Source organism: Podarcis vaucheri, assembly GCF_965113315.1.
Source record: "Podarcis vaucheri genome assembly, chromosome: 9".
Lineage (NCBI taxonomy): Eukaryota > Metazoa > Chordata > Lepidosauria > Squamata > Lacertidae > Podarcis > Podarcis vaucheri.
Genome location: NC_138767.1, coordinates 76,624,563 through 76,766,232, shown reverse-complemented (window position 1 = coordinate 76,766,232; position 141,670 = coordinate 76,624,563). Strand labels below are relative to the sequence as shown.

General features: G+C 46.5%; 5 protein-coding genes across 13 annotated transcripts; 3 read left to right on the top strand and 2 right to left on the bottom strand.

The window, feature by feature from the left end:
* Positions 1-28,170: 28,170 nt before the first annotated feature.
* Positions 28,171-36,927, top strand: CYP1A1 (cytochrome P450 family 1 subfamily A member 1). The gene is made up of 7 exons (XM_082237426.1): positions 28,171-28,324; positions 30,818-31,673; positions 32,661-32,787; positions 33,538-33,627; positions 33,727-33,850; positions 34,344-34,430; positions 35,455-36,927. The coding sequence occupies exons 2-7, from the start codon at positions 30,837-30,839 to the stop codon at positions 35,741-35,743; spliced, it is 1,554 nt and encodes a 517-aa protein (XP_082093552.1). The 5' UTR covers positions 28,171-28,324; positions 30,818-30,836; the 3' UTR covers positions 35,744-36,927.
* Positions 36,928-38,058: 1,131 nt separating this feature from the next.
* Positions 38,059-65,279, top strand: EDC3 (enhancer of mRNA decapping 3). Of its 6 annotated transcripts, none has more exons than XM_082237421.1 (7): positions 38,059-38,221; positions 40,003-40,180; positions 43,517-43,836; positions 54,746-55,078; positions 61,338-61,491; positions 62,480-62,697; positions 63,512-65,279. In XM_082237421.1, coding segments are annotated over exons 1-7 (1,539 nt in total). In that variant the 5' UTR covers positions 38,059-38,220; the 3' UTR covers positions 63,847-65,279. The 6 variants fall into 6 exon arrangements, with proteins under 6 accessions (XP_082093547.1, XP_082093549.1, XP_082093548.1 ...); XM_082237423.1 differs by having other exon boundaries at positions 38,133-38,225; XM_082237422.1 differs by having other exon boundaries at positions 38,134-38,229.
* Positions 65,280-65,999: 720 nt separating this feature from the next.
* Positions 66,000-84,764, bottom strand: CLK3 (CDC like kinase 3). 3 transcript variants are annotated; one of them, XM_082237512.1, is made up of 14 exons: positions 84,610-84,764; positions 79,098-79,249; positions 78,382-78,598; positions 75,878-75,971; positions 75,545-75,611; positions 74,363-74,479; positions 71,911-71,958; positions 71,393-71,559; positions 70,948-71,042; positions 70,458-70,587; positions 69,068-69,150; positions 68,163-68,242; positions 67,754-67,844; positions 66,000-66,514 (listed from the first exon to the last, which is right to left on the bottom strand). In XM_082237512.1, exons 2-14 carry the CDS (start codon positions 79,247-79,249, stop codon positions 66,329-66,331), a joined length of 1,527 nt encoding a protein of 508 aa, XP_082093638.1. In that variant the 5' UTR covers positions 84,610-84,764; the 3' UTR covers positions 66,000-66,328. The 3 variants fall into 3 exon arrangements, with proteins under 3 accessions (XP_082093638.1, XP_082093636.1, XP_082093637.1); XM_082237510.1 differs by lacking the exon at positions 84,610-84,764 and adding an exon at positions 84,113-84,212; XM_082237511.1 differs by lacking the exons at positions 71,911-71,958; positions 84,610-84,764 and adding an exon at positions 84,113-84,214.
* Positions 84,765-88,442: 3,678 nt separating this feature from the next.
* On the top strand, positions 88,443-121,683 carry LOC309540480 (uncharacterized protein). 2 transcript variants are annotated; one of them, XM_082237362.1, is made up of 16 exons: positions 88,443-89,026; positions 90,061-90,415; positions 90,521-90,672; positions 92,346-92,610; positions 93,141-93,238; positions 94,937-95,039; positions 96,970-97,077; positions 100,012-100,095; positions 100,464-100,652; positions 102,369-102,604; positions 105,165-105,387; positions 108,213-108,305; positions 113,904-114,005; positions 115,994-116,110; positions 117,436-117,496; positions 120,668-121,683. In XM_082237362.1, exons 2-16 carry the CDS (start codon positions 90,188-90,190, stop codon positions 121,222-121,224), a joined length of 2,616 nt encoding a protein of 871 aa, XP_082093488.1. In that variant the 5' UTR covers positions 88,443-89,026; positions 90,061-90,187; the 3' UTR covers positions 121,225-121,683. The 2 variants fall into 2 exon arrangements, with proteins under 2 accessions (XP_082093488.1, XP_082093487.1); XM_082237361.1 differs by having other exon boundaries at positions 88,443-89,031.
* A 3,821-nt stretch (positions 121,684-125,504) lies between these two features.
* On the bottom strand, positions 125,505-139,046 carry LOC309540536 (death-associated protein kinase 3). The gene is made up of 6 exons (XM_082237492.1): positions 138,788-139,046; positions 137,049-137,183; positions 128,776-129,136; positions 126,775-126,904; positions 126,156-126,204; positions 125,505-125,749 (listed from the first exon to the last, which is right to left on the bottom strand). The coding sequence occupies exons 2-6, from the start codon at positions 137,108-137,110 to the stop codon at positions 125,719-125,721; spliced, it is 633 nt and encodes a 210-aa protein (XP_082093618.1). The 5' UTR covers positions 137,111-137,183; positions 138,788-139,046; the 3' UTR covers positions 125,505-125,718.
* Between the last annotated feature and the right edge of the window lie 2,624 nt (positions 139,047-141,670).

The window sequence follows — 141,670 nt, the reverse complement described above, 5'->3', positions numbered from 1 at the left end:
AGATGGAGATGCAAAAGCAGATTCTTTGCTAAAGATTTTGCCTGTCTCTCCTATAGAAAGTCATGCTTTTCATCATCAAAATGCAAAAGCCCTTAGCCGCCAATTTCAAATTTCATTGGAAGAGGCGCGTGCAATTATTCAGCAGTGTCCTCAATGCTCCAATCAGATTGGCCATCCCAGCCCTGGTGTTAATCCCCGTGGACTGGAAGCCAATCAATTGTGGCAAATGGATGTAACCCATTTTGCCCCTTTCTCACCCTGGAAGTTTTTGCATGTCTGTATTGACACATTCTCAGGCTTCCTTTGGGTTACGCCTCAAAGAGGAGAGCAAGTAAAACATGTTTGCAATCATCTTGTTCGTGCAATGTCAGTTATGGGCAAGCCTCATTCTATAAAAACTGACAATGCCCCAGCGTATTGTGCAAAAGGCTTTGCTAAATTTTGTGAAACTTGGGATATTCATCATCTGTTTGGCATCCCTTATAATTCTCAAGGTCAAGCTATAGTTGAACGCTCTCATCGTACCCTGAAAACTGCACTGATCAGGCAGGAAAAGAAAGCAGGCATTCCAAACTCACTTTCAGAAAAGGAAAGTTGGTTGTCAAGTGTACTCTTTACTCTTAATCATTTGAATATCTCCATACAGGATCACCAATCTTACACACGTCTTCAAAAGCATTTCCAGCAAAAGGAAATTCTTCCAGCTCCACTGGTGCGCTATAAAATTCTACCCTCCAATGAGTGGAGTGAACCAGTGAAATTGATTACATGGGGTAAGGGTTACGCTGCAGTTTCTACTCCACAGGGTGCTCGGTGGGTTCCTGCACGTTGTATCCGGCTGCACCATGGCGTGGCGACAGGTTCTTCCGGATCCATTGCCTCAATTCAACCACCAACTCCAGATCACCCGCGATGTGACGTCCAGCCCCCCCAGGACTCGTAAGCGGGGACATCGCAATCCCCCAGTGACGTGGGGCCAAATAAAATCGCTCTCTCTACAAGCTGAACAGTATAGGAGAGAACAGCAGCTGGAAGCAAGCCCTACTAACCAGCTTCTATCCCTCATTGCTTGTCTTAATATGAATTCCATGATAATTCTCATTTTCAGTATTTTAATTTTGCCTCTCTCTACTTCAGCTCTTCCTACTGGTGATTCCACATCGTTAAATGTATGGGAATCGTTTGCAAGGACGCTCAATGTCTCAGCATTTTGCCTTACTCAGCAAGTAGCCATTGGTGATATCCTTGGCTCTTGTCTCATTCCAGTTTGCCATGATCCTCATGACATACAGAATGATACTTGGTTTTTCTCATTCCTACCTCAAAATGATTCACTTCGTACCCTTGGATATAAAGGTTATCATAATTGGGGCACGCAAGTGCATAAACGCCCACCTTTAGCTATTGATTTGACAACACCATATGTGGCCTCTTATAATGCTACTTGTGCACGTATGGTCAACTGTACGAAACAAAACTGCGTGAAAATGGGCAAAAATAACTTTAATTGCTCTGATTATGTAAATATTTCTTATATATATAAGTACACAGAACTGCCAGCAGGCTGGTTTTGGTCCTGCCCAGGTTACACTTTCAATTACATTCCGGCAAACATTAGTCACGGCACACCTTGTTGTTTAAGCCGTCTGTCTATCATATTGCCTGGAAAACATCATTTCTCTTACTCTAGACATCAGCGTAGTGTTGAATTGTCTGATGACTGTGATGATCTTGTCTCTCTCCCTAGCAGGTCTGAATACATCTCTTTAGCTGTCTCTCTCTTAGGTGTTCCAGGTTTGGCTGTGCGTAATAGCGCAAATATTAATTCCTTAGCTTGCTCTGCAGCAAAATCCCTGAACTTTACCTCTCAGGCGCTTCATCTTCTCAACACAGAGCAAGCCGAACTTCGCAACGGTTTATTAAGGTCGAAATCTACCTTGGACTACCTACTCATGGTACATCATTATGGTTGCGAACAATTCAAGGAAATGTGCTGTTTTAACATCACTGACAATTCTAAGGCCGTTCAAAGGCAAATTTCTCATTTGCAAAATCTCACTCACCACATTAAAAAGGATATCGGATTTTCCGGACTCTGGGATTCCTTTTCCTTGTGGTCTACGGCGTGGCTCCCTAATCTCGATTGGCTACGCAATGCCTTTTTTTATGTAATTATTATTGTATGTATATTAATTTTGTTTTGTTGCTTTCTCCAATGCATTCCTAGCCTTACAAATCTTTTTTCTCGCCTTCTCTCTCCTCCACCACCACCTAGCGCGCTCCTTGCAGCCTATTATGCGAAATGGCAACGCCACCAGTAAGAAAAAACAAAAATAAAAGGGGAGATGTGGGTAGGATTATTTTGAGATTCGTTGGCACACCACTAATCTTGAAGTACTTTTGCCCCATCAAGCCTAGCAGTATTATTTCCGGCATTTGATGGCAAACCACTAATCCGGAAGTATTGTTGCTTTATTCACCTAGTTGCCTTACCTCGCAAAGAAGAAAAAAAAGGAGGAGATGTAGACATGTTATTTCTATGTGCCTAGTATAGTAAAACATTGGTTCTTTTCCTCCTGCATTCTGGGAATTATTTCTATCTTCTCTTTGCTTCTAAAACAGACTATAAGGCCTGTTTATAATCAATCACGCTTCTCTCCCTCTCTTTCACGCACAAGGCTAAAGGTCTGTGCCTGGCACAGATCTTTCTGTATAGCATTCCTTACATACCACACTTGTCTTCTTTAGTTCACCTTTAGTTCACAATGATGTGTAAATCACAATGATGTGTTAATCCTCAATGTATAATTAATTGTGTGAGTTTATATAACAATCTAAACATTAGTAAACACCTTCGTTATAACATTATCAATCTTAGTCATAGGTGGATTAAGAGCTTATATGCCTGTCTAAATACAGCTCTAACATTCTGTCTTTCATGTGCCAAAGATCTATGGAGCTATGTAAGCCCGCCTTACATACAAATGAGCCAATAGGATTTCAGTTTCTTTGTCTTGTATTGAGCCAATCAGCCACTGGCACATTCGTGGCCATGCTTTTTGTAACTTTGAATAAAAGGAGATGCTGTGAGGCTAGAGGAGAAAGAATCTCTCTCTCTCTCACTTTCATCTGGCACACACGCAAGCTCTCAGAAAGAAAACATCTCGTTGTCTGTCTTTATTCATCTCTACAAACCCCCAAAATCCACATCTATACAACGAATGAAAAAAATGAATTGGGGTGAACTGAGCTAAAGATCTGAAAAATGAGAAACGAGTTTGAGAGATGCATTGATTCATCCCTATTTTCCCCGGTGCTGTTCCCATCGCCTTCCAATTAAGAACATAAGAAGAGCCTCCTGTATCAGGCCAACAGTCTAGCTAGTCCCACATCTTCTTCCCACAGTGGCCAAGGAGATGACCCCAAGGGAATCCTGAAAGCAGGACCTGAGCAGAAGAGGACTTCCGGTGACTGGGATTCAGAAGCACGGCTGCCTACAACCATTGATAGCCCTCACCTCCTCCATGAATTTGCCCAGTCCTCTTTTAAAGCCATCCAAGTTGATTGCTATCACTGCCTCCTGTGGTAACAAGTTCTATAGTTTGTGCTGCATGAAGAACTTCATTTTATCTGTTCTGAATCTCCCAATACTGAATCTCCCACTGAATTCATGGAAAAGGCAACTGTTTGAAGCAGGAAGTGTGCAGAGAAAATCCATGCTTGCTTGTTTAGTACCCAGAATTCCGCCATGATTTCGTGCCAGACTCTCCTCTGCTTTCCTCCCAGCATGGGATGTTGACACTCCTCAGATGACAAGGCAGAATCTGCCCTCTCCAGCCCAGGTTAACCATTGCCCAGGTTTGTGTGAGGAGCTTGTTGGATCACTTTCAACCTCTTCTGCCATCACAAGCAGGGAGAGGGGAAACACAGGCAGATTTTGGGCACCGCAACTAGTTTGGCCACACTGGGTGCTGAATCTTGGGCAGGGGTCAGCAAACCTTTTCAGCAGGGGGCCGGTCCACTGTCCCTCAGACTTTGTGGGGGGCCAGACTATTTTTTTTGGGGGGGGGGATGAACGAATTCCTATGCCCCACAAATAACCCAGAGATGCATTTTAAATAAAAGAACACGTTCTCCTCATGTAAAAACACCAGGCAGACCCCACAAAGAACCCAGAGATGCATTTTACATAAAAGGACACATTCTACTCATGTAAAAACACACTGATTCCTGGACCATCCGCAGGCCAGATTTTGAAGGCGATTCAGCTGCATCCGGCCCCTGGGCCTTAGTTTGCATACCTAGTGGGTGCTGCAGAGAGTCACAACTATGACATAGTGAATTGAGCAGAACAGAAGGTGAGAAGTGTTACCAGAAAAATCTGAGGGCTCCCTTGGACAAAGACAAAGACACTAACCAGGATAACTTGGAGCAAAACAGCAGCCTGTAGGCTTGGCCTTTATTGAACTGTTGCAACAGGGTGTTCCCCTCACTTGTAGGAGAGAGGAAAGACCCAGAAAGATGGTGTGCAAGACCTTATAAAAACTTTTGAAATTCCCATCCTCTAGGTCAAGCCCACCCCCGGAAACATCATGCATACATTACAGAAAGGAGGGGTTGAGGGAGGAGTTGTGGTGGTAACCTGAGTGTCCTGTCACCTGGCTGGTTCCTCCTTTCCCCCTCCCCATGAGTCACTTCCAGGAGACAAAGGGGAGTTGGCAGTTTCCTGCCCCCAGAGGGAAGATCTGATCATTGTCCTTTGTTTCAGTCCATGCTGAATCCACTCCCATATGCAAGTTCTTTGTGATCTTGATGGTCTTCTGTCTAGGACCATCAGGGTTGGCATAGCAACTGGGCAGGGCTCCTGTGGATGTGCTGGGATGGTGAAGGGATTATGGCTGACCAGAACCAAGCCACCCCCCTTTGATAGTCCTTGTCATATGGAGTAAAACAAAAATGGAACAGTGCAAATCCAATGTATGGTTGATTTTTCTATGAATTTATAACAGAAGTGTGGCATATGTAGTGTGTGAGTGTGAGTGTGTGAAGTTTGTACAAACTGAATGATTGGGGTGGGGGGTTCCTGCTACAGAAGGCAGGGGGAGCCAGATTTTGCATCTTGCACATGGCGCTGCTGAAATTTGAAAGAGCAAAGCCTGCCCCTGAGGGCACTGGTGGAGGAAGAGGAGTGGGGGGGAGCGCACCGCCCCCGGCAGCGTGATCCCAGTAGGGTGCCATCACGGCTGCCCCAGCGCCCATGCTTGGTGCCACGCCCCTGCAGGTGGTGTGCCCCGCCCCCAGGACACATGCCAGCCCCGCCCCCGCCTGCTCTCCAGTGGCGTAGCGTGGGGGGTGCAGGGGGGGCCGGCCACACCGGGCACAACATCTGGGGGTTGGGGTTAGGGGACGCAAATCCACGGGTTAGGGGGCACAAATCCACGGGTTAGGGGGCGCAAATTACTTGCCTTGCCCCGGGTGCTGACAACCCACGCTACGCCACTGCTGCTCTCCGCCCCCCAGTGGTGGAGCATAAAGCTCCGCCACTGCCTGAGGAAAGGAGTTGAGAAGGCATGGAGGCCCCACTTTCTGGAACCATGTGTAGTGTTGGCACCAGGGTTGGGGAGGCCTTTGTTTAATTATTTAATAAATTTATATACCGCCCCTTCATTCAAAGCTCTCAGGGTGGTCTTGCCTGTGAGGCAAGACCTGCTTCGCTGGGCCCACCTCCCTCAGTGGGTCCATTACCACACTGCCGTTGCCAGCTGCCAAACTCCTTATTCTGTTCCATCTTCCTCGTCACTTGCTTGCTTGGCAGGAAGCCCACAAGCCACTGGGTGTCACCATCTCTTCCTCCTCCTCTGCACCCTTGTCTTGGATTGAGTCTGAAGTGGGGAAATGATTGTGTCCATGATGATACACACAATCTAAACTCTGTGTTGAACAGAATAGGGTTAGTACATAGAATCCTAAAATTGTAGACTTGGGATCATCTAGTCCAATCCCCTGCAGTGCAGGAATTTCAACTAAAGCAGGCATCCCCAACCTTCGGCCCTCCAGATGTTTTGGACTACAATTCCCATCATGCCTGATCACTGGTCCTGTTAGCTAGGGATCATGGGAGTTGTAGGCCAAAACATCTGGAGGGCCACAGGATGGGGATGCCTGAACTAAAACATCCCTGACAGATGGCCACCTGATCTCTGCTTAAAAACCTCCACCATCTTCCGAGGGAGTCTGTTCCACCTGCAGGTTCTTCCTAATGTTTTACCAGAATCTCCTTTCTTGTAACTTGGAGCCATTGGTTTGGGTTCTCCCCTTCGGAGCAGGAGAAAACAAGCTTGCTCCGTCTTCCACGTGGTAGCCCTTAACATATCTGAAGATGGCTATCATATCTCCTCTCAGTCTCCTCTTTTCCAGGCTAAACATACAAAGCTCCTTCAACCATTCCTCATAGGGCTTCGTTTCCAGACCCTCGATCATCTTGGTTGCCCTTCTCTGCACATGTTCCAGCTTGTCAACATCCTTCTTAAATTGTGGTGCCCAGAACTGAACACAGAACTCCAGCTGTGGTCTGACCAAGGCAGAATAGAGTGGTACCATGACTTCCCTTGATCTGGACACTATACGTCTGTGGATGCAGCCTAAAATAACATTAGCTTTTTTGCTGCTGCATCACAGTGTTGACTCACATTCAACTTGTGGTCTGCTAAGATCCCTAGATCCTTTTCACATGTACTCCTGGTAAGCCAAGTTTTCCCCATTCTATATTGGCGCATCTGGTTCTTCCTGCCTAAGTGTAGAGCCTTACATTTGTCCCTAACGAAATTCATTTTGTTGGTTTGGGCACGGTTCTCCCATCTTTTAAGGTCATTTTGAATCCCGATTCTGTCTTCTGTGGCGTTAGCTACCCTTGCCAGTTTGGTGTCATCTGCAAATTGGTTGAGCATCCCCTCAATTCCTTCATCCGAGTCATTTATAAAGACGTTGAGGAGCAACAGGCCCCAGATAGAACCATGTGGCAGCGACTTGTCATCTTTTCCCAGGATGATGAGGAACCATTAATGAGCCCTCCTTGTAGCTGGTCAATCAACCAGTTACAAATCCACCTCACAGTTACCTCAGCAGTGAGGAAGTGCTCTGGCGTGAATGAAGAAGGGTCCTTCCAGAGCTTCCTGGAAGAGGAAAGAGAGACGGACTGTGATGGAAGGAACCTAGCTGGGGTTGAATTATTGATCCAAGAAAATCACAGAAATGTAGAGTTGGAAAGAACCCAGGGGTCATCTAGTCCAACCCCCTGCAATGCAAGAATCTCAACTAGACCATACATGACAGATGGTCAGTTACAATCAATGACCCTTGGGCTGGAGAGCTGAAGGGCAGCACACTCCGGCTTGTGCCATTGGCCATAAAAATATATCTCAGTGGCTTACAACAGTATAAAAACCAAACAATAAATCACAAAAAAGTTAAAAACAAGTTAACCATCAAAATTAAAATTAAAAACAAGCATTAATAGAGAATTGCAGGAGGCATTCAGCAGGCATTTAAATGTTGGTGCGGATGGTGCCCACTGAATCTCTAGTGGCAGAGGGTTCCACAGGACTGAGCCAGTGGCACTAAAGGCTCCATTTCTTGTTGTTGTCAAATGAGCCTCGCCAACTCAGGGAATGACCAAAGATATCAAGCAGGCACCTTTGTGGTGCTCCTTTTGGTGCCTGCTAAAAACATTCTTCTCGTGCAGAGAGGTCCGTCCAGATGCTTAGAGAGTCGGTGTGAGTTTTCTTCTTAGCATTTTAACTTTTTGTATGTTTTAAACAGTTACTGTAATTTTTTCTTAATAATTTTGTTGTCTTATCCTTTTTGTTGACTGCTTTGGTTGATTGTAAATTTTATTTAAATATCTATATAATAGCAAGAATAATAATGAAGAATTGATGCTTTTGAATTATGGTGCTGAAGGAGACTCTTGAGAGTCCCATGGACTGCAAGAAGATCAAACCTATCCATTCTGAAGGAAATCAGCCCTGGAAGGACAGACCCTGAAGCTGAGGCTCCAATACTTTGGCCACCTCATGAGAAGAGAAGACTCCCTGGAAAAGACCCTGAAGTTGGGAAAGATGGAGGGCACAAGGAGAAGGGGATGACAGAGGACGAAATGGTTGGACAGTGTTCTCGAAGCGACCAGCATGAGTTTGACCAAACTGCAGGAGGCAGTGGAAGACAGGAGTGTCTGGCTGGTCTGGTCCATGGGGCCACGAAGAGTCGGACATGACTAAACGACTAAACAACAACAACAATGCTTGGAGGAGCGTCAATCTGGATGATACCTGTGGGCTCCTTCTAAATCTGGGATCCTGTGCATGTGAGGAAACTTGCTGAAACAGTCAGACCAGATCCTTTGAAGAAGAAGAGGAGGAGTTTGGATTTGATATTCCGCTTTATCACTACCCGAAGGACTCTCAAAGCGGCTAACATTCTCCTTTCCCTTCCTCCCCCACAACAAACACTCTGTGAGGTGAGTGGGGCTGAGAGACTTCAGAGAAGTGTGACTGGCCCAAGGTCACCCAGCAGCTACATGTGGAGGAGCGGAGACGCGAACCCGGTTCCCCAGATTACAAGACTACCGCTCTTAACAACTATACCACACTGGCTCTCAAATTAATGGCCCAGCAAAGTAAAGGGTGAGCCCTGTTGCCTTTCTCCACCTTACCTGGCCGGGTCCTGTGTGGGTTTTGGCTGTTGCTGGAAGCTGGAGATGCAGAGACCTGCCTGCTCTGTGCTGGACCCAGAGCTGTGCCTCAGGGTTTCCCCCTGGTGCTATGAGCCCCTCCATCTTCAGCTCAGGAGGTCCATATGTGAAAATAAGTGCATATACCCCAAAGACACCACACTGTCCACTGACCTTCCAAGGAAACTGAACCCTGGCTAAGCACCTGGAACATCTTTCACTGCTCAGAACCATCATAGTCATCACCATCTCCAGCGCCCATCACCTTGCAACTCTCTCATAAGGTTTGCTTGAGATGCCCACTAGGGGGCACTACTGTCAGCAGGACTCACCAGTGAGGAATTCTGAGAGGCAGGTAAGAGGAACGATAAAGGCTTCCCATCTGACAGTCTGGGCTTCCTCTCTCTGCCAATGGCTTGATCTGCGGGGCAGAGAGGAGGAAGGAGGTGGGGTTGGAACCAAGCCTTGTAAGAATGGCTTTTCAAACAGTGATAGACGATCTCCTCCAGAGCCACAAGGGCTCTCCAGCTTCTCCCGCTATTTGCAGGTGTGAATTGAATTATTTAATTCTTTCCCAGCACAGCACATATACGTGGTCACATGTGAGTAGAATGTGTGTAAGGGTGTGTGTGTTTGTAATGTGTGCAAAAATGTAGGTGCTGCCGGGGGGGGTGTTGTAAAGTGTGCATAGAAGTTTATATATTAGTGCAAAAGGACGGACAAAAAAACCCCACATTCTTTTACATTGCATTATATACGGCCCTTCATCAAAAGTTCTCAGGGCGATTCACAAGATAAAAATGCAAGATAAAAGCACAAATATTTAAACCAGAAGCAACAAAACAATGACCCCCCCCAGGCACATTTAAAATGTGTTGTTGTAATCTGCCTTGGGACCTTCTGAAGAGCATATACTAAATTTAAAACAGTATAGAAATATATACAAATGCTCAAAAGGTGGACTCTAGCATTGGCTTACGGGTCATCTACTTTTACCAGCCAACGTTTGGGGAGGGTTACAGAGCTTCCTTTCAGAGTAGCGTACTGACAGCTTCCAAAATTAGTGGTAACTCTTGTGCTCCCATTTCCCCTCCCTGGAATGGCATGAGTTTGATATAATGGAGCACGCCAGCAAGGGAAGGGAGCCTCTTGCTGGCAAGACTTTTTTTTTTAAAGCAGTGTATAAATTTTATGAAATAAAGTAAACAATGTAAATTGTTTTGGAGGTAATAGTTGCATGGTGCCTTACTCTTGAAATAAAAAAGGTAAAAGGTAAAGGAGCCCTGGATGGTTAAGTCCAGTCAAAGGTGACTATGGAGTGTGGCACTCATCTCACTTTCAGGCCGAGGGAGCCGGCGTTTGTCCACAGACAGATTGCTGGGTCATGTGGCCAGCAGGACTAAACCACTTCTGGCGCTTGGAAGACTGTGAAACTGGAAGAAGCTGAAACGGACACATTGGCCCATCCCTGGTAGGGAGGCTATTGCCTTCCCTGCAGCTGCTCTGGCTGATGGATGGCTCCAGGCTGGCCTTCCCGTGGCCACAAGGTCCTTCCTGGTAGGCAGAAGGGTCCCCTTCGCAGGGGCACATGGGCCTCTGGACAACGGATGGGGCCGGAGTGTGCTTCCCTTCAGCCCAGCTCTTTGGCAGGTAGCCTTTTTTTTAAAAAAAAGTGTAACAAATGCACCCATCATGGTATTGTACTGTTATTCAAATAAATAAATAAAAAACACACATTTGTCTTAACATATTGTGTTAAGGGCTTCCATGTCCACTAAGTCTCCAACATGCCAGGGAACTGTAGCTGTTTATCCTCCTAAATTTAGAGCCCAGAAGCTCCAATCAAGCTTAGTAAAGTAAAGGTAAGGTAAAGGGTAAAGGGACCCCTGACCATTAGGTCCAGTCGCGGACAACTCTGGGGTTGCGGCGCTCATCTCGCTTTATTGGCCAAGGGAGCCGGTGTACAGCTTCCGGGTCATGTGGCCGGCATGACTAAGCCGCTTCTGGCAAACCAGAGCCGCGCATGAAAACGCTGTTTACCTTCCCGCCAGAGTGGTACCTATTTATCTACTTGCACTTTGACGTGCTTTTGAACTGCTAGGTGGGCAGGAGCAGGGACCGAGCAACGGGAGCTCACCCCGTCACAGGGATTCGAACCGCTGACCTTCTGATCAGCAAGTCCTAGGCTCTGTAGTTTAACCCACAGTGCCACCCACGTCCCTAAGGTAAGGTAAAGGGCAAATCACAGCCTGGAGGGCCACATGGCTCTCCATCTTCTTAAGTGTGCCCCCCAAAACCCAGAGAGAGAGAGAGAGAGAGAGAGAGAGAGAGAGAGAGAGAATGGGTGATGTGTGAATGAATAGAAAAATGCTTCTGTATTTTGTGAATGGGTATGCGAGTGAAAGAGAGGAAAAGGCTGGCTCAATGGATGGCAGATAAATTAAAGGGAGACAGAGGGGAAAAGAAGGCACCTCACCCACTCTTTTGGTTTGGTGCTGCCTCCTCACACTGAAAGGAAGCCAAACCTGGGTCGCTGTGTCTCGCCACTCAGAGAAGGGGCCTGAATGTGACATGCTGTCACAGTCTGGGAAATTGAGGCTGTAGGAGAGGTGTCTCCAGCACCCAGAGTCAAGAGAGTGAAGGCATGCAGCTGAGAAGTCATGCCCAAGCAATTGCAGGAATGCTTCCTCACACACAAGTCCAGAATGTGCGTGACAACAAGAATTTGGAACAAAGCGCCTTGCCTATGCCAGGCAGGGCTGGGTACCTGCCGTGCCTCCTCCTGCCTGCTGGGTATCAGGTACCATCCTTGCGTGCCAGGCAGCTGTAGCTCTGCCTTACCCACTTGAACACACCCTGCTGATCTCCACCTGGGACTCTGGGCTCCTGAAGATAATTCTCTGCCACGCAAAACGTGCGCCACACTCCTCTCGCAGCAAGAGCAAGTAAACAACATTGAGGGCTCCACTTGGAGTTGACTTGTTTTCTCATGGGTAGTCACTGCAGTCCAGCTGGAACAAACAATCCCTTTCGTGTTCAGTCTAGTAAATCAGGGCCAAAACAGGCATGACAGATTTGTGATTGTATCTCTCTATTCATTAACATGATAAAGTTTCCAAGCTATAGTGAATATTGGATGGCATGCAGTGATGTTTTACTCAGAGTGGGCCCAATGAAATGCATAAGCATGGCTAAGTTGTCCCTTTAATTTCAATAGGTCTACTCTGAGTAAAACTTTGTTAAACACCATCTTTTTTTTTTTTTTGCATGTGCAATCATGTGTTAATTGTTTTCTTATCTGCTGCAAGCTGTGACTGAAACATTCAAGGCTGACTGTTCCTGAATGTAACTAAGCCCACAAAAGTGACTGGCCTCTGGCAACTTCCAGAGAAGGGCCGGGGAGAGGATTCCACGTGCAAGAACCTGTGGCATCTTCACTGGGGCAGAGAAGCCCTCTGCCACGCCCCTGCCAGTCCAGCTCTATGGGGGGCTCCCCTCCCCTGACCCAGAAGCTGCAGTCAGTGCAGAATGCTGCAGCACGATTGCTGACAGGAGTGAGGCCTCTCCAGCATCTCACACCTGTGTCTTCTCCACTGGCTTCCAGTTTGCTACTGGGCCAAGTTCAAGGTGCTACTATTAGTATATAAAACCCTTAACAACTTAGGACCAGTTTACCTACAAGATCGCCCTATCCCACCTGTGGCCACTGGACTGCTTTGATCAGTGGAATTGGCAGAGTTTCAGGTCCCGCACAATACCCTCTCTGCATTTGTAAGAACTTGGCAGGCCATTTAGCGTGGCGGCACCTACACTTTGGAACTCCCCGCCACTTGATACGAGGCATTGGCATCTTTGTGACATTCTTTGGATTGGACAACCCTACCCAGACATGCAGAAGGGATGTGAGTTCCAATCTGCTTTTTAGTTTATTGCTGAAGTTATCCTTTGAATGTTTGAGAAGGGTTGTTTTTTCCTGGCAGTTTTATTCTCTTGGCAAACCGCTTTTGTAGCTGTCAAGCGGCTTATAAATTTTAGGATTATTATTTTTTTAGGACATTTTCAGAAAAAGCTGCTGGTGGCACTCAGCTGTTCCCTCTCAGCTGCTCGCTCCTAGTTTGTGGGAGGCTGTATTTAAGGCGTGACGCGGGGGGGGGGGTTTGCGTGCGAAGAAGGGCAACCTCTCCCCACTCCGCCGCTTTGCTCCACCCTGGCAGGCATGCTGGCAGGCTGGCTACACGCGACGCGCTCGGAGAGGGCCTCCGGATCGTCCCCCGGGCTGGGCAAGGGCTCGTTCTCACGCAGCGGCTGTTGCGCAGCCTCGCCGCCGCCGCCGCCGCCCTTGCTCCTTCGCGTGCGGGGAAAGGCCGCCGGCAGCCCTGGGAGCGCCTCCCTCCGCGCCTTCACACGCAGCTGTGCCAGCCCAGCAGGCGGCTCCCATCCTCCCCGAGCCCCGGCCGGGCTAGCGGGGGTTGTGAGCCACCTGCAGGGAGCCGGGGGTCCTAGCAGGCTCCCTCGGAAGGTGGAGGCTGGATGGCCAGCTGCGAGGAATTCTTAAACTGCGATTCCTGCCTTGTAGCGGGTTGGACTAGATGACCCTTGGAGTCCCTTCCAAATCTAGGGTCCTATGGTAATCCGTGCTCTGGATGATGATGTTCATCTGTTTGCCAGTTTTCTTAGCCTCCTTTCTTTAGAAGAGTCCAGCGTATATGAACAACAGCAATAGGACAAAATGCAATCCTTCATAAAACTATGAGAATATTTTTTAAGCATTTTAAAAAAAAAAGAGAGCGAGAGAAATAATATAACCTCTTTAAAATTAATCTGAAAAGAGAGAACTGCATCTCTTCCAAAGTTATTGGTTGGTTTGGCTTCACTCCAAAAGTAACAGGAGGATAATAAAAACCTTTATCAGGACCTATTAAAAATGGGATAGGCAACCTCAGACCCAGGGCCCTTTGTGGCCCTCCCAGCTTCTATGCCTGGCCCTCGGGACTCTCCTTAGCCACACGCCATCTCACATGTTGATCAGTTTATTCTGCAAGAGAGATAATTGGCCCTCTTGATGCATTGCAATTCCAAAGTCTCAAGTTGCAGTTTCCCTTTGAAGTCCCCCCCCCCCCGCTTTTGAATCATGATGTCAGATTTGTGTCCTTTGGTGTAGAGACTGGCCTGTTTGTCATACAGAGAATGCCGAAGAACACCTGTTGACAGTTGATGCCACCTTGAAGAATGGGCAGCTGGATGACATTGTGGGTGACATTATTAAGTCCCGTCAAAGTGTTGTTGGAAAGAATGTGGAAACAGAGTTGGCCTCTGGAACTCCTTGCAGGGGCCAGCTCCTGCACCCACACCTCTTAGGCGTTCTGTTGTTGCTGGTGAGCAATGAGGGGGCCGTTCACAAGCAAGCAAATAACTCAAATGAAATAAACAGTGCAGGCCTATCACATTCCTACAGGCCTGCGAGAGAGAAGGTTCATGGTGTAAGACACGCAGCAGGGAGCCTTTTTCAGTCAGAGGTCCGCATTCCCCTCTGGGACAGCCTTCGAAGGGCCACATGCCAGTCACACCCTCCTCTCTGTACTCCCCATCCAGGCAAGCAAGAGACATTATCAAAGTTCAAGGACACATTTCCAGCCAGGCAAAAGTACTCAAGTGGCCAAGCAGGGCCACTGGGAGGTTTGGCTTGGAGAGAGGCCTTTGCCCCCACCCCTGAAACGTCAGTCCCCCACCCCTGGTCTAGGATGGCCCATGAATCACTGGTGATACATTTGAGGAACTGGTTCTGGGAACCGCAAGTGACAACGAGTGATGGCCAGTCATATTCTCTTCCAGGTGTGCTCTGTAATAGATCACTCCTGAGCATCAGTCTAGCCTTGTTCATCTGCTCTTGTTGCTTTCACTTTGTTGGGTAGTTTATTTACTTACTTATTTCATAAAATTAGGATACAGTGGTACCTCAGGTTAAGTACTTAACCGGCCGCCTGCTGAAAAAGTTTGCTGAGCCCTGTTTTATTCCATTTAACCTTGGCGAAGCATGCAATCCTGAACGAAACATGTTATTTGAACTGGTCATGTTGTTCCTCGACTGATGCCTCTCCTCCCACCCTGACTCTGATACCAGTGTGAGAAAGAAAAACACATCGCAGCACAATCCAATGTGATTCAGTCTCTTCATGTTCCTATGAGAAAGAACTATGGCAGATTATTAGGGGGGTATACAATGTTAGTTCTATTCAAGATAGACTGACTTAGGCTCATTAATTCCATTTTTAATTTTATTTTTATTTTCTACATAAATATTACATACATGCCAAAAAAGAGTACAGTTATACAAATAATACAAGTTGCCAAATACCAAAAAGCTACTAATAAGAAGAAAAAAATAAAAAAGTGATACATATTGAAAAGAAAAGAAAAAGAAAGAAAGAGAGGGAAAAAATAAAAAAGGAAAATGAAAATAGAAAAAATTGACTTCTTTTGACCACTATACAGTTTCTATTATCTCATATCTTTAGTTGTCTGTAATCATTTTGCATTAATGGAGAGACTATTTGTTTTTGTTATGTAGTCGTCTCTGACTCTTCGTGACCCCATGGACCAGAGCATGCCAGGCACTCCTGTCTTCCACTGCCTCCCGCAGTTTCCTCAAACTCATGATTGTTGTTTCGAGAACACTGTCCAACCATCTCGTCCTCTGTCGTCCCCTTCTCCTTGCGCCCTCCATCTTTCCCAATATTAGGGTCTTTTCCAAGGAGTCTTCTCTTCTCATGAGGTGGCCAAAGTATTGGACCCTCAGCTTCACAATCTGTCCTTCCAGTGAGCACTCAGGGCTGATTTCCTTAAGAATGGAGAGATTTGATCTTCTTGCAGTCCATGGGACTCTCAAGAGTCTCCTCCAACACCATAAACTATTTGTTTAGCTGTGTAATTGTTAGTCTAGACCATGCCAATTATAATTTTGGGAACCAACTTTTTTCATTATAATTTGTAAAGACATCCCATTCTCTCCCAATTTTTTCACTTGGATGGTTTCTTACTATTTCTGTTAATTTCGCCAGTTCAAGGTATTCGCTTAATTTTAATAACCATTCTTCTTTTGTTGGGATTATGTTGCTTTTCCAATATTTTGCAGTCACAATCCTGGTGGCCGTTATTGCGTACAGAAAAAATATTTTATTATCTTTTGGGATGTCTGTTGTGAATAAACCTAAGAAGAATAGTTCTGGGTTTTTGTTTTTTGTAAAGGTGTATCTTAACATCTTTTTTAATTCTTCATATAGCATGTCCCAAAATACTTTTATTCTGGGACATGTCCATCACATGTGGAATATATTCCCTTCCTTGTGATTGCACCTCCAGCACTTACTACTGTGTTTTTTATTCATTTTCACCAATTTTGATGGAGTGAGGTACCGCCTATACATCATTTAATTTTTTTAAAAATTCAATAGCAGGGTGTGAACTTGATGTCATATTTCCAAAGATTTTCCCATTTCTCTAAATTTATTGTATATCCAAAGTCCCGGGCCCATTTTACCATTACATCTTTTAAATGCCAATTTAATAATAACTTGTACATTTTGGATAAGTTCTTTGTGTTGTTTGAGAGCAACTCCCTATCTAAATCTAATATTTCATTGTCAAATCCTTTTGTTTTTTTATCATCCTCAAAGATGCCATTTAATTTATGATACTGTAGCCAACTTAGCCCAGTTTGTTTGAGTATACAGTGGTACCTCGGGTTAAGTACTTAATTTGTTCCGGAGGTCCGTTCTTAACCTGAAACTGTTCTTAACCTGAAGCACCACTTTAGCTAATGGGGCCTCCTGCTGCTGCCACGCCGCCAGAGCACGATTTCTGTTCTCATCCTGAAGCAAAGTTCTTAACCCGAGGTACTATTTCTGGGTAAGCGGAGTCTGTAACCTGAAGCCACTGTATCATCCCCCCCCATTTTAATTGGTTATTTTCTTTTATTAATAAGTCTTTACATCTGCCAGTTGGTATCTATATTCTTCCTTTTCACCGCCACCTCCTCCATTGCTGATAACAAATAGGGGTTTTTTGGTTCCAGCAGCAATCTATTTCTGTCCCACTATACTTTGTATAGTGCTTTTCTGATGATACGGTTGAGAAATCCTTTATGTATTTTGATTTTATTGTATCCCTAATATCCATGCCATCCTACTCTATTATCCCACCCCTCTATATCAAGTATCTTAGCATTTTTTAGAATCATCCATTCTTTCAACCAAACCAGGCAGGCAGCTTCATAGTACAATTTTAGATCAGGGAGTGCAAAACCACCTCTATCCTTAGAATCTGTCAATAATTTAAATTTTATTCTTGGTTTTTTGCCTTGCCAAATATACCTTGCTAAGTACCTATGCCATTCTTTGAAACAATTGTTATTTCTATTGGAATAGATTGAAAAAGAAACATCATTTTCGGGAGGACAACCATTTTTATTGTTGAAATTCTTCCCATAGTGATAGTTTAAGTCTGTTCCCAGATTCCAACTCTTTTTTTAATCTCACCCCAGACCCTTACATAGTTGTCTTTGTAAAGATTAATATTTTTCATGGTGATCCAGATACCTAGATACTTGGCCTTATTGGTCACTTTTAACCCTGTTGACTTTTCTATCTCTGCCTTTTCTTGTGTGTCCAGATTTTTTTACCATTAGTTTAGTCTTCTCTATATTAATTTTGAAACCAGATATGTGACCATATTCGTTCATTTTCTCCAATGTTCCTAAAATATGGGTTTTCGGTTTTTATTATTAAATCATCTGCAAAGGCTTTAACTTTGTAGGCTCTTTGTCCCAGTTTTATTCCTTCTATATAGGCTCATTAATTTCAATGGGTCTACTCCAAGTAGAACTTAGCTGGCTACAGCCCTTCATTTTGGCAGCTACCTTGATGATGCAGATCAGTCCACTCCTGGCAACTGGGAAACCTCCAGGCTGTCAGTGTTTTTAGGGCAGGATTAAAGCGCTTTCCAGAACTCTCAGTTTGTGTGCTGAAAGAGGATTAAAGCACACTTTCACCCTAGCACAACATTGCCACTTCTTGTGGTTTGGAAAATGACAGAGAAATTCTCCGGAAAGTGTGGGGTGAATGAATGGCATGCAAGCAGCTATGTAAAAGAAATCTGAATGAAGGGTCACCAAACTGATTGAGGGGATGGAGCAACTCCCCCATGAGGAAGGTTGCAACTTTGGGTGGCTTTTCAGTTCTGAGGAAAGGCGAGTAAGATGGAAGTGTGTAAAAGAAGTATATAAAATCATGCATGACATGGAGAAGGTCCATAGAGAACAGTTTCTCTCCCTCTTGCATAACAACTAGAGCTCAGGCATCCAATGGCTGAAGATTTAAGGGACACACACACACACACACACACACCTGAATGCTGGAATTCCCTTTCCAGGCAATGATGACGACCAATTTGGAGGGCTTTAAAAGAGGATCAGATCAAAGATGGTGGAAGTCTGTTAGCCATGATGGCTAAGAAATGCTTGTGAAAAGGGCATCCGGTGGAAACTAAAGACACCATGCCCGTGGCTGAGGATAATTGTTTGAACCCTTCCAATGGATATTGGCGGAGGGGGGAGGAAAAATTGTATGGGAAATTTCAAAAAATTGGAAAGAGGTAATATAATGTATGTAAAAATCCCGAAATAAAAAATTTAAAAAGAAAGAAATGCTTGTGAATAGCAGCTGCTGGAATGAGGGGAGAACATCATGGGCGTAGCCAGGATTTGTATTGGGGGCAGGCCTTATGTTAGGGGAGGGGCAGAACCAAGCTGTTAGTTAAGTATTTCTATTTATTTACCGTATTTTTCGCTCTATAAGACGCACCAGACCACAAGACGCACCTAGTTTTTGGAGGAGGAAACAAGAAAAAAAATATTCTGAATCTCAGAAGCCAGAACAGCAAGAGGGATCACTGTGCAGTGAAAGCAGCGATCCCTCTTGCTGTTCTGGCTTCTAGGATAGCTGCGCAGCCTGCATTCGCTCCATAAGACGCACACACATTTCCCCTTACTTTTTAGGAGGGAAAAAGTGAGTCTTATAGAGTAAAAAATACGGTATTGGATTTAGGGTGGGCAGCTGCCCTCCTGCCTATCCTTGGCTACGCCCATGGAGAGCACTCCTGTGCTTGAATCCTGCTTGTGAGTTTCCCACTGAGGATCTGGTCATCCACTGTGAGAACAGAATGCTGGACTAGATAGGCCATTGGTCTGATCCAGCAGGGCTCTCCTTATCCTGGGACCATATAACACCGGTCTTGAAAGACCTACGTTGGCTCCCAGTACATTTCCGAGCACAATTCAAAGTGTTGGTGTTGACCTTTAAAGCCCTAAACAACCTTGGTCCTGTATACCTGAAGGAGCGTCTCCACCCCCATCATTCTGCCCGGACGCTGAGGTCCAGCACGAGGGCCTTCTGGCGGTTCCCTCATTGCGAGAAGCAAAGCTACAGGGAACCAGATAGAGGGCCTTCTCGGTAGTGGCGCCCGCCCTGTGGAACGCCCTTCCAGCAGATGTCAAAGCGATAAACAACTACCTGACATTCAGAAGACATCTTAAGGCAGCCTGTTCAGGGAAGTTTTTAACGTGTGATATTTTACTGTATTTTTGGTTTTTATGGAAGCCGCCCTGGGGAGGCCCAGCCAGATGGGCGGGGTATAAATAATTTTTATTATTATTATTATTATTATTATTATTATTATTATTATTATTATCCTCTTATGGTCCAATCAGTACAGTTCTGGGCGCCACAATTTAAGAAGGATACTGACAAGCTGGAATGTATGCAGACGAGGGCAACCAAGATGATCAAGGGCATAGAAAGCAATCCTTACGAGGAATGGTTGAGAAAGTTGGGTATGTTTAGCCTGGAAAGGAGGAGAGTGAGAGGAGATACGATAACAATCTTCAAATATCTGAAGGGCTGTCACATGGAAGATGGAGCAAGATTGTTTTCCGCTGCTCCAGAGGAGAGGAACTGAACCAATGGCTTCAAGTTACAAGAAAGGGACCCCTGACCATTAGGTCCAGTCATGGCCGACTCTGGGGTTGCGGCGCTCATCAAGCTTTATTGGCCAAGGGAGCCGGCATACAGCTTCCGAGACAGAAGAACTGTCAAGCAAGGCTGAAACAAGAGGCCCATTACAGTCACCCAGGCCTAAATTCTTCAGGAAGGGTGCTGGCCAATGGAGGAGATTGGGACTGGGGCTTCTGTGATTCTGGACTACAATTTCTACCCCCACCAGCTGTGGGCCATGCTGACTAGAGTTGAAGCCTCTAGCTGTTGATAGAGGGCTGCCAATTCCTTACCCCTGCTCCAGAGGTTGCTGCGTTCCCATTAGCTCCAAGCAGCACAGCCCATGTTCAGGGATGATGGGACTCATAATCCTAATGGGAACCTAAGATAGGAGGAAGGACTGCAGCGCCATAGAGCAAGGCTCTTCATCATAAATCATGGGCCGTGGTGGCTACTCCAACAAGCACATTGGTTCTTTTTTGGAAATCCATTGGCTTGTAGTGTTCCTCCACAATTGACTTGCACGTGCCAGTTGTGTATTGTAAAACATTTCTTTTCTTTTCTTTTTTTGCAATGCATGTGTCACCTGCATGATTCCTTGTGTACTTTCCTGCTCTCGTATTTTATGAAAGGAGGCCTCTATAATGCCATCAGGAATGTCAAGGGCGGCTGGTAGCTCACTGGCAGAGCAGGTGCTTTGAAGGCAGAATGCCCCAGGTTCCATCCCCAGTGGCACCTCCAGTCCAGTTCAAAGATCAGGTAATGAGTGGGAGAAAGCCTTCCCCTTAGAGATCACAAGGAGCCATTGCCAGTTGGAGTTGACAATACTAGATGGACTAATAGTCTGGCTCGGCCTTGGGTATTCAATGCCAAGCAGTCTCAGGGCTTCTGCGGATGACCTGTTTATGGAACATCCACCCTGATGTGCTTCCACAAAGCACAAAGGTAAAGGGACCCCTGACTGTTAAGTCCAGTCGCAGACGACTCTGGGGTTACGGCACTCATCTCACTTTACTGGCCAAGGGAGCCGGCGTACAGCTTCCGGGTCATGTGGCCAGCATGACTAAGCTGCTTCTGGCAGTGCATAGAAACGCCATTTACCTTCCCGCTGGAGCTGTTCCTATTTATCTACTTGCACTTCAAACTGCTAGGTTGGCAGGAGCTGGGACCGAGCAATGGGAGCTCACCCTGTCAAGGGGATTCTAACCACCGACCTTCTGATCGGCAAGCCCTAGGCTCTGTGGTTTAACCCACAGCGCCACCCGCGTCCGAAGCTTACAAGGAGGTTAAACAGTATCTTGGTTTTATTGAGCATTTGCCCTGTTTATTTAAAGTGTGGTTATATCACAACGTGCATTCATAGACTCATAGTTGGAAGGTACCCTGAGGTTCCTCTGTTCCAACCCCCGGCAATGTATGAATCTCGACTAAAGCATCCATGACAGATGGCCATCCAATCTTCTAATGGAGTCTGTTCCACTGTCGAACAGCTCTTACTCTCAGAAAGTTCTTCCCAATGTTTAGTTGGAATCTCCTTTCTTGTAAAGGGACGTGGGTGGCGCTGTGGGTTAAACCACAGAGCCTAGGGCTTGCTGATCAGAAGGTCGGTGGTTCGAATCCCCACAACGGGGTGAGCTCCCGTTGCTTGGTCCCTGCTCCTGCCAACCTAGCAGTTCGAAAGCACATCAAAGTGCAAGTAGACAGTTCTTCTGTCCCTTTCATCTGGTGCTAACATGAACAGGTTCTGGAAGCAGGGTGTGTTCAGGTGTGTGAGACTCAGCCGCTGCTTGGCACGCAAGGCTGATATCTTGACCTCATTAACCCTGGGAACAAGCAGCCTCTCTCGCTTTGGCAGAGATCATGAGATAGACACAAGGGAGCCACTTACAAACAGCTGGCATGTTTGTTCAGAAAGGAATCCCCACTGTTCAACGAGGCCTGCTCCAAACCAGTTAAGTGTGTGCAGGATTGTAGCCACTGAAGCTAGCCATTAAATGAGGCTGAATTGAGAAAGAGTCCAAAGAGACAAAGTCCTTAACACAGCACACCATGGAACGATGGAACTCACTTCTGCAAGATGTCCTGATGTCTGCCAAGAATGAGTTTGAAAAGGGGTTAGATCAGGCATACGCAAACTCCAGCCCTCCAGGAATTTGGGACTACAATTCCCATCATCCCTAGCTAACAGGACCAGTGATCAGGGATGATGGGAATTGTAGTCCCAAACACCTGGAGGGCCGGAGTTTGCCTATGCTTGTGTTAGATAAATTCATGGCAGACAAGGCTATTCATTGCTACCTGACATCCTATTAACTGTGTGCGACTTGCAGTGTCAGAGGCAGTATGCTGGAGAACACAAGCAGGAGAATGCTGCTGTACTCCGGTCTCATTTGTGGGTTTTCCCAGAGGCAGCTGAACCAGTGTGGTGTAGGGGTCTGAGTGTTCAACTAGGACCTGGGAGACCAGGGTTCAAATCTGCACTCAGCCATGGGACCAGACAACTGATTCGCAGCCTAACCTACCTGTAGGGATTAAATAAGGAAAGGGGAAACCATGGAGAAAAATGCGATGAAATAATAAAATTTTAAAACCTGGCTGGCCACAGTGAGAACAGGACCCTGGACTTGGTGGGGTATGGCCTGATCCAGCAGGGCTCTGTTTATGCTCTTCTGCTTTAGAAGCATGGGAGGACTGAGTTCACAGGAATGGCTACTGGCCGCAATGGCTGTATTTGACCTGCATTGTTCGGAGGCAGTATGCCCTTGAGTACCAGCTGGTGGGGGGCACAAGTGGGCAGAGTGCTCTTGCTCCTGTGTCCTGCTTGTGGACTCCCCTTTGGCGCAACTGGTTGGCCACTGTGAGAAGAGGGGGCTGGACTGCATGGGCCTTTAATTCTTCTGTCCTTATTGGCTGTGCTGATGGGAGCTGGAGGCCAGCAAACTGGGAGGGGGGGTCACAGGTTCCCTATTCCTGTTGTGGTATCATTTAAAGGTATATCAATAATGATAACCAACAGTATATTTAATCAAAACTATGTTTGTTTGTTTTTAATTACTTCGTCAAAAAAACTATTTCCACCCTAGCAGAAAGGCATTGATCTCTGATGGTGGTTTGGGGGCAGTAGAATCAGAAGAATGCAGCCCGAGCAGTTTGGGACCTGGAGGAGAGAGCAGAGCCTCTAGGTCTGCCAGGGCTGGCCCAGGGGTCAAAGTTTATCAGGCAGCAGCCCAGTTCTTAGAGGCCACAGTCCGCCCCCCTCACCCTCGGGTTAAAGTTTGCCCTGGTTTGCGTGAGAAGGCGTTTGGCTGCCGTTCATCAGGTTTCCCGTGCAAACACAAACAGGGACTGGGGGGAAGGGGGAATGGTCCTTGGGGCCGGGGAGGTCACGTTCGGGACAGGACATCGCGTGAGAGGAGTGGAGCAGGAGGCAGGACCAGGGAGGGGCTGTAGGGAGAACCAAGGCGGGCAAAGTGCTCCCCGCATCAAGGCCACCCAGCACAACAGCCTTCAGCACCAGGACTGGGCTAGAGGTAACGACTTCATGCTTTCTTAGATACATCCTGTAGGCTGCTGCAGATTCTTATTGCAGAGCCAAGCAATATCCTCCAGTTCATTCATTCATTCATTCATTCATTCATTCATTCTCAAATCAATTCCACACCTGCAGTGGCGTAGTGTGGGGGGTGCAGGGGGGGCCGGCCGCACCGGGCGCAACATCTGGGGGTTAGGGTTAGGGGGCGCAAATCCACGGGTTAGGGGGCGAAAATTACTTGCCTTGCCCCGGGTGCTGACAACCCACGCTACGCCACTGCACACCTGCGGAGATCAAATGGGCTATACAAAACAGCACGTTGATGTCAGCTATCCGAACTACAGACTTGGGCTAGTCAGGCTGCAACTCTATGCATGCTTTTCTGGGAGCAAGACCCACTGAATTCAGCCTGACTTACTCCTGAGTATGAATGGGCAGATAGACAGGTGGATAGACAGGGCTGAGGTGTACAGTATAGCACTTAGAAGTCCCAACGGTTTTGATGAGAGAGTCCTACATGTGCTTAAATCTCTCCTGTTGAGATTAATATCTTTTTTTAAAAAATTAACAATTTCAACATAGCAAATTATCAAAACAAATCATCTTCATTATTTCCCCCCCACATTTTTCCCCTCCCACTTCCCCAACAAACCCTCCCCCCTACAACTCCTCTCTCTGATTTCTCATCCAATGTTAACTTCTGCATATTATAAAACTGAATACATCCTTATATTATTCTATGTAATCCCTCAATGAATTTGTGTATGTTTATTCAAAACCTGCCAAGGAGTCCAATTCATTTTGTTGTCTTTTTAAAAAAATTGTGAAGGGTTCCTTCTTTGAAGCTACAGTTGTCCTTGTCTCGTAATTTGCATGTCAGTTTCACCAGTTCTGCATAGTTCATCAACTTCTCTTGCCACTGTTCTTTTGTCGGGGTTTCCTCATTCTTCCATCCTTGTGCAATCAAGACGCTTGCAGCTGTTGTAGCATACATAAATAAATTCTTTCTTTTCCTTGGCAGGTCTTGTCCTACAATCCCTAACAAAAATGCCTCTGGTTTTTTTTAATAAATGTTATTTTGAACATCTTCTTCAACTCATTATATATCATTTCCCAGAATTTATCTGCACTCCCACCACATATGGTAAAAGGTCCCTTCCTTTTCTTTACATTTCCAACATATGTTTGACCCCTGTTGAGATTAATATCGAGCAATTACAGGTGCTCTCACACAGAAGCAAGTTCCAGTTAGTTTACTGGCTCTTACCAACAAGTAAGCAGGTTAAGGGCAGCAATCCCGTGTAGCTTTCCCTGCCAGCAAATGCCTCTGAACTCAGGGCACCCCTGGGAAGACATGCGCTTTTAAGATGGGCAGGATTACTCAAAAAATGTTCGATTTCGTGACCCCCCCCAAAAAAATGCTTTTATTTTTCTCGTGCTTCTTTTTCTTTCATTTTAGAAGGACAATCTCTAAAAGGCAATATTATTATTTCCATTTTTCTTTATTACTAGAGGCATGGCAACGGTGGCATGGTTCTGTGTTTTTTTTAAAAAAATGTTCCACATTTTGAACTAGTAAAACAAAATGCAATTATTTGAAAGGAGGTTAAAATAGGATTCCTCGCAAGAAAAGGGAAAAGTTGACAGCTATGCAAAGGGGGGGGCGGGTAGGGGCGCTGGAAGTGGATGGACAGACGGGCGTTGCGCAGCTGATTACCCTGGGTCAAGTTCATCACTGTGGTTGAATTAATTCACGTGAATAGTTTTAATTGGGCTTGGAATAAATGTGCAATTAATTGCCGCTCTCTTGAATTTCATCGAGCTATCGCCTTCGTTCAAGCCGCTATGCTGAGTGCTTCTTATGTGGGCGGGGGCTGGATTTATGGGGACTAAGGGGTCCCCCCCCCACGAAAAGTTGCGCCTGGGCGCTTCGCTCCGGGCGCCGCTGCCTCCTCCCTGGGGCTGCTTATCTCCGCGCGCGATCTGCCTGCCGTGCCACTTGCGCGCCCCTTGTCACGCCAGCCGGGCCCGCCGCCTTCTCGGAAAGGGGTCGGAGCCGCCCCTTTCCCGGATCGCTTCCCGAGTTTGTTTCCAAGGAAAGGGAGCGAGGCCGAGGCGCGCCCGCCTGCCGCGCCGCCTTCTCACGCGAGGCCGGGCGCGCTCCCGGGGCACTTCCGCGCTCGCCGCCGCGTCCCCGATCCGCCAGGCTTGCTTAGCGCGCACGTGGCTCTTTGCGCACCGCCAGCCCGCGATCTTCTCCAAGGAGCTCAAGGGGGGGGCGCCTGTGGTTCTCCTCCTCCCCCTTTTATCCTGCAACGACAACCCCGTCTTGGATCGGGCCACCGTCCACGAGTGGGTCCCGACCCACCAGTTGAAGACCCCTGAGTTAGGCTACCGGTCAGTGGCTGGTCCAAGGCCACAGGCAGGCAAGCCATCAGGGATTTGAACCCAGGTCTCTCCCAGGTCTTAGCCCTATGCTCTAACCACTATACCACACTGCCTTTCCCACAGCTTAGGTTCCCATTGCAGGGTTGTGGCAGGCATAGCTCTGCTCTCCAACAGTAGGAAATGACCAGGGTGGTGAGAGGACTTGGGAGGAGGGCAGGCTTGCTTAGGCAGGGCCAGCCCTGGAAATGGCCAACTCTGTTTTGAAGGCCAAACTGTTCCACAGCCTGGGTGTAGTCACCAAGAAGGCTCTGTCTCTTGTCCCACTCAGCCATGCCCCCCAGCCATGCCCCTGCCCTCGTACTACCACCCTTGCTGTGTGCTTGTGAAACATGGACCACTTATAAACGCCATCTCCAACTCCTCGAAAGATTCCATCAATGGTGTCTCCAAAAAAATTTACACATCACTTGGGAAGAGAGGCGAACTAATGCCAGTGTACTGGAAGAGGCAAAGATCACCAGTGTCGAAGCAATGATTCTTCAACATCAACTTGATTGGACTGGTCATGTTGTTTGGATGCCTGATTATCGTCTTCCAAAGCAACTTCTCTATTCTGAACATAAAAATGGAAAGTGTAATGCTGGTGGTCAACAAAAGAGGTTTAAAGACTGTCTCAAGACAAATCTAAAAAAATGTAGTATAAACACTGACAACTGGGAAACACAGCGCCCCAATTGGAGAACAGCCTTTACCAAAGGGGTCATGGACTTTGAAGACGCTCAAACTCAGGATGAAAGGGGAAAACATGTTAAGAGGAAGGCACGTTTGGCACATTTGATCACCCTCACCGTGATCAGCTCCCACCTGGAAACCTATGTCCCCACTATGGAAAGACATGTGGATCCAGAATTGGCCTCCACAGTCACTTACGGACTCACTGTTAAGACCGTGTTCATGGAAGACCATCTTACTTGGCTACAAGTGATTGCCAAAGAAGAAGAAGAAGAATGCAGAGAAGGGCCTTCTGATGAGTAAAGAGTGGAGAAGATGGTAGGGGAAGAAGCAGTCCCTGAGGTGTCCTGGGCTCTAAGACAGGTAGGTCTTTAGTAGCTAATCACCTATGCTTTGAATTCTGCCTGGAAGCAAAGTGGCCACCAGTGCAACTCTTGAAGGATCCTTGGGACATCCAAGTGATTTATCAGCTCTAGACCATTGTCCACTAGAGGAGGGGCAGCTGAATGCATGAACTTTCTTGACACCACAAACAAGACAATATGGATACAGGTAGGTAGCCGTGTTGGTCTGCTGTAGTCGAAACAAACAAACAAACAAAAATTCATTCCAGTAGCACTTTAGAGACCAACTAAGTTAGTAATTGGTATGAGATTTCATGTGCATGCACACTTCTTCGTGAAAGCTCATACCAATAACTAACTTAGTTGGTCTCTAAGGTGCTACTGGAAGGATTTTTTTTAATTTTTATTTTATTTATTTTATTTTGTTAAGACAATATGGAAGTTCTGTCCATGCCTTCATATCAGCGACAGGAGCTCAATCATGCACATAAAAAGTCTTGTCCACAGATAAAAGGACTGCATAGGATGTCAAAGACCTATTACTATTTCTGCAGTGGGGTCTCTGTCTCCAGCATTCTAGAGCAGCCCAATCCACATGAAAAGGGAGCTTTTTACCCACTGTATGCTCGGAAACACATCTACAGCAAGGCCCGTTCCAGCTGGAACTCTGCGTTCTGGCCTCCATCCAGGAGAAACCGGAGCTGCTCCTCAGATGGGGAGTCCAGTATGGGGAGTGTGGGGGACCCCTTTGGAGGGGAGGCATAGAATAAAACTTAGTTGGCCATCTTCCAGTTAGCCATCAGCGCCGCCTCCCTGCTCCTTTCTTTCCCCACAATAAACGTATAAAAAGATCTTGGAATCCTGCCTTATTGCCTCGTTTGCACAAGTTTCTTTTAATATTTCCCTTTATCCCTTTCGTCTCCTTACTTTCCACTTGACCATATCTCCTCAATTGCTTCCTTCCTTTGGCTGGAATACTTGGTTAGTCTTTTTTTTTTAAATATGCATTTAATAATGAAATCATAAAACTGAGCGCGTGGAATGCTCTAAGGGACATTCCGACGACCGGCATTCACTGAGCGCGCGAACAAGACTACGGCAGGATTTGATAAACTGGGAGGCGAATGGGGGAATTTCTTTGCTGTGTTCCCAATATGTTGAAAAGCAATAAAATCAATCAATCAATGGTTCCTTTTAGCTTATTCCCATTCTCTGCAGCCGGGGCCAGGGGGCTCAGGACTTAAGCCCGCACCGTCGGGGCGCAGCTCCTGGGCAGCGAGTGTCGGAGCGCAGCGGGTCGGCTTCCCTGGCGCGAGCGCGCAAAGGGTTGCGAGGAACCGGGCAAAACAAAGTTTTTCGCTGCGTCCACGTGACCCGAGGGCTGCCGGCCAATCAGAGCCCGAGGAGGCGCTTATAAAGCGAGCCGAAAGCGGTGCTTCGGGGAGCGTGTTCGGAGGAGGAGGCGAGTGAAGGCATCCCATCCGGAGCCAAAGTGGGCATCGCGGGCAAAGCTGGTCTGGACGGAGCGGTGGAGACAGGCTGAAACTTCTGATCGGTGAGCTGAGCACTCCGAGGGGGCTTCTCCTCCTCTTCCAGCCCCAGTGCTTGACCTGGAAAACGGGTCAGATCTTCCTTGCACGTCTGAATGTGTGCATGCACGCTTGCCTGCTGATGCGAAGGATCTTTTTTTGCCTGTGGCCAGTTTGTTTTCTCCTGGTCATCTTTCTAGGCAAAACAATTGCTATGAGAACTTTTTTTTAAGAGGGAGCTGGTTATTCCTAACCCTCAATGATTATATGTTCCACTCCCTTTTTTTTTTTTTTTTGCTGCAGAACTGAAATCGTAGAATCATAGCATTGCAGAGTTGGAAGGGATCTCAAAGGGTCATGTAGTCTAACGCCCTGCAAACGTTGGCTGTGTGCGTGTGTAAGCCCTTATTGATTTAGAGGAGGTTTGACAAAAAATGCCCCTGAGCATGCACAGAATGCCTTCTAGATGGCACTCAGAACAAACCTGGTGGATGCTTCAGATCAGCTGAGAAATACAGAGAAAGGGTAGGTTGCTATGTGAGCCTGTCCCTGCTGCACCCCTATTTTAAAAAAGACCCACCACATGCTATGTAATCATTTTTTATGAGAGATATTTTTTTTTAAGATGGTGCCTCTCTTCAGGGAATGTGTGAATGGTTTTCCATGTATGTGTGATCTGGATGTTCTGTCCTTGCTAGAGCCTGCAAGCCTGGTCTTGGGGTAATTCACATTTCCCCAGCACAAAATGAATTGCTGGTGGGAAGATAAAAAATTCCTTCCAGTAGCACCTTAAAGACCAACTAAGTTAGTTCTTGGTATGAGCTTTCGTGTGCATGCTGATACTGAAGAAGTGTGCATGCACACGAAAGCTCATACCAAGAACTAACTTAGTTGGTCTTTAAGGTGCTACTGGAAGGAATTTTTTTATTTTGACTATGGCAGACCAACACGGCTACCTATCTGTAACTGGTGGGAAGATGTGGCTGTTGAAGTTATGAAATTTTGTGCTCTTTTTGTGTGTGTGTCACGGGCACATGTTGGATGGTGACACAACACAGTCTTCAGGTGAGCACCGAAGTCCTCCTTCCCCCTCCCTGGGTCATTTTGAATCCTGGGACATTTTGTTATTCTGTGTGTGCCTCCTCCCAGTGCCTTATGGTTTCCCAGTACTTGTCAGCGCTGAAACAAATAACCTTGCTTGTACACGCACAAGATTATTTCTCACCACCGTAAGGCAAGGAGAGATGTGGGGATATAAAAAATGTGGATCAGGGCCTATAGTACTCTTGTGCTGCAATAAAAAGAGATTAAGCATATAGGGACATATAGAAAAGCCATCACAGGCTGTTCCCATTTTAAATGCAGAATCATAGAACTCAAGGGTTGGAAGAGGCCCCAAAAGTCATCTCCAAGCCCGTGCAATGCAGGAATCACAGCTAAATAAGCCGTGATAGATGGCCATCTGAGCTCCCTTTAGAAACCTCCAAGGAAGGAGAGTCCACTACCTTCCAGTTTGTTCTGCTGTCCAACAGCTCTTACCTTCAGCAGGTTCTTCCTAAGGTTTAGCTGGAATCTCCCTCCTTGTAATTTAGATCCATCAGTTCAGGTCCTACCCTCTGGGGCAGCAGAGAACGAGCTTCTCCACCTTCCCTTCAGATATATGTAGAACAGAAGCAGATCATGCGTGCCTCCTCTGAGTTTATTTCATTGCGTTTCTAGCCCACCCTTTTCTCCAAGGAGCTCAAGATGGCACACATGTCCCGCCCCCATTTAATCCCTACAACCCCCCTGCAAGGTAGGTTAGGCTGAGGAGCAGTGACTGATCCCCAAGGTCACGTTCAGTGAGCTTCAGGGCCAAGTGAGGATTTGAACCCTGATTTCTCAGGTCCTAGTCCAGCGCTAACCACTGTACCATGCTGGCTCTCAGAGCACGTTTAGCTTGAGCTTGGCTCTGGCAATGAGTGTGGGCAGTCTAAGGAGGGGCAGGGTGAGGGTACCCTGCGTAACTTCTCGAGGTTGGTTTCACACCAGTTGGGAATATGGTGCCCTTGAGATGTTGTTGGGACTCCAGCTGGCTTTGGTCCCAGCCAGCTTGGCCAACAGTCAAGGGTGATGGCAGCCATCTTTCAGCAATGTCTGGAGGGACGCAGGTTCCCTACCCTGCAAAAGAGCCCAAGGCTGCAGTCCTAAGGATGCCCCAGGAGAGGAATTATCCTCTGGCCCTCCAGGTGCTCAGAGAATTGCAGCACCGGAGGGTACCCTGAGGGCCATCTAGTCCAGCCCCCTTGCAGTGCAGGCATCACAACTGAAGCATCCATGACAGATGGCCATCCGTTATTCAGCTTGAAAGTTGGGTTTGGAGGAATTTCAGTCCTGAAAACACTCCTGATGTCGGAAAGCAAGTGCAGTTCAACTTCTGCAGTGTTAAGATGGTGCTATGACCATTGGCTATTTGGTCCCTGAAGTTACTCACAATGCGGTTTCTCTCCCGCTCTTCTCTTTCTCTCTGCTTTTATTAGGACACTTAAATCTAGGAAGATGAAGGCAGTGTTGCTGGGTAGCCAAAGCATTATGTCTCCTTCAGAAATCCTCCTGGCCATTGCGCTTTTCTGCCTGCTCCTGGTTGTCATCAAATCCTTCCGGCAGCAGATCCCTCAGGGGCTGAAGCAGCTCCCGGGGCCGAGGGCATACCCGCTGATCGGCAACGTCCTGGAGCTTCAGAAGAATCCTCACCTGGCCTTGACTCAGATGAGCCAGAGATATGGAGATGTGATGCAGATCCATATCGGCACAAGGCCAGTGCTGGTCCTGAGTGGGCTTGAAACTATCAAGCAAGCCCTGGTGAAGCAAGGAGAAGACTTCTCAGGGCGCCCTGACCTCTACAGCTTCCAGTACATTGGGGATGGCCAGAGCTTGACCTTCGGCAGGGATTCAGGAGAAATGTGGCGAGCGCGCAGGAAGCTGGCCCAGAATGCCCTGAAGGCCTTCTCGGCTTCTGCCAACCCAACCTCCTCCACTTGTCTGTTGGAGGAGCACGTCTCCAAAGAGGCAGACTACCTTGTCATGAAGTTCCAGGAGTTGATGGATGAGAAAAAGAGCTTTGACCCCTACCGGTACCTGGTGGTATCTGTGGCCAACGTAATCTGTGCCATGTGCTTCGGAAAGCGTTATAACCATGAAGACCAGGAACTGCTCAGTCTAGTGAACCTGAACAATGAGTTTGGGGTGGCGGCTGCTTCCGGGAACCCGGCAGACTTCATCCCTGTCCTCCAGTATCTTCCCAGCCGCGCCATGAAGGCCTTCAAGGACCTCAACCAGCGCTTCACTGCATTTGTGCTGAAGATAGTTAAGGACCATTACATGAGCTTTGACAAGGTATGTTTGTGTGTGTGAACCATTCAGTTTCTGGCATGTATTCCTGGACCGTCACCAACATGGTAGAAGACCGACCAGGGCATTGCAATGACTTGCTTGCCCATAACCTGCTACAGGGATAGGCAACAGGGTGCCCTTGACCTGCCATGGTCCAACAACATCTGAACAAGTACCATGCTGCCCACCCAGACTTTAAAAGATTGTATTTGTTGACGGAGCCGTAGATCTCCACACAGTAGATACACCAGATTGCATGTCAATGTGTGGTTTAACACTTGCAAAGGAAGCTATGTGGTGCCTGAGTAACTGGCCCATGCAGAATAGAAACCACAACATGAAATTTAGCCCATATTCTGACATCTGAATTACATCCCATGTATCAGCTATGGAACAGGGTGGTGTCTATAGGGTTGCAGATGGTCTCCCATACAGGCAGTGTCTAGACCTCGACCTGCTTAGCTTTAGGAAGATTGGTATGCCTTGAAGCATCCTGCAGCCAGGAGAGCTACAATGAGCTCTTGCACTTGTAGCTTATTCTGTAACAGCTCATGGTAGTCCATACGCTTTGCTTGCAGAAGGGTCGTTCCCTGGCAAACCTAGCAAGAGGATCAGGAAGCAGGTGATGGGAGAGACATCTGCCAAAGTGCTGACAGTCAACAGTGGGCTATTTGTTTATTTATTAAATTTATATACCAGCCTTCATCCAAGGACCACAGGGCACTTTACAGTAAAAAAACACAAAAATACACAGCATAATAACAATCAAAACAACATCCCCCATAGTTTAAAAGACCACAGATTAGCTAAAGGCCTGTGAGAAGAGGCCTTTTTTTGTGTCTAGTGCCTGAAGGTATGTAGGGAAGATACCAGGTGAGTCTCAATAGACAGGTAGCCTGACCTGATATAAGGGAGTTTTATATGTATGTCTTCTAACTGACCAGGATTGGCTCTGCAGGAAGACAGTTATCTTCTGGATTTGTATTTCAGGAGAACATCCGAGACATTACTGACTCCCTGATCAACCACTGTGAAGATAAAAAACTGGATGAGAATGCAAACATCCTGCTTTCGGATCAGAAGATTGTCAATATCGTCAGCGATCTTTTTGGAGCTGGTAAGAATCTGCTAATCTAGAGAGAACCTTTCAACTGTCTTCTCCCTCCTCCACCTCCCATTGAAGTTATCGTGCACGCTGCTTAGCATAAGAGGAGATTTGCTGGATCAGGCCAAAAGCCTATCTAGTTACAACCATTGGTCATTATCATTTGATACGATGTTCACACCAATTCACCAAATACAAGAACAGTAAACCGGGTGGCGCTGTGGGCTAAACCACAGAGCCTAAGACTTGGCAATCAGAAGGTCGGTGGTTCGAATCCCCGTTGCTCGGTCCCTGCTCCTGCCAACCTAGCAGTTTGAAAGCACATCAAAGTGCAAGTAGATAAATAGGTACCACTCCGGTGGGAAGGTAAACGGCGTTTCTGTGCACTGCTCTGGTTCACCAGAAGTGGCTTAGTCATGCTGGCCACATGATCCGGAAGCTGTCTGCGGACAAACGCCAGCTCCCTCGGCCTATAGAGCGAGATGAACGTGCAACCCCAGAGTCGGTCACGACTGGACCTAATGGTCAGGGGTCCCTTTACCTTTTTTTAAACCGTAGCTTCAGATCTCCGATCCATTTTGTGAAGTAACGCATTGGCTCTCCTGTCTCTGTATCTTAACAACTAATTCAGAGTCTGCACGGTTTTGATACCTCAGTACAGAGAATGGAATCTTGGAATTGGGCTCCTAGACGATGTGTTGCATTAATGTTCAATAGTTTTGCACCTGATGCTGAATATTTCCCCACTTGATCCCCGTCTAGGTTTTGATACAGTCACCACTGCTCTCTCCTGGTCCCTCATGTATTTGGTGACGTTTCCAGAAATCCAGAAGAAAATGCAGGAAGAAATAGGTAAACCCAGGCACTCCTAATTCAAGCGTTTCAAAACTGTGTTTGCCCAAGGCTAAATTTGAATCCATCTTATTTTCTGCCTCTTTCCGGAAACTGCAGATCAAACCATTGGCAGAGAAAGGAAGCCCAGGCTGTCAGATCGTTCCACGTTGCCCTACACAGAAGCTTTCATCCTGGAAATGTTTAGGCATTCCTCCTTCCTGCCTTTCACAATCCCTCACTGGTAAGGCTCGCACAATGCAGGATTGGCAAGGGAACAGTTTTGGCCTGGTATATTTTATTATTATTATTATTTCCCATCTTTCCTCCAAGGAGATCAAGGTGGTGTACATAGTACTCCCTGCTCCATTTTATCCTTGCAATCCTGTACCCACTTACCTGGGACTGGGAATGAAGTTGATAGGATATACTTCCAGACAGGCATGTATAGGATTGTACCATTAGCAGCTGAAAAGATGACCCATCAATCGTGTCAGCTTGTAAATCTGCCCTGTCTCCTAACTTATTGCTTGACTTCCTCCATGCTTGTCTGAACTCTGCTTTCCTAAATCATCTTACTTTGAATTAAGTTTAATTATACTTTATTCCAGAGACATACATGCTTTAGGATTGCAGCCATTTTTACATTCAGCCCATGCCACCTTTATCACATAAGAACTAAACACCTGCAGCTTCTTCCGCATGTATAAATTGTGTTCTGGCTCCTCTCCTTGTAGCACAACCAGGGACACAGCACTGAACGGCTTCTACATCCCGAAGGATCTCTGCGTCTTCGTCAACCAGTGGCAAGTCAACCATGATCCGTAAGCATCTCTGGAACCCGCTTTGTAATGCATGGAGTAGAGCTACCGTATTCCAGTTTGCCCCAAATAAATGGTTTTGATTCTCAGTTCAAATCCTGGATCCCTGAGATACTTGGCTCTGGATGGAAAGGCTGAGGCTGTAACCCAATGGTGTCGAACCTCAGCCCTCTCAGCCTGGCCCTCTGCACCCCCCATCTGAGTTCTCCCTGACTGGATCGTGTCATTGTGTGCAGAAACTAGCCTACTTACAAATGTTACATTAATTATTCTTCCCACTTTTGTCCTAGCCATCAGTGGCATGAAGCCCCTAGAAGGCTGTCCACGAGGAAATACAGCCCACAGGCCAAAAAGAGAGGCTTCCTTTCCCCTGCTATAACTTTTCCCAGTTTCAAGCAGCTGGATTTACTATTGGAGACACCAAAATGGGTGCTTTCTCCAAACCTCATATGAAATGGGAGTCTAACCCAGGGATGTCCAAAGTCCGTTTTGGGAAGCTAATCTGGCCTACTGGTCAGTTTAAACTGGCCATTGTGGCAGTTTATTTCTTGGGGTAAACTCCTAAAAAACCTCAACAACTTCAATCCTAAAAAAAAAAGCTCAACAACTTTGGTTGGCTCTCATGGCCCTTCACTTCATCAATTCTGGCCCTCTTTGAAAAAAGTTTCGACACCAGTGGTTCCCAAAATGGGGCAGTGGAACTCTAACCCAGTGGTTCCTTGGGGAATTACCTGGGGGCACCGGAGGCGTAAATGACAGAGTTGGAAAAACTGGCATCACTGGATCAAGTTCGTTTTTGTTGAATTAATTAAACTGAACAGTTTTAATTGTATTTTGAATAAATGTGCAGTTAATTGTTACTGCTCTGAATTTTATTGTGTGGCTTGTGCATACCACTATTCTGAATGCTGCTTTTTGGAGGGCAGGGCAGGGGCCACTGGGGAAGTGTTTCTGGAACCAAGGGGGTGGGGCCCCACAAAAAGTTTGGAAACCGCTGGTCTAAAACACCTGCTCTTTGCCTCTCCAGGAAGCTTTGGAGAGATCCTTCTGCCTTCAACCCAGAACGGTTTCTCACAGCTGACGGGACGGGAGTAAACCGAGCAGAGAGCGAAAAGGTTCTGACGTTTGGTCTGGGCAAGAGGAGGTGCATTGGAGAGAACGTTGGCAAGGGCGAAGTCTTCCTTTTCTTGACGACCATCGTTCAGAAGCTGGAGCTGAGTGTGTGCAGCGGGAAGACAGTGGACTTAACCCCTCAGTATGGACTCACAATGAAACACAAGGAGTGTGAGCATTTCCAGATTAGACAGCGTTTCTAAGAACCAGTGGTGGCATCTGGGAGCAAAGGAAGATTGGGAGGAGGGATTCCTACCCTGCCGTATCTGTAGCTTGACTTAGGAGTGGGTTGGTCACCCAGGCTGAACCGTGGATTGAGGCTGTATCCAAATAACAAAAGTGGGCAAATTATATAGGTTGGGTAATGGCATGAGGCACTGTAATCATTTTCATTTAAGTGACTTGAAACCAAGCATGCCCTAGGTGGGCTTGTATGGCATGGAATAACTTCTCCGATTTGACCGTAATACTGTGGTGGCTTTGGTCATACACTAAGACTTCACTGGAAGAGTCTTTCTAGGATGCAGACAAGTAACTGAGAGGTTATCATGCTTGTTGTACAAACATACATTTAAGAGGAAGTGGCTGGGCATGTATGTACCCATCAAATGTTGCTTCCTGAAGGCCTTGTTAAAAGGGGCAGTGGACTCACACTTTTATAAACCTTTACTACTAACAGAACATTGTAACCAGATAATCACACTTATATATACTAATAGCAAACTCAGCTTCACACTGTGAGTCCTTACATAGCAAAATGGCACCAGCCATGCCTAAGATGAGAAGAACTAGCAAGCTTGGGTTTGGGATCAAGAGTTTGCAAAAATAACACAAACTTTAGGAAAATCCTTGATGAATCCACAGACAGACAAACGAGAACAGTGTCTGATCAGTAGTCACAGAACTTTGACAGCACGTTGAAAAACTAGGAAGGAGAAACAAAGGGAATATCCTTGAAAACTTCAGGAATATACTTTAAAGTGCAACATTTTGTTGTGGGTCTCACTTGTGTTTACTAAATGCAAGTTGTGCTTCATGAATCATTCTCATATAGTTAAGTATTATGATGCTGTACACTGAGAAACTCAATAGTAAAGAAATTAAATGTAATGGTGGTATATACAGGAAATCTGTTTATGGGGCTATCTATAGAGACATAAGGGACAGAAAGGGGGCTTGGTCCCAGGACATCTCTACATCTCTTCCTTGAAATCCCTTTTCCTCTGCAGGCACTTTTGATGTGAAAACGGTAGTCTGATCTGACTTCCCTTCAGTTGGGGGTGAGAACTAACTATGTGTGGCTGCCAAACTCTAGGCAGGGACTATATGTGTACAGTGCTGTGTATATTGATGATGATGTATAAATAAAAATAGCTTTCTACAAGAATTTCAGGCTTGCAGTTATCTTTGCTTGATCAGCTTAAATGAAAATCTGCTTAAATAATTTTAAAGGAATTAAAAATCAACTAGAAAACTCTCAAAAATATTTTATTAAATGTATATCTCACACCAAGAAATCTTCCAGTTTATCTAAAACTGTTTTACAAACATATATATAAAAAAACGCCGATAGAAGACATTTAATGTTTTGCTCAACATTGAAATTCAGTGATCAATGGCACAAACCCCTCTATATAGAATGAAGACGTGCCTCATCTGGTGCGTAGTCCTTTTAAACATGGTGACAATGTATTGCACAGAACCAGACCCACCTTGACCTAAACTATTTGTAATCCTAAGGGAACGATCCTATACATAAGAAGTTGGTGTGAAGCAGGCTGGCATGAATTTACACCAGATCCAAAGCCTGGCAGAGGAAAACAAGCTTTTTAAATAGTGTTTGAGTTACACCACCCTTTCTACAGGCAGAACTTCTGCCAAGTTGCCAGGTCACAAGACTAGGTTGAACGGACTTAGAATCCAACCCAAGTAAAACTCTGCTTTTTCAGGGTTTAGGCCACTTTAAGATCAATATCACCTGCATTTAATATGACTTATGTTTACACGAAGCAGCTTTTAATTAATTAACTAATTAAGCAGTGTATGAATATTATGGAATAATTGAGTGTAAAAAGCCTCAAATCAGTTTACAAAACAGTAAAAACAAGAAAAAGTCACAACCCTACTTTAAAACATACAAAAGTTAAAAATACCTAAAACAGATTAGAATTACCTCGGTGCACAACGCTGGCATTTTACTTAGAATTGTCCGGATGGATTTCTAGTTCCGCGCGAGAACTTTCACGTGATGAAGCGAAGGAACCCCGCCTCCCGCGCTCGCAGGGACCGTGGCGCCGCGCTTAGAGCGCCCGACGGCCACCCGGGAGCCCGGGGCTCGGATCCCGCGCTGGACGAGGCTCACTCGGCGGTGCCCTCGGGGCCAGTGGCCGCCTCGCTCAGCCTAGCCTGCCTCGCAGCGAGGGCTCCTCGGTGGGGGAGGGAGAAATGAACGAGCGAGAGAAGAGACAGCAGGGCCGCCGCCGCCGCCGGAGCGGAGCAGCTGCTCCCCCGCGACACGCTCTGCGCATGCCTGGATGAAAAGCCCCGCGTGCGCAGCGGCGCAGGCGCATTCCCCACGGACGCTGCCTCAGAAGTGCAGCAGCAGCGGACGGAAGTGACGTCGGGACGCCTGGCGCTTCCGGTGTGAAGAAGAAGAAGAAGCTCTGAGGGGGCAGAAGCGAGCGAGTGAGTGAGTGAGTGAGTGGCCGACCGACCCGCCGAGTCGCCTCCCTACCTTCTCGCTTCTCGCCTCTCGCCTCGTTACCGGGAAAGGCCGAGGGAGGGAAGCCAGGGGGGGCGTGACTCTGACTCTACGGGTTGGGGGAGGAGCGCCGGGGCCTCTTTCGGGGCCCTTCGGGAGCAACTGACGGGGGGGGGCGCGTGAAGGGGAGGGGCCGCCGTCCCCTGCCCCCTCCCTCCCCCCCCCGCGCGAGCGGCCCCTGCAAGCCAGCACAGGGGGTTAAAGGGAGTAGGTGACGTCACTTCCCCTCTCCCCCCTCAGCCCCTGGAGGGATTCATCCTGTCAGTTCTTTCATTTCCTTGTTTGCCCTCAATCTAACGTGGGCGCCGAGGGTGTCCCTGAAGCCTGGCAGCAGTTAGGGAGGCGCGCGAGAAAGCGGAGGGAGGGAGTTCCCTGCCCCGAGGAGCTTACAAAACGAGCGAACTTGGTGACGTTCCCTTTCTTCAGACTGAGGGTTAGCTGTTTTTTTGTTGTCGTTTTTGACCATGTTCATGGTGTTTCAGAGGGAGAGTGATGCAGGCGAAGCGTACAGGTAAGCTCGTGCTGCTGTGGAGCTCTGCCCCAAGGAGCTAACATTGAAACAAAAAGTGGTTGGTCCTTTCGCTGCTCCTGGGGGAGAGGGCTATCGCCACAGTGGGCCTGCTCTGCCTGCACGTTCAGAGACAGTAATGCTTCTGAATCCCAGTTGGGGCTTGTGGGTTTCCCACAAGAAGGATCTGGTTGGCCACTCTGAGAACAGGTTGCTAAATTAGATGCCTCCCCCCCCAAAAAAAAAATTGGCCTGATCCAGCAGGGCTCTTCTTATGTTTTTATAGAAACTGGGAGGGGAAGGTGCCCTTATGCTCAGGTCTCGCCTGTGGGCCTCCCATTGTGACATCTGGTTGGTCATTGTAAACACACAATACTGGACAAGACAGGCCTTTGGACTGATCCAGCAAGGCTCTTAAGTTCATTCAGGTCAAAGGATTCATAATAATATTAGTAGTAATTATTGATAGCAGGGTATGATGTTAAAACATCTTAATAATAATAATTTTATTATTTATACCCTGCCCATCTGGCTGGGTTTCCCCAGCCACTCTGGGCAGCTTACAGCACATAAAAAAATTCTAAAACATCAGACATAAAAAAATTCCTGATACAGGGCTTAAAAGTGTTTCAGAGCAGGAATGACTTGACCGTTTGGCCCTGAAGGCTAAAAAAAAGGAGCCCCTTGAGTTTTCAGCCACAAGCCTGGCCTCTGCAACTGAAAAACCCTTGTCCTCTGTCCCAGCCAGAAGGTAACAGGACAATGAGCAAGACCTCTGATCATCATTAATGGCCAGCAAACTCGTGGGAGAAGATGATCCTGCTAATAACCTGACCCCAAACCACTTACAGGTTTACAGTTAGTCACCAGAGTCTGGAAACTAATTGGAAACCAGCAGAGATCACATAAGATGCCTGAAGAACTGAATAAAATGTGAAGGAGGAAAAAATAATTTTAACTTTTATTTTTATCTTGACTAGTTGGTATTGTATCCATTCTGGTTGCTCAATTTACATATATTGTATTCATTCATTGTAGTGATATTTAATGTTTTAAAGTACTGAGAAAGTACAGAGGAGTGAAAGCCAAGCCTTGGAGTGGTGGTCAGTGTTATGATGCAAAAAATAAAAAATAATAAAAAATCAGACTACAACAGCAAACTTTATCCCATCTTTTTCACTTTCATTTTGCAGTGATCAGGGAAAATATGGCTGCAGATTGGCTTGGAAGCATTGTCTCAATCAACTGTGGAGAGAGCCTGGGAGTCTATCAGGGAAGAGTGTCTGCTGTGGATCAGGTCAGCCAGACCATCTCCTTAAAGCGGCCTTTCCATAATGGTGTTAAATGTTTGGTACCAGAGGTCACCTTCAGGTAAATGGCCCATCTGTCTGCTTTTTCTAGACTCTGACCATTTAAGTGTTTGAGTGTTCGAGACCAACCATGAAAAACTGCCATGAGCTGGTGGGGGAGGGGGGGGCACTGCTGATATGTTGTTCACAACCACATTATCTTATTCCCAGGATTCTGGCTGATGATGCCAAATCAGTACATAAACCAGGAGCTGAGGTGCTCTCAACCTCCAGGCCAGATTAGGCTCATCGCTGCCATGGTGCAGTTTCTCCACTGTATCTGCAATATCTCTGCCTTGCTGTCTTTTCTGTCTGTCTGTCTGTCTGCCTCCCTTTCATCTTCTCCACATTGCAATCCAGCTGTCACAAGAAGAAAATGAGAGGGAGAGAGACCTGGAGCCTGGCAGGTGCACACGCATGTAGGTCAGAAACCCAACCATGGAGCACAGTATCATTGGAAAAACCCTTTTAAGTGCTGTTGTCCATGCTCTGGCCCCAAGTCCATATGTTTCCTGCCTGGCTATCAGTCTCTCTCATTCTCTTTGCAACAACTGGATTGTAAGTTGGGTGGGGGAAGAAACAACAACTTCTGATGCCTCTATAAACAGTGAAGACTTGCAGGGATTGTAGGGAATGATATGGGACCAGGAGGATTGTTACCAGCCCCTTTCATATGAATGGATGTAAGAGAGAATGAATAGATTATGTAGCAGCGGATGGGTGAAGTAAGTAACAGGGAAGGATTGGCTAAGACGCTGCCCACTTTGGCTTCAGCCCTGCCCATCACTGTCATGCAGCCCCCGAAAGATAATCCCCAAGGAGCTTTGCTCCTACTCCAATGTAAAAAACATTTCTTTTTATTGGAACTTTTTAAAAATAAATGGATATCACATTTGAAAAACTGGAACCATCTCTTAAAAGATCTTGATATACTGGCTGGTAACTGGCTAGACAGTTAAAAACAAATCTTGGTGATGATACTTGCATGCCTTCTTGTTCATAGTAGTTGTTTTTCCCCTTTTTAGCAAACTCTTTTAAAAAATCCACCCCAAACATACTGAAATTTCCTTCGCACTAACAAGTGTGATGGTTGGGGGTGCAAAGATGTTCAATGAGCCAGATGCTTCTGGCTGATTCCTTGGATACTGCTATCTACAGTTCCTCCTGGCAGCCCCCTGTGCTTGCTAGAGATCTTAAGTGAATTTTATCTCTCTTTCGTAACACTATGAATGTCACCCAATGCAGCTGAATGTTGGAAGATTCCAACTCTACAATTTTATAAGTCTTTTCTTAAATTGTGGCATCCAGAGCTGGACACAGGACTCCAGGTGTGGTCTGACCAACGCGGAACGGAGCGGGACTGTTACAGTGGTACCTCTAGATACGAACAGGATCCGTTCCGGAGCCCCGTTTGCATCTAGAATTAAACATAACTAGCAACGGCGCGTCTGTGCACGCGCGTCACTTTTCACCGCTTCTGCGCATGCACGTTACATCATTTTGAGCGTCTGTGCATGCGCAAGCAGCGAAACCCGGAAATAACGCGCTCCGTTACTTCTGGGTTGCCGAGGAGCACAACTCGAACGCGCTCAACTCGAAGCGTATGCAACCCAAGGTATGACTGTACTTCCCTTTTTTGCTGCTGCATCACACTGTTGACTCATGTTTAGCTTCTGATCTACGAAGGCCCCTAGATGCTTTTCACATGTACTACCAGCAAGCCAAGTGTTGTCCTATCGTATATTTCTGCAGCGGGTTCTGCCTGCTTAAGTGTAGAGACTGACATTTGTCCCTATTGAAATTCATTTTGTTAGTTTTGGCCCAGTTCTCCCATCTTTTAAGGTCATATTGAATCCGGATCCTGTCTTCTCCGGCATTAGCAACCCCTTCCAGTTTGGTGTCATCTGCAAATTGGTTGAGCACCCTCCTCCTTCCTTCATCTAAGTTATTTATAAAGACATTTAACCACATTGGGCCCAGAACAGAATTTGTATTTGTATACAGTGGTACCTCGGGTTACAGACGCTTCAGGTTACAGACTCCGCCAACTCAGAAATAGTACCTCGGGTTAATGACTTTGCTTCAAGATGAGAACAGAAATCGCACAATGGTGGCACATCTAATACATGTTAAATTTACAAAAGGCCACAATAACAAGTGTTCCATGGTGAAATTAATTTTTTGTACCAAGAACCAAATTTCTGTGGCAAGGTTTCTAAACTATTGTCATTAGAATGCTACAACTTGCTTAGCGTTTAGACAGTTATGTCTGCATTGCCTGCATCTTGATTTTTTTTACCCCTATCTTTGCACTCCTAAGGACTGCAAACTTAGTGATATTAGAGAAAAGGAAAAAAGGAAGCTAATATACTGTGAATGATGAATTGGTTTCCCAGTACCAGGTACCTGTGCTGAGTGCCAGCACGAAATTCACACAACCCTTGTAATGCTCCACCACCAATAATACCGAGCTGAAGATACCAGTGTGATAGTCTGAAAGCTGAATTTTTAGACTGAAATGGAAGAAGTTGTTATACCTTTCGTTATTTTCCTCCACCCACTTGGATTTCTTCCTAATGTTTCCTTTTTTACTTCAAATCTAATGAATGTGTCTAAAATTTCAGCTGGGGAACTTCTATGATGATAGGCAATATCCCACTGAATGCCAGTCACTGGGTGGAAACAACCAGCTCAGTTATTGCCTTCACACCTTGTTTCTGAGCTTCTCATGAGCCTCCTGTTCATCTCTGTGGGAAATGCGTGCTAGGCTGGATGGGCCTTTGGCTAGCAGGGCTCTTGTATACTCTTTCTCCTTCCCTTCCTTCTTGTCCCCAAATATTAGAGTAGTTCTACCAGGGGGTATTGACTGTATGGTATGATGTATTGATGTGCATTAAAAAATTGCTAATAATTTTTCAGCATTTATAATATAACTGATGGCTTGATGAAGCCTGCTTATGTTTCATGATGTGATCAATTTGAAAAACTGGCTCTTTTCTCATATCTGCTTAGCATATGCCAATTCCTGAAAATTTGATGGTACTTAGTTTTTTGCGGTTATTGCCTCTTGTGTAACTGAAGTATCTGTTCTTACTGGCACAGCTTCTAACACATTTTTACACCTGCTAAACTTGTCAGCTAGCTGGTTTTGTGGTGCAATAGATCAGGGCTGGAGAAGCTGTCCAAGATGTTGTTGGACCCTTATCTCCCATCAGTGTTGGTTAACATGGCCGTAGGTCTGGAATGATGGGAATTGGAGTATCCTGGTATCTGGAGGATCACAGCTTCCCTATGCCTGATGCAGAGGTAAGCACTATTGCAAAATCACACCTTGTTTGGGCCTCTTCCTTTCGTTTAGGGCAGGTGACATTACTGAACTGAAGATCCTGGAGATTCCAGGCCCTGGTGATAATGGGCAATGTGGAGACTTCCAGCACACTGACCTTTGTATTCCTGGCATTGGATGTCCAGGGGGTACCAGCCAGAATGGCCCCGGCAAATTGCTGAAGAAACCTGGTGCTTCTAGTAGTGCCCCACAGAATATTCCCAGGCGAACAGACGTTAAAAACCAGGAGGTTGCCATTTCTCCCCAGCAGCAGCAATGCTCCAAGAGCTATATGGACCGGCACATGGAGTCCTTGAACCAATCCAAAGGCTTTCGCCGGAGGCACAACTCATGTGAGTACATGGGCCACATAATACTCTTCTTTCTCTTTGTCCTGAGCATGCATTGTTACTGCCATTCTTGTACCCATTTCCCTGTCTGGGAGCTGAGATGGGGCCTGTAAGCTGGAAGTACATTTAGAAATCAGGGTATGAAGCTTTGTTGCTTAAACTGTTTTTAATTCTGAATCTTAAATTGTTTATTTATTTTATTTTATTTGTTAGGTTTATATACCACCCTTCATCAAAAGTTCTCAGGGCGATTCGCAAAATAAAAGCACAAATACTTAAACTGGAAGCAACAAAACAATGACCCCCCCAAGCACATTTAAAATGTGTTGTTGTAATCTGCCTGGGGGGCTTCTGAAGAGCATATGCTAAATTTAAAACAGTATAGAAATATATACAAATGCTCAAAAGGTGGACTCTAGCATTGGCTTACGGGTCATCTACTTTTACCAGCCAATGGGGAGGGTTACAGAGCTTCCTTTCAGAGTAGCGTACTGACAGCTTCCAAAATTAGTGGTAACTCTTGTGCTCCCATCTTCCCTTCCTGGAATGGCATGAGTTTGATATAATGGAGCACGCCAGCAAGGGAAGGGAGCCTCTTGCTGGCAAGACATGTTTTGACTTACTTGCCAGATTCCAAAGATGTATGCAGCTGTCCTGAGGCTGGGCATGTTAGCAAGGAAGCAGGGCCACATCATTTCCATGCCCCCCAGTCCCTCTTTTTTGTCTAGCCTTCCATCAAGAGAAGACTTGGGATTGCAGCACTCAGATAAGAAAAGGGAGCCTTCCCTTTGCTAGTGCCCACCTGTCTTCCAAAGGTGACTGAGCAGCTGTACCAAGGCACATTTAAAACATAATGTCTGTCATTCTCTTTTGTGTCATGCCCCACCCCCCAACATAAAAACCCCCACCCTGTTTCAAGTGCAGAGAGAAGGATTTAACAGCTGTGGGATGGAATAAGAGAAGGCAGTTCTGTGATAGGTTTGCCCATTCTGGCTGTAATGAAATGCCATTTGTGAAGCTAGGCCTGTTTTCTTTGCGGATGTCCTAGGACTCGTCCTGACATACTTGATGAGGCTTTTATGATGTCATCAACTTGACCATAAAGGCTCATTAACATTTGCCTTGTGGGCAAATAGTCATACTCATAGTATTCCTGCTTGCAGGAGTGTTTGGTCTGCAGTGGCTTAAGTGAGAAATGCCAGGTATCAGCTATTCATGTTTCATGCTCCTGTAAACGGCCGTGTAATAGGTGACCGTAATGCCTTCAGAGCAATGGCTTTCATTACTTTAGTAACTGCCTTTTTGTTAATCCTTCACTTTGAAACTGCTCTTCTCTTTAACTTGAATCTTACTTCTAGTCAATGCTTGAATGTTCCTTAACTGCAGCCAGCCACTGCACATTATAACCACCAATGTGTGTCTGTACCTACCTCTGCAAATGCGCCAAGCTGTGAAAACCAGATCTCGCTTCTTTAGTTTAAACTTGTTTGTCCCAGTCTTTCTAACTTGAATCATTTGCTTACTCTAGTTTCCTAATAAGTTCTATAAAACTGAGTTTGAAGGGAAGAAAATTTGGATCTCTTTACATGTTCTTTTTTATATATATATAATATTTTATTAGGTTTTTAACAATAAAAAGTTTAGAAGAATAGTAGAAACAAAAAAGATACAAAGTTATAAAATACAAAGGTACAAACATTAAACACAAAAGAAAAATAGGAAAAAGACATATATTTTTAATAAAGACAAAAATTCCCTCTTTCTTAAATTCTCCTCTTTAGTTAACTTATTTTCCTGACTTCCTCACGTCTCCCATTTTTGTATCCCTTTTTAAAAATTAATTCAGCAAATTCATGTCCTGTTATTTTATCTATTATTAATCCAATCTTATATTTTACCTTGTTGCTAAAACCCCTGCAATTCATTTCAATGTCCTCAACATTCAAAAATTTTACAATATTTCTGCAAATAAGTTTTAAATTTCCTCCAATCTTCTTCCACTGACTCTTCTCTCTGGTCTCGGATTCTGCCAGTCATTTCCGCCATCTCCATGTAGTCTATTAGTTGCATCTGCCATTCTTCCAAGGTGGGTAGGTCTTGTGTCTTCCAATGCTTTGCAATGAGAATTCTTGCTGCTGCTGTAGCGTACATGAAAAAGGTTCTATCCTTCTTTAACACCGACTGGTCGACTATGCCCAGGAGAAAGGCCTCTGGTTTCTTCGGGAAAGTATATTTAAATGCCTTTTTCAATTCATTATATATCATTTCCCAGAAATCCTTAATCCTTGGGCACGTCCACCAAAGGTGAAAAAAGTACCTTCAATTTCTTTACATTTCCAACATTTATTATCGGGCAAGTGGTATATTTTTGCTAGCTTGACTGGAGTCATGTATCACCTGTACATCATTTTCATAATATTCTCTCTTAGGGCATTACATGCCGTGAATTTAATCCTGGTGGACCACAACTTCTCCCAGTCAGCAAACATAATGTTATGACCTATTTCTTGTGCCCATTTTATCATTGCAGATTTTACCGTTTCTTCTTCAGTACTCCATTTCAACAGCAAATTGTACATTCTTGAAAGCATCATAAAGTTTGTCATAACTCTGCAATTTCAATTTGTCACCTTCCTGTTCTAAAATTTCCCAATACCTTGGCCATTTAGCCTCCATGTTGAGTTTTTTCAAAGCTTTCGCTTCCATAGGTGATAGCCACCTTGGAGTTTTGCTCTCCAAAAAGTCTTTGTACCTTATCCAGACATTAAACAGAGCTTTCCTGACAATATGGTTTTTAAATGCCTTATGTGCTTTTACCTTGCCGTACCATAAATATGCATGCCACCCAAATATGTTATCATACCCTTCAAGATCCAAAACATCTGTGTTCTCAAGAAGTAGCCATTCCTTCAGCCAGCAGAAAGCTGCTGACTCATAGTAAAGTTTAAAGTCTGGCAGGGCAACCCCCCCTCTGTCTTTGGCATCAGTAAGAATCTTAAATTTTATTCTGGGCTTTTTGCCCTGCCAGACAAATCTGGTTATGTCTCTTTGCCACCTCTTGAAACAGTCCATCTTATCAATGATTTGCAATGATTGGAATAAAAATAACATTCTCGGCAATATATTCATCTTCCCTTTACATGTTCTCTAAAAACCTCTCATCCATATTTACTGTCAGCCAAATCAGAAAGGAAAGTTTAACTTAACATTAAGTTTAGTTTAGCAAGATTACCTAGTGAGTGGGAGTGCAAATGCTTCACTGACAATTTCCCTATGTTCTGCCATTGCTGCAACTTAACCACTTGTGGTAAAAAAACCTTTTGATCAAAGATAACTCAGGAATGACTCTCATATTGAGCACCAAAGAAATGTGTTTATTCATGTGGGGCTGTAACATGACTGCCTTGAGATGGCGCAAACATTAAGCCTAAACTATAACCTTGTAAATTAGATTGCTCTAAGGACAGGTGAGGGACAGTTAGGACAATGCAGGAAGGGACATAATTCACAGGGAGAATGTGTGCCTTAACCGCAAAGAATAAACAGATTTATTCCTTGGTATCTTTAGATAAAAGGATCTTTGGTAATAGACAGCTATCTAAGACCCCATAAAGCTGTTGCCAGTTAGAACAGCAGATGCTGCGCTAGGTGGAACAGTGACCTGGCTAATCTATGACAGTTTCTTATACTTATTCACTTCTCTTTGGTCCTGTGGTGAAAATAAGCAGTGTTTCTAGATCATCTCCTTTTCGAATCAGTCAGTGTTGGATGGATGGATCCTGTCAGAGAGGCACAGAGTGTTTTTAAAATGTTTTTAAAATTTTTTTTCTGGATTTTTTGTATGTGGGGGGTGGGGGTGGGATTGATGTTTGGTTGGGCTTGGGGAATTATTATTTTTTTTTTATTTTGATGTTTTTGTAATTTTTATATTTTTTGTTTGTATTGTTTTATTGGTTTTGTTTGTTTGTTTAAGGTGTTATTTTATTTTTAGGGGGAGGGGTCAGGGCTGCCAGGGAGTGGGCCCCAGCCCACAAAATGGCTGGGGCATGTTCCACAGGGGGGGATGCACTGGGACAACCGATCTCAGTGATCACGGGTAGGAGGAGGAGTTACGCTAAGACCAGACCATGTCATTACAGAGGAGGCAGGTTTAGTCGTTGTCTGAGGACTATCCCTGCCTCCGGGTCTGGTCCTGTCCGGACGGATACTAGAATCAGCAAGGGATACCCACATAGCCTGAAGGTGCTGCTGTGCAATGCCAGGTCAATGATTCATAAGACCACTGCCATCCATGACTTGATCATGGATGGAGGATTTGACCTGGCTTGTGTAACAGAGACTTGGTTGGGTGAAGCAGATGGGCCTGTCCTTGCCGCTGCTTGTGCACCAGGTTTCTCTTACGCACAGCAACCCAGGTCATGTGGGCGGGGAGGGGGGGTTGCAGTGATTTTTAGGAAGTCATTAGTTTGCACCAGGCGTCCTATTGGGAAGACCCAGTTTTCTGAGTGCATGTTCTGGAAGTTGGGCAATAGGGGCAGTACAGGATTCCTTTTGGTGTACCGACCTCCCCGCTGCGCCAAGGATTCCCTGCCCGAGCTGCTTCAGGTCGTGGCGGATGTTCTCCTGGAGACACCTAGCTTGGTCGTCCTAGGGGATTTTAACATCCATGCCGACACGACCTTACAAGGGGCCGCTCGGGACTTCGTGGAAAGCATGGCCTCCATGGGGCTGTCCCTGAATAAGTCTGGCCCAACCCATAGCCGTGGACATGCCTTGGACCTGGTGTTTACCTCTATGGATGTTGGTGATCTGACACTAAGTAAAAGCGAAACGAAAGAAGTGCCATGGTCAGATCACTTCCTGGTGCAACTGGACTTCTCTGCGACCCATCCCCTCTGCAGGGAGGTGGGACCAATTCGGATGGTCCGCCCCCGCCACTTAATGGATCCAAATGGTTTCCAGAGAGTGGTAGGGGATGCTTTATCACATGTTGATGGCCTTTCAGCTGATTCCCTGGTGGCCCGCTGGAATGTGGAGTTAACCAGGGCTATTGACTGTTTGGCTCCGAAGCGCCCTCTCCGATTGCATGGAGCCCGGACAGCCCCGTGGTTTTCCACGGATCTGAGGGCAATGAAACAGTCGTTGAGACGGCTAGAGCGCCGGTGGCGGATAACTCATTCCGAATCTGACCGGACACAGGTTAGAGCTCAACGTCGAGCCTACCAAGTGGCGATAGCGACGGCGAAGAAGAATTTCTTCACCGCCTCTATTGCATCTGCAGAAAACAGCAGCAGGAGACTTTTTCAGGTGGTTCACAATTTAGTGGAACCACCTGCAACATCGGGGCCCAGTACGGGCCACATGTTCTCCTGCAATGATTTTGCAAAGTTTTTTGCAGATAAAATCGCTCAGATTTGGGAAGAAGTAGACTCCACCGTGGGAGCAGGGCCGGGGCGGGAGAGTGCAAGAGTTCTGTCTGGTCAAGTTGAGTGGGATCAATTCCAATCTGTTACCTCCGAGGATGTGGACAGGCTGCTTGGACGAGTGAAACCAACCACCTGTCTCCTGGATCCTTGCCCATCCTGGCTAATAAAAGCTAGCCGGGAAGGGCTGGGCGATGGGCTTCGTGGGGTGGTGAACGCTTCCCTCCGTGAGGGAGCCTTCCCAGACCCGCTGAAAGAGGCGGTTATTAAACCGCTTCTTAAAAAACCATCTTTAGATGCGGCCACGATGGCCAACTATCGCCCAGTATCAAATCTTCCATTCCTGGGCAAGGTGATTGAGCGAGCGGTTGCCGAACAACTCCAGGCACGCCTGGAAGAAGCGGACCATTTGGATCCCTTCCAGTCGGGATTCAGGCCTCATCATGGGACTGAAACTGCCTTGGTCGCACTGGTTGATGATCTCCGGCGGGCTAGGGACAAAGGTGAGAGCTGTTTCCTAGTTCTGCTGGATCTCTCAGCGGCGTTCGATACCATCGACCATAGCATCCTTCTGGACCGTCTTGAGGGGCTGGGAGCACTGTTATACAGTGGTTCCGCTCCTTCCTCCTGGGCCGTGTTCAGAAAGTGGTGGTGGGGGATGAGTGTTCAGACCCCTGGGCTCTCACTTGTGGGGTGCCTCAGGGTTCTGTCCTCTCCCCCATGCTTTTCAACATCTACATGCGGCCGCTGGGAGAGATCATCAGGAGGTTTGGGCTGGGTGTTCATCAGTATGCGGATGATACCCAGCTCTACCTCTCTTTTAAATCAGAACCAGTGAAGGCGGTGAAGGTCCTGTGTGAGTGTCTGGAGGCGGTTGGAGGATGGATGGCGGCTAACAGATTGAGGTTGAATCCTGACAAGACAGAAGTACTGTTTTTGGGGGACAGGAGGCGGGCAGGTGTGGAGGATTCCCTGGTCCTGTATGGGGTAACTGTGCCCCTGAAGGACCAGGTGCGCAGCCTGGGAGTCATTTTGGACTCACAGCTGTCCATGGAGGCACAGGTCAAATCTGTGTCCAGGGCAGCTGTTTACCAGCTCCATCTGGTACGTAGGCTGAGACCCTATCTGCCTGCGGACTGTCTCGCCAGAGTGGTGCATGCTCTGGTTATCTCCCGCTTGGACTACTGCAATGCGCTCTACGTGGGGCTACCTTTGAAGGTGACTCGGAAACTACAACTAATCCAGAATGCGGCAGCTAGACTGGTGACTAGGAGCGGCCGCCGAGACCATATAACACCGGTCTTGAAAGACCTGCATTGGCTCCCAGTACGTTTCCGAGCACAATTCAAAGTGTTGGTGCTGACCTTTAAAGCCCTAAACGGCCTCGGTCCAGTATACCTGAAGGAGTGTCTCCACCCCCATCATTCTGCCCGGACGCTGAGGTCCAGCGCCGAGGGCCTTCTGGCGGTTCCCTCACTGCGAGAAGCAAAGCTACAGGGAACCAGGCAGAGGGCCTTCTCGGTAGTGGCGCCCGCCCTGTGGAACACCCTTCCAGCAGATGTCAAAGCGATAAACAACTACCTGACATTCAGGAGACATCTTAAGGCAGCCCTGTTCAGGGAAGTTTTTAACGTGTGATATTTTATTGTATTTTTGGTTTTTATGGAAGCCGCCCAGAGTGGCTGGGGAGGCCCAGCCAGATGGGCGGGGTATAAATAAATTATTATTATTATTATTATTATTATTATTATTATTATTATTATATCTAGTTTCCCGACTATATTGCCCAGTCAGGGTTGCCTAGCTTTCAAGGGAGAAAAACATTTAACAGGTTGGGGAGAGCACAAGCTATGCAAATATCAAAAGACTGGTTCAGCTGTTTTATTTGCCACCTGTACCTGCACTGTGTATCCTCGTTCTAGGCTAGAATCTTGGGCATGAGGTTAAATAGATTAGAAGATGCTGGCTGTGAAAACCCAAGGAAGGTGATGGTGCCGTGTGGCTGAGTGTTATTATTGTGGAGGTGGTGCCCTGCATTGAGTGAGCAGCTGTTGACCTTCAGATGCCCTGTAGCGTGCATACTGAAGGCAGGGGCAAAGTTACCTCTTTATAATGCTTGTGCAAAAGGAATCAATAAATAATAGCATTGGGGTTACACAACAATGAGTTGCGTGCAGGGCTGGTCCTGCCTGCTTCAGACTGGGGTTGGCAGGGCAGCCTTGGAAAGGGTTTTGCAGGAAGGCAGACAGCTAGGCTTGTTGGCTGTAATGACTGAATCTGTCTGGGAGCCCTTGTTTACCTTTTCCAAGGGAGGGACTCCTTGGCTGCTGGCAGGTGGCCAAACTGAATTCTCAGCTGTGCAACATCTGACATTACAACCAACTGTTCTAGAGGTAAGCTAGTCCATAGAGGAAATGCAAATGGCCCACTGAAGGCAAGCCCCTGTGAAGTCTGCTTATCAGCCCATCTACTGTTTTGACTGTGTTTAGCTTGGCTTAGAGGTTTTTTGTTGTCCCAGCATTTTGACTGATTGCATTGTGCTGTGTGGAAGAGGCCCAGCTTTACCCACTCTTAGTGGTAGGCCTGCTGAGCATGTGCAGGCTACACTTGGAGTAGTGTAACATAGCCTTGGTTGGAACACCACATCACACACACCTCTTGAAGTCCTGAGTGGTGTAGGAAGGTTGTAAGTGCTTGCTCAGAGCAGCCATTCCTTTTTTTGCCCACTGGATAATAGTATTGGTAGGGCAGTTAATTGCTAGCTACTCACAGGGAATCCCTTGGTTTTGTGGCACAGCTTCCAGTTGTGAAAAGAGCATGCATCCTGTTCATTAGATTACTCACTCCAATTGCTTTTCCTTATGTAGACCCAAAAGCTTCATGCAACCACCATCCCTGTCCACCTATGTCAAAAATATAAGCCCTTTCAGAGCTTGACTGGTCCTTCAGGGACGTAACAACATATTTATGGTGGCCAAGTTATGCAAGTGATGTCACTTTTGGTTGCAGCTGTCAGCAAGTTTTCAGAACTGGCTTTCAGGAGGGTGGATTACATGGCTGACCTCCACAATCACTGTGTATTTAACTCTGGTGGAGCTGGAGCTTGGCCTTCATTCAGGATGTCTCATGGGAGCCCATAGAGAGTGTTCTGACTATTGTTTTTCCTGCTTTTGTGGCTTGTTTTGTTCTGTCAGCATTTAGATTCCTGGCAGGCTGTCCACCCATACCCTTTGGAATTAGCCACTGTGGGTGTTTTTATGTCCTTGTTTTTTGAGGGGGTGACGGAGCTGTGAAGTAGAACACAGTTTATTTGCAGATGAGTCTGGAAATATCTAAACACTCAGTTTGGAGCTGGCAGCAGCAGAGTATACAGGCAGCCCCCCATTTACACAGATGTTAAGTTCCGAGGCACCGCATGCGTCTGAAATCACGTATTGAAACCCATGGAAAACGCCTGCAAACATCCCACCCTGCTCTTTTAGTGATGTTTCAGTGTCGTCTTTATGATGTTTCTGGGTCACTTCTGGGTTCAGTGCGATGCATGTATACAGGCCTAGGCAAACTCAGCCCTCCAGATGTTTTGGGACTACAACTCCCATCATCCGTAGCTAACAGGACCAGTGGTCAGAGATGATGGGAGTTGTAGTCCCAAAACATCTGGAGGGCCGAGTTTGCCTGTGCCTGCACGTATACATAGTTGCACACATTTTGAATGCACATAAACAGGGGGGCTGCATGATTGAGCTGACCTCTCTCTATCAGGTGCCTCCATGGGTGACTGTGCTTTGCTTTTCTGAACTCATGTTGTTGGATGAGGTAAGGGTGGAAATTTAGGGGCTGAAGAGACCAGGCAAGGTCTTCCTAGAAAACAAGTGTCAAACCGTTTCCTAGATGTCCATAACTTTTGGTTGGCCTTGGTAGCCAAGCCAAAACTTGAGTTTGCTAAGATCTTTCCCTGTGCCATTCCCCCATGTGATAATCCCCTGCTCTTTTCCCATTTGAAAATTGGTACTAGAAAGAGTGGCAGTGGGCTTCTTGGTTTAGCTGTGTGCCATCCATATGCTCTAAATGTCTCTGGCAGTGACTCCCAGAGAGCCACTGGAAGAGCAAGACAATACAGAGCAACTGGGCAAGATCAACAGTTTTTCATTGATAGTGTTTGAGTCATTGATGCATAGTGAACTATGTTCTGAAAGAAACAAGAATAGGCTGGTCAGACGGACAAGTCTCATGCAGTGTTAGAAACTCGGATGTATAAGCTAGGCGTCAAATAGCATCCTAAACCTAGGTTACGGTCCCCAGGAAGTTAGACTAGATGACCCTCAAGGCCCTTCCAACGCTACAATTCTGATTTTGTGATGCCAACTACATTGCCTGACTGTAGTTTGCTCTTACAACAATTCACATGTCCATTGTATGCAAGGAGAAACACACACCGTGGAAATGGAAATGGTGTAAGCTATAGACTAAGGCAGAGGTTTTTAAAATGTTGTCTGCGTTCCACTTGGGTGTCCTTTGGAAAGGTTGCAGAACAGTCAGATATCTTTGCACTCAGCCCTGCGCTTACTTTCCTTGATGTGATGATAGAGGAGTGAATTGTCAAAAGGTTAACAAGGCTCTAGCCCAGGCCTCATAATGCAGTGCTGGTTTTGATCATGATAGGAAAAAAGGGGAAAGGGGCAGCTCTTCTTCAAGGAAGAAGGGTAGGGGGTGCAGGGTGGCACCCACATGAAAAATGGGTGGGGCCACCCTCACACTACAGTTAAGTGGACCTGGGGAAGCCGAGCCAAACCTGTGGCAGAGGTGTCCTTCCTCCACTGCGCCTGGAAAGAATGTGCCACCGCTGCCATGGTCTACTGCCAGAGCCCAGCCTGACCCTGCAGTGTAGAAGCGATTCTCAGGGCTGCCTGGGTGGCCCAGCGTGGCTGTTTTGAGGCACCGAGAAACTGCCTCATGAGAGATGGGTACGCAGGGCTGAGCAAGCAATGTAGGCCCAAGGAGAAACACGCTTTGCCCTCTTTCCTCCTAGGCATGTTTGCTTGGAAGTAATCCCCTCCATGTCCAGAGGAGCTTTCTTACCCTCAAGAAAGTGTGCCTAGGATTGCAGCTTGTGCAGTAGCACAGAAGCAAAGTTTGCTACCATGCGAGCCAGTTAATTCTTGTGGGAGTACAGAAGAACAATACGTGCATCTTTTGCTGCGCATGAATCAGCTGACTCGTTGGAGATGTCAGTTGCCAACCTGGTGCTCAGAAATCTCCACCTGGTTACAATTGGACCCACACCAGTAGAAAAATGCACCTGGCGCTTGGGAAATTTCAAACACTGGCCTTACGGGCAGTTTGAAACACAATGTGGTGGGTGGCTTTGCATCACTTGGCAAAGTAGTCTAGAATCCATCTTGTGCAGTCGACAGTTTGTGTTCTTTGTTTTCATAAACATCTGCTTTCCTTGTTGACTAATCCTTGAATTGCCGTGTCCTTTACTTCAGGGTCCTCCAGTAGCCGCCATCCAAACCAGGTGACTCCAAAGAAGAGTGGCGTGAAGAATGGGCAGATGAAGAACAAAGACGATGAGTGTTTTGGGGACGATATTGAAGAAATCCCAGATACAGATTTTGATTTTGAAGGGAACCTGGCCCTCTTTGACAAGGCAGCTGTGTTTGAGGAGATTGAGACTTACGAGAGGAAGAGTGGGACTCGCTCAAGAGGCACTCCAAACGAGAGATCGGCACGCTATCGCCATGATGAGAATATCTTGGAATCTGAGCCCATCGTGTATCGCAGAATCACTGTGCCCCAGGCAAGCAAAGAATTCTGCACTGGTATGCTGGCTTTTTAAAATTGAACACAGCGGCTTCTTTGAGGGATGATTTGAAAGGGAATGTCTGTTTAATACAAATGTGGCTGTTCTGGTTTTTATCTGTGCTGGGCCACTTCCTCTGTGCTGCACGGCCCTTTTTCTTTCATGGATTGGATCAAAAACACTCCGTCTCCCACATAGGTAGGTAAGCATGCAAAGATGTGACTGTTTATGAGTGTTTGGCTTTAATATAGAACTTTCAGGGCTTCACATATATTCACATAATCTTTACAGCAGCTCTACAGAGCAGGCCAGTAGCACCCCACATTGCAGGGGCTGAAGGGGCGTTGGCTGATGAAGAGGGATAGTGGGTTTGGATCAGGCCATGCCGTGACTTTCATGGCTGAGGTGAGACTTGAAGGACTGGCCTCTTGGTTCACAGGTCATGCCTTTAGCCACTGTGCTGCCCTAGCTTTTCCTTTTCTGGGCATCTGTCCTTAAAATACATGCATTCATTGCAACTTTACTGCCATAGTGGCTGCTGATATTTGGATTGGATTCAGCTGTTTTTGCCACCTTCTCTGAGCGAGGTTTGAATCCAGGCCTCCCTGGTCCTAGCCTGACAACTTTAGCTCACACTTTCCATATGTTGTTGGACTCCAACTCCCATCATCCCCAGCCAACGTGGCCAGTGGTCAGAAGGGATGGAAAATGTACTCCAGCAACTTCTGGAGGGCGCCAGGTATGTAGTGGGAGGGCCGGGGTGCTCCAATTGCTACGCCATACTGGCTGCCAGTGCTGGACCCAGATGCATCCCTGAACCTTGGTGCCCCCCCCCAACAGTTAGACAATGGTGACACTGACCTCCTTTGCAAGCTACTGGAAGGATTATTGCAGATAACAACAACAAAAATTTTATTATTATACCCCGGCCCTCTGGCTGGGTTTCCCCAGCCACTCAGGGCAGCTCCCAACAGAATATTAAAAGCACAATAAAACATAAAACATTAAAAACTTCCCTGAACACGGTTGCCTTCAGATGTCTTCTAAAAGTCAGATAATTGTTTATTTCCTTGACATCTGATGGGAGGACATTCCACAGGGCGGTTGCCACTACTGACCAGGCCCTCTGCTTGGTTCCCTTTAACCTCACTTCTTGCAGTGAGGGAACTGCCAGAAGACCCTTGGAGCTGAACCTCAGTGTCCAGGTTGAACAGTGCAAGAAAGTGTTTCTTATAAAGGAAGAATGATGCTTTTGCTTTGTTACTGTTGCATGTAACTACAGTGGTGCCTCGCAAGATGAAAAGAATCCGTTCTGTGATTCTCTTCGTCTAGCGGTTTTTTCGTCTTGCGAAGCAAGCCCATTGACAGATTAGTGGATTAGCGCTATTAGCAGCTTTTAGCGGCTTCTCTGCTGATCGGATCAGCTGATTAGCAGCTTAGAAAAAGGGGGGGGGGAGGAAAAAAACAACCAGCAGGAACTCGCAAGACATTGTCGTCTTGCGAAGCAAGCCCATAGGAAATTTGTTTTGCGAAGCACCTCCAAAATGGAAAACTCTTTCGTCTAGCGAGTTTTCCGTCTTGCAAGGCATTCGTCTTGCGGGGCACCACTGTATTAGGTGGCATTGATGGGGACAAGGCAAACCCCAAACAGCACAGCACTTCCCAAGAGGAAAAGGAAATGAGCAGCCATGAGGCTGGGAGGCAGGGAAGGAGCAGAACAAGGAAGGAGTGGGCAATGTCCCTTCCAGTATTCTACACCAGGCTGTGTGAGCTCGATCTGCTTTTATTACCTTAATTATGGAATAATACAATCCACCTTCTAACACAAGTGTAATTTGAGTCTGGCTTTGATCCAGCCCTCATTTGCGGCACTATTGTTGTTTTCCAGAGTTACACGCTACCTCTTAGATTGCCTTCCACCCTGAGTTTATTTAGCACGGTCTGGTCTGGTTTTGATAAGCCGGTCTGACAAGTTGTCCTTTGCGTGAGTGAGGAGAAAGGAAGTCCTCTTGGTACTTGCACGCTCATGCCAAAGATCAATTAGGGCAAAGTGTAACAGAGCTCTTGCTTTGCTGGGATTGCGTGCAACAATGCTGTGTAATGTCACACCTTATCTCCCTCCGCTTCAAACAACATCCCCTTGAATGGGGGAGAGCGGAGCATGGAGAGTTCCCAAAGGCAAACAGACACTAGCAGAGTGGGCACGTGGTGACGCCCATGCGGGCCCCCTTCTCTTGCAGGTTGGGGTGCCCACCCAGCGAAAACAAAATGCATCTGTCAGGGGTTCAGGAGCAGAGGCGAGGGCAAGGGAGGAAACAGAGAGCGAGGGGGAGGAGGCAGAAGAAAAGATGAGTGATGACGACGACCCGAGATCTCCGAGTCTTTCCAGTGAATCAGAAGATTCACAGGAAGGAGCGCCAGTGGCCAGAGCAAGGGGGGAGCTTAGGGGGACACCCCAGGAAGAAGGGTCCAGAGGGGGCTCAGAGAGCAGCAGTTGGAAATCGGGGCCAGCATCACCAACAGAACGTAGTGGAGAGGAAGGGCACCAGGTACCGAGCTCTGGCAGCTCGCAGCAGGAGGGAGGGCATGAGTCAGGAGTGGCCACACCTCCATCGGGGAGCGAGGAAACGGTCAGGCGGCAAGTGGAAGGTTGGGCGCGCGCGCCAAGTTCAAATACACAGGAAGGTGGAGCAGTAAGCAGCCCGGAAAGGGAGCCAGGTCCTAAAGCCCGACGCAAGGAGACAGAAGGATCCAGGGGGTCAGCGTCAGAAGCGTCCAGAAAGGAAGAGACCACGGGGGGCAGAGGGACCCAGAGAAGAACGGTCAGGCGGAGTAAGGCTAGGGTACTTAGCTGGTGTACAGGGGGCGGAGACTCAGACGGAGCTTCGCCGGTCTAACCCATAAGACGTAGAGTTGCACGCAGCAGCTTGAGAATGGAAACTGTAATTCAATAAAGATTTTTACTAAGTAACCGCTGGCTAGCGTGATCCTCTGTGAGCTAGGATCTTGAAGCAGCTCTGACAGCACCCTTTAAATGTGTGCAATCCTGCAAAGAAGTTCTACACACAGAACAGTCCCCTTATGCAGCTCCTATTTATTTCAGCAGATCTTGCTCAGGAGAACATCTCAATGTGATGGTACTTCTGTCATCCCTGTTCGGATGTTTCCTTGAAATAAGTTGATCCAATAGTGCATAGAACTGGTCTGTAGATTTCTTAGAACCATTTGAAACTCTCTCCTGAAAACCTTCTCTCTTATCTGTTTTCATGCCTTCATTCAGCCTTTCTGGAACTTGCTACTACAATATGTGATGGCTACTAGCTTACAGAAAGCTTTGAAAGGGAATTGGTCAAAATTTAGGATAGATCTGAGCAGCTACTGGCTGTGATGGGGCCATGAAACTTCCATGTTTGGAGGCAGCACTGAATGCCAGTTGCTGGGCAGGGCTGTTGCATTCTTGCCTTGCTTGTGGGGCTTCCTGGAGACATCTGGCTGATCACTGGAGGAAACAACACTGGTCTAGATGTTCTGTTCAGATCAAGCAGGGCAAGGCTACTCATTGTTTTATTTCTAAAAATACTTATATGCCATCACCGTTTCTAAAATGTTCAGAACGCAGCTTCTTTATCAGCTTTGTTGCAAAGTAACTGAGCCGGGGGTGGGTTGATTATTGTTTCTAGGAAGGAAGGAATATTCCACATGGTATAAGACACAGAAGCTGAAAGGATCTAACAGGAGTTAGCCAGGGCCTGGTTAAAAAACTGTGTTGCAAAACTTGAAAATCACCTCTGTGCATCACAGATCAGGTAGTGTGAGTTCAAACCTGGGAATATGTTGCCCACCCGCAAGACATAGCTGTCCCTTAAGCTATTGCTATGAGAGTCTTTGCTTAAAAGCAAAACACTACTGCTGAACCTTGTTTGAAAAGGAAGGAGGCTGGTGGATGCTGTGAGACTAGATTGACTTTAAATGTTCTGGGTTTTTTCTCCAGACTATGGACCACCCTGAAGCTGGTTAAAATAACACACTAGCATTAACATGGGTGCTGCATGCAATATAACTGATTAAGGCAACACAATTATCTTAATTGGTTCTTAACATGCAAGGTCAAGTTGTGTAAATCAGTTTGCCTCTCCCATCTCGGTCACAGGGGCTGTTAAAAAAAAAACCAAAACCTTGACATTTCAACTTCAGTTGGCCCTCCGTGGAGTGGGACTCCGCAGAGCTCTTTGTTTATGTAGAGCAGGTGTAGCCACCGTGGGTGGACTGCCAATCCCATCAGCCCCAGCCAACTTGAACAATGGTAAAGGATGATGGGATTTGCAGTCCAAGAACACCTGGAGGGAACCCTGTTTTTGAGTGACTAGCTGCTTTTCTCGCAGGACTGATACAGCCTCATTTAAGGATTCTGTGTTGCTATGATGACCTAACCATCCTTGACTGGAAGAATGTTCCACTGATTTCAGTAGAATGCATACCCAAAGAAGGGTAGATAAAGAGGATGTGTGCCGTATGGCCACTGCCTGTCTGAGCAGACAGCTCTGAGCTAGGTGCAGCAGTACTCTTTCCCTATAATAACTGCATACACTGGGTCAGTCACGTGGCTGTGAGAAAACACACTCCTGTCCACATAGATTTGGGGCTCCTGATTGTACTTCCAGGTGAGTGTTTCTAAAAACATGTGCATGCGTGTGTCATTGCTGAACATCTGTTGCGCTGAGCACAGCTATACTGAATCTTGATGATGAGAAGAGCTAGAGGAAAGCACAACAAAACACATATTTATGGAGAGCCATGTCTCGGTGGTAAGAACTTAAGAGCCTACTGGATCAGGCCAATGGCCTTTCTAGTCCAGCACCCTCTTCTTGCAGTGGCTGAACAGTTGCCTGTGGGAAACCTGCAAGCAGGATTCGAGTGCAGGGGCTCCCTTCCCCTTATGGTTCCCAGCAATTAGTATTCAGAAGCATTGCTGCAGCAAACTGGAGGCTGAGCATAGCCGTCATGGCTAGTAGCCATCAATAGCCTTATCCCCCATGATCTTGTCTAATTTTTTTAAGTCATATGAGTTCGGTGGCCATCACTGCCTCCTGTGGGAGCAAGTTCCATCGCTTTAACTCTGCAGTGCACGAAGAATGACTTTCTTGTATCCCTTCTGAACCTTCCAACACTCAGCTTCATTGGATGCCCACAAGTTCTAGCATTAGAGGTAGAGGGCTTGCTTTATGTGCTGAAGGTCCCAGGTTAAGTCCCAGGCATCTCCAGTGTAGTAAAATGTATAGATTATATTTGCTTTCTTGTATTGCACTCTATTACATCCTGCCTTTTTTCCATCATTGAACCCAAGGCAGTGTGCCTGTGGCGCCCGATCTGATCCCCTGTTCAGGCACTTGATCAGACCTAGACATGCTTTGTTCCAGTGAGGTGGTGGCCTCTGGTGCCTTCAGACCCAGAGCCCTTGGAACACGGATAGCCAAGCTGGGAAAGGCTGCCTGAGACATTGGAGTGCCCAGTGCCTTTCTAGAGTAGATAGTGGGCTTAGATAGGTTTGGATATATGGCAGGGAAGGATCACCCCTCAGTGGCACAGCAAAGGTTTATTCCTTGCAGCTCATGCATCCTGCCCTGGGGATGGTTCACTGTCTGAGATCAGGCAGTATTGATCAAGGTGGGTCAACAGCTGGGCTTTATATAAAGCAGCTTCTTCATGCTTCAGAAGTTTCCGTTTACATCTGCATGAAGTTACAAAGGACTGATGAGCACAGATTACCATAAAGCATATCATGCTTCATTTAATTTCTATAGAATTTTGAATCTTGAAGGTTTCATCAGCATTTTTTTAAAAGACAATTCTAGGCACACTTCAAGGGGTGTGTGTGTGTGTGTGATCTCACCAGAAACTTTGCATTTTGAATGTTACTAGATGTTACCCTTCTGTCTTCCTCAGTTTGCTGCACTAGCCTTTGGTATCCTATAATCCCAAGACGTGACATGCACACTTACGATGCAAACCTCTCTCCTGTAGACTTGTTTCCATGCTGGTGTATAGAAATGGGATCGCTGACAGGTTAACTGAAATTTATGTGAGTTATACAGCTGTTGGTTGTGTCTATTTGTCCCGAAGCCTCTGGGCTGTTGGGTGACCATGTTTAGAATGGTCCAGTTCTTAATGCAAAAACTGAGCATGTGAGTGCTGTCTCAGGCTCAGGCTCTGGACCTGAAGAGCAATGCTGTTTTTGCCAAGCATCTCCTAACAAATGGCTCCCTCCCTCTGCATTTCAGACTCTGGGCTGGTCGTTCCAAGTATCTCCTATGAGCTTCACAAAAAACTTCTTTCGGTGGCAGAGAAATATGGGCTCACCCTTGAACGGAGACTGGAAATGACGGGGGTATGTGCCAGCCAGATGGCCCTGAGTCTGCTCGGAGGGCCCAACAGGTAAAACACCTTTCCTAGAAAGTAGCAAGCCTCACTGGATTTTACATGCTTCACAGAATGCTAAATGACATGACCTGTCGTGCTGCAAGCCAGTCTAGCCATATGGCTATTATTGTGGATTGGAAGCCTGGGTCTTGGCTTTGAGCTGTTCTTGGTTCCTTGCCAATCAGACACAGGAACTGTGTTCAGAGTGTAATTCTTTGTAGTGCCCGGGATGGCTTTCTTTGTGAGGCACCTGGAGCTGATTTGTTAACTCATCTGGTGTCATCTGCCTTGTTAGCTCCGGCTCATGGCAGGCCTTGGCTTTGTGTATAAATTTCTACAAGGGCTTGAACTTACATAGTCCTTGGGGTCCTTACACCTCTGACATTCTGTGCTGGGCGTTTGGCTCTGAAAGAAACTAGCCAAGTTAGGGCTTTGTCCCTAAGAACTGCCTCTTGATCTACTTCGTCTGGAGAGCAGTTGTTCCAGTCCCTCCATGCAAGATTACCTCAGAGCGACCTGACCCAGAAACTTGTTTGGCAGTGATGCAGCCTGGCTGATTGCAAAGCAGAAGAGAAAACTGGAAGTTACACAGGGATTGTGAGATTTAAACATTAGATTTTTATCTCCCTTGATCATCATGAAAACATTGTTATTCCAGTATTTTAAAAACCACTAAGCAGTTTCATTATTTTAAAACCTAGCTTCCTAATCAGCAATGCTGCGTTTTGCTAACACGTGCCCTTGTGACACTGCAAACCTTTGCATGCTTAGCTGGAAGAAAGCTGCATTTGAATTCAGTGGTGTTTCTTTCTGAATAAAGAGAGAATTGTTTGGGAAATTATGGAGTGATTGAAGAGTTATTGTGACTCTTGTATGTCTTCTGAGCCTTGGTTGCATGCATCTTAAATATTTTGAAAGTATCTCCTCTCCCTTTAAGAAGGCAAGTTTTTGTTTGAGGAAACTGCTTTTGATGTTTAAGACCCTTTGTACATCTAACTTTCAGGTTGAACCCAAAAAACATTCACCAGCGACCCACGGTTGCCTTGCTGTGTGGCCCTCACGTGAAGGGGGCCCAGGGAATCAGTTGCGGCCGGCATCTTTCCAATCATGATGTGCATGTCATTCTCTTCCTTCCCAACTTTGTCAAGATGTTGGAATCGATCACCAACGAGCTGACACTTTTTAGCAAGACCCAAGGCCAACAGGTGTCCAGTGTCAAAGGTGAGCCGGGTACAGCCATGGATAGTTTTTCTAAATATATAGAAATAACAAGTATTTGCTATATTGCCAAAGCCTCAAGTCAGCTGAATAAAGAAAGATAAAAGTGTGCACTGGCCCACTCCATGTGTCCTGCCAAGCTAAATCATGGTTGCTTAGAACAAGCACACAGCTTCCCAGAAAGGAAACAGCAGTTGCTTTTCTGTTAGCAGAAGAATCTAATACTGCCATCTCCCCTCCCCGGGGACTGAAGTGGTGCACTTTTGCCACTGCATCCTGGATTTGTATAGGTTCTGGGGGGTCAAGTGATGAAGTGGGACAGGTTGTAGATGCTAATGTGATCTTTGTGGGGCTGTGGAGGCAACCTCTAATGCAACAGCGCCATCTACTGGCAAGGAGCTAAGCTATTTTTATACCCACTGGACTTGTAGGGAACACTTTAGTTGGAAAGAGACGAGTTGGGTCAGTTGCACGAGCTGCTAACCAAATCCTGGGGCTTTGAAATACATGCCTATTTTAGACTTTATTCAAAAGGAGCTTTGAAAAAGTTGTAGAGGACAGATCTATGGGTGGGTATTAGTCCTGCTCTCTGTAAGGGACATTCCAGTTCATAGGCAGCCTGACTTTGGGGCCCAGTTGCTATAAGCAGGAGAGGAGCATTGCCTGCATGTCGTCTTCTGTGAGCCTCCTAGAAGCATCCTGCAGGGCTCTGCTGACGGCTGGGCAGCCTGCTAGAAGAGTCTTGGGGAGGCTTTCCTAAAGTCCCTTATAAGGTTTCTACTTGACAAAGTGCTCTCTTGTTCCTCCCGCTCCCCAGATCTTCCAGACTCACCAGTTGACTTGGTGATAAACTGCTTGGATTGCCATGAAAATGCCTTCCTGAGGGACCAGCCTTGGTACAAGGCTGCTGTGGACTGGGCCAACCAAAACAGAGCCCCCGTCCTCAGCCTGGACCCCCCGGTGAATGACATGGAGCAAGGGATCGACGCCAAATGGTCTCTGTCCCTGGGGCTGCCACTGCCCCTAGGTGAGAGGGCTGGGCGCGTGTACCTGTGTGACATCGGCATTCCACAGAAAGTCTTCCAGGAGGTGGGGATAAACTACCACTCGCCTTTCGGCTGCAAGTTTGTCATCCCTTTGCACTCTACCTAAAGTGGGGGGGTGGGCTTTTGCCCCGAAGAGGAAAGTGGGGCAGAACCGCCTCGAACCGCACGACTGATCCTGACCATATTAAAACTATTTGAAGCCTTAAGGATGTTGGAAGTTCTCAGCTGTGTTTCTTTCAAGAGAAATATCAGTATTGAGGAGAACCAAGAGGGCTCATGCTCCTCTGAGCCTTTGATGCTCTCCTGATGCCATGAAGGAACGCAGAGGCAGCTGGTGTCTTCAACCAGCTCGGCAAGTTGGTGGTGGGAGGGCAGGGTGCGTGCTTGCTTACACGTGCAGGTGCCCCTGCCCGTTCAGATATGCAGCTGACAGTATGGTTTCATTTTTCCTCTCCCCCCCCCCACAGGACTGGCAGGGGACATGTGTCACCCTGGCTGATCATGTGGGAATGAGGGCTGTCCTGCTGCCACCAGGGCACCCCTCTTGTGCAGCTACAGCCTCGTCTCTCAAGCTATATGGTACCTTGGCTTGCTCAGCCTAGGCAGGTGGTGGGAGACACCTGCTTCTCCTGCTGGCAGCTTGAGAGTTTGTAGAGCAGCAATTGTGTCTCTGAGCCACTGCCAGCACACACTTGTTTCCTTCTTGCTTATTTGAGTGAATGATAATGTGGTTGCAATACTTGTGGCTTAAAAGAAGACTGAGGAAGCAGACTCATTGGTGCTGTTACTTGTGCTTCTCCACAAGTCGTGTCCTGCCATCTTACTGTAGAATTCACATTGCTGGCGTCTGCTCCTTTTTTAAAAAAATACCTACTTCCCAGGGCCCATGTGTGTGAGAGTGTATGAGAATATTGAGACTGTCTAGCTGCCACTGGATTTGAAACCCATAGAAAAATTCATGTTCTTGATGGTGGCACTGTCCTGTTCCCTCTCAATATGTCCAGAACAAGCACATGGCTACACTTTTAAGTGAAGCAATGAAATGTGAGGGGGCTTTGTCTAGTGGTGCAGAACAGTTGCAAAGTGGCATTGGAACAGAAGCGGCTTAAGATTTAAAGGCCTGTGGAGTGAGGCAAATGGCCAAGCAAAGCCGCCTCTTCCTGCATGTTGCTTTTGCACCGATGTCAGTTCCTCTTGTGCTTCAGGCATGAGCTTGTATAATGACCCACTGGTGAATTGTGCATCTCAACTACTGCCTCCCTCTCCCGATGTGCCGTTCTTCAGTGGGAAGGGCACAACGTTCTGTTGCTCTCTGGGGACCAACTCATTGCTGTCACTGGCTTGTTCTTATTCTGAATGCTGCCAGCAGAACATTTTGGTTTGTAGCCAGGCTTTTTCTGGAGTTCAGGGGTGCAATACACTGTTAAGTAGCTGAATACCTGTTAGCTCTGAGAAATCAGCCATGCTTGACCTTCTTGTCTCTAAAGGTGCCATACAGAACTCTCACAAACCACAACGATTAAAATGTGCAGTAAAGCAGTTGTTCTTCTGTGTTTTCATTTCTAGAGTGCAGAAACTGGTTTTCTTGGTTACAAGTGACCATAGTTCATTCACACTTTCCTGCAGCCATCTTGGATCCAAGAGAGACAATCACAAGAAGACTTAATCACTTTGACTTAAAGGCATAATTATTATCTCAATGTATTTGAGAAAAAATAGAATTCACTTCAATATTTAAATGATTTCGCTAATTTTATTTCCTAAAAACTCCCAACTACAGTTATACTGGAAAATGCAGATTCACTCTTCCAAGAACCTTCCATTTATGCCAAAACATTTTAAAAGAGAACCCTGTACCTCTAGGAGAAAAACAGATGTTTATTACAACCACTGAGAACCTACACTGACCAAAGCTTTACTATTAGAATTGATCAAGCCACTTATCTGCCCTATATCCATCTCTGATTTACCAAAATGGCAGAACAGCCTGCTAGATGGCCTGAGATGCCTTTTGGCCTTCCAAACAACTGCCCAATTTAAGCTCCTCCCAAACTTTGAAGTGATCTGAACAAGCACATACCTGTGACAAAATGCAGGCAATAGCTAAGATTGCATTACCCCCACAATATGAAGGAAGCAATTGGGGGCGGGGGGGGGGGACAAACCTCCATCCTCTTTCCCTCCTTCATGCAGGTTTCTTGTAAAGGAAAGATGGCTGATAGCACAGCAAGGAAGAAACTACTTTGTAAACGCCCAGCAGAGATTGGTGGCAAGCTATAAAACCACTATTTTATTGTTAACAGAAAAATTCAGTAGGGCAGGGAGCAAAAATAGCTGGACACAGTCATACAAGTAAATTATCAAACAATATGAAACACTTTATTTGAACTTTACAACATATAAATATATGAGACAAATCTGTGCTTTTGGGTTGCTGTCTCCCCCCCACCCAGGCCCAGGGTCCACCTGACATTGCACCAACCCCTTGGAACACTGCTACAGAAGGGTCTCTGGAGTCTCCACAATAAATGTCAGGCCAGTCTTGGAGTATGTACACATCCTGCAGGAATCTCCATGATCCCCATCTGTCATCTGCTCAGGTCCCGGTTTGAATCTCGGCAACTAAGCCGCCTTTCCTCTGCAGATAAGCCAGCGAAGAATGGGTGGAGCAGAGCTTCGCCAAACGTGATCCGCTGGGCAGGATCAAACGCTAACATTTGCCTCATCAGACTGAACAGCTGCATGTGCTCAGCAGAATCGTGCAGCATGTATGTCTAGAAAAAGGAATAAGCAGGGGAGGAATTAGACCTGATATGGAGAGAACCAGAGCATAGGGTCATGAAGAGTCGGACACAACTAAACAACAAACGGAGACAACTGGTTTAGTATTGCCCTGGAGTATTAAAGGAAACCAAGTTTTGTGATTACAATAGTGCCAAGCTCTATTATTTTGGTGTAAGGTCTAAATAATAGGGAGTTTAATAAGTCGCTCTTCCAGGACTTTTACTGTAAAACTAGTAGTGGCAGAGTAGCAGGCAACACAGAAGTGTCCCAAGTAGTCCTAAGACTACCCAGTGTAGTCCTGTACCAGCAGGGCTGCACCTGCAGCATAGCTGTCTGAAGCACACAGTGCCAGAGGAGCTCAACTTTCATTGTTAATGCAGTTCCAAGGGCTTCTGGCTATGAAGACATACCTTGGCTCTCCATCTTGGCTAAGAGAAACAGGTGTGCAAAGAAGCACCTGCCAATTGATCAATAAACACAATTTAGGAAAGTCAAAGCATTTGGGGTTTCTCAAAAAAGGGACAAACAGTATATCATCAGTCACCACTAGTAGCTCCTTTTAGGGATGGGTTGACTAATTTCTCCATGCAAGCACACATTCACAAAATCTGCCCAGCATTATCAAGCCAACAGGGTGCTGTGGTAGACTTGTGAAGAGCTATCCTGCAACCCCCCAGAAGACAAAACTCTTCTTTAGGGTGGGACAACTGCTTACAGACAGAATGGGCTGGCTTGCATGTTTTTTGCTTCACTTATCAATACAAGCAGAATTACACAGGTTATAACTGCATCAAAAAGTGGTAAGGCTTAAGAATTTTGGGGGAAAGTAAACAAAGCTCTTTCCACAAAATATGAGACCAGGAGCTCAGTTGACAAGAGTCCCCTTGCAGCCACAAAAGTGAAGTGTCGTCCTCATGAAAAGCTCCTACCTGGTATGTGGAAAGGTGTGGTGCAGAAAAAATGGGATGGGGAGAGTGGAACATAATTATTCCACTCTGCATCCCCACAAGCAGAAAAGATGGAAGCAGATAAAAGAAAGGTCCAGTATATTCAGAAGATGGTGTTTCTAATGGGCTTGGCTTCCTGTTTCAAAGGCCTTGCTGAGAAGCAAGCAATGCGGATGAACACAGATGAGAGTAATTTAGCTTTCAGGTGCTCGGTTACAAACAAGTATTTGCATAAAGAACTGCTTAATGCATTCTGACCAGAGCAGATCAAGTGGTTCTTACCTGCAATGGTTTGCAGTTTTCCTGGACATACCTCCCATCAGAGGTGTTCTCATCCCATACCAGACTTCCCTTGTGAAAATACTTTTGTTTCCTGGGTGAGGAGAGAGAGCTCAAATTGAACACATGTACTGGGCTGAGTTAGGCAAAAGAAATGGCATCTCCCCCCCCCCCCCCCAGCAGTTGAATAAATCCATAGACTGCCTCTAAAAATGTACAGAGCACTTGAGTTGCACATCTAAACATGTTAGTTACAGGCCTTGCTGCCTCGTGTAATTTTTTTGAGAGCATAAAACATAGGAGAGTCCATATTAAATCGTCAACAAATCTCACTGACCTGGTTTATTTGCCCAAAGTGCCTCTCTCTAATTTGGGGACCACCTATTTACCAGTCAAAACCAAGCATTCCTACCGTGTTTTGCGGATCATATGCTGTGGGATTGGGCCAAGGATCTTCTCCATCATCACAAGATGCTCTCTATTCTCATGAGTCTGTAGAGAGAAAAATATATGCTGAACTTAGCAGGGCAGGTATGGGGCTTCAAGCAAGAATCTTTTCAATCCCTACCTGGAGGTGCTGGGGATGGAACCTGGGACTTTTCACATGCAAAACATGAGCTACAGCCCTTCCGTAGGCATCTGGCTGGCTGGTGTGGGAGACAGGATACTGGACTAGGCATGCCTTCAGTCTGGTTCAGCAGGGCTCATATACCTCTTAGGAAATGGTCACTCCATAAGGAGTGAAATGTACGACAGCATTTCCAGGAAACTGGGAGAGGTGATCAGGCCCACTGGTCTCTCCAACAACCCCAGCCTTGGGGTTTTGAAGTAAGTAGCATGCTCATGCCTAAAATGCCTATTTGTGACAGTGATTTCTCCAGCACTTTACAAGGAAAAGAACAAGCAAAGACCCCTTAAACAGAAGGGGAAAACATTCCGGTTAATGTCTTCAAGAGCACAACTAGATCTCTAGGTTGCAGAGCAGGAGCTGAACTGCAGAAAAACCTGGCAGGCAGAGCAAGGAACTAGCCATTCAAGTAAAACCTCTTGGCTGTTATAAAAAACACCATCCTGCATCCTGGTGGCGTCCTCCCTTTCAGCAAATACTGGACTATGTGGGGCCATCTCTATCCCTTGGTGTAGTCAGGCCAGCTTTTGGGGAAGAGTCAATAATTTTATTCTGCTCGCCGCAAAGCTCTTTCCACCGAGCAAAAACCAATAAACTATATTGTACCAAGAAGTACGCAGTAGGTTATTCAGAAGAAAGCAAACCACTATGCTGAATTGGTCCAAAAAGGAGTACAGCAATTCCTGTACCTGAAAGAGTGTGAATCCACGGTAGTACTCGAAGAGGATGCAGCCGATGCTCCAGACGTCACACGGCTGTGACCAACCCAGCTCTGCAAAGGAGAATACAGAATGAAGACTCCCGTTCTACTCTGTACCCAAATGCCACCATTTTGTTCTTCAGTTGCTAAGTAGGGCTTTCCTGCTCCGCAGCCAAGAAAACCTTTCTGTGGTTTGCTCTTTAAAAGGGGGCTGAGGGAATCTACCAAAGGAAAAAACCACCAGGAGAAACTGCAACTGGGATATATGCTGAGCTCAGTGAAAGTAGATGGTAGCACATTCCTCCTTATGCAATCTCCCCCTTCCTGCCCATTAGCGGGAAAAGGTTGGACAGTGGGTGGGAATTCACATGCTGATGTGCATGTTCAGCGGAAGAGGGCAATGGGGGTCAGCCTGCATGTTCAGGAGGTGGCAGGCGGTCTCTGCGCAAGGCTTCAGGGCACAGCCTTTCTCCTGCATTGTATGCAGACTGTGTAGATATGCTCTGGCTACTATGCCCTCTGCACATCTTGGGGACTGTGCCCCCTACTGTTCAGTAACAGCAAGTGTGACTAAAGGATGAATGCAATTGTAGGGGGGGGGGAAAGAAACACCCCCCAAAAAATATATTCTTTGGCCACTTTGTGAGAATGTCAGTGGGTTTAAAAAGGACTGAGGAGGACTAAGTTCCCTCCACCCATCAAATGTCATCATGGTTAAATCAAAATGATCTTTAAGTTACCATTTTTGTTGTTAAGTGCCCTCCCATTTCTGTAGTTGATAAAGGACTGATTTTGTGCAAAATCACTTAGGGGTGAAAGTGATGCAAGCCCTTACCAAGAGGCCATGGGTTAATTTGTAGTGATACTGAAGTGGGGATTAGCAACATCTAAACTAGCACTTGCCTCTTAACCCCTTCAAGTTTACTCCCCACTCATCAAGATTATTTAAATGTGATGAAGTTATCACTTGCCCTCTTGAATGGGTCGCATGGAGAGACCCTCATTTGGGGGAATAAGTAGAGACTGAGTTCCTTAATCAGAGGCAGCAGACTAGAGTCTCCAGTTCATCTGCAGGCCACGAAGAGTGCGCAAACTGCTGTAGTGAAGGTACAGATACCCCCCTTACAGGGCTAGCTCACCCAAGCAAGCTAAAACGAAACTATTTGCTTTGAAATATGTTGCCCCCTTTTGAACCTTGATGCCCAGTTGCTTCCCTCCTTTTCATTTCAGGCATACTCCTCCCCACAAGCCCCTCTGACATGTAGGTTCCTCTTCTTGCTTATGCAAAGCAACCCATTTTGCAAACTGAGCACTCACCCACCGTTTTTTGAACTGCTACACTCGACTCCCAAGTGCCATAGTAGTTAATGCCAACTCACCCAAGATCACTTCTGGTGGGCGATAATGCCGAGTGGCCACAATAGTGGTGTGATGCTCATGATCAAACGTGGCACTCCCAAAGTCCGCTACACGGATGCAAGTGTTTCTGATAGACTTTTCCTCGCAGCTCTGTAACGCAGAAGACACAACCATGGTTACTGAGCTGCTTTTGAAAAGGTGGAGAGTTCCAGACAGAAGGCCCTACAGCCTTCAGTGGGCCTTTCCTTTCAAAAACGAAGGAACTGTAAGTCTACAGACTTGGTGGTGTACGTTCAAAAAAGCCAACGCCCCGCATGCCAAGGAGCCCAGATTTCAGAAGTTGGAGGGTGTAATCCGTCCCATTTTCCAATTTCTGGGTGATCTGAGACGCTGAATGTGATCCTTGCCATCAGTCCCTCAGCTGCACCCACTTCCCAATACTCCTCCCCTATCTTTCATTCAAAAATGGCAGGCTATTCTGCAACCTCTATGCTCTTAGGTGTAACCCACCTTTTTCTCGTTGTACAAGGTATCAAATTCTGAGTTTACAAACAGTATGTTTTCAGGTTTGAGGTCAGTGTGAGTTAGCTGGTTGTCATGAAGAACTGCAGAAAAATGGGAGAGAGAAAAAGAGGTTTTAAGAGGCCTTACGTTCCTGCTATACACTTTGGCTCTCAAGCAAAGCCTATCTCAATAGATGTTAAAATAGGACTAAATAGAAGTATAGAAGCAAGATTCTGCAGACCCGAATGTTCCAGTGATTTATATGGGTATATAAATGATTTAAATAAATGCTCATAAAAGGTTGTGGGAAGGCAATATAAACTTTGCCTTCAAGTTTATATTGCCTTCCCAACTTCAAGATACTGAAACAGCATTAAGGTGGAAGCGAAGAAACTTTCGAACAGGCTCCCCCCCCCTTTTCCCAAGCAAGCAGAGCACATGCCATACTTACACTTCAAGGCATGGCACAGCTGGTAGGCCATGTGTCGGATATGGGAGAGAGGGTATGGCTGGAAGTTATTCTCCTTCAAGAATTCAAATGTGTTCTTGCCCAGGAGTTCAAAAGCAATGCACATGTGACCATGGAAGTTGAACCAATCCGACATCAGGACACACAGGCTAGGCCAGTGGAGAGAAAAAACACACAGTAGCTGTAATTGTGGCTCTTGAGGTCACACTGCCCATTCCCTTCCCTCGCTGAGGCTAGACTTGGGGGCCACATAGATGATTGCCTGTCTCATCCTGTTCTAGAATCATTTGGAGTTGCCTTTAAAATTCCATCCTCAGGCCACCCCTCACCCAGCAGAGCCCAACACACAACAGCACAGCCAGCGGCCCCATCAGTGTGAGTGGCAGGCCTGGGGGAAATGGGGGTGCAGGGAACACAGGTATCAGGGGATTCTTCCTTCTCTTAAAGGAGGATAAAGATGTACATAACAGATGTATAACAGAGAATGTTAATGTTTGCACCTGCTTGAAAATCCATGAGTCTGAGAGTGGAAGCCCTGTTGAAAGCATCTGGGTAAGGATAGAGAGAGAAACAAAAATGACATTGTTGTGGCAGTATACTACAGACCTCTCAGCTGAGCAGAAGATATGGGTGATGGTTTCTTTAAACACATTACAAAATGGCCACATAAGTGAACAACAGCAATAATGGGGGATTGCAACTATTCTGGCACCCCTTGGAAGTCTAACTCTGCTAAGAATGGAATGTACAATATATCCTTGCCATGCCCTGCCAACAATAGCATCTTTCAGAAGGAAAAGAAAGGAACAAGGGTATTATAATTCTGGACTTTATCGTAACCCACAAGGGAGAACTGGTTGATGGAGTGAAAGCAGCAGGAACCTTGAGAAGATGACCAAAGCATCTTGGAATTTGTGATGGCAAAGGATGTAAAAATTGAGAGTAGCAGATTTCAAAAATCAAAGAAAGAAATTGGGTGGGAATTCTAAAATCCATGGCTAGAAATTCTAAAGGAGGGAGGGGCTCTAAGAGGCATGGGGCATTTAAAAAACTGAAATACTGAAAGTACAACAGCAAACGATTCCAATGAGAAAGAAGACGAAAGTGATACAGTAGCATGGCTAAAGCCCAGCATTGCCTGAGATCTACAATGGATGCTAATAACATTTTTAAAAGGGCTTTTTGGCTACATTCAGAGCAAGAAGAAAAAGAAAATTTGCTGCTTGAGAGCAGACAGTGAGGTGTTAATAGGTGACAGAGTTAAGGTAGAACTACTCAGCTTCTGTTCCGCCTCAGTCTTCTCCTGCAATGGGAATGTTAGAACAAATGATAGGAGGAGGAACAAGCAGCTCAGGGTAAGTAAGGAGATAAGAGAACATTTAGCTACTTCAAATGAATTCAAGTCTCCAGGGTCACATCCTGAAGGTGCTTGCTGATAATTCTTTTGAGAATTCTTAAAGAACAGGCCAGTTTCTGAAGACTGGAAATGGGCAAATGTTGTTGCCGTCTTCAAAAGAGGTGGCCAGCCTAATGCTGAAACTAGGCAAAATTCCAAAAGCTGGTCTGTGAGGGTCTATAAAAATATGCACTGATTACGACGAGCCAGCATGGGATCCATCCTGTTCAAAAAATTTAAATATGACTCGAAGATGTAGAGGGAATGCTGATTAAATTTGCAATGGCATGAAGCTGGGAGGGTCAGCTATCATCACCAGCAAACAGAATCGAGATTCAAAAGTATCTTGCCAGGCTGGAACACTGGGCTGAAACCAGTAAGATGAAATCTGAGGTCCGTCCTCAAGTTTCACTTAACACGTGTTCAGATGAATGCCTGCACATGGCTACAGTTCCAATATATTCTGCACTGGTCAGACTACACACCTGGAATACTGTCTCCAGTTCCAGGCATATTTTAATGAGAAATTAGAGCCTGTCCAGAGGAGGGCAGTCAGGATGTTGAGGGGGTCTTGAATCCAAGCCCTATGAGTGTGGGAGGAAGCTGTGGTCCCCTGGCTAACACTGAAGTACCACCCTTACCATAACTGACCAGTGGCCATGCAGGGGGTGGGGTGCTGATGGGACTGAACAACATAGGGAGGACTGAAGGCTTCCCCAGCCCTGTCCTACAAAGAACGGTGGAAGAAGCTGGGGACGTTTAAGGGGAGACAGGATAGCTATTTTCAAATATATAAAGGGCTGCCATGCAGAAGATAGAGCAAGCAAGGGGACGAAACGAGAACTAGTGGGTGGAAACTGCAGGGAAGGAGGTTTGGCTGAACATGAGAAGAAACCACTTAAGAGTGACAGCTCATACACAGTGGAACAGGCTGCCCTGAAAGATGGAGGGCTCTCCTTTGTGGGAGATGCTAATCAGACGCTTGGGTGGGCATGTGTCAGGCATGAGCTAGTTGCATCCTGTACTACAGATCTTGCATTGAGCATAATAATAATAATAATAATAATAATAATAATAATAATAATTTATTATTTGTACCCTGGCAATCTGGCTCGGTTTCCCCAGCCACTCTGGGCGGCTTCCAACAAAGATGAAAAATACACTAAAATGTCACATATTAAAAACTTCCCTGAACAGGGCTGCCTTCCCTGAACAGGGCTGAGCAGGGGTTGGACTAGACAATGACTACGTACGTTCCTCCAAAACTGAATTTTCATCCTGTGACTTCCCGCTCCCCCCCCCCCCCGGATGCATAAGCACCAAGCCCTAACCCAGGCAGTTAAAGATCTATGTTTCAAAGCAATTAACAGAACTGCACTAACCAGTTCTAGTTGCCAACTATTCCTGAGGGGAGAGGGAAGGTGGTGATCCTCTGCTTCCACTGCAGTTGCTTTCATGTTCTACCACATTGAGCAGACTGACCAGAGTTCACCCCTGGACCCTTCCTTTAGGAAAGGAGTAGCCAACCTCAACCCAATCCCAATGGCAAGACTTACTGTTTATTTTCTTTGTCTTTTTCTTTAATTTTCTTTAGGACGTTAATTTCTAGTCTGGCCGCTTCACGGTATTTGCCAACATTTCGAATAATTTTCAGAGCTACCAGAGACTTGCCTCTACAGAAGGGGAGGCAGGAAGGGGGGGAAATGGAGCAATGAGACACAAGGAACAACAGAAGATCTCTGCAACAGAATTCAAGCCTAACTCTTGGTCACAACAAAATCCTGAAGGGAGAGGAATCAACTCCAACCCCTTCTTTGTAATTGCGCCCCATGGAGCCAAAGATTAAAGAAAGAAAAAAGAAGTAAAGCATTCATCATTGTATTCTCTAGTAAAGGTCGTGGATGTGACTACAGTTTGAAAGAAGGACCCAGGCTTTAACTTTCTCTCCTGCTCATTATTCATGGGTTGGATCCAGACTAAGTGAGCTAAACTCAGTTCCCACTAAAATCAATGAAACAAGTTAGCCATCAGTCCTACTGATTTCACTGGGCATTCAGTTCAATTAACTCAGTCTGGATCCAATCCAATAGGGTCACATCTGGTACAGCCAGGCCTATAGAGCTTAAGTGAGCCAGGGAACATATTTCATACCAACCTAGGCACACTCTTTTCATGGCAGGGAAGCACTTGCAGATGGAATGAGAACGGATTATTGTCCAGGTCCTCATGCCACTTGCAACCACTGACCTGCCACAAGACAGGTCAAGGGGAAAAAAAACTTTTTTTCTCAGAACTGTTACACACAGTTTGTGTTATTGTCTTGGTTGTCTAGGGTTTGACTTGGTTATAACATATACAGCTGATCCGCTGTTTTAATGTTGCTCTTTGGTTCTATTTGTTGTTTTAATAAGGATAATCATTAGGCAGGAATTAAAAGCAGTGCAGAAACAGTGCACAAGGGGAGTGGGAACCAACCCAGATATTCTCTACCCCCACCATTCAACTAAGTCTTATTCACAGTAGAGTCACTGAAATTTATAAAGCTAATTTTGTCATGTTCATTAATTTAAATATGTTCACTACCCACAATTCTTACCTGGAAAGGGCTCATTAACTACCATCTACCCCACACCAACTTCTCTCAAGTTCTGGAGCTCGGGGCCACAATCCTCTTTTAGCCTCAAGCCAAACCAATAAACCCCAATATTCCTTGACATAAGATCACCAGGACAGCTTACCTGGCGTGGTCCACACACTCCACAACTTTGCCAAATGTGCCTTCACCCAGGCTCCCCACAATTTCATCTAGGAGAGAAAACAAAAGCAGATGTGAGCCCTGGAGACTTAATGAGTGTGTGAGGTCCTGCAATTTCAAAGCATTCAAGTCTCAAGAAAGGCTCTCACTGCTACACTCTTTAACACACAATTGTCTACTTCCTGTTTCAAGTATTTACTGTTCAGTCCATTTATAAGCAATAAACACTAGAGACCCCTCCCGTACACTGAGAGCGATCTCGTCTAACATGGGGATAGAAAGTAGAGAGGTAAAGTTTTACGAAAGGTGGCTGTACATCGCTCATGGAGCCAATCGCCGATCCTGCACACCAGGTGACCTTCTTTGTCATCTTCCACGCTCCTGCTGCGCTTATTGCTCTGTTGGCTTCTCTGCACACACCGCCCCCCGAAACGCCATCCGACCAATCGCACACAGCGGGCAGTTCCGATTGGCAGATTGAGTTGTCATTCAGAGGCGGAGAGACGACGATGCGTCGGTGGTTGGATTTTCCAGATCCCAGCATTTCATAAGGCACACAGCATATATAACGATAGGGATATTGCAAGGGACACGTCAAGACACAAACCGACTTCAAAACAAAAGTTTTAAAAACAGCTACAGGTATGTAAAGAAACTCTGATTAGCTATGGAAGGCAGGCAGGCAGGCGCAGGAGCCTCGCAGCAGCAGCAGAACCACGCGGTCCTCGTGTGGGGAGCAGCGGCTGGGATGCTCCAGCCCCTGGTCACCCTCCTACCACAGAGAATTACCATCCCTTCTTAACCACCAGGGAAAGACACAGCAAGCAGCGCAGAGAGGAGGACTCAAGGACAGTAGCTTCTCCACCAGCATCTGGGACGGGCAGCCCAAAGGCAATTGGGTCAGCAGAAGTCTAAGCAGCTCCCTTCCCCACCCCAGGCCACCACCTCCTCCTCTTCCTCCCATGAAGCCTCTCTCCCTGCCTGCCAGTTTCTGTAAAGCCCCTCTGTTTCCAGCATGATCGGATTTGGATGTCGCTGCCTGAAAGAAACCACTACAGATCTGACCCTTCTATGTGCTTGCAAGTCTGACCTGTGCCAGATCAGTTTGCTTTCACTTCTGAGCTGGAATCAAGCCTAGAAGAACTCTAGAAGCAGTGGCTGTGTCCTGATTTGGAATCAAGTATGTCTTGTGCTGCTGACAAGCATTGTGCGAAGCATCAAAATTCAACTAGACACCCCCCCCCCAGGAAAACATCTCGCTTTCTCAAAGAGAAGGAGGGGATGAAAAATCAACCTGGCATTGCTACTCACTTCTACTGAAGTGGGGAAGGTGGGGGAGAACAGTCAAGTAACCTGAAGGGTTCCACTACCGTGAATAATTATTCCAATCCCTGATTCCCCCCCTCCACGTTTAACCTTTCAAAATGCAATGAATTGCAGTCTCTCAAGGCTGAGTTGCAAAAATAGGTTACAGACCCCAGGCCTGCACTTCCTTTCATCTCCCATTCCCTTCCACTGTAGAACCAACCACATACAAATCCTAAAAGAGACTGTCTAAAATTGAGAGAAGTTGAGACAAGACCCTAAAATAAGGTGTACGATACTGAAACAGTTTAAGCCACGCCAACCAAAATCCATACCCTTAGCACTGTACAAACATAACTTTGGGATAAATTCCAAGAACAGGAATGAGGGGGAAAGAGTGGAGTTAAATGAGATTAACCTCAGTTTTACAACATAAGCAAGCTTAACTGAAAAACAGAGGAGCGGAAGAGACTGTAGTGTGTTCCAGACCAACAACAGAACTCATATTACATCAACGTGCATAAAATTGCACATTGATTAGAGCACTGACAGGTCTGTGACTCTATGAAGCAAAACTGGGTGTGCGCTTCAAGACTCATTCCTCTTGGGTTTTTTTCCAATTTTTTCTTTGTGGTTGGGGTGAGTGAATGGGCAAGGTCTGTGAGCTGCTTGGAAATGCTAACAAAAAAATTATATTAACAAAGGAAGATGATATGTGTATGTGCTGCAATCCAAAAATCCCCAACACCCCCCAACACCTGAAGCCAGTACAATCTGCCATCCAACAAGTCAGATGCAGTCCACCAGCCATATATGGAGACCTGCCTGGTACTCTTCATGTCCCCTCTCTTGGGGGTGCATTCAGCCTCTCTCGGGCTGCCATATACAACTTGTGGGCTGCAGCGACACAAGTTGTGCAGACTGGCTACCGTGTGAGGAAGGCACCATCTTATACCAGAACTGTTCACCCATGAAGGGTCTTAGAGAGGAGAGGAAGGTCTGTGAGCTTAAAAGTCCTGAGAAATTAGTCTGACACAGCTTGACCTGGCCCTAGGAAGGAGAGGGTGCTGGCGGAAATGCCTTGCTGCAGCTGCAAAGGCAAGACTGCTCTGTGCCCCTGAACACAACCGCTGAGCAACACAGGATGTGAAAGTTGAGAGCAGAGGGTCATGTGTGCAAAACGAAGGGTGTGGCACAGCCATTCTGAGCCATGTGCACAAATGTCCCCCCTCACCCCCACATTGTCACTGATGCCATATTTGGCTTCTCCCCCTCCCAATGCATCCTGAGAAACACACACGAGTCTCAGACGCTAAAATTATTCACAGCTGCATCGTCAAGACTAAGAACAGCTAATATAACCAGTTATCACACAAGCAGAAGAAAAACTTAACTCTGCATTGAGGAGAAAGACAGGGGATTAGAAGTACTCACCCAGTATGATTCAAAGCTGGAAAAAAGCTACTAGTTAGTTAGGCCCTGACCAATCCTGATCTCATTTTGGATGATACTCACCGAGGAGGTACTGCTACAAGACCTGGTCTTGCGTTTCCGGCAGCGATGCTGGTGCTTCCTTGTCCGGTGGCGCTCTCTGTCTCGAGATCTCCGGTGGTGCCGTGAACGGCGTGCAGCGTAATAGTCTTCTCCAAAAGATGAGCTCCGCTCTTCAAACCTGTAGACATCACTGTCATCTCTGTCTCTGTATCTTCTCTGGTAGGGCATTCTGTCATGGCTGTGTGACAAATAAACACCTGTGATTAGGAAATGGGAAAGGTGCCCTGGGGGTGGGGGTGGGGACAGAAATCTGTACAGCAACCCCAATGCAGTGCTGTGTGTAACCTGTGTGGATGGATTTTCCCCCTAAATTGATTTTTGAATACTGAATTTATTGTTATTCATGTTTTATGCTGTTTTTTGTTGCGTCAATTAAGTGTTTTAAATTTGTTGTTAGCCACCGAGCCTGGTTTTTGAACTGGGAAGGGCGGGGTATAAATAAATTATTATTATTATTATTATTATTATTATTATTATTATTAACCTGCACTAGACACTGCTTTCTGTCATTTCACTGCAGGGCACAAAAAGAGTCTTGTGGTAGCTGCAGGGGTAGCTACACAGGACTAGAAGGGATCTGGACATCTACAATTCCAATTTAGAAGGATCATTTAGTACCAAAGCAAGCATTCACCATGTGGGTATGACTGCTTGTTCCAAGATAACCTCTTGCTCACCTTCTAGACCGTGACCTCCTTGACAGATCCCGGCGAACTGGGTATCGTGTTCTTCCATCATGTTGCTCCCTGCTGCAAGACCGCCTCCTCTTCCACCTGTGGCTCATGTAGGGCTCCTGCTCTGGGGAGCGGTAGCGCTTACAGTGATGCATCTAGACATACAAGGAAGGCACCTGTATGAACACCAGAACAACCTCTCCAGCAAAACAAGCTCATCCTGGCAATCTTCAGCAATCTTGGCCCACAACATTTCACCACCTTTTACAAGCCTCCCAAATCTTGCTGTATCTTAAACATCATGTTTTAAAAATACCTATAAGAGAACCAGGCCGGTGTGCTGTGAAACACAGGAATGGTCATTTCAGTGGCACTAAAAGGGCCTTTGTGACATAATCAACAGCTTCACCAAGAGCTACCTAGTTAAAGGAATACTACATATTTACCCCCAATCCATTTAGAAAAGCCATAAACAAAGTATACACGGGAAAGGTCAGTAAGAGAGGCATACTTTCAATCTGATTGTCGTAAGATGAGCAGTGCAAAGGGGCTGCCACTTTGGAATTCATTTCTCACTAGCAATCCTATTTTAGAAGTTATGCTTATGCAAAGAGCTTTTAGGACTGCAGGTTAGATCAGTTTTGTTACTGCCTCTACCAGCTTCTGAGAGCATTTCTTACAAACCCTGCAATTACAGACTGATACTGCCAAGCCTCATGAAATAAAATAAACTGGATTTAAAGTATTTTTATCCCAGCTATTTTCTCAGTATTATTTACAGCATATTGACAGATTGAACAAATGTATACCCCCCACCTTTCCCAACAGTTCAAGAGGTACAAAATGATTGTTCATTTACAGCCCTGCAGTCCATGCACATTTCTCAACATGGGAGGTTACACCATAATAGTATACGTTGCTAGAGATGGGAAGGCCTGGGGGGGGACAGAAAAATTGGGGGGGTCTGTGTTTTTTCCATTTTCCCCCAAAGCCGTTTTCCTCCGGAAAAATTGAAAAAAAAAGTTTGATATAGTTTGAATATTCCACACTCCCCCCCAATTTTTCTGTTTTTTTCTAGGCCTTCTCATCTCTATGTTTGACATCTGTAAATTATTGAGTTTCAAATTCTTCCTAACCTGCAATTTTGTGTTTTGCTAAACAAGATGAAATGCAAGTGTAAATTGTAGATAGATTCTACTTATTAAAGGGTGTGAAATAAGTTGTCTCTTTTAAACACAGCACTTGTTTCACTTTCCACACTATCTAGCATTATGTCATCTCTACGAAGTTACCAGAAAATAAACGCTTGGGCAAATATTAAATAGATGCCTGAATTGGAACACATGGCAAAAAAAGTTCATTTCCCACTCAACGAGGATATGCTGGTCACAAAGGGCAGTTCTTTAGTTATCAATATATGGTAACTTAGAAATCTAATGTCTGCCCAAGTATATACAATTGGAGTTCCTATGTATGTGCATTAGCATCCCAAGCGAACAGAATGTTGGCTATAGAATTTAGTAAAATTTTGAATGTTTCCTTGGGCAACTTCACTTAATGCTTTGAGCCTTCCCATCAACTTGTGTCCTTTCCCTCTACTGGCTATTTTTGTTTAATAAAGGTGAACCTTTAATAATGAGTGGAAAATCAATCTGCTTTAATTTAAATGATTGCCATGGCTACTTTATAGATGTTTCTACATTCAAAAAATAAAATGTTTCTCAGTAAGATTATTTATTAAAAAATTATATACTGCTAATTTACAAAACATATCAAAGCAGTTTACAACATTAAACGATAAACGCCATACAATAAAAGCACAAAAAATAAAAAAGTTAAAAGCAAAAAAGGTTAAAAGCAAGTATCAACAAACCATTGTGGGAGATGTACTCTTAATTGCCTGCATAGGCCTGGCAGAATAATAAAGTTTTCAGCAGACATTTAAAAGTTGGCATAGAAGACACCCACTAAATCTCTGTTGGCAGGGTGTTCCACAGGATGGGGCCGGTGACGCTAAAAGCTTGGTTTCTCACTGTTGTCAAACAAGCTTTGCCAACTTGGGGAAAGACCAAGGAAAGATGATCCTGCAAATTGAGCTGGGCTATAATCAGACCTGAGGTACCCTGGACCTAAGCTGTTCATGGCTTTGTAAATTAATACAAAAACCTTGCACCTGGCTCAGTAGTAAACTGTCAGCTAGTGCAGCTGTTTAAACAATTGTGTCTCATTGTTCTTGGCCAGAGGCTCTCCATCAGCAGTCAGGCCACAGCATTCTGCTGAATCTAGCTCAAAATTAAGAAAATGGATGCAAGGGGTATTTAAGAAAGCTTGCTGCGCTTTTAGGCGATCTAGAATATTTCCTTTGTGATCTTTTACTGCTATCACCTATGATTTGAACTTTTTATTAAATAAGGGCTGGAAAAAACACCTTCCTATTTCCCTTTCTTGGTGATCTTGCTTCTCAAAAGTGAAATGGCTCTGGCAGTACCGTATAGCAATGCTTCCTTTCTTGCTTTGCCTTTCATTTCTTCTCATAATAATATTTTTGCTGGCTTACCCCCTTTTTTGGATTCTGCTGCATTTTTTTTTCTAGGAATGCAGGTTGAGCATGAGGATGGCGAGAGCACACTGGAAATTATGACAAAAAGGAGCATTTTTGCAGGAGGGGTTCCTTCCTGTGTACCTGCCCATTCTGAAGTTTGATTGTGCTTATCTGTTGGCATGTTTAGTATGAAGGGAGGAGTGTAAGTAGAATAAATATTCTTCTATCTTGAAATATACAATAAAACCATTCTGGTCTAGTTCTTGGTGTCTTTCTAGTCTTTCCTTTCTTCACTAGCAGCCTCAAGCATTCCTGTTTCACATGTTTTCATGAGCAGGAATAAACTTTTATTTGGGTGAGATGGGTTCAAAATTGAATCATTTGGGGTGGGAGGGGTATTCACAAATTAAAACTTATCTCCTACATGCATTTCTAAAGTGACTAGCAATATTTGCAATGGCAATAACACTGTTCTCTACATAGTTCAGAGGTGATCATTTTCCATTCCATTTACAGGAGTGCTATGTGAAACCCAAGTATATGTATCCCTTCATACCAAAGTATGCATGTGCTTGAATTTCACAGAACACCTCAGTGGATGGCGTGCCAACTCTTTTTTATCTTTTAAAGGAAAACGGCCTTGCCAGGTAAGATTGACATAACAACATTCTATCAGCAGCAGCCCCCAAAAAGTTCATCAGGAGGGCATGAGGATGGCCATTCACTGCTCGTCTCCTGCATCTAGTCATCAGGTATGCTGCATCAAAACACACAGGCCGATTTTTAGCCAGGACAAGCAACAGTCAACCTCTCTCCCATGAACTTGTCTTTTAAATGCCACCAGAGCTGGTGGCAATGATTCACAAGAAAAAAACAACAGCACTACATCCACACACACAAAAATACTTCCATTCTTTCCCCAAACTCTACCATCAACTTCATTAGATACTTGCAATTTCTAGCACTTAGAAATGAATTCTCCCTCTTTATCTATATGTACTTGATAAAATATTTTAAAAATTATAAACTATTTTCCTGGTTGCCATTGACTAAAAAGTTACTGACTGTAGTTCACATTGATATACTGGCCTTGAAGAACCGATCCTCCTCCCTCTACTCCCTTTCTCTTGCATGGCCAGTCTTTCTAGTTTTAAGTCTGATGGGAAGAATGGCCTGCCTCTTTCTCATCCTCTCTCTTAATTGATGTGAGTCACAACAGAAGGCAATAGTTGTCTGAGGTGGGATAAAAATCTAGCAAAAGTACAGTGGTACCTCTGGGTGTGAATGGGATCTGTTCCGGAGCCCCGTTCGCATCCTGAAGCGAACACAACCCGCGTCTGCGCGTACTGCGATTTGCTGCTTCTGCGCATGACGTCATTTTGAGCATCTGCGCATGCGGCGAAACCCGGAAGTAACGCCTTCCGTTACTTCTGGGTCGCCACAGAGCGCAACCCAAAAACGCTCAACCTTAAACTATTTCAGCCCGAGATATGACTGTAATAGAATTTAAAAACACCCCTAAAATTGCATTTATCAAAGGGCAATGGATATGCCCTACCACCAATGACCCCGATGACCACAACTCCCAGACTATTTAATCACCAACTTTTTATAGGACTATATTTAAAGGGTTGTATTTTTATTTTAAAAATCCCACTCCTTGTTTTTGAGCAGTTGTATTGAAACGTAAGAATTTTTTTGTGCTAAGCTGGTGCTCAAATTAAGGGCTGGGGGAGGGCTCCAGTGACAGCCAGACCATGGAAAAACCCTCTTCTCCCTTCGCCGCTCTCACAATTTTGATTACTGGGTTATTACTAAAAGCACACCAGATTTAATACACCCCATCCCACAGTGATAAGTAGATCAAGTTTCTGAAAGGCAGGTAGGAGCAGGGTAAGGCATTTGGCTGTCCTCCAGATATTCCTGGTCTACAACGCCCATCAGTCATCCTCCTCCTCCTTCTTGTCCATTGGCCATGCTAGCTAAGGAATGAAGGGAGATGGGAATAAACCCCGGAGGAAGGAGAGGAAGGCTGTAACAGGCAGTGATAGAGCATCTGCTTTGCGTGCCCAAGGCCCCAAGTTCAGACCCCTGGTGGGGCTGGGGGAGTTCCTTGCCTGAAACCCTGGAGAGTTGCTGATACCACACCGTGCAGACAATACTCATAGCTGTCAACCTTCCCTTTTTTGCGGGAAATTCCCTTATTCCAGTGCCGTTTCCCACTGCTATCCCGGATTGTTAGATATCCCGTACACTGTCCCTGGGACAGGTGAGGCTGCTGATCCCCATCTTCGAGCCTGCTGATCCCTTATTTTCAAAACTGAAAGTTGACAGCTATGACAATACTGCGCCAGAGAGATCCAACAGTCTGGCTCGGAATAAAGCCGCTTCCTGCACTCTCGTTTAAATCGGCCCCTTCCTCAGATCCTCGAGGACTGGAGCCTTATTTTTAAAGGAAGGCTGTCCCTGTTCCTACTTGGGAAGGGCCGCAGCTCAGCAGCCGAACATCTGCTTCGAGTGCAGAAGGTCCCGGGTTCGATCCCTGGCAGCATCTCCAGGTAGGGCTGGCCATCTCCCTGCCGCCAGCCAGTCAGTGCAGGGCCACGGGGCCGGAGTCTTGCTTCCAGGAAACTCGGGTCAAGGCAGCGGCCTGGGCTTCCTGCGTTCCAGCCGCTTCCCGAAGCGGAGCCGCAGAGCCACGCCCAAGTCCCGCGAGACTTCCCCCTGGCACCGCGAGACCGCGCGGCCTAGAGCCAAGATAGCCGCGCGCCCACCGACCAGAGGTGGTCGGGACGAGGGGAGAATAATAGCGAGGCCGAGGGGCGTGGCTTGCTCGAAGCCCCGCCCCCTCCGCACAGACCGCAAAGGCTCGGCCCGACCCGACAAGGCCCGACGCAGCGGGGCCTGAGGCCTTCCTCTCCCGTCGCTTCTGGGGCTCCTTTCACCACCACCACCCGCCCCTCCGCCCCTCACCGCTGTCCCGCGGCTCCTCCGACTCTCCTGGTCCCGCTCGTTCTCCCCTTAGCAGCGGCGGCGGCTGCAGCGACAGAGCGGAGGCGGCGGCGACGCAAGCGGCACCCCGCGCATGCGCACTCTGTCGTCCTATGCGCCGAAGGGAGCCGCCGCCGCGCGGGCTAGAGCGGCCGACGCTTCTTTTTCCTCCTTTCCTTGACGCGACGAGTCTGAGGAGCGTGGGCCGCTCTACCCGCGCGACTTCATGGTGGAGGAGGAATGCGGCAAAGAGATAGATTGACCGGAATTACGTGGCGGCGGCTATAGGAAGTCCAAGGGGATGCGGGCTAAAGAGGTTGCCGCGGAGACTTCCGGTTCGCGATTATGCATTAAAACCAGCATTTAAAAATACCCTAACAGACAATTATGTTTAAAAAGGCAAACAAATTTACATTAAAACCACAGTTCCCCAAGCTACCTGTGTCGTGTGCCTTCTACCTGTCTGCCCCACCTCCCACCCCATAGCGCCCCTGACCCAGAGGAGGAGGGACCAGTTGGACTTATTGCAGGCTTCCTCAAACTCGGCCCTCGAAATGTTTTGGGACTACAATTCCCATCATCCCTGACCTGACCCATCAGGAGGGTCGAGTTTGAGGAAGCCTGATTTATTGCTGCCCCAAACTGGACTCTAGCACTTTCAGAGAAACTGACCAATGAAGGGAGTCAAAGCCATAGCTGGAAAGTGATTCTATGGAGACACAGCATCCCTTCATGTGCAACGGAACATCAACTACAGTGGCATCCACAGAGCTCGCTTGTGCAACTTTGGAGCAACATTTCCCCATAAGACTGCAATTATTGTTGTTGCTGTTGTTATTTTATTTATACCCCAACCACTTTTGGTGGCTTACAACATATCTGTATTCTGGGGGAGTTGGGTGGGGACGGAAATATTTGTTAGAAGCAGATTATGGTTTCATGTTATTTTGGGGAAAAATTTTTCAAGTTACAAAAATCAAATAATCCTGTTATGTACTGAGTTGAATAGGGGACGCGGGTGGCGCTGTGGGTAAAAGCCTCAGCGCCTAGGGCTTGCCGATCGAAAGGTCGGCGGTTCGAATCCCCGCGGCGGGGTGCGCTCCCGTTGCTCGGTCCCAGCGCCCGCCAACCTAGCAGTTCGAAAGCACCCCCGGGTGCAAGTAGATAAATAGGTACCGCTTACCAGCGAGAAGGTAAACGGCGTTCCGTGTGCTGCGCTGGCTCGCCAGATGCAGCTTTGTCACGCTGGCCACGTGACCCGGAAGTGTCTCCGGACAGCGCTGGCCCCCGGCCTCTTGAGTGAGATGGGCGCACAAACCCCAGAGTCTGTCAAGACTGGCCCGTACGGGCAGGGGTACCTTTACCTTTACCTTTTACTGAGTTGAATAGGATCCAAACTGCAGCAGTCTGATTGGTCCTAGAACAATAGGATCCAAATTGCAGCAGTCTGATTGGTCCAAGAACAATGCAGCAGTATGATTGGTTGGCAGGAACCACCCAATCATGCTCCAGATATAAGTGAATCCACAACCTGATTGGCTTACAGTAGAATTCCAGAATTAACCAATCATGTGCAGCCCATTGTGTAAATAATGTATATAAAGCAGATACTTTGAGGGGACATTCATTCATTCCTCCTCACCACTATGAGCTGAATAAAGAGCATGAAATCACTTTGCGACTCTGAGTATATTTCAAATCCAATGTCATTCATCTCCAGATGTTAAATGTATGGCTTGTACATACATTGGGTTAACAGACCCCTGACCATCCCAGTCGCCATCCAGTGTCCAAATTCCAGTGCACAAGAGTATGTTATTAATTAATTTAATTTAATTTGTATACCACCCTTCAACATAAGATCTCAGGGGCAATTCACAGAATAAAATACAAAACAAAAATACAAGTAAATAATCAAAACAAAACGGTGAAACAATAACACTCCCCCTTTCCATAGGCACATATTAAAAGGCTAGAATATTAATCAGTCAAAGGCTGAAGAGGAACACTTGCCTGGAGCCTTAAGATATATAATGAAGGTGCCAGATGAACCTCCCTGGGGAGATCATTGCACAAACAGGGAGCCATTGCAGAAAAGGCCCGTCCTTGTGTTGTCACCCCCACCTAACATGGAGGAGGCACATGAAGAAGAGCTTCACCTGATACATGCAAAGTCTGCGTCAGTTTATATGGCCAGAGGTGGTCCTTGAGGTATTGTGCTCCTGAGCCATTTAAGGCTTTACAGTGGTGCCCCGCAAGACGAATGCCTCGCAAGACGGAAAACTCGCTAGACGAAAGAGTTTTCCATTTTGGAGGTGCTTCGCAAAACGAATTTCCTATGGGCTTGCTTCGCAAGACAACAATGTCTTGCGAGTTCCTGCTGGTTTCCCCCCCCCCCTTTTCTAAGCCGCTAAGCTGCTTATCAGCTGATCCGATCAGCAGATAAGCCGCTAATAGCGCTAATCCGCTAATCCGTCAATGGGCTTGCTTTGCAAGACGATAAAACCGCTAGACAAAGAGAATCACAGAACGGATTCTTTTCGTCTTGCGAGGCACCACTGTATAGGTCAGATCCATCACTTTGAATTGGGTCCGGAAGCTAATTGACAGCCAGTACACGCAGGCCAGGATCGGTGTAACATTCTCAAACCATATTGTCCCAGTGAGCAACCTGGCCACTGAATTCTGCACCAGCTGAAGCTTCTGAACAGTTTTCAGAGGCAGCCCTATGTATAACGCATTGCAGTAATCTAACCTATTGGTTACCAGAGCGTAGACAACAGTAGTTAGGCTATCCCTGTCCAGATAGGGGCATAGCTGGGCCACCAGCCAAAGATGACTGAAGGCGCTCTGTGCCTCTGGGGCCACCTAAGCCTTGAGTGACAAACCTGCTCCTTCAAAGGAAGTGTAACCCCATCAAGAGCAGGCGACCTCCCAGCCATCTGGTCCAGGGAACCACCCACTAACAGTGCCTCAGTCTTATCTGGATTGAGCTTCAGTTTGTTTGTCACCCAGTTCATTACCAAGGCAAGACACTGGTCCAGCACTTCCATTGCCTCACCTGCAGATGTAAAGGAGAAATAGGGCTGAGTGCCATCAGCATATTGCTGACAACATACTCCAAACCTCCAGCTAACCCCACCCAGCGGTTTCATGTAGATGTTATGTTGTTGTTGTTGTTTAGTCGTTTAGTTGTGTCCGACTCTTCGTGACCCATGGACCAGAGCACGCCAGGCACTCCTTTTGTCTATGGAGTTTTCTTGGCAGGGATACTGGAGTGGCTTGCCGGTTCCTGCTCCAGGTGGATCACGTTTGGTCAAAACTCTCCACTATGACCTGTCCATTTTGGGTGGCCCTGCATGGCATAGCTCATAGCTTCTCTGAGTTATTCAAGCCCCTTCGCCACGACAAGGCAGTAATCCATGAAGGGGAGATGTTATGTAGCAGGGAATAAAATTGAGCCCTGAGGAACTCCACAATGAATGCTCCATGGGGCTGAAAAGCATTCCCCAAGCATCGCCTTCTGGGAGCGACCATCCAAGTAGGACCAGAACCACCACAAAGCAGTTCCACCCACCCCCAGTTCAGACAGCTGCTCCAGAAGGATACCATGGTCAATGGTAGGCTTCCTCAACCCTGGCTATCCATATGTTTTTTGGCCTACAACTCCCATGATCCCTAGCTAGCAGGATCAGTGGTCAGGGATGATGGTAATTGTAGTCTCAAAACATCTGGAGGGCCGAGGTTGAGGACGCCTGGTCAATGGTATCAAAAGCCGCTGAGAGGTCAAGGAGAATTAACAGGGACAAGTTTCCCTCGTCTCTCTCTCGACAGAGGTCATCATACAGGGCGACCAAAGCAGTTTCTGTGCCAAAACCAGGCCTAAACTCCAATTGAAATGGATTTTTTTTTTAATTCAGTTTCCTCGAAGAGCATCTGGATCATAGCTGTCAACTTTTCCCTTTTCTTGCGAGGAATCCTATTTGGAATAAGAGAATTTACCTTATAAAAAGGGAAACGTTGACAGCTATGATCTGGATCTGAAGCACAGCCAATTATCTTTGTTTTCACCTACAGAATGTTCAAGGGTGTGTCATTTCTATTCACACACACAAACACCCTTTTCTGTGTTCTTCCTTTCTCCTCCCTGCTATGGCAGCTCCTCCCTTTCTGAGAGGTGACCCACGTTTCACAATGGCCAATTTATTAGCAGGCCAGAAGCAGGCACTGCCTCGTTGCCACCACAGTTTCCATAGCAGCAGCTGCCCTGCTTTTTGTCTTGGCATGGGATATGTATTTCCCCACAGCAAGCTGGTGCATAGAAGAGAAAAGAACGTATTTGCAGGCCTCTCTCTCAGCACTGGGAATTCAGAGTCACACCAGCATGCTTTGTGAGGAGGTACGGTAAGTCTAGAAAAGTCCCAGAGTTCTGGACGCTTCATTGCTGCAAGCGATTTCTCCCTTTAGAATGCAACTTGGGCTCACTTACTCAGAGCAGCTGACCTCTGGAGCAGCTTACCCGTGAGAATCTCTAGATGGGTCCCAGAAGGGGTTGGCACAAGGACGACCCTGTCTTTGCAAAGGGAGTTGAACGGCCACTATTTCGAGTGGGGTTCAGTCATATACCAATAGATTCAAGTGGCACAGTTCTGGTTCCTTGCGAGATCTTGTGCAACAAAATTGGTTCCCTGACCTTTTGCAGTCAGAAAAGTGACAGGAAAATACACTGGGAAGTGTGTGATAGCACTTCCTTTGATGCAATGTCAGTTTAAAGCACCTTTAACAAATCAAAGCACCCCTCAAACAAATCAGAATGACTGCTCAGTAGGCAGGTAATCTGCAAGTGCCCTCACCTTCACAAGCTGATTCTTGCACACCATTATTCTGCTATTTGCGATATCCCTTGGATCGCACGCTGTTTGAATCCCAGCAGGAATTGATTTCAGGATGTCAGTAATAGATAAGCCCCTGCACAGTCCTCTGGGAGGTTTCAGAAAAACAGCCCTCACTCATTATTCTTTAAAGTGTTTTGCAATGCCTTTGAAACCCACAATTTCAACCATTGTGCAACTGTGCAATTCCAAAGAAAAAACAAACACAAACATTTTAAATTGTCTTTAAACAGCTTTTAATTTAAGTTTTTCATGCAAATTCTAGAAATATGCCTTTGAAAGAGTACCAAATCTGACATTTTCAGTTCCGCATAGGTAAGTGTATCAGGTAAAGGAGATAATCAAAATTCAGGGATGGTTCCAGGGATTCTGCAAACGCCCTGATGCTCAACGTCTCTAAGTGTTGAAAATATTAGTCATAAGGATTTCCCAAGTTCCAGCATTGTGGAAAAATCTCTATGGGCTGGGAAAGACAGGTTCGTGAGATCTCTCATTACGATCCTTTTTTGTGTGTGGCTATGTTTGGTAACATGTCTTTTAGATCCCATGATCTTCCTGGATCATCTGCCATTAACTTGGATCCATAGATCACAATTCTGAATCTGTGTCTAAATCTACACAACTGGAGACAGACAAAAAGACTTGGCTGTGACCATTCAACGCTTCACATGTTGCTCCAGAATTGGAGAGGATTTGCAGGCTTGCCCTCCCAGCCCTGTCCTAGCAATAAACATTTCCCACATGGCTTCGCAGAAATTGAGTCCTTGGGATTGCCCAGCAAAGTTGCAGAAAGTTCTAGAAGAAGCCATCAGCCCTCTCAACCATTTTCTGCAGCAGAGCTGAAGAGCATCAACATGGACAGGGCTCTTTCTCCAAAGGTTCCCTTTCCATCAAAGGTAAGAGAGCACCTTTTCTGCTGGGGCTTAGCCTGTCAGGTTTATCCCAGGTGCTCCTGGATCTGTCAGCAACCCACCTGCCTCTTTCTTTTTCCTCTTGATCAGAGAGTTGTCAATGGGGCATCAGGACCACTGGAGCTCAGCAGCTCAAGAGGCCGAGTGGAAGAATACAGCAGGGAACCCCTTCATCCCAAGCATCCCCAGAGAGCCAAGTCTATGAGTCCGCCACAAGTGCTCCGCACGAAAGGCAGCAGAATGTACGTGTGTCAGGCAAGGTGAAATATACTCGGAGTCCTGCAGTGATTTCATGCTCTTTATTGCAGCTTGTAAAACAGTGATTGAATTGCCCCCCAAACCTCAGGCATGGGTGGATGGAGCAGCCAAGTAATTTCGTTGTCCCCGAGAGGGGGCAATGACAATAAAGATATTATTATTATTATTATTATTATTATTATTATTATTATTATTATTACACAACGTCTGATTGGCTGATTCTGCTTCCCTCCTGGAGCCTGACTGGTCTTTTCCTGCAGACCAAATCAATTGTTTCATTCTACCATCCTACTTGCCTATTGTTCTAGGATCCAAGTTTAGTACACAACACAAGGTCAAAGTTCTGCTTTCAAAATCCTTCTTAGGAAAGGAAGCAGGAGGTACAAGATGTCGTGATGGCCAGCAATTGAAATGGCTTTAAAAGAGGATTAGACGCATTCATGGGGGAGAGGGCCATCGGTTATGATGGCAGCAGTGCTTCTGAACAGTAGTTGCTGGAAATCATAACTGGGGAGAGGGCTTGTGAATTCAGGTCCTGCAGGCAGGTTCCCGTATAATCCTCTGTCTCCATAGTCAGAGGCAGGAAGCTTCTAAATACGGTTCCTGGAAGCTGCAGGAGGGGAGGTTGCTATTGTGCTAAGGTCCTGCTTGCGTGCTTCCTACAGGCATAAAATTGGAGGAGACCCAAAGAGTCATAATAATAATAAATCATAATAAAAATTATTTATACCCCGCCCTTCTTGGCCAGAGCCGGGCTCAGGGCAGCTAACACTGATAAAATCAAAGTAAAAACATACCACATTTTTCGCCCTATAGGACGCACTTTTTCCCCTCCAAAAATGAAGGGGAAATCTGGGTGCGTCCTATGGGGTGAATGCAGGCTTCAAGAAGCTCTCCGCAAGCCTTGGGAGCTCCGCGGGAGTTCCCGTTGGGCTCCCTAGGCTTGCAGATAGCAGCCTGCATCTAGAAGCCTGGGGCACGCTGCACAGCGCGCCCCGGGTTTCAGTTCCCTGACCTGGTTTGGAGGCTGGCGGTGGGGAGAAGCGTGCTTCTCTCCGCCGCCAGCCCCACAAGCTCGGGGGACAGCGGGGAGGTGGAACGCCGCCATCCCACTGTTCCCCGACCTGGTTTGGGCTTCAGGCAGATATCCACAAGGCGTGGGAGCCCGGCGGGAAGTCGCGCCGGTCTCCCAAGGCTTGTGGAGAGCTGCTGTTCTGGGGGCTGGGGTTGGGGGAAGCTCGGGCTCCCCCCGCGCCAGCCCTGTGCCGGGGGGGGGGAAAATAAAATATTTTTCTTTATTCCCCCCTCCAAAACTAGGTGCGTCCTATGGACCGGTGCGCCCTATGGGGCGAAAAATACGGTAATGGGGGGGCAGAAGAAAAGGGGAAAAAAACCAATTTAAAATACAGGTTAAAATGCAGCCTCATTTTAAAGTAGCCGATAAATCAATACCATAAGGGGAGGGAAACATAAGGGTCAGACTGAGTCCAAACCAAAGGCCAGGCGGAACAGCTCTGTCTTGCAGGCCCTGCGGAAAGATGCCAAGTCCAACGCCCTGAAATGAAGGAATGACTCTGGCAGGCCACTTGTTGGACTAGATAGGCCTTTGGGCCTGATCCAGCAGAGATCTCCTTATGTTCTTCCTTGTTCTTCTCAGAGATATAATAGATGGTGCAGAACACAATAGCTCAACAGTCAGAAGAAGGCATTATATCTATCGCCTTCCAAATTGGAATACAAGGGAGGCTAGTCCCACACAGCCACTTGCTAGAAGGAGACAGAGCTGCTCAGAGTTGGACCTGCGAGCATCTTTACCAGAAGAGCTGCCAAGGAACGTTGAGGCGGGAGAAACCTGGTCCGTGAGGAATCTTGAGCTGGAACTCAACATGATGCACTTTGAGCTGCTCTCCCTGAAGCAGAAGGTAATGTGGGGTGTTGTGCACAGTTTTGGATGCTGTGCCTCAGAAACGAGAGAGATTAGAAAAGGGCAACCAACGCAAACAGGCAGGTAGAGCAACTCCTCTCTGGGGAAAATTTGGGCTTTTTAGTTTCGGGGGAAGCCTAATGTGTAAGATCATGTGAGGTTTGGAGAAAGAGGCTAGGGAGACATTTTTGGAGGCCATCTGTAATGGATGCGATTAATTGAGATTCCTGCTTTGCAGGGGGTTGGACTAGATGACCCTTGGAGTTCCTTCCAACTCTGCAATTCAATTTTTCTATGGTCCTTTGAATGTTGGGATATTCAGAACAGGTAGAAGAAAATACTTCTCCATGCAGCACGTAGTTAAACTATGGAATTTGCTCCCAGGAACCGTAGTGATGGCTCTGCAAGGCCCTGGCTAAGTGCCTCTCACCTGGGAACACAGTCTGGGACCTCCTTCGTTTCATGCAAATGGGTCTTAATGCACAGTTTGCCTCTGAAATCTCCTCTGATCCCTTGCCTTTTCCACAGCAGATGGAGAGCTCTTTCGCTCACATAGAAAAGGAGAAGCAGTGGTTGGAAATGACTTGCTCAGAAGACAGGAAGCACAAAGGAGACCTGGATGATAAGTGAGTAGAGTCCTCCCCGGGGCGTGACCTCAAGAAAACTGGTGCACAACAAACTTGACGAAGCTAAGCAGTCTGGAGGGGAGTCCCACACATGTGTTCCATGGAAGAAAAGCAGGATATAAATGTTAGGATATTTCCGTTCCACCTTAAAAGGGAGCAGGATGTTTGTGTCACAGCCTGCGTATTTCCTGTTCATAGGATGTTTATGTTTGCTGTTGCTTTCGTTTTCTCTCTGTGTCTGAGACACTGACGCAGGCAGGCAGTCATGTCTTTCTTTGTTCTGATCAACGCTGAATAAAGCTTGTAAATAATGCTCTCCTGAGTGCAACTTTTGGCTGTGCATTATCTGCTGATAAAGTGTGCATGAGCTCTAGAAGAAACTCATGTCGCTAATTGCTGATACTGCGTGACTACGGGAGATCGATGGATCGTCCGGCAAACGGCTTGGGGCCATGATGGACTTTATTTCCCTGGCAGTATCCCAACAATAAATACATTTGAGTTGGAAAAAAACAAAAATGAGAGAATATAAAATCATAGATTAGTCTGAATTATTATAGAATCACAGAATCGTAGTGTTGCTAGGAACCCTGAGGGTCATCTAAGTCCAACCCCCTGCGACGCAGGGATCTCAGCTAAAGAACCTCTGACCTCTATCCTCTATATAAAAACCTCCAACAAAGGAGAGCTTTCCGAGGGCTCCATTCTACACTTGAACAGCTCTTGGCACCAGAAAGTTCTTCCTAATGTTTATTGTTAATGGCTGATTCCCTTCCAGGAAAGAAGGCTCGCATGACCAGTTGACGCTGGTCCATTACAGCAAGTGGGGCCCTTGCTGCCCCTCTAAGCTTGGTCCTCAGTAAGCCCCTGCCTCCCTGCATTCATTCACATCCTGTCTTTTTTTCTGACAGGGACTCAAGGCAGCTTATAGATAAAACAGAAACAGCTAAAAGCATAGGGAAAAAGAAATTGTTAAAAAAACAATTAAATATTAACATATCTAAGATCTATTAAAACATACAGTGGTACCTCAGGTTACAGACGCTTCAGGTCACAGACTCCGCTAACCCAGAAATAGTACCTCGGGTTAAGAACTTTGCTTCAGGATGAGAACAGAAATCACGTGGTGGCGGCGGCTTGGCAGCAGCGGGATACCCCATTAGCTAAAGTGGTACCTCAGGTTAAGAACAGTTTCAGGTTAAGAACGGACCTCCAGAACGAATAAAGTTCTTAATCCGAGGTACCACTGTACAGATAATTACAATAAAAACATCACAGCACCAGCCCTTTCCTTAAAAACAGTCAGTTCCCAAAGGCCCTGTTGGAATATACCGTAACAGTCTGTGCCTGCCAGCAGAAGCTGGGCGTAGTGTGGCGAGGGCCGGGGTGGGGTGGGGGGACGTAGTCGCATGGTTTTGAGGAGCCTGAGTCAGGCATTTCTGCGCATGATTCCCTGCCCTGCTTGCCGTCAGGGGTCTCTGGGCTCCCCCTGAATGGGTGGGCAGGCAGGCAGCGCAGCCTCGTGAACCGTCTGTGCCCAGCGCCTGCCCAGTACTTCGTGCCTGTCCCTATTTTCATTGGAGAAAAGTTGGAGGGAATGATTTCTGCAGAGCATGTAAATGGTATGTTCTGGGTACTGCAAACTTAGGAAACAGGAATGAACTATTCTTAGCATGTATGGATGTGCCTGCCTTTTAGGCTCTTCAGTTTGGAAACAGAGCTGGTAAAGGCCAGATCTTCTCTAGGCATAAGGAACCATGGATCGCTCTCATCCCCGGGCTCCAATCAGAACGCCACTGTGGTAAGCATGGCTTCCTAAAATTGACCTCAGCCGGGCTGTGTGGGTATGTCTGGACCTAGCATAGGATCGGACATAGATAGGTTATCAGGTTTAAAATTGCAAGAATTCACAAAAGGTGGTGTATGGGCACAGAATTTAGTGTCCCAGGAATCACAGCCTTCAGTTAAAAAACAAAGTTTCTAGTCTTCATGAAAGCACAGATATATTTGAAAGCATCTGAGTGATGCCTCTTGAAATCTAAGAAGGCCGATTCCCAGTTGTTGGAAGGCTTTGGTGCCTGCATAACTTCTTCTTTTTTTATAAGATATTTATTAAGATTTTCAAAGTATTACAAAATAAAAATGTAAAAAATAAAAAAATTAAAAATGGTTAAAATCAACTCTATCTTTCCATTACTTATTTTTCATTAGCTTATTTCCCGGACCTCCTCACACCTCCCTTTTTTGTATTCCAATTCAGTTTGTTGGTTCAGCAAATCCCTACCCTCTTTGTTTATCCTAGTCTTTAATTTTAAAATATTATGACATTAAGTTTTTACCTAAATAATCCATTTTTCATATTCCCTTATAATATTACAGCTGAAAACCGCTTAATTTCTATCCAACATCATCCTAGCATTCATCAATTTTACAATATTTCTGTAGATAGACTTTAAATTTCTTCCAATCTTCTTCCACCGACTCTTCTCCCTGGTCTCGGATTCTGCCAGTCATTTCTGCCAGTTCCATATAGTCCATCACCTTCATCTGCCATTCTTCCAGAGTGGGTAGCTCTTGTGTCTTCCAGTACTTTGCAATAAGTATTCTTGCTGCTGTTGTGGCATACATAAAAAAAGTTCTGTCCTTCTTTGGCCAACTATGCCCAGGAGAAAGGCCTCTGGTTTCTTCAAGAAGGTATATTTAAATACCTTTTTCATTTCATTATGTATCATCTCCCAGAAAGCCTTAATCCTTGGGCACGTCCACCAAAGGTGAAAGAATGTACCTTCAGTTTCTTTACATTTCCAACATTTATTATCGGGCAAGTGATAGATTTTTGCAAGCTTGACTGGGGTCATGTACCACCTGTATACCATTTTCATAATATTCTCTCTTTGGTGCCTGCATAACTTCTTACCCCCTCCGCACAACAATCAAAACCAGAGTGAATGATGAAAATAAGAAAGATTGCTTACTGAATTCAGATCACAGAATTAATCCCTGTTAGGATATAGTTCCGTTGTACCTTAAAAGGGAACAGGCATGACTGTTGTGTGTCACATGCCTGTTTACATTCCAGCAGTCTGCTGGGAACTTCCGTTTTGTATATTGCTTTTGCTCTGCTGTTTGCTGGACACAAAGGGAAGCAGACATGCTTTTTCCTTTGTTCCTGAACTGAATAAATGCTGTAAATATACTTACACATGGCTCTGTCCACCACTTCTGTTGCGAGAAGATTTATTCACTCTGCTGATAAAGTGTGCCAAGTCTCTAAATGTATCTGAGGCTCGTGTTGCTGTTTGATGCTGTTCCAAGGGAAACCAGTGATCGTCCGGCTGCTGGCTGCTGGCTGGAGCCATCTGGGGGCCTGCCCGATGCCCCCGTCTCCCCGGCAGTATCCCAACAATCCCTACTCCCATGCAGAATTTGGGTTGCTTGGCAGCATAATTTTCATTTTCCTTAGCACAAAATCCATGCAGCCCTGCTCATCCAGGTTAGAAGCCCCATTGCTACAAATATAATGTCCTTATTGATGATGGGTTAAGGTGTTAGGGGTTAATGTGTGATGTTCTATTGTGTTGTTGTGGTTATTGTGTTTCTGTATATTCAGCTGGAAGCCCTGACTGGACAACCCAGTCAGATGGTTGTGGTACAACTCATTATCATCATTATAATGTTTCAAATGTATTTAAAAACCACAGAAGTCATTCAAATGCACTCTTGATTTCCAGGAAGAACTGGTTAGCCTTCAAAGCAGCCTGTTGGCTCACGAAAGCCACATCAAGGCCCTAGAAGAAAAACAGGAGGAGATGGGGCAGAAGCTGGAAACTGCAAAAGAGGTTTGCCAAGGAGACTGCAGAGCAGCTAAGATATAGAGCTGCAGAGGGACCCACACTGTACATTTCAAGCACACAACTTCCCCCAAACATTCCTGGGTCCTATATTCTATTAAGGGGGCTGGGAATTTGCAGTTCTGTGAGGTGGGGAACTATAGTTCTCAGGGGCTAGGAACTACAGCTCCCAGGATATAAAGCCACATGCTTTATACACGTGTTAAATGTGCTTTAAATGTATGGTATGAATGTGACCTATGCTTGGGGAAGGGCATGTTGCCTCCTTAGTCCCCTGCAAAAGTACTTTTCCCTAATTCTGCAAACATTGGGGTTCCAAGTCTGCTGATATCTCCCTCTTGTTTCTCAGTAGCCCCGTTTTGGCTACATAGCTGTTGGCACTAAGTGGTGGTATATAGTTTTACACACCACCCCAATTTCTGAGTGGCAAGAGATTCTGGGGTTTCCGTTTCCTTGGAATGAAGACCAGTGGTGTCTTTATGATATATGCTTTATTTACACAGAGGTACAACCTGAGCTTAAGATGGAGGGGCTCACAGAATTAACACCCCAATAGATCTTGCTTCTCCATTAGTCTAAGCTTTGGATCTGAAATATACTCAGAGTCGCAAAGTGATTTCATGCTCTTTATTCAGCTCATAGTGGTGAGGAGGAGTGAATGAATGTCCTCTCACAGTATCTGCTTTATATACATTATTTACATAACGGGCTGCACATGATTGGCAATTCCGGAATTCTACTGTAAGCCAATCAGGTTGTGGATTCACTTCTATCTGGAGCAGGATTGGGTGGTTCCTGCCAACCAATCATACTGCTGCATTGTTCTAGGACCAATCAGACTGCTGCATTCTGAATCCTATTGTTCTAGGACCAATCAGACTGCTGCATTTTGGATCCTATTCAACTCAGTACATAACAGGATCCATCACGAAACAAAAAGTTCTCTGTGTCCCCAGCTTCCAGCTCTGCTCACACTGGCTATTGTCCCCCTACCTAGCAGATAGTTGAGGGGGCGGAGGAGAGGGCCAGCCTTTGGCTAGAAGGGCCCCATCACTTAGCTGCAGATCTTGAAACCTAGCTCATTGTTTGGGGACACTGATAAGAGCAAAAGGGGAACCTGCTGGATCAGGCCATGGGCCCATTGAGTCAGGCATCCTCTTCTCCCAGGGGCCAGCCACATGCCCACTTGGGGAATCTTGTTATTAAATATACCAAGAAAAACAAAAACCAAGAACTCAGGCCAATGTAAGTTTCAATAGTGGGAGTAGTCCCTACTCACAAATAAATAATCAATTTTAACAAAAACTGATCCATTCAAAAGTATGTATTCTGATAAGGATTACAAACTCAAACACAGTGGTGCCCCGCAAGACGAATGCCTCGCAAGACGGAAAACCCGCTAGACGAAAGGGTTTTCCGTTTTGGAGGTGCTTCGCAAAACAAATCTCCTATGGGCTTGCTTTGCAAGATGAAAATGTCTTGCGAGTTCCTGCGGGGTTTCCCCCCCCCTTTTCTAAGCCGCTAAGCCACTTATCAGCTGATCCGATAAGCCGCTAAAAGCCACTAATAGCACTAATAGCGCTAATCTGCTAATCCGTCAATGGGCTTGCTTCGCAAGACAAAAAAACCGCTAGACGAAGAGAATCACAGAACGGATTCTTTTCGTCTTGCGAGGCACCACTGTAGAGATTACAAATGCTAACAGAGATTACAAACTCCAACTCATAAAGATATGTACAACACAATAATTTGTTACAGAATTAGAAATAAGAGTTTATGCTTAGAGACAAGTTCATGTTAGTCCATAGTCAGATTTGACGTGAAGGTCTTAGTTTCAATCACTGAGCAGAAGTCAGAAGTTAATTATGGATCAGAAACCAAGACGGGGCCCTCTTTCAATGTATTCACCTTCATCAGCTAGAAGTATCAAATATTACATGAAAACACATTTAAATTCTAAATTACCATAGATTATAAAGCAGTCACAAATTATAAAACAGTATTATATAACATTTGGTTCCTTACCTAATTTTTAAAGGGTCATGTAAGTTTGAAGACTTTCGGATAAATATATCCTGTTATTTTCTACATTTCTCAGAGATAGCAACTGAAAATAATATTAATAATAATGACGTGTTGAATCAAATTAAAAACTCTAAGGCAGCATATAATCATATGATTCCTCATCTACGTGTGGGTAGATCAACGTGTATCTTGTGGTTTTCTGTGTGTTTTCAATTTGGAAGTGAGCCTGTTACCTTTTGTATGCACTTAAAGGGGTAGATGAGATTCCCTAGATCTTCTTAAAGGCATAGAGTTCTAAAGTTCAGAGGACAGCTACAGTTTAATTTAAAGGTCTTAAAGAAATGATGTATAATCCTGATAGCTATTCAGACCCATAGGGGTCATGGTCTTAAGTAAATGGATGTACTGGACTTCCTGTTGTAAGTCTATTGATATCTCTCCGATTGAATGGGTCTAACTCTAGGTTTCCAGATAATGAAAATTACAAAAGCATCTTCCTGGTGTTTCTGTTGTATGTAGTGTTCTACTGGTGGGGTGTGTCCATGCAAGAAGTTGTACATTGGCAAGAGTACCAGACCGATAAAACTACGCATAAATGAACATCGCTCACAAATCTGTGGATAAATGCCGGCTCCCTCGGCCTGAAAGCAAGATGAGCACCGTACCCCATAGTCACCTTTGACTGGACTTAACCGGCCAGGGGTCCTTTACCTTTACTGCCCACTCTGGGAACCTCTGCATTAAGCCAGAGGGTAGGGCAGAGGGGTGCTGGGAATGAGTTTATGGAACCAAGGTGGACCCTGAAAGTGTGGGAACTGCTGGTCCATGCACTCTTCACTCTGACGAAATATGTTTGAATGACATTTTGAGGGGGAAATGTGCTGGTTTGCCTGACAGGAGAAGGATCGGTTGGAGGAGAAAGTGAGGGAGCTCAGCCTGAAGTTGGAATCTGCCCTTTCTGACTGGGAGAGACTCCTCCAGGTATGGGGTCTGGGCAGGACATTAGCTAGGGGGTGTTGAGGTGGGCCCCGCCAGGGGCGCAGGCAAAGGGGGAGGGAGCACAAAATTGGCTAAAAATATGTCCATAAATATAAATAATTGATTATTGCCTCATAAGAAATGGTTTTAAATAGAGGGTGAATTGAATGGGTGGAAGGGAGGGGGTTGGAGGAGAGGCGGAAAGAAGAGTTGCCATCTGATGGGCAGCATAGTTACCTGTGCTGCTTTGAGTACTGCAGTCGTGTGTTGAGCTATAGCGTTTCGATCCTGCCAGCCGCTTTGCTTTCATTTTGATGAAGAAGAGTGAGCAGTAAATTATTACCATAACGACCATAGCAACTGTCTTGCAGGAGAAGGTGGCTGTCCACCAGGATGTCCAACGTCTCACCTCGGAGCTGGAGCGTGCCCGGAAACAGCAGGAAGGCTCCAACGACCAAGTCTCAGCCCTCCATTCGGAGCTCGTCTGTGCCAAGACCCAAGTCAACTACCAGGACAAGGAGAAGGTTCTCATGGAGGAGGAGCTGGAGTCCACCAGACAGGTGAGTTCCCCCATTCTGGCCCATTCTCCAGCTGTGGGTGGGATCCATGAAACACCTACATCACTCTCAGTTCCTTGGAGAAAAAGGTGGGGGGGAATGTAATGCATTATATTAAATTGCTTCACCTACTTCTGTCTCTGGCCACGCACTGCTGGCATGCAACCCCTCCGCTGGAAAGGAATGTGGGCCTCACACGGAAAAATGTTCTCCATCCCTGAAAGATTACTATTATTAACTACAATTTATCACCCGCCCTTCGTCCTAAAGTCCCAGGACAGGTTATAAGAGTTAAAACACAGCAGTAATATTAATGCACAATATCACACAACTTCAAAAAACAATATCAAAAAATATACTGTTAGGGAACTGACATCGGAGGGAGAGGCGAAGGGGAGGCTCCCAGATGATGCTGGCGAAGGACCCAGCAGCAGGGGGAGAAACAGCTCAGTAGAGGGGGAAGCCAATCAGCGCAACACCAGGGATGAAGGGGGGCAGATGGGGAAATTGGAGAGAGGGCTCCAGGACTCTTCACTGGACATCAGTGAGGAGAGCCCAGGTCCTCCGCTACCCACGCCTTCCCTGCGCAGAAGAGGAGGAGGAGACTGGGTGTCAAACAACTTTTATGTTGGAAGAGGTTCAAGAAACGCCCACTGATGGATTCTGCCAGTGACTGAGGCAGTCACGATGAGAAGGGGCTGTGCAGTCAAGGTTTGACAAGGCAAATTAACCGAGAAAGGCACCAGTTTACGCACGAGTAACTCATACCCATTACATATACATATGAATCAGCTCTGTATAGGTATGCTCAGTGGAGACGCAGGAGAGGGCCTTCTCAGCGGCTGCGCTCAAGCAACTCTGGAACTCCCTGCCAAGGGAAGCCAGACTGGCTCCCTCCTTACTGCCAGCAAGTGAAGACTTCCTTGTTCCAAAAAGGTCTTTGGGGAATGACTGTTTTTAAGGAAAGGGCAGGTGCTGTGCTGTTTTTATTGTAATGATCTGTATGTTTCAATAGGTATCTCTCTCTCACACACACAAACACTCACACAAAATTTTAATTCTAATTAGTGTTTAGGTAAAGGTAAAGGTACCCCTGCCCGTACGGGCCAGTCTTGACAGACTCTGGGGTTGTGCGCCCATCTCACTCAAGAGACACTTCCGGATCACGTGGCCAGCGTGACATCGCTGCTCTGGCGAGCCAGCACCAGCGCAGCACACGGAAACGCTGTTTACCTTCCCGCTATAAAGCGGTACCTATTTATCTACTTGCACCCGGGGGTGCTTTCGAACTGCTAGGTTGGCAGGCGCTGGGACCGAAAGACGGGAGCGCACCCCGCCGCAGGGATTCGAACCGCCGACCTTTCGATCGGCAAGTCCTAGGCGCTGAGGTTTTACCCACAGCGCCACCCACGTCCCTAGTGTTTAATTGTTTGTTAATGATTGTGTTTTTCTGTTTTTAGCTATTTCTATTTTATCTTAAGTCCCTGTCTGGGAAAAAGCTAGGCTATATATTATATTATATTACCATTTTATATTCTAACAATATTTTCATAGGTGGACAGTTGTGGTTAGGTAGCGATCTGGCCCTGTGCCCAACTGTTCACTAGATCAGCACTTCTACCCTGAAGGTCTTGAGTTTACCAAGTGGCCGTGTGCATTCACCTGGAAGGGTCTCCGGGCTAAGTGAATAGAGCAAAGGCCTTGCAATCTCCCTTGCAGGTGTGCAAAACGCTCTCTTCCGAAGCAGCCGAGAGCCGCCAGAGGCTGGAAGCCTCTCTGGAGAAGCTCCATCGCTCCGAAGCAGAGAAGAAGATCCTTGAGAGCCGCATCCAGGCGCTGGAGAATGAGCAGAGCCAGATGCTGAAAGAGGCGGAAGGAGCCTCTCTGAGTCAAGAGGACAGGAGGAAGCTGGAGGAAGAGGTGAAGGCTCTCCAGGAAACCTGTGCGAATCTCAGGTACTTGGCAGGAAACACTGGGAGATAGCCTTTTTCCTGAGCTGCTGCTTTTCTCCAATTGTTTAATATGTTTAATATGTTTAATATGGCTTTTATTTGGTCAAAGCAACAGCAGCTGTTGGGAACCCTTCAGGAGTAGAGTCCAAAGGACTGTTAGCCACACAGACTTCCAGAGAGGCATTCGCTCCCCTTAGCTTTGCATGTGCACAGGAATTAAGTCACGTTCCAGAGGAAAAGTGTGCCTGTATTATCAGAGCTGGTTGCCTGAATTAGCAAGAAGAATTTGGTGTCTACTTTCCTTTTTTATAATATTTTATTAGGTTTTATCAATAAAGAAATTCAAAAGAATACAAAAACAGAAAAATACAAAGTTACAAAATACAAAAATACAAACATTAAACACAAAAAATACAGGAAAAGAGAGGGGCGAACACATAAAAAAGAAAACAAAACTCACTCTTTTTAAATTTCACTTTAGTTAACTTATTTTCCTGACTTCCTCACGCCTCCCTTTTTTGTATCCCTTTTCTTAAAATTTAGTTCAGCAAATTCATATCCAGTTTAACTTGTCTATTTATCAATCCCATCTTACATTTTACCTTGGTGCTAGAACCCCATCAGTTCATTTCAATGTCATTAGCATTCAAAAATTTTACAATGTTTCTGTAAATAAATTTTAAATTTCCTCCAATCTTCCTCCACGAGCTCTTCTCCCTGATCTCGAATTCTGCCAGTCACTTCCGCCATTTCCATATAGTCTATTAGTTGCATTTGCCATTCTTCCAGGGTGGGTAGTGTCTACTTTCAATCAGTTTGGCTCAAGGCTGAGTTTTCCCTGCACAAATGCCCTTGACACATCCTTAATACAGTCTGTGAAAGCATATTCTCTCTTTTTTTAAAAAAAATGATATTTATTAAGGTTTCAAAGAAAAGAATTACATGAATTAAAAAAAAGAAGAAAAGAAAGACAAAAGTAAAAATAAAAGAAAAAATACAAAATACAAAAAAAGATAAAAAACACTTAAAAAATACATCAGTCTTTCCATACCTTACATTCATTTCCTTGTTTCCCTGACCTCCTCACACCTCCCTTTTTTGTATTCCAATTCAGTTAGTTAATTCAGCAATTTCTTTCCCTCTTTGTTTTTATCTTAATCCTTTAACTTAATATATTATAACTTTGGTTTCTCACCTGTTAATAATCCATTTTTACATACACCTTTATAACATTGCTGCTGAAACCACTTAACTTCATTCTGACATCATTCTAACATTCATTAATTTTGCAATATTTCTGTAAATAATCTTTAAATTTCTTCCAATCTTCTTCCACCGACTCTTCTCCCTGGTCTTGGATTCTGCCAGTCATTTCCGCCAATTCCATGTAGTCCATTATGTGGAAGCATATTCTCTTAGCTGTAGTTCCCCTATCAGTATATATAGCAGAGCTTTCCAAACTTTTCCTGTTGGGGGCACACTTTTTAGACATGCATCATTTCGTGACGCAGTAATTCAGTTTTATTAGCAAACTGAAGGTTAAACTACCCCCTTTCCAGCTTTGGGAGGAGTTTGGGGAGCAGTCATGCCACACACTTGCACACTGCAGTCAACACAATGACATATCGTGACACACAGTTTGGAAAGCTCTGGTATACAGCAATTTGTTGACCTGCTACAGTAGTAAATATTAGGAGATGGCAGAGATCCTGTAGCCTGATATTCTGCTTTTCGGGGAGTGTGTATTTTTTTGTACATTCCTCTGTCACAAGAGGGCAAAGTCTTGTTCTCTGCTGCCCAGAGGCAGGGATGGGGCAGAAATTGAGTTCAATGTAGCTTAGACTGAGAGAATGATTCAAGGTCATGAAGTGAGCTTAACGGCCAAGTGGAGGTTTGCAGCTTCTATTTGGTTATTAGTTGTTTATTTATTAAAGTGTTATACACAGCAAAATTGTGAAAATAAAACCTCAAAGCGGTTTACAAAGCGGTTTACTAAAATGATAAAATTACCTGTTAAAAACAACTCTTAAAATCAGTCAAAAGATAAACTCAGCAATTGACTAAAAACGGATTGAAACTTTCATCAACTTTCTAAACATCTGCCTAAGCAACAATATTTTTAGCAGGTGCTGGAAAGAGTACAGTGAAGGTTCCTGCCTGATATCAACAGGCATGGAGTTCCAAAGATAGCGTTCTTACAATTGTAGAATGGGTATTACGTGGCAGGTGTAAAAATGCCAGTTCCAGCAATTGAAGTAGTCAGATACAGGGGGCTATAATTGGGGATATGAGAAAATGAGATCTCAAGTCGTTCAGGATTTATATACTAATCGTAACACCTTGAACTTGGTCTGGTAGTAAACTGGCAGGCAGTGCAGATCTCTGAGCACAGGGGCAATATGCTGACCAGACCTCCCCTCTGTCAGCCGTAACCCTTCAGCATCCTGCACTGACTGCAGCTTCTGGACCAAGAGCAAAGGAAGCCCCACATGGAAGTAACCCCTGTCACCACGAGGTCAGAAAGCGAGCGAGCGGCTGCCTTTATCCCCTCTGGTTCTTGCAGGGAATCCTGGAGGCTCGTACAGAGAGAGAAGGACATGCTGCAGGCTCGTACCCTGGAGCTAGAAGCAGCTCTGCACGCCAAGCAGGAGGAGGTGGGCAGCCGGCTGGACAGCCAGGAGCACATGCCCCAGGACGGGAGAGGTCGGCAGGGGCAGAGGACGGCAGCCGCGAAGACCAGGGAGGAGGAGCTGCAGAACATGGGTGCCCCAGGCCTCTCTGCCAAGGTGTGGGGCTGCTGGGGAGATGACACCCCGCTAAGTCTCTTGCCTTTTTCTTCCCTTTTGCTACTGCATGGGTGGGGAACTCCAGGGCAGTGGCGGATCTTGGGGGTCAGCAGTGCCCTGTGCAACTCCTAAATTTGGCACCCCCCCCAACTCTTGTGCTCCATGCAAAATCAGTTGCGGCGCCCTCTGCAGCGCCCCCAAGGCTTGGCACCCAGTGCAACAGAACTGGTAGCGCTCTCCTGAATCTGGCTCTGTGCAGGGAGACTTCTGGGGGGCTTGCTATCTAGCCACCAGGACTCTCTGCAAGCCAGGCCTCTCCTGGCCCCACTTCACAGCCTCTTGGAGACGGGAGGTCCAGCTTTTCATACCAAGTGGGCCTCAAGAAGGCTTTGACACAGAACCCTGCAGGCTCTTTCTCTGCCAGAGACATCACACCTCTTTCCCAAAGCCCAGCGCCTCCTTACCAGGCTTTGGGAAGGTAGCATTGGGGCTGGGGGAGGCGTCCAATGTTGCCAAGGGCCACCCCAAAAGGCCTCGAGGCCTGCATGCTGCCCTCAGGCCGCGTATTGGACCGCCCTGTCCTGAAGTGCTTTTGTCTAGCTGGAAATACGTCCTGGAGCTCTGACCCTGCCTTGTGCTTGAGTGTGCCAGCTGGGCAAAGGAATAATTTGCATCTGTTGCTCCACCCACTTTTGCTTCAGGCCCCGCCCACCACTGGCATGTGGTCCCCGGAAGGTTGCCCCACGGGAAGGCAGCCCTCCGGCCCTAAAGGCTTCCCTGTCCCTTTAGCCAGAGCCTGTCTTGTTGAAATCTGAATGGGTGAAGCTTTTCCGTTCTCTCTGGCCCCAGCCAGGCCAGGCCTTGAAGCAGACAGCTTCCCCCACAGAGCCCTTGGAGCTGTAGTTTCCCCACCACAGCGCTATAGTTTCCAGCACCCTAAACAAATACCGTTCCCAGAATTCTTTGAGGAGCTGTTTATGGCATGGATGTGACCAAGGAAAAGCTTCCTTTGCTTCTAAGTCATAGAACTGCAGAAATCCTTTAGGCCAGCCTGCAGCAAACTGTTAAGGGGTCAAGGAGCGCCATGTTTTGCTAGGAGTTGTCAGTAGCCCTCTCCTCCATTAATTTCTCCAGTCCTCCTTTACAGGCTGGCGGCCACCACTGCCTCATGTGGTAGGGAGTTCCATAGTTTAACTGTGTGCCATGTGAAGAAATGCTGCCTCCCTAATCCATCTTGAATCTTTTCCAACATTCAGCTTCATTGGATGCTCATGAGTTCCAGTATTATGAGAGAGGGAGGGAAACTGTCCTCTGTCCACTTTCTCCATGCCATGTATTAGTATTAGTATTAGTATTAGTATTAGTATTTATTTGTACCCCTCCCATCTGGCTGGGTTTCCCCAGCCACTCTGTGCGGCTTCCAACAAAGATGAAAAATACATTAAAATGTCACACATTAAAACTTCCCTGAACAGGGCTGCCTTCAGAGTACTGTGGAGTACTGTGTCCAGTTCTGGGCACCACAGTTCAAGAAGGACACTGACAAACTGGAACGTGTCCAGAGGAGGGCAACCAAAATGGTCAAAGGCCTGGAAACGATGCCTTATGAGGAACGGCTAAGGGAGCTGGGCATGTTTAGCCTGGAGAAGAGGAGGTTAAGGGGTGATATGATAGCCATGTTCAAATATATAAAAGGATGTCACATAGAGGAGGGAGAAAGGTTGTTTTCTGCTGCTCCAGAGAAGCGGACACGGAGCAATGGATCCAAACTACAAGAAAGAAGATTCCACCTAAACATTAGGAAGAACTTCCTGACAGTAAGAGCTGTTTGACAGTGGAATTTGCTGCCAAGGAGTGTGGTGGAGTCTCCTACTTTGGAGGTCTTTAAGCAGAGGCTTGACAACCATATGTCAGGAGTGCTCTGAGGGTGTTTCCTGCTTGGCAGGGGGTTGGACTCGATGGCCCTTGTGGTCTCTTCCAACTCTATGATTCTATGATTCTATGATTCAGATGTCTTCTAAAAGTCTGGTAGTTGTTCTTCTCTTTGACATCTGGTGGGAGGGCGTTCCACAGGGCGGACGCCACTACCGAGAAGGTCCTCTGCCTGGTTTCCTGTAACTTGGCTTCTCGCAGTGAGGGAACCGCCAGAAGGCCCTCAGAGCTGGACCTCAGCGTCCGGACAGAATGATGGGGGTGGAGACGCTCCTTCAGGTATACTGGGCCGAGGCCGTTTAGGGCTTTCAAGGTCAACACCAACACTTTGAATTGCGCTCAGAAATGTACTGGGAGCCAATGTAGGTCTTTAAGGACCGGTGTTATGTGGTCTCGACGGCCACTCCCAGTCACCAGTCTAGCTGCCACATTCTGGATTAGTTGTAGTTTCTGGGTCACCTTCAAAGGTAGCCCCACGTAGAGTGCATGGCAGTAGTCCCTAGGAACCTCTGCCATGTGGGGTCTTCCTCACCTTCAGGAAGGGGTCTCTCGCAGTCCCACCAGGAGATACCTGTGGGGACAGAAACTGGGACCTTCTGCTTGCAAGGCACACACGCTGCCGCTGAGCTGTGTCTCTTCCCTCACCTTTAGCCTCACTGCTAAGCCTGTGTGGGGGCCCCAGGTTGTCCTTGGGGGCTTTGGAAAGGCAGGTGCAGGGCAGGGCAGCTTGGGAGGGTTGCTGTGGCTGGCACAGCACCCAGTTGGGTTGCTGAAAACCCCAAGGCTTTACCTCCCACTTCCAGAAGCCGAGATCCGTGAAAGAGACGGGAGCTAGAACAGGGCCCTGCCGTCCTCCGGCCTCGCTGCCCACACAAGTCCATTTCCTCCCCCAGGAACAGAGTCAGGACTCGGAAGCGAAAGTCACCAGGAGCCCCCAGGGAGAGCAGGAGAGCCTGAGGCAGCAGCATCAGCTGGTGACCGAGCAGGTAGGCAGCAACATTACCTCTGTCATCGCTCCTCCTCACCTTTGCCTCTTCCTCCCTGACTCACCATGTTCTTCATGGCTCTTTGGAGAGCCAAGGAGGAGGGAAATGTCATCCTGGGAGCCTTCACAAGGTGTGTGTTTGTGTGTGTACTGATGCTCAAGAGCCTCTTTTGACTCATCTGCCCACCACTTCCTGTTCTGAAGTATGAGCATGAGTCCACTTGGTGCTATATTCATTGTTTTGTTTAGTCGTTTAGTCATGTCCGATTCTTTTTTATTTATTTATTTATTTTTTATTCAAAATTGTAACAAGGCATATTTTCAAAAAACATATCATCCTTGCCCCCCATTTTTCCTCCCTCCCCCCTCCCACACTAAACCCCCACCCCCCGACTTCCCTCAGCTCCAGTCTTTGGTTTCTCTAAGAATGCTGTTTTCTGCATGTTACAAAGTTGTATAGATCCTCAAGCTATTTAGCTGATTATTATCAATAAAAAGTTTGTGAATGTTTATTCAAAACCTGCCAAGGAGTCCAGTTGGCTTTGTTGCGTCTTCAGATACTTTGTAAAGGGTTCCCATTCATCCTTAAAGTCACAGTTATCCTTGTCCTGTAGCTTATATGTCAATTTTGCCAGTTCTGCATAGTCCAGCAATTTTTCTTGCCATGATTCTTTAGTTGGGGTTTCTTCAGTCTTCAATCCTTGTGCTACCAGAACTCTCGCGGCCATTGTCGCATACATGAAGATGTTTTTCAGCTTTTTTGGCAGGTCTTTCCCTACAATCCCCAACAAAAATGCCTCAGTTTTTTAAATCAAATGTTAAATGGAACATTTTCTTCAATTTGTTGTATATCATTTCCCAAATATTTTTGATTACCTTACAATCCCACCACATATGATAAAATGTCCCCTCCTTTTCCTTACACTTCCAACATATATTTGAACTAGTTGTGTCCGGCTCTTCGTGGCCCCATGGACCAGAGCACACCAGGCACTCCTGTCTTCCACTGCCTCCCGCAGTTTGGTCAAACTCATGCTGGTAGCTTCGAGAACACTGTCCAACCATTTCGTCCTCTGTCGTCCCCTTCTCCTTGTGCCCTCCATCTTTCCCAACATCAGGGTCTTTTCCAGGGAGTCTTCTCTTCTCATGAGGTGGCCAAAGTACTGGAGCCTCAGCTTCAGGATCTGTCCTTCCAGTGAGCATTCAGGGCTGATTTCCTTCAGAATGGATAGGTTTGATCTTCTTGCAGTCCATGGGACTCTCAAGAGTCTCCTCCAGCACCATAATTCAAAAGCATCCATTCTTCGGCGATCAGCCTTCTTTGTGGTCCAGCTCTCACTTCCGTACATCATATATTCATAGGGTTGTAGAGTTGTAGAGTTGCAAGGGACCCCAAGGGTCATCTAGCCCAACCCTCAGCTAAATATATGGTTTTGAACAACGCTTGTTTTCATTTTGGAACCCAGAGCAGCCTTTGCCTGCCTGACATCCTCTAACTGATGGGCATCGTAGTTCAAAGTGTGTTGAAGGCACCAGGTTGGGAAAGCTTGCTAGAAAGCTGCCCTGATATCGAATCACACTTTTGTTTTTTTGTTTTTTCAAAAGATATTTATTAAAGTTTTTAAAATATAACAATGAAAATGAAAAACAAAAAAACAAAATACAACATAAAAACAGTTAAAAAACAAATAATTTTCCATAACATATCTTCCTTACGCTTATTTCCCCAGACGTCCTCATACCTCCCTTCTTTGTATTCCACTTCAATTTGTTAGTTCAGCAAATCCTTACCATTAAGCTTTTACCCATTTGTAAACCTTTTTTTCGTATCTCCTAAAGCATTACAGCTGGAAACCCCTTAGTTTCTATCCAACATCCTTCTAACATTAATATTTCTGTAAGTAGTCTTTAAATTTCTTCCAGTCTTCTTTCACCAACTCTTCTCCCTGGTCTCGGATTCTGCCAGTCATTTCTGCCAATTCCATGTAGTCGATCACCTTCATCTGCCATTCTTCCAGAGTGGGTAAATATTGTGTCTTCCAATACTTTGCAGTGAGTATTCTTGCTGCTGTTGTAGCGTACATAAAAAAAGTTCTGTCCTTCTTTGGCACCAATTGGCCGACAATGCCCAGGAGAAAGGCCTCTGGTTTCTTCAGGAAGGTATATTTAAATACCTTTCGAATCACACTTTTGGTTCATCTGGCCCTGGACTGGCCACGCTGAGCGACAGTGGCTGTCTTGACTTTGAGGCCGGGGGAGACACTTCCTAGCCCTGTGTGGGGATACCAAGGATCAAACCCTGGACCTCCTGCATGCTCTGCAACCTCTGGTCTCCATCTGGAGCAGGGCTGTTATCTATTTAGAGCAGTGAAGTCGGGTCATTGTCCCCTGTCCCCCCGTGCATTTCACAGCTCTTCCTCAACCCCCGGCTTCAATTCATTTATGTTTATGTACACTATGCAACACATTGTTGGACTGCGGAACTCCCTCCCACAGGAGGCAGCAATGGCCACCAACTTGGATGGCTTTAACAGTGGTTTAGAAAAATTTATGGAGGAGGAGAGAGCTACTGATGGCTATTATCTACAATGGCCACATTCTGCCTCCGCGGTCAGAGGCAGAGATGCTTCTGAATACCAGTTGCTGAAAGCCTCAGGAGGGGAGAGGGCTCTTGTGGTGGACTAGGTGGACCACTGGCCTGATAAAAGAAACCCAGCTCTGGAAACGCAGTGAGTGCACGGGAAACCAGAGTGGGAACACATGGCCAGCATCCCTGGCCCCGTGATGCTGGGGAGCACTCTTCCGACAAATTCAGCAGGCATTCTCCCTTTTGACTTCCAGGCGTCTCTTGAAGACTTCCTTCTGCTGACAAGCCTGTGTCTGTCTTTAAAATGTCCTTGAGTAGCCAGACATTTCAATTATTGTGTTGCACTGCTTTTATTTTATTTTTTTAAAGATATTTATTAGAGTTTCCAATTTTTTACAAACAAAAAGAAAAAAACAAACATAAAAATATTAAAAACACATAAAATTCACAACTTATTTTCTCATAACTTATTTCCCCGACCTCTTCATACCTTCCCTTCTTGCATACCCAGTTTGAGTTGTTTATACAGCAAATCCTTATCTCAAAGCATTACAGTTTAAAAAGAAAAGAAAAGAAAGAAAAAAGAAACACCTTATTTTCTCTCCAACATCTTAAATTGTTATAACTTTAAATTCTTGCTTACAAAAAGAAAGTCATTTTATCATGATTACAGCCTGAAACCACTTAATTTCAATCCAACATCATTCAACATCCCTTAATTTTACAATATATTTGTAAATAGTCCTTAAATTTTTTCCAATCTTCTTCTGCCGACTCTTCTCCCTGGTCACGGATTCTGCCAGTCATTTCTGCCAGTCCCATACAGTCAAGTGTTGCACTGCTTTTAATGGGTGAGTGGGTGAGTGGGTGGGTGTTTATACAGTATTGCTGGCATTTTATGAGAAGGCACCAAATCAGTGCTTGTATAAGCAATCAAACAAACCAACAAACTTGGGGAAGGGCCATAGCTCAGTGGCAAAAGGGTCTGCTTGGCTAGTAGAAGGTGCTGAACTTATTTCCCTCTGCTACCTCCTGGCAGGGTTGGGAGAGACTCTTTGCCTGAAACCCTGGAGAGCCTCTGCCAACCTGTGTAGATGATGATAATAATAATAATAATAATAATAATAATAATAATAATAATAATAATAATAATAATATTGCCACTCTGGGCGGCTTCCAACAAATGATTTAAAATACATTAAAATACAAGCTAGATGGACCCGTGGTCTGACTCAAACACCTTCCAGTGTTGCTCAACCAAGCACAGCAGGGCAAGCGAGGCACAGGAACAGATTTAAATGGGGCGTCAGGCCTCAAAGGCCAGAGTCCAAAATTACCCATAAAGGTTAGGCATCCAACTGTCAAGGTGGTGTGAAATTCTACCCTCCGCTGCATTGGCTTAAGTGCATGCAGCAAAACGAATGTTTGAGCTGGCATGGGGCCAGGTGACGTGACATTGCACAGGCGCCAGGAATGCCCCTGGCAGGTTAAACTTCTCATCAGAGGAAACTTTGTTCCTGCACCAACAAAAGGAATCCTCTCCATGTGACTGACCTGGGGGCTGCTCCAGAAATACAGATTATGTAGCACTAATCCTGATTTGTTTGCAAAAAGGGTACAAGGCAGCTAGACTCTGCCTGGTCTTTACTGAGCATTCATTCTGATTTCTTTGTGAGGCAGTTATGTGAAAATGAGCCTCTGTCCTGAGATGCTTGTGGGGCGTTTATTACACACGTTCCTGTTCGTAATCTGTTCACCCCACACTTTTCAATGTGTTTCCACTGTCACTTTCCAAACCACAAAAAAGTCTGTGGTGTTGTTGCTGCTGTTTTTTCTTCTTCACAAAGTGAATTTGTTGTACTAGGGGCAGCAGAACAATTTTAATCAGCTTTAAAATTGCATACATAAAGTTGATTTATTTATTATGTTTATATTCATCTTTCTTCCAAGGAGCTCAGAGTGGCGTATGTGGCTGTGCCCACCTCCTCATTTAAGCCCCACTGCAGCCCTGTGAGGCTGGTTAGGCTGAGAGTGGGTGGCTGGCCCAAGGTCACACCCAGTGAGCTTCCTGGCTGAGACAGGATTTGAACCCTGGTCCTAGCCTGACACACTCACCACTGTGCCACATGGGCACTCAGTTTTAGCATGAGCTTAATTCGCTCCTGCAAAACAGCCCAGAAGCACCCAAAATATGTAATGCAAATTAGCAATGTTACTGTTTAGGGGGCTCTCCAGTCTTTGGGTGGGTGGGAGTATCCTGCAACATGTTACTGATGGTGCATCAGAATGAGGAAACCCCGACCAAAGAATAGTGGCAAGAGAAATTGATGAACTATGCAGAACTGGTGAAATTGACATGCAAATTGTGAGACAAGGACAACTGTGACTTCAAAGAAGAAAGGGAGCCTTTTACAAACTATTTAAAAAGACAACAAAATGAACTGGATTCCTTGGCAGGTTTTGAATAAACATACACAAATTTATTGAGGGTTAACATAGTAGACAGATAATATAAGGATGTATACAATTTTATAATATGCAGAAGTTAACATGGGTTGAGAAATCAGAGAGAGGAGCTGAGGGAAGTCTTAGTGGGGAGGGAGGGTTTGTTGGGGAGGTGGGAAATGGGGAAATAATGAAGAAGATTTGTTTTGATAATTTGTTATGTTGAAATTGCTAATAATAATATATATCTATATATCTATATCTATATCTATATCTATCTATCTATCTATCTATCTATCTATCTATCTATCTATCTATCTATCATCTATCTATATTACACACACACACACACACACACACACACACACACATATATATACACACACAGCATTCTGCTTTATTTGTTGCTCTGTGATGCTTCCCCAGCTGTTGCCAGGAAACTTGGAATATACCATGGCACAGCTCAAATATTGCATCTAACCCAGATTACCAAATTTTTCATAGCTGCTTTTGGGAATCCCTGCTGGCTAAGCTCAACCCTGCATCTGTTTTCTGCCCTTCTGACAGCTGAAGGAGCTTTTCAGGCAGCAGCAGGCAGGATACAAGAAGCATCCCGGAGGACCAAAGGAAGAAAGTTCAATGGCGCCTCTGAAGTCGCAAGGGATGCTGGTAAGAAGTCTTCCCTCCCTCCCTCCCTGGTGGGTTTCTTGTGGAGTAACACTGCAGTTGGGTGTTGAAAGTGACAGGAGTCCCAAAATTCCCCACATTTGTCAGAGGAATGGTGGGGAGAAAGAAAGAGATGAGGTTGGGGGCAGCCCTATATGGTGTCCTCCAGACATTACATAAGAACCTAAGGAGAGACCTGCTGGAAGATAGGAAGATTCAGAACAGAGAAAAGCAAGTCCTTCTTCACGCAGTGCAGAGTTAAACTGTGGAACTCACTCCTGCAGGAGGCAGGGATGGCTTTAGAAAAGGTTTGGACAAATTCATGGAGGAGGAGAAGGCTCCTGGTTCCTGGCCAGGATGGCCCTGGTCTGCCTTCACAATCAGAAGGAGCAATACTTCTGAATGCCAGTTGCTGGAAACTGCAGGAGGAGAGAGGACTGCTCCTGTGCTTGTGTGCTCCCCATTGGGGTATCTGATTGGCCACCATGAGAACAGGATGCTGGACTGAATGAGCCCTTAGCCTAATCCAGCTCACTGCTTCTGATGTTCCCATCCCAGCTGTAACACAATGAGCATCAGAAAAGGAATTGGCTTTCTGTGGTTCAACGACGTGCCCAAACCCTGCAAAACCCTTTTATTTGGGGGGAAGATGTTAGAATTCCTGCTCCATGGTTGCAGTCATGGGATTTTTGTCTATCACATGACGGTGCATGTTTTGACTCCACAGAGTGGGAAGTGACGGAGACAGGATATTTGTGTTACTGTGTTCCGTGAAGTGGGACTATTGTCCTTTGTTCTTTTTCTCTTTGCTGTCTGATGCTAGAGAGAGAGAGAGCCGTGTTGCAGTGCTCTGTGTGTGTTTATATGTAAATAAAGTAGATTAGCCAAAATGCTGAGTTGCTGAGGTCTGTTATGCATGAGCTGCGGAGATTCTGCGGATCCCTAAGTGTGCCGGTGTCGGTTGGCATTAGTCGCTGTGATTGTTCGGGCTGAAGAAAGCTTATGAAGCTCCCAAATGAAAGACCAAGAGGGAGAGAACATGCCAGTTGGGCATGTGTCTCTGCCAGGGTCCTACTCGAGTGTAGGCTGAACTCCTGACAGAAATGACTTGCCCCAGCACTGTATGGGGGGCACTTATTCTTTAAGGGCAATGGAAGCATCATTACATCACTCCCTCTGCCCCACTATTTTTAGAGCAGTGGAGAAGATACAGAAGGACCCTCCATCCAAATGTGCCTTTCCAGGGGAAACCCTTAAGTGTTGAAGGCAGGTGTGGACTATTGGCAAAACCTATTGGTGTTTTGCAACTTTCTGACTAGTTGCAGGACCTTAGCCAGACCTAGCAGAGTAAACGCAGAATCCACGGAAGCAATTGGCAACTTGGCTGCAGACAGGATAGACGAAGCAGAAGCCAGGAACTTGTAGTTAGGTGTTTATTATATACAGTGGACTATTTACAGGAACAGAACACGGATCTTTTGCTAGCTCTCTCTGACACGACTCACAACTTCTACACTGATACACAGAACTCTGAACCTCTGAACTAACACATTCCAGTTAGTAGGCCATTACATAATTATCACTCCTTTGAGAGAGCTTGACCAATCAGGGAGCTGTCTCCATGTCTCTGTTATCACCAGGCAGACTTACTCCTTCAGATTGCCTTCTGGCTGTCTGCCAAACCTTAATTGACTCTGTGTGAGTAGCTGCACGTACACAGTTTCCCAACATGGACAACCTAAGCCTCGCGGACAGCTTGTAACCCTTGGATGCCCTCTGTGTGCCCAGCTCACCAAACCTTAATGCTTCTGCCACCATCGCAATGGGAAACAGAGTAGCTGGCTGGAAGGGGGAACCCAACCCCAGAGCACAGAGCCTAGTGTGTGGTTCCTACACCTCTCTGGGTGCATGATGTCTGTGGTTGGGTTTCAGGGCATGGTGCCTCTGGAATTTCAAAGAGTTCTATAGCCTCTTCTTTGTGCTTCCTGCAGACTGTGGCCAAACCCATCAGGCTTCCTGAGGAAGGTCAGGCAGAACTTCAGGGTGTTCCCAGCACCAGTGGAGAAGCCCAGAGTCTACAGCAGCAGCTGAGAGAGAAAACGGAAATAGTAAGGAAGGAAGACTGCTGATGGGGGTGGCAGGAAAATGCCAGGGGTTCCTCCTGCTCACTCGGGGGCAGACCAGCCTGCCTCACCGCCTGAGGCAAAACAGGGAGGTGTTGCCCTGCGTGCACACCTTGTGCACCGCCTGCCCCCCCCACTGCTGCCTGCGCTAAAGCCTTGCTTCCCAGGGTCCTGAGGCTGTGGCCTCCAGTTCCCGGTGAGATCTCTCAAGGCCTCTGTGTGATCCCACAGGGCTCTCGAGAGATTTCTCCTTACCTCTGCTCACCGCAGAGCAGCTGCCTCGGTCCACCAAGTGGACGGGCCGGCACTGCTCCTGGTGCCACCCATTCAGAGAGGCCCCTTGACAAGTCCACCTTCTCGATCTGATGAAGCCGGCGTTTGGAAGGTTCGGGTCACATAAAAAGAAGTTCCCCAGGAATTATTTGGTGGATGCCGCGACTGCTAAACATGATGTATGCTGCTGATGTGGCAGCTCCCCTCCCCTATAATTCATTTCTTCTTCTTCTTCTTATAATAATATTTATTGAATTTTCACAAATTATATAAACATACTCACTACAGACAAACAAACACAAAAACAAACAAGTATTATTTCAAAACCTTATTTTCTTAAAACTTACTTCACCGACCTCCTCATACCTCCCCTTTCTGCATTCCAATTTCGAATTTAGTTCAGCAAATCCTCACCCTTAATTTTATCTAGTTATATTCTTTTCTTTTCTTTTAACTTAATCTTTACAGCTGTAGTCCACTTACTTTCTATAATCATAACATTTTAACACTCATTAATTTTACAATATCTCTTAAGATAGATTTAAAATTTCTTCCAGTCTTCTTCCGCCGTCTCTTTCCTCTGGTCTCGGATTCTGCCAGTCATTTCAGCCAGTTCCATGTAGTCAATCACCTTCATCTGCCATTCTTCCAGAGTGGGTAGATCTTGTATCTTCCAATACTTTGCAATGAGTATTCTTGCTGCTGTTGTGGCGTACATAAAAAATGTTCTATCTTTCCTTGACACCAATTGGCCGACAATGCCCAGGAGAAAGGCCTCTGGTTTCTTAGGGAAGGTACATTTAAGTACCTTTTTCATTTCATTATAAATCATTTCCCAGAAGTCCTTAATCTTTGGGCACGTCCACCAAAAGTGAAAGAAAGTACCTTCAGTTTCTTTACATTTCCAACATTTATTATCAGACAAGTGGTAAATTTTTGCAAGCTTGACTGGGGTCATGTATCACCTATAAATCATTTTCATAATATTTTCTTTTAAGGCATTACATGCCGCCCTATAATTCATTTCTCCCTTCCAGATCACCTCCATGGCCTCTGAGATCCAAGCTCTGAAGCAGAAGAATGAAGCCTTAATGAAAGGTAGGGGGGGTGATGGTGATGGTGATGATGATGATGATGAGGATGATAGGCACCTGGTTGTCCACTGTGAGAAGAGGGTGCTGCTGGACTCGGTAGGCCTTTGGCCTGCTGTAAGGTGTTAAGAGCACCTGTTTGGCATGCAGAAGGTGCCAGGCTCAGTCCCCGGCATCACCAGGTAGGACTGGGAAAGATTCCCCGGGTAGTGTAGACAAAACCCACTTTGACAGAATCCTCTTTTTTCCTTCCACATTATTTAAGAAGAAGTATTAATCACTTTTTTGCCGCAGCAACTCAAAGTGACTTACAGTATGTTAAGCAAAAAACACATACAATGCTACCTCGGATTACATACGCTTCAGGTTACATACGCTTCAGGTTGCAGAGTCCGCTAACCCAGAAATAGTACCTTGGGTTAAGAACTTCGCTTCAGGATGAGAACAGAAATCGTGGCGGCGCGGCAGCAGCAGGAGGCCCCATGAGCTAAAGTGGTGCTTCAGGTTAAGAACAGTTTCAGGTTAAGAACGGACCTCCGGAACGAATTAAGTACTTAGCCCGAGGTACCACTGTACATCCACTGAAAGCAGCACATATTGTAGCCTTATTAATCCATGGGTCGGAATAATTGTTGCACCCGAGCAGAGACAAAAGGAGCCAAACGACACCAAGGGGTTAATCCAGAGAAAGAGCGTTTTATTCTGCCATCCGGGGTGGCAGAGGCACCTGTGTGATTCAGTTCACAAAAGACAGGCCGCGCCGAAAACATTTTACAAGCAGGTTTTATCCTTTTTTCAAACCCCTTTTTTTCCTCTCCCCCTTCACAGATTCTTACATAGAAATGTTGCTTTTCGTTCTCTGGCTCTGTTCCCGGAAGTATGTTGCAAGTCAATGTACCAGGACAAGGTTAGCTTGGATCTGGGAAGCGAAAGCTTTACTGTTCTCAGCTCTGAGTTGTTACAGCGTTTTTGTTACAGAGAGGACTGCTTAGCTCATGCTTTTTGTCTTAGAGGAGAATGCAGTTTTTAAAATGCGTACTCCGAGGCCTGGCTGGGGGGGAGGATTCACAAACAGTTTTTAGGGCTTTCTGGGGTAACCCTAACTGTACCCCTCAATATATTTTTGAAACACCTACATTAAAAAACACATGCAAGAAGGCCATAGATAGTTATAAAGCTAAAGGCCTGACCAAAAAGGAATGTTTTCTGAAGATATATAAGGAAGGGTCAAGATGAGCCTCCCTGGGGAGAGTCTCCCACCCTTGGGAGGCCAACTCAGAAAAGGCCCTGTTCTTGTGTGGCTGCCCATGAAGGGTGGCTCATGCAGAGAAAAAGGCTTCAGATGACAATTGCAGGACCCAGGTCGGTTCCTGTGGAGAGAGGCGGTCCTTGAGGTATTGCGGTCCTGAGCTGCCAAAGGCTCTGTGGGTGAAAACCAGCTCTCTGAACTGAGCCCAGAAAAGAATCTACAGGAGTGTCAGGCAGAATTAGTGCAATGCGCTCAGACCTTCCGCTCCCAGTCAATAATATGGCTGCTGAATTTTTGCACCAGCTGTAGCTCCTGAACTGTTTTCAAAAAGAGGTCTGTACGGTGCATTGCAGTAATCTAATCTGCAGTGGCATAGCTAATTTATTATATTTGAGACTGTAAGCATTGTTTTTGTGTTACTGGTTCTTATGTTTCTGCTTGTTTGCTAAAAGCAAGGCTCACCAGCCCTTTTTGGACCGGTGGGCATTCTTAGGCGCCGGGTTCTGCCCAACTTTTTTGGGGGGGCCAGTGCATGTGCGTGGCGTCACACAGCGGGAGGAGGCAGTGGGGCCGGATGGGGCCCATTGCAGTCAAAGGGAGGCCCAACAGTGTCTGTTGCAGCCATGAGAAGGCCCAGTGTTGCCCACAGGAAGGCTGGTGGGGCCCGGACCCCTCCTTGAATTTTTTGGGAGCCCTCGGCCCACCCTAGATGGTGCCTCTGGTTGAGAAACTGCCATGGGTGCCCGTCCCAAAATGGCTACTGTGAGGGCATGGTGCAACACAAAATGGCTACCACATCTGAAAGAGCAGAAGAAGAGAAGCAGGGCAGGAGTGGTCCAGTCCATGGAAACGAGAACAGAAGAGAAGGAGGAAACAGTCCCACATCTATTACAGATCTTTGAGGGGAGCTTTACTGAGGCCTTTCACAAGCGCCTTAGGACATACTGCAGGGAGTGGGGTTGTGTTGGAGACCCCTGGCATAAGCTTTAATGGAGGGAGAGAGAGAGAGAGAGAGAGAGAGAGAGTTTATGCTGAAATAAATCTATTAGTCTTTAAGGGGCCACCTCACACCATGGTTGCATTTTCTTGCAAGGACTTCTTAGACTTTGGAGCAGGTGAAGTTGAACCATTGGTAGTTTTCCACCGATGCTTAAATGTTATCGAAGAACTTAAAAACCTAAGAAGAACTTAGCTGCTGGATCAGACCAAATGGGACCCATCTGGAACAGCATCTTGTTCTCAATGTGGCCAACCAGATGTGCCTTACAGTTTTATATAGGTATTAAAAAAACCCCAACTATTACTTGTGAAATACACTCAGAGTCGCAAAGTGATTTCATGCTCTTTATTCAGCTCATAGTGGTGAGGAGGAATGAATGAAAGTCCCCTCACAGTATCTGCTTTATATACACTATTTACACAATGGGCTGCACATGATTGGCTAATTCCGGAATTCTACTGTAAGCCAATCAGGTTGTGGATTCACTTCTATCTGGAGCAGGATTGGGTTGTTCCTGCCAACCAATCATACTGCTGCATTGTTCTAGGACCAATCAGACTGCTGCATTCTGAATCCTATTGTTCTAGGACCAATCAGACTGCTGCATTTTTGATCCTATTGTTCTAGGACCAATCAGACTGCTGCATTTTGGATCCTATTGTTCTAGGACCAATCAGACTGCTGCAGTTTGGATCCTATTGTTCTAGGACCAATCAGACTGCTGCATTCTGAATCCTATTGTTCTAGGACCAATCAGACTGCTGCATTTTGGATCCTATTGTTCTAGGACCAATCAGACTGCTGCAGTTTGGATCCTATTCAACTCAGTACATAACAACTTGCTGCCCTGGAATCTTTTGGAGCTGAAAGTAGGGGAGATAATATTTCTTTACTAAATCTCTGCTCCTGTTTCTCCACCCCCCAAACAGCCAAACTGAGGTTCCAGCAACAGATCCAAGAGATCTGCAGACTTTCGAAGCAAGGACCAGAAAGGAGCAGGGCTGAGTGTTTGGTTCCCCAGCTCTCCGCTAACCCGGACCAGGATGCGCAAAGCACTCATGGGTGCAACAGCCCTGTGCCTTCGCCCCAAAGGAACGAACTCACACCCTCCATTTGCGGCAGAGAGAACTGGCCTGCGGCTGCACCGGACGCTCAGCTCCACTCTGGTGCTGAAGAAGAGCAAAGCCGTGTTGCTTCTGACACGTGTGTTGCACATTTGTCAGTCACAAGCTCTGCTGCCCATGGAAATCTCCTCTCTGCATGGCCTCTCCCCTCGCCCCCAGGGTCCTCCAGCCCCACTGTGCCTTCTGTAATGCTGTCGTTGCCCCCCACAACTTCCCACCAAGGCGGCCAGGGCCACCTTGAGGGCGAAGGGACCCTGCTCAGCCCCCGGAGCTCAGCTCTTTTGTCCCCGAGGCCATTTGGGTCCCCAAGACCATGGTCCCCCTTTAAATTCAGAGGGAGCCCCGAACCTTCAGAGGACTGAACTGAAGGAGAGCTGGAGAAACTCTGCCATATTTGAACATTAGGAAATTCAATGGGAAGTTCACTTAGGTCAGGGATAGGCAACCTAAGGCCTGTGGGCCGGATGAGGCCCAATCGCCTTCTCAATCTGGCCCCCAGCAGTGTGTTTTTACATGACTAGAATGTGTCCTTTTATTTAAAATGCATCTCTGGGTTATTTGTGGGGTCTGCCTGGTGTTTTTACATGAGTAGAGTGTGTGCTTTTATTTAATATAGAAATAGAAATACTTTATTGTCACTGTACCACTTGTTTACGGTGAGACTAAACGAGCCCCTCCACAATCTCTCAGTCCTTCTTACACACTGTGTGTTGTCGTGTGACCACCAACCCTGAACATCAGCTGCAATGTTGCTGTTTTCCTTCCAGCAGCCTCACGGACCATGGGTAGAAACTGTTCTTTAACCTGTTGGTGCAGCTTATAATGATTCTATATCTCCTGCCCGAGAGCAGGAGATTGAAAAGGGTGTGAGTCATCCCTGAGAATGTTCCTTCTGAGGCAAGGTCTCCTGCGATGACATCTAGCAGACTCAGGGGACAGCCCATCATATCGTGTGCTGTCTTCACCACCCTCTGTAGGGACTTTCTTTCAATGGCTGTCAAACCAACATACAACACCGTAATACAGTATGAGAGAACTGTATTACAGTGCGTCTCTGGGCTATTTGTGGGGCATAGGGATTCTTTCATATATATTTTTTCAAAATATAGTCTGGCCCACCACATGGTCTGAGGGACGGTGGACCAGCTGAAAAAGGTTGCTGACTTCTGGCTTAGATCATCTGGGGAGAGTCTCTTTGCAGTACTGTGCCCTGCAGGGTGTCACAGGGTGGTGACTCCCAAAATGGGCTTTTCTGCTGTCGTCCTTCCACCATGAAGCAGCACCCATCTTGCTGAGACACCCCTTCTTCTCCCCCAGGCTCTCCTGGAGCATAAGGCCAGTTTTTATCTGTAGAAATTCCCTGAATTCTTGTTTCTGCATGCTTTCATACTACTTTTTTTACTGGTTTTGCTGCAGAATTTGAGGCTGCACTTCAGTTTGACCCTCGTTTCACAAAGTGTGAATTGGTCTGGTTCACCTCTAGGTTATATAACCTTTAGGAGACATCTGAAGGCAGCCCTGTACAGGGAAGCTTTTTGAGGTTTCATGTTTTACTATGTTTTTATATATATGCTGGAAGCCACCCAGAATGGCTGGGGCAACCCAATCAGATGTGCATGGTACAAATAATAAAAAATGATTATTAAATGTAGACTGTATGGGCACTCTCTTGCACAGGCTCCTGTTTCTGTCACATAGAGGAGGGAGAAAGGTTGTTTTCTGCTGCTCCAGAAAAGTGGACACGGAGCAATGGATCCAAACTACAAGAAAGAAGATTCCACCTAAACATTAGGAAGAACTTCCTGACAGTAAGAGCTGTTCGACAGTGGAATTTGCTGCCAAGGAGTGTGGTGGAGTCTCCTACTTTGGAGGTCTTTAAGCAGAGGCTTGGCAACCATATGTCAGGAGTGCTCTGATGGTGTTTCCTGCTTGGCAGGGGGTTGGACTCGATGGCCCTTGTGGTCTCTTCCAACTCTATGATTCTATGATTCATCCAAATCCAGCTTTGCTGATGCAGTTTCCAGTTCTCTTTTGTTATGGCTGGCAGCCAAAAGTTATGCAGATAATGCAATGCCCCAGAAGCTGCTGTTGCTGCAGTGGATCTTAGATCTGAGGTCAGCGTGCCTGATGGACGTGGGGAGCATTATGGAGGAAGAAAGCTTGATCCACCTGCTCTTTCTGCCTTCCTTGGCTGTCCTGGAGAGCTTGCAGTCAACTTTTCAACCCCAGGGTTTCCAAAGGGCTCTGAGCAGCATCACCTCTCTTTGGGCAAAAAGTCCCTGCCTTGGGAGGACTTGGAACTGGCTTGGATTTCTCCAGCTGGACTTCCTGCAGTCCTGCGTACCTTAAAGGTGTCGCAATGCCAAGCTCCCCTCAAACCTTCCCTGGCCTCCCATAGCAGAGGAAGGCCATTTCTCGCAGACAACTCCCCAGCAGGAAGCGCTGGATGTGCATCTCAAGGCCAGAGCTGAAAGCCTTCTGACTGAATGGCATGCCAGCGAGCAGATTCCATGTTCCCTCGGCTGCACATCTCCTTCCAGTGGACCTGCCCCATCTCAGGGGCCACAGGACCGATCAGCACTCGGCCAACAGCACAGCTGCGGGTGTAGAGTCGAGCCTGGGACGAGATGGAGGGGCAAACAGAGTCAGGAATAGTTGTGGGGGACCTCAGAGCTGCCCTATAGCAGGGCCAGCCCATCCTGAGACGGACTGAGGCAGCCATCGCGGGAGGTGGAATCCAAGCCCTGCCACCCCCACCCACCCCGAACGAGTGAAGAGAACTGACTGTGGCTTCCAGCAGGGCTCTCTTGCTGGTGGCACCCCTCCCATGCACCCTCCCGCTGCTGCCAGAGAAGCAAGGACAAAGCGGCAGCAACCTCCAGGTTCCTGCAAGATCCCCCAGACCCCATCAGATCCCACCAGAACCTGGAAGCCGTCACTGCCACCACAGGACCCTGGCAAGCAAAGTTGGGCAGAGGGGCACGGCAGCACCTTTCCATTCACCTCAGGGGTTTTTCCTGCCTATAGGAAATCTCAGCCCAAGCTTTTCCACCTACAAATTCCTTCTTGAGGAAGTGCACCCTCTTGTGTAAGTTGGCACAACAACAAGCAGGAATCGATGCATTGTTTTGTTTCCTCCTTGGGCAGAAAGGATTCACTAGGTTCTCCTCCTCCTCCTTTTATCCCTACAACAACCGTGTGAAGCAGGTTAGGCTGAGGGTAAGTGAGCTTCATGGCAGAGTGGAGATTAGAAACCTGGTCTCTCCTAGGTCCTACTCTAATACTCTAACCACTGAACCACACTGTATTTCTAAAACCTCATTTCTCTTTAGCTCAACTCAATGGCTTAAGACATACCTCTTGACCCCAGCTTTTGACACTCAAAGAGCATATTTTTAGGACCCCCAATATTTTGGTGACTGTAAATTGTTTGGAACTGTTTTTAACATTGTGTTTCAATGTTTGACCTGCCCATGGACCTTAGGGTGAAGGGAGGACTTAAAAATCACAATAATAGATAAATAATAAATCTTTACATTTGTACAACTGTTCAGCAAGTCCAGAAGTGTGGATCCAGAGTGGGCTGGGCTCAGCACGCAAGATCGTATGTTGCCTTTGGGCCCAGGGAATTACCTGTGTGCCTGCACCTTTCAGGCCAACCCAGGATGCAAGCTGCTCTAACTTTGCTTGCCTCTCCCCCGCCCCACAATGGGCTAGGACAGGCTTCCTCAACCTCGGCCCTCCTGATGTTTTTGAGACTACAATTCCCATCATCCCTGACCACTGGTCCTGCTAGCTAGGGATAATGGGAGTTGTAGGCCAAATACATCTGGAGGGCCGAGGTTGAGGAAGCCTGGGCTATGAGAAGGTAAAGGGACCCCTGACCATTAGGTCCAGCCGTGGCCGACTCTGGAGTTGCGGCGCTCATCTCGCTTTACTGGCTGAGGGAGCCGGCATACAGCTTCCGGGTCATGTGGCCAGCAGGACTAAGTCGCTTCTGGCGAAGCAGAGCAGTGCACGGAAACGCCGTTTACCTTCCCGCCGGAGCGGTACCTATTTATCTACTTGCACTTTGACGTGCTTTCGAACTGCTAGGATGGCAGGAGCAGGGACTGAGCAACGGGAGCTCACCCCGTCGCGGGGATTCGAACCGCCGACCTTTCGATTGGCAAGCCCTAGGCTCTGTGGTTTAACCCACAGCGCCACCCGCGTCCCAAGCACCAGACCTGGGGGGGGGGGGGAGAAAAACCCAAAACAGTAAGCTAAGCCCCCTCTTCCCCAAAGGCGCTGCACTACTCAACATGCAACCCTTCTGGAGAAGCACAGAATTGTCAAATTGGAAGGGACAGCAGGAGTCATCAATAATAAATAATAATAATAATAATAATTTATTAATTGTACCCCAGCCGCTCTGGGCGGCTTCCAACAAAGATTAAAAATACGTTAAAATGTCACACATTAAAAACTTCCCTGAACGGGGCTGCCTTCAGATGTCTTCTAAAAGTCAGGTAGTTGTTTATTTCCTTGACATCCGATGGGAGGGAGCCACTACCGAGAAGGCCCTCTGCCTGGTTCCATGTAACCTCACTTCTCTCAGTGAGGGAACCGCCAGAAGGCCCTCGGCGCTGGACCTCAGCGCCTGGGCAGAACAATGGGGGTGGAGACGCTCCTTCAGGTTTCCTGGGCCAAGGCTGTTAGGGCTTTAATGGGCCCCCTGCAATGAAAGAATCTTTCGCCCCACGTGGGACTCGAACCCCAAACCCTGAGGTTAAGAGCCCCACGCTCTACCGGCGGAGCTATGCTTGTTCTCCGAGCATAGGGCTCGACTTTGCGCAAGGTGTTTTGTTTTGAAATACTCACAGGATATAGGTGATGACGCCGATGCTCCTGGAACGAAGGAAGGGAAAGGAAAAGGAGACGATCAACGTACTAGCATCGAAATGTCCCAAAAGACACAGAAACGTGGGGTGGGAGATCTGCAATCCCCCCCCAAAAAATGCTGCTGGACTCAGCCCTAGACAATGTTAGGGATGACAGGCATTTGAGGGGCTTTCGAACTGCTAGGTTTGCAGGATCAGGGACCGAGCAATGGGAGCTCACCCCGTCGCAGGGATTCGAACCGCCGACCATCTGATCGGCAAGTCCTAGGCTCTGTGGTTTAACCCACAGCGCCACCCGCGTCCCATCACAGCGAAGTTACTGTGCATTAAATAAATAAATAAATAAAAATAATAATAATAATAATAAGGCATTAAATTCCACAAGAAATCTAAGCCAAGCTTATTTTACTCACCACATATCAGCCTCCAGGCCCAAAGGTTCGTAGTTGACAATTTCTGGAGCTTTGGAGAGAGTGATGAGAAAAAAATAAGCGTTTCTGGGACAGAGAACCACAACCAACCAGGATGTGTGCATCTGCCTCTCAAATACTTTGTGGCTCCGGATACATGGGAGATAGGTAAAGGTTAAGGTAAAGGACTCCTGGATGGTTCAGTCCAGTCCAAGGCGACTCTGGGGTTGTGACGCTCATCTTGCTTTCAGGCTGAGGGAGCCAGCATTCGTCCACAGACAGCTTTCCTGGTCATGTGGCCAGCAGGACTAAACCGCTTCTGGCGCAACGGGACACCGTGACGGAAACCAGAGCGCACGGAAAGGCCGTTTACCTTCCTGCCGGAGTGGTACCTATTTATCTACTTGCGCTGGTGTGCTTTCGAACTGCTAGGTTGGCAGGAGCAGGGACCGAGCAACGGGAGCTCACTCCATCGCGGGGATTCGAACCACCGACCTTCTGATCGGCAAGCCCAAGAGGCTCAGTGGTTTAGACCATCCTCTCCTCTCCAGGCTGACGGTTTCTCCTGCTTGCTCGCCCCTCACCCATCAACCACCCCAACATCCTGGTCTAACACACATACCTACAAACTCGGGAGTGCCAAAGATGTTTTTGAACTCGTTCCCTGCTTCAATCTTGTGGGCAATGCCAAAGTCAATCAGCTTGATGCGAGGGCTTGGGACGTTCTTATCAAGGAGCATGATGTTTTCAGGCTGGGAGGGGGAAACGTTGAGAGAACACATGAAGTCTCTGCCGCCAGAGGATCAGGGTAATGTTATTTTTATTATTCACAAGCTGCTCATCTGACCGAGTTTGCCCCCTGCCACTCTGGGCGGCTTCCAACAGAATATTAAAAAACAAAACATCAAATAATAATAATAATAATTTATTATTTGTACCCCGCCCATCTGGCTGGGTTTCCCCAGCCTCTCTGGGCGGCTTCCAACAAAGACCAAAAATACACTAAAATGTCACACATTAAAAACTTCCCCGAACAGGGCTGCCTTCAGATGTCTTCTGAATGTCAGGTAGTTGTTTATCTCCTTTACATCTGGTGGGAGGGCGTTCCACAGGGCAGGTGCCACTACCGAGAAGGCCCTCTGCCTGGTTCCCTGTAACTTGGCTTCTCGCAGGGAGGGAACCGCCAGAAGGCCCTCGGAGCTGGACCTCAGTGTCCGGGCAGAACGATGGAGGTGGAGACGCTCCTTCAGGTATACTGGACTGAGGCCGTTTAGGGCTTTCAAGGTCAGCACCAACACTTTGAATTGTGCTCGGAAACGTACTGGGAGCCAATGCAGGTCTTTCAAGACCGGTGTTATATGGTCTCGGCGGCCGTCCCCAGTCTAGCTGCCGCATTCTGGATTAGATGTAGTTCCCGGGTCACGTTCAAAGCGAGCCCCACATACAGCACATTGCAGTAGTTCAAGCGGGAGATAACCAGAGCATGCGCCACTCTGGCAAGATAGTCCGCGGGAAGGTAGGGTCTCAGTCTACGTACCAGATGGAGCTGGTACGAAATGTTAAGAACGACCCAATATAGGGCTGCCTTCAGATGTCTTCTAAAGGTTGTACAGTGGTACCTCGAGTTTAGTACTTCATTCGTTCCGGATGTCCGTTCTTAACCTGAAACTGTTCTTAACCGGAAGCACCACTTTAGCTAATGGGGCCTCCCACTGCTGCCGCCACGCAATTTCTGTTCTCATCCTGAAGCAAAGTTCTTAACCTGAGGTACTATTTCTGGGTTAACAGAGTCTGTAACCTGAAGTGTATGTAACCTGAAGCATATGTAACCCGAGGTACCACTGTATGGTCACTTGACATCTGATGGGAGGGTGCCACTACTGAGAAGGCCCTCTGCCTGGTCCCCTGCAACCTCACTTCTCTCAGTGAAGGAACTGCCAGAAAGCCCTCGGAGCTGGACCTCAGTAACGCTCCTTCAGGTATTCAGAGCCAAGGCTGTTTCCGGCCTTAAAGATCATCACCAAAACTTTGAATTGCGCTCGGAAACATACTGGGAGTCAACATAAATTCTTCAGGACCGGTGTTATATGCTCCTGGTGGCCGCTCCCAGTCGCTAGCCTGCGGCCTAGGACCCACACACCTACGGGACCACCTCTCCTGGTATGCCCCATGGAGGACCTTAAGATCCACAAATAACACCACTTTGGAGGTCCTGAGCCTCAAGGAGGTTAGATTGGTCTCAGCTAGGGCCAGGGCCTTTTCAGTACTGGCCCCGACTTGGTGGAACGCTCTGTCACAAGAGACTAGGGCCCTGCAGGACTTGACATCTTTCCGCAGGGCCTGCAAGACAGAGCTGTTCCGCCTGGCCTTTGGTTTGGACTCAGTATGACCCTTATGTCTTCCCTCCCCTTATGGTTTTGATCTATGGACTACTTTTAAAATGAGACTGAATTTTAAATTGCATTTTAACCTGTATTTTAAATTGGTCCCCCCCCCCCTTTTCCCCCTATAATGTTTTTACTGTGATTTTATTGGTGTTAGTCGCCCTGAGCCCGGCTCTGGCCGGGGAGGGCGGGGTATAAATAAAATTTATTATTATTATATTGTGTGAGCAGGATCTCACCTTGAGGTCAAAGTGGGCGATGCGTTTGGAGTGGAGGTAGTGGACGCCGTCCAAAATCTGCTTGAGGAACTGCGTGGCCTCCTCTTCGGTCAGCGACTCCTTTTCGGCCAGGAAATCGAAGAGCTCTCCGCCGGAGACCAGCTCCAGGATCAACACCACGTCCGTCTTGTTCTCAAAGATGTCGTGCAGCGTGATGATGTTGGGGTGCTGGATCTCGCGCAGGATGTCGACCTCCCGCTCGATCTCCTCGCGGCTCACCCCGCGGCGGCTGGAGGACAGGCGGCGCTTCTTGATGAACTTGGCCGCGTATTCCAGGCCGCTCTTCTTCTCGCGGCACTTGCGCACGATCGCAAACTGGCCGCTGAGAGGGAGAGAGAGGGACGGAAAACGTTCACTTGCAGTCATACCTCGGGTTACAGACGCTTCAGGTTGCGTTTTTTGGGTTGCGGACGCCGAAACCCGGAAGTATGGGTAACATCCGGGTTTCGACGGTCGCGCATGCGCAGAAGCGCCAAATCGCACTTTGCGTATGCGCAGAAACGCCAAATAACAACCCACACGGGTTGCGAAAGCTGTGGGTTGCGAACCTGCATCCCGCACGGATCACGTTCGCGACCCGAGCGTCCACTGTATATTATTTTTATTTTAAATTTTGCTTATGCCGTTCATTTTTATACATTTCACTAATTTTACAGTCCTTTTGACATTTCAAATCTTGACTTCCTTCTCCTTTTTCTGAGACTCCTATTTCAGACACCGCACATCATTCCTCTGTGTAAAGTAAAGGTAAAGGGACCCCTGACCATTAGGTCCAGTCGTGAACGACTCTGGAGTTGCGGTGCTCATCTCGCTTTATTGGCCAAGGGAGCCAGTGTACAGCTTCCGGGTCATGTGGCCAGCAGGACTAAGCCGTTTCTGGCGAACCAGAGCAGCACACGGAAACGCTGTTTACCTTCCCGCTGGAGTGGTACCTATTTATCTACTTGCACTGGTGTGCTTTCGAACTGCTAGGTTGGCAGGAGCAGCGACCGAGCAACGGGAGCTCACCCCGTCATGGGATTCAAACGGTCAACCTTCTGATCGGCAAAGTCCTAGGCTCTGTGGTTTAACCCACAGCGGCACCCGCGTCCTACACGTTTCCTACTCTGAACCGGGGAGCTTCACTCCCAAACAAATCCAGCTTCACTGGGCAATATATTGGTCATAATATAGACACAGAAGCGTGGCAACAATTGTAGAATACGGATATAAAATTTACAGCATGTTACAGTTTAAGAGAAAATTACATGAAAATGATATATCGTTGGGATCTAACACCAAGTCACCTGGCAAAAATGTATAAATCTAAATCAAACAAATGTTGGAAATGTCAAGGGAAAAGGTTCTTTTTAATCATATGTGGTGGTCTTGTAGTAAGGTTAAGGCTTACTGGGAAATGATATATAGCGAATTGAAAAGGATGTTCAAAATAGCCTTTGTAAAAAAACAAAACCACAGAAACTTTTCTTTTGGGAATTGTAGGGACAGAACTACCTAAATTGTACGGTAATTTATTTATGTATGCTACTACAGCAGCAAGAATGCTACCTGCCCAAAAGTGGAAAGAAGAAGAAGCCTCAACAAAGGAATAATGGATACAAAATCTTATGGAATATGCAGAAATGGCGGAACTTACTGGAAGAATGAGAAAGCAAGATAAGATAACAAACTTTTAATAAAAGAATGGAAATGGTTTATTGAATATTTACAGATAAATTGCAAACAGATAAAAACATTGTCAGGATTTTTGTAACAACCTGCAGCTTCAGAAGACTATATATTTAAAGCGGATAAGTAAATGAATTTGGACATGCAGAAGATAATAAGAAATAAATTTAAGGAACCGCAGAAAGAGGGGGAAGGAAGTCAAACTTCGAAATGTGAGATTGATTGTAAAACTAACGAAATGTATAAACTTGTTCCAGGTAGCGTGGCCAATGGCAAGGCATGATGGGAGTTGTAGTTTAGCAACACCTGGGGCAGGTGTGGAGGACTCCCTGGTCCTGAATGGGGTAACTGTGCCCCCGAAGGACCAGGTGCGCAGCCTGGGAGTCATTCTGGACTCACAGCTGTTCATGGAGGCAAAGGTCAAATCTGTGTCCCGGGCAGCTGTTTACCAGCTCCATCTGATAGGCAGGATGAGACCCTACCTGCCTGCAGACTGTCTCGCCAGAGTGGTGCATCCTTTGGTTATCTCCTGCTTGGACTACTGCAATGCACTCTACGTGGGGCTACCTTTGAAGGTGACTCAGAAACTGCAATTAATCCAGAACGCAGCAGCTAGACTGGTGACTGGGAGTGGCCGCCGAGACCATATAAACCAGTTTTGAAAGACCTGCATTGGCTCCCAGTACGTTTCCAAGCACAATTCAAAGTGTTGGTGCTGACCTTTAAAGCCCTAAACGGCCTCGGCCCAGTATACCTGAAGGAGCGTCTCCACCCCCATTGTTCTGCCCGGACACTGAGGTCCAGCTCTGAGGGCCTTCTGGCAGTTCCCTCGCCACAAGACGCCAAGTTACAGGGAACCAGGCGGAGGGCCTTCTTGGTGGTGGCGCCCTCCCACCAGATGTCAAAGAGAACAACAACTACCAGACTTTTAGAAGACATCTGAAGGCAGCCCTGTTCAGGGAAGCTTTTAGTGTTTGATGTATTACAGTATTTTAATATTTTTTGGGAAGCCGCCCAGAGCGGCTGCGGAAGCCCAGCCAGACGGGCGGGGTATAAATAATAATAATAATAATAATATTATTATTATTATTATTATTATTATTATTATTCCACAAAATGGTTCTATGAAGCCAGGCAGGAGGACTAGGACCATGAAACTGAAGGAGATATTTTGCAGAAAGGGGGTATTTGTGGATTTCCCCGTGCTCCAAAGCGGACCCAGTTAGCACAAGGCACATTCCTGACGCTCCCGTTGTAGCCTTATGAGGCTTTGCCCTCGGGTGGGAAAAAATATTGCGCCTGGGAAAGGGAAGTGGGAGTCAACAGACACTCAAGGAATAGTTTCAGAGAAAAGGCTTTTATTTCTACCATCCATGAACTGGTAGAAGGAGCAAGTGGGATAAGTCACAAAAAGCATGCACGGGTTCACAATCATGCGCACAAGCATATATACCCCTTTCTAGTTCCCTCCTCCTTTCTCCTCCCTCAGGAGTCCTGCCCCATGTTGAGGTTCCTGAGCATGTACAGAAAGCTGTCTTGGGACTATTGCGGACTCTTGGCAGGAAAGGGGGTTGAGGGGGTTTTCAGAGTGTTCCCGCTGTTTCATTCTTGAGCTTTGGCATGTGAAATATACTCAGAGTCGCAAAGTGATTTCATGCTCTTTATTCAGCTCATAGTGGTGAGGAGGAATGAATGAATGTCCCCTCAAAGTATCTGCTTTATATACATTATTTACACAATGGGCTGCACATGATTGGTTAATTCTGGAATTCTACTGTAAGCCAATCAGGTTGTGGATTCACTTATATCTGGAGCATGATTGGGTGGTTCCTGCCAACCAATCATACTGCTGCATTGTTCTTGGACCAATCAGACTGCTGCATTCTGAATCCTATTGTTCTAGGACCAATCAGACTGCTGCGATTTGGATCCTATTGTTCTAGGACCAATCAGACTGCTGCAGTTTGGATCCTATTCAACTCAGTACATAACAGCATGGTTCCCGGAGAGAAAGCAAGTTGCAATGTGGTTCTGAGAACGGCCTGAGAAGACAATGGGCTCTGTTCTCCACCTTGCTGCAATCTTTTTAGGTACAGCAAGCGGAATGTTTCTGATGCTTAGCTGCTGAGAAAATGATTTTGAAAAGTTTTGAGAAGCTTTGAGCTTGCTTTGGTGGGGGGGTGACTTATGTGAGGTCACCTGTCCTCACCTTCCTTCACCGTCTGCCGCAGCAAAGAAGCACTTCCTGGTTTTTGTGAGCGCGAAAAAGCTGGGAGAAATCTACACCAGTTGCTAAAAGAGGAGAAAATGTCCGTCACACGCGCATATTGTTTCACAAATTCTGGAGTCTTTCCATAGAAGGAGAGGCCTACGGAGGAAGAGAAAACTCTTTGCGCTCTGTTTTAATAAAGCCGCAGGCACGGGACATCAAAATGCAGCTATTTACATTTTTCAAAGGTGAGATCACACAGCGAGCTAGCTTTCCATATACGGTTGCCGTTGCAAAAAGAAAACGACAAGGAAGCAGAACGAAAGCGACTGGACCTGTTTTATTTCTGCTGGCCATCAGCAAAAATTCATCCGGACGGAGAGCAATGAGGCTGGCGGACGGGGGGGGCGGGGCGGGGGGAGAGAACAAAGAGATTTAGCACACAAGGTTTTCTTTTAAAAAAGGAAAAATAAGTGGACTGGCTTTGGTTTCTCAGTTCACAGTTCACCATCATGTCCAAAAAAGGGGGGGGGGTTGATTTAATTGGGATCTCAAATAGGGCTTTCATATTCCCCAAAGCGAAAATCTGGACAAAGTTGCGGGGTTATTTTTTAATTTTTTTTTTTGGGGGGGGGAACGACGACGAAATTGTTGAGCCTTTTTTAGGGAAAATATCTCAAATAAAATTTAAGATTTTGGGGGATTTTTTTATAAGCATTTTTTATTTCTTGGGGAATTTTTAAAAAAATTCTTGTCAAGAGAAATTTGCAGCCAGAAAATTATCATTTTGTGAGATTCTTGTGACTTTCCCCAACATCCCCTAACATGGGTCCTTATTACAATAATTAAGACTACATATCAATACGTTCTCCGCTATTTTGATTTGTCCAAATGGTCCACAACCTTCGTTACTTTACAAGTGATTCTTATAGCCCAGCTAAAGTTTTGATTTGCTTACAATGGTCTCCTATTTAAATTATAAAATTTTCCCGTTCCTTTTTATAGTCCTTGTCTTCTTAGTTAGGATTTCTTTTTTACAGTTATATAAAAAAAAGACTGATTTGGTAATACTTAGAGATAAAAATTGGTAATACTATCAGAAATATGTAGACCAATAACTATGAAATGATTGTGAGGTTTAATAAGTTAACTGTTTATATTTGGGCAACTTTTCTTCTGTGCTTTATCGGAAGGAGAAAAATAATCATAACAATTTAAACAATTTATTTTAACTAAAACAATAACGTTATAGCATATGTATCCATGTTTGTTAACTGATGTGGTTAAATAATTAAAAAAAAATAAACTTAGACTGAGTTTTAGCACACATGAAAAACAAATCCTTATTTCCTGATGGACTATAATGTAACTTAAATAGAAAATCACCTTTAGATAGATTTTTCCTCCGAAACAATTTTATTTTAAAAATCCAATTTATTTTTTAAAAGAAAATCGATTTAAATAAAAGAAATCCAATTTAAATTTTAAAAAATCCAATTTAAATTAAAAAATCATTTTTTAAAAAAATCATTGATTTTTATATTAGAATCATAGAGTTGGAAGAGACCACAAGGGCCATCGAGTATTCACTCTGGCGGGATTTACGTCCACAAAAACAAGCATACAATAAGGCTGCCCTACGGCTACCAAAGAGGTGACAGTGTTGCAAAGGTCTGGGGCCGAATCCTGTGTACAGTGGTGCCTCGCAAGACGAAAATAATTCGTTCTGCGAGTCTTTTCGTCTTGCGATGTTTTTCGTCTTGCGAAGCACGGTCCGTCGCAACTGCGCCTCTTCAAGCGGCTTTTTTAAAAAAAGCGCAAGACGTTTTCGTCTTGCGAAGCAAGCCCATAGGGAAATTCGTCTAGCGAAGCAACGCAAAAACGGAAAACCCTTTCGTCTAGCGAGTTTTTCATCTTGCGAGGCATTCGTCTTGCGGGGCACCACTGTATATCGTCAGATCAGGGTGAGGCCCCGCAATATTGGGCAAGGATCTCGCATCACCCCCTGAAACCAAAGTTGCGACACACCCGTGGATTCTGAGTTCGGGATATGGGCGAGATCCTTGCGACACCCTCACTTCCTTTTCCCAGGCTTGGGGGGGACGAGAAATGCCTCAAATCTGCTGGCCAGACTGGAATTACTCAAGACAGGAAACGTCCCTGAAATACTTTGTGCGGCTGATGCACAAGTCAAGAATGCAGAAACGCCGCAAGCGATGCTCCAGGGCGATCTGAAATTCTAATGTGAAGTCAGAACCCGCTTGTGTGAGGCAAGCGCACAGGATGTAAACACAAATAAATAGCCGAAAAATCAAACCGGGGTCTGAAGTTTTAAGCCCTAGAATGGCAACAGCCTCCTAGGCTGCCAGTCCCTTGGGTCCTGAAGGTTTCCTCTATTCTCCACAATTTTTATTATCTTTTGTTTTACCTTTTAGAATATTCATTTAAAGAACCTTAAGATATCAACGGGACGCGGATGGCGCTGTGGGTTAAGCCACAGAGCCTAGGACTTGCCAATCAGGAGGTCGGCGGTTCGAATCCCCGTGACGGAGTGAGCTCCCATTGCTCGGTCCCTGCTCCTGCCAACCTAGCAGTTTGAAAGCACGTCAAAGTGCAAGTAGATAAATAGGTACTGCTCCGGCGGGAAGGTAAACGGCGATTCCGTGCGCTGCTCTGGTTCGCCAGAAGCGGCTTAGTCATGCTGGCCACATGACCTGGAAGCTGTGCGCCGGCTCCCTTGGCCAATAAAGCGAGATGAGCGCCGCAACCCCAGAGTCGGCCACGACTGGGCCTAATGGTCAGGGGTCCCTTTACCTTTACCTTTTAAGATATCAACAACTATCCCTTCTTCTCTTTCCATGGTTCACTTTGCATAACATAAATCCCTGCGTATTTTACAAAAGCCACGCCATTCCGTATTCCATTACTGCATCCATCAAAACTGATTTACACGGTTGAATTTATCTTAATGCTGCCCACATTTTCAAATAAACACAATTTACCCCCATATATTCAATAAACGCTTTCCAATCTTCTCTAAACGTATGTTCTTTTTGTTCTCGCACTCTGTATCAGGGATCAGCAAACTTTTTTATCAGGGGGCCAGTCCACTGTCCTTCAGACCTTGTGGGGGGCCGGACTATATTAAAGAAATGAACGAATTCCTATGCCCCACAAATAACCCAGAGATGCATTTTAAATAAAAGGACACATTCTACTCATGTAAAAACACACTGATTCACGGACCATTCGCGGGCCGGATTTAGAAGGCGATTAGGCCGCATCCGGTCCCCGGGACTTAGTTTGCCTACCCATGTTCTATATATTAAGTCTGCAAGCTGCGCATATTCTGTCAGCTTAAATTGCATTCCTCTTTAGTTGGGACCTCGCTCGTTTTCCATTTTGGGGCTAACAAAACACAGGCTGCAATAATAGCATACATAAATAACCTTTTTTGACACCTGGGAATTTCCTTCTGAATTATCCCCAACGAAAAGGACCCTGGTGTTCTTGTTTTTTGAAAAAGGACTTTTAAACATTTTTTTTCAATTCATTACGAATTATTTTCCAATACTCTTTTACAAGCCAGTCCATTCTGTTATGGCGAGCTCTTTGCAAAAAGGCACTTTGAACCAACCTGAACCAACAAAAGCTGCAGGCTGTTTATCAACGTCGCTTCGCTGAGGTTTCCAAGGGAGAATTTGGATTTGTCCATGGGAGTTTTGGGATATCATCACGAATTGATCAGCAATAACTTTAAAATAACTTACACCAGCGCACACACAAACGATCACACCTTGTTTCCTATAAATTCACCATTGGGGAACGCACATATTCTTGGAGATTTCTTGCCTTTTTATTGCTGGTAGTTGTCGACACTGAGGTCCAGCTCCGAGGGCCTTCTGGCGGTTCCCTCGCTGCGAGAAGCCAAGTTACAGGGAACCAGGCAGAGGGCCTTCTCGGTAGTGGCACCCACCAGATCTCAAATAGAAAAATAACTACCAAACTTTTAGAAGACATCTAAAGGCAGCCCTGTTTAGGGAAGCTTTTAATGTTTAATAGGTTATTGTATTTTAGTGTTTTGCTGGAAGCCGCCCAGAGTGGCTGGGGAAACCCAGCCAGATGGGTGGGGTATAAATAATAAATTATTATTATTATTATATTATTATTAACTAGGCTACTCCTCCCTCGTTCCACATTCCTGCCTAATTACCTCCTCCTGTCTCTCCATGCTTTCCCCCTCTGTCAGCAATGGGACGCAGCTGACACTTTATTATTATTATTATTATTATTTCTCTCTCACAAACACAGACAAAACATGCAAGCAGATGCACAACAAAGTACTCAGCCAGCTCACCTGCCCAGTTCTTCCTCCATCTCGTAGTAATCCTCGACATTTTCTTGGCGGAAGGTGGACATGGCTTCCTCTGCCCCGCCCCCCGGGAAAAGCAGCCGTCACCAAATTTCCAGACTGCCCGGCGCTGGATCAATGCTAAAGGAAGAGGAAGGATAAAGATCAGTCAAATGTTCCTGCAACGGAGGAAAGGAAAGTGACTGGGAGTGACCGCCGAGACCATATAACACCGGTCCTGAAAGATCTTCATCCGCTCCCAGTACGTTTCCGAGCACAATTCAAAGTGTTGGTGCTGACCTTGAAAGCTCTAAATGGCCTCGGTCCAGTATACCTGAAGGAGCGTCTCCACCCCCATCGTCCAGCCCGGACACTGAGGTCCAACTCCGAGGGTCTTCTGGCGGTTCCCTCCCTGCGAGAAGTGAGGCTACAGGGAACCAGGAAGAGGGCCTTCTTGGTGGTGGCACCCGCCCTGTGGAACGCCCTCCCATCAGATGTCAAGGAAATAAACAACTATTTTACTTTTAAAAAGACAACTGAAGGCAGCCCTTTTTAGGGAAGCTTTTAATATCTGTTGAATCATTGTATTTTAATATTCTGCTCAAAGCCGCCCAGGGAAGTTTTTAATGTCTGATGCTGTCTTGTTTTTAATATTTGGTTGGAAGCCGCCCAAAGTGGCCGGGGAAACCCAGTCAGATGGGCGGGGTATAAATAACAAATTATTATTATTATTATTATTATTATTATTATTAAAGGAACAACCACTGTAAAATCACACATTATTATTATTATTATTATTATTATTATTATTATTATTATTATTCCCTGCCTTTTTCCCATGACAGGAACTCCAGGCTGCTTCCTTCGGAGACTCCTTTCTCGCCTGCTGCTCCCCCATCCCTAGAGATCCCAGCCATAAACTGCAGCCTCCACCCGCCAACCTTCCTCCACCCCCCAAAAGAATCCCAGCCCCATTCACACACACGGCAGTTGCCTCCCAGACCCACAGACCCCTCTGCACCCTATCTTTCCAAAAGTGGCGGCCCTGCCGACTTAACCCCATATCAAAAGCAGCCCCACGACTTAACCCCTTCCCTCCCATCAAAAGCAGCCCCACGGCTTAACCCCTTCCCTCCCATCAAAAGCATCATGACTTAACCCCTTCCCTCCCATCAAAAGCAGCCCCACAACATCAAAAGCAGCACCCCCACGACTTAACCCCTCCCATCAAAAGCAGCCCAACCTCAAAACGTAACCCCTTCCCTCCCATCAAGTGCCCCCCCACGACTTAACGTCAAAAGCACCCCCATAACTTAACCCCTTCACTCCTGGCTCAAACCACCACCACCCTCCTTAGAACCACAGAAGTGCAGAGCTGGAAGGGACCCGCCAGGGTCATCTAGTCCAGCCCCACATTTCCTCCCCACCCACCCCTAAGGTGGGGGGGGACCCCACTCCCTATATTTCTGGAAGCTCCCCCCCTCCTCCTTCCCTGCCTCCCTAACAAAGCCTTTTCCCACGAGCAACCCCACACGAGCCCCAGCCTCAAACCCCTGGCGTCTCAGAGCCCCACATATCTGCCCCCGCCCCCTTTTCAATAAATCTAGGGCGCCCCCCCCAAACAAAAGCACCTCTTTCGCCATTTCCACTTCCAAACCCATATTTAATAGCATCAAAAAGCAAAATATCCTCCTGCAAACGAGCGCAGCCTCCCCCCCCAACCCCCCCCACACCCCATCGCCCACCTTAGGAGGGCGAGAGCGCGCCCGGGAGGCGAGGAAGGCGCGTCCCCGAGAGAGACAGCGAGAGACAAGGCGCCGCCGCGTCCGCCCGCATTCCAACACTGGCCGCAGCGGCTCTCCCCATTGGCTAAAGCGCGGAGGTGACGTCACAGTCCCGGGCTCCGGCGCCTCCCCCGCATCCCCGGGCAGGCGGTGACGTCATCCATTCAGCCAGCAAGGCAGCCGGCCCGGCCTATCAGGGGCGGAGCAGCAGCAGCAAACTCCTTGCAGATTTGGCTTTTTTGCTGCATGCAAGTTCTTAAAGAAATGGGAGTGCCTGATCATAGAATCCTAGAGTTGGAAGAGACCACAAGGGCCATCGAGTCCAACCCCCTGCCAAGCAGGAAACACCATCAGAGCACTCCTGACATATGGTTGTCAAGCCTCTGCTTAAAGACCTCCAAAGGAGGAGACTCCACCCATCACCTCCTGGCAAATAGAAGGGGAAGAAATGGAGGCAGTGAGAGATTTTACTTTCTTGGGCTCCATGATCAGTGCAGATGGTGACAGCAGTCACGAAATTAAATGACGCCTGCTTCTTGGGAGAAAGGCGATGGCAAACCTGGACAGCATCTTAAAAAGCAGAGACATCACCTTGAAGACAAAGGTCCGTATAGTTAAAGCCATGGTTTCCCCAGTAGTGATGTGCGGAAGTGAGGGCTGGACCATAAAGAAGGCTGATCGCCAAAGAATGGATGCTTTTGAATTCTGGTGCTGGAGGAGACTCTTGAGCAGGGGTGGGCAAACTAAGGCCCGGGGGCCAGATCCGGCCCAATCGCCTTCTAAATCCGGCCCACAGACAGTTTGGGAATCAGCATGTTTTTACATGCGTCCTTTTATTTAAAATCCATATCTGGCCCCATACAGCCAGCACCGTTCACCCACTCGGTGGGGCCAGGTAGTAAAGATCCAGACCCCAGATTCCCCACCTGAATATATCTAACATGAGCCTCCCCAAACACAAACTTCAGGCTGAGTCTACCTTAAGAGCCATTAAGCTGGCACATACTAGCAGGGCAGGGCTTCCTCTTCAGAGAGGAACATGTGACCTCTGTGAAAAACAATGGAGTGCACCGCCAGGGGGTAAAGTCAAACTACTGTTAGCAACACCCAAGTAACAACCCCAGGGGGGCGTAAGCCTGGGCAGCGAATATGGGGGTCCTGCGCTGACAAGACTCGCTGATGGGGTCCAAAGGAAAGCAGAGCAAGACACCGGGCTGCAGGTGTTGCCAGTGTACAAGCACCACCCAACCATTTTGGGGAATCCATTTAGGATTTGTGCATTTACTCCTTAACCCTTTCTTCTCCTCAAGGTATCTTGGCAAGGCATGGGAGGTTTAGGATCATAGAATCATAGAGTTGGAAGAGACCCCAAGGGCCATCGAGTCCAACCCCCTGCCAAGCAGGAAACACCATCAGAGCACTCCTGACCTATGGTTGTCAAGCCTCTGCTTAAAGACCTCCAAAGGAGGAGACTCCACCACACTCCTTGGCAGCAAATTCCACTGTCGAACAGCTCTTACTGTCAGGAAGTTCTTCCTCATGTTTAGGTGGAATCTTCTTTCTTGTAGTTTGGATCCACTGCTCCGTGTCCGCTTCTCTGGAGCAGCAGAAAACAACCTTTCTCCCTCCTCTATGTGACATCCTTTTATATATTTGAACATGGCTATCCTATCACCCCTTAACCGCCTCTTCTCCAGGCTAAACATGCCCAGCTCCCTTAGCCGTTCCTCATAAGGCATCGTTTCCAGGCCTTGGACCATTTTGATTGCCCTCCTCTGGACACGTTCCAGTTTGTCAGTGTCCTTCTTGAACTGTGGTGCCCAGAACTGGACACAGTACTCCAGGTGAGGTCTGACCAGAGCAGAATACAGTGGCACTATTACTTGCCTTGATCTAGATGCTATACTCCTATTGATGCAGCCCAGAATTGCATTGGCTTTTTTAGCTGCCGCGTCACACTGTTGGCTCATGTCAAGTTTATCTTTCCCAGGTTAGTAAGCCCCATCTGGCCATAGTCAAATGTCATAGTCAAAGGACAAATGTCAATTTCCCATTTTTTCCAATCACAAATTCAGTTCCATGTTTGATTTTCAGGGTGGTGGGGGGGCGTTTGCTTGTTTCTTAAAAGTTCTAATGGAAATTTCTCCCCATACCCGCATTTTTGTATGCAATTTTGCTCATACACACATTTTGCAAGCAATTTCCTGTAATATACAGCAATGCAGTTTTCTGCCATTCGTTTCCATGACCACTTTAGCCTAATTTAGACATTTCGGCACACGCTGGGCTGGATTTGCTAAATTCAGAGAAGTGGGACTTTCAAAGGATACCCATTGTTTTGGTTTGCCTATTGCTTCAGGAAACATGAAACAAGTCCACTTATTTATTAAGTGAAGTGTATATACCTCTTAATTATCGCAAAGAGTGGCTGGGGAAACCCAGCCAGATGAGTAGGGTGCAAGTAATAAATTATTATTTGGAAACTGCAGCAAGTCTCTGCTCCGTTCCAAGAAGGCAGGACGCAGACAGCCCACCGCCCTGCGATGAGGGGCGCCCACTCTTGCTTACCCGTTCGCATGGTGAGATACCACTGTACTGTAGCATATATTCAACACAAAAAACAGCGGCAATTTGTTTTTGACAAAGGACAGCTGGCCATATAAAGGGCCCCATTACCTTCAGTAGCTTTGGGCCTCATCAATCCTAAATCTGGCCCTGCGTCGGACGTTTGGCTTCCAAAGAACGTTTGCAAACCAGAACACTCATTCCGGGGTTGCAGTATTTGGGGACCGGAATGCAAGGCGTTTGAGATCCAAGGTATAACTGTATGTTCTTTTAAATATT

Excerpts from the sequence above, each read along its gene's own strand:
- CLK3 (XM_082237510.1), bottom strand. The coding sequence starts at position 84,208 with ATGGCCAGCCCTACCTGGAGATGCTGCCAGGGATCGAACCCGGGACCT. Across the intron at positions 75,972-78,381 it reads CTTGTAGCAGTACCTCCTCG|AGAAGCCAACAGAGCAATAA; the intron begins GTGAGTATCATC and ends CGGTGTGTGCAG. Across the intron at positions 71,959-74,362 it reads AAAGACAAAGAAAATAAACA|ATGCTTTCAACAGGGCTTCC; the intron begins GTAAGTCTTGCC and ends ATCCTTACCCAG.
- CYP1A1 (XM_082237426.1), top strand. The coding sequence starts at position 30,837 with ATGAAGGCAGTGTTGCTGGGTAGCCAAAGCATTATGTCTCCTTCAGAA. Across the intron at positions 32,788-33,537 it reads CAGCGATCTTTTTGGAGCTG|GTTTTGATACAGTCACCACT; the intron begins GTAAGAATCTGC and ends ATCCCCGTCTAG. Across the intron at positions 34,431-35,454 it reads TGGCAAGTCAACCATGATCC|GAAGCTTTGGAGAGATCCTT; the intron begins GTAAGCATCTCT and ends TTGCCTCTCCAG.
- LOC309540536 (XM_082237492.1), bottom strand. The coding sequence starts at position 137,110 with ATGTCCACCTTCCGCCAAGAAAATGTCGAGGATTACTACGAGATGGAG. Across the intron at positions 129,137-137,048 it reads ATGGAGGAAGAACTGGGCAG|CGGCCAGTTTGCGATCGTGC; the intron begins GTGAGCTGGCTG and ends TCTCCCTCTCAG. Across the intron at positions 126,905-128,775 it reads TCGCCCACTTTGACCTCAAG|CCTGAAAACATCATGCTCCT; the intron begins GTGAGATCCTGC and ends TCCCCCTCCCAG.
- EDC3 (XM_082237420.1), top strand. Across the intron at positions 43,837-54,745 it reads TCGCCGGAGGCACAACTCAT|GGTCCTCCAGTAGCCGCCAT; the intron begins GTGAGTACATGG and ends CCTTTACTTCAG. Across the intron at positions 62,698-63,511 it reads ACAGGTGTCCAGTGTCAAAG|ATCTTCCAGACTCACCAGTT; the intron begins GTGAGCCGGGTA and ends CCCGCTCCCCAG.
- LOC309540480 (XM_082237362.1), top strand. The coding sequence starts at position 90,188 with ATGTTGCTCCAGAATTGGAGAGGATTTGCAGGCTTGCCCTCCCAGCCC. Across the intron at positions 100,653-102,368 it reads AGCTGGAGTCCACCAGACAG|GTGTGCAAAACGCTCTCTTC; the intron begins GTGAGTTCCCCC and ends TCTCCCTTGCAG. Across the intron at positions 117,497-120,667 it reads GAATGAAGCCTTAATGAAAG|CCAAACTGAGGTTCCAGCAA; the intron begins GTAGGGGGGGTG and ends CCCCCCAAACAG.